The sequence below is a fragment of the Oculina patagonica genome, chromosome 2 (genome assembly GCF_052425735.1).
Source record: "Oculina patagonica isolate OP01 chromosome 2, crgOcupat, whole genome shotgun sequence".
Lineage (NCBI taxonomy): Eukaryota > Metazoa > Cnidaria > Anthozoa > Scleractinia > Oculinidae > Oculina > Oculina patagonica.
In genome coordinates, this window is record NC_135759.1 from 35400202 (window position 1) to 35543105 (window position 142904).

At 38.7% G+C, this 142904-nt stretch overlaps 7 protein-coding genes, 4 long non-coding RNA genes and 2 pseudogenes across 20 annotated transcripts in view; 6 read left to right on the plus strand and 7 right to left on the minus strand.

Moving 5' to 3' along the window:
- The first annotated feature begins 813 nt into the window (after positions 1-813).
- LOC144642035 (uncharacterized) lies at positions 814-11232 on the plus strand. Of its 3 annotated transcripts, none has more exons than XM_078501034.1 (13): positions 814-1044; positions 1850-1942; positions 2309-2536; positions 4597-4761; positions 5444-5569; positions 5910-6008; positions 6258-6410; positions 7980-8123; positions 8719-8859; positions 8965-9102; positions 9201-9338; positions 9759-9839; positions 10253-11232. In XM_078501034.1, exons 2-13 carry the CDS (start codon positions 1879-1881, stop codon positions 10615-10617), a joined length of 1842 nt encoding a protein of 613 aa, XP_078357160.1. In that variant the 5' UTR covers positions 814-1044; positions 1850-1878; the 3' UTR covers positions 10618-11232. The 3 variants fall into 3 exon arrangements, with proteins under 3 accessions (XP_078357160.1, XP_078357162.1, XP_078357161.1); XM_078501036.1 differs by having other exon boundaries at positions 5910-5987; XM_078501035.1 differs by having other exon boundaries at positions 2312-2536.
- Positions 11233-12114: 882 nt separating this feature from the next.
- Positions 12115-34079, minus strand: LOC144644415 (uncharacterized). 3 transcript variants are annotated; one of them, XM_078503893.1, is made up of 7 exons: positions 30189-34079; positions 29696-29752; positions 18934-19010; positions 17762-18035; positions 16648-16760; positions 14464-14532; positions 12115-14173 (listed from the first exon to the last, which is right to left on the minus strand). In XM_078503893.1, the coding sequence occupies exons 1-7, from the start codon at positions 30277-30279 to the stop codon at positions 14024-14026; spliced, it is 831 nt and encodes a 276-aa protein (XP_078360019.1). In that variant the 5' UTR covers positions 30280-34079; the 3' UTR covers positions 12115-14023. The 3 variants fall into 3 exon arrangements, 2 of the variants coding, with proteins under 2 accessions (XP_078360019.1, XP_078360020.1); XR_013569105.1 differs by lacking the exons at positions 12115-14173; positions 14464-14532 and adding an exon at positions 15206-16021 and having other exon boundaries at positions 16097-16760; XM_078503894.1 differs by lacking the exons at positions 12115-14173; positions 14464-14532 and adding an exon at positions 15206-15709.
- LOC144644416 (uncharacterized) lies at positions 19409-29682 on the plus strand. Of its 3 annotated transcripts, none has more exons than XR_013569108.1 (6): positions 19409-19944; positions 20617-20795; positions 27497-27718; positions 28060-28177; positions 28706-28862; positions 29277-29682. It is a non-coding gene; the product is annotated as an uncharacterized LOC144644416 (long non-coding RNA). The 3 variants fall into 3 exon arrangements; XR_013569107.1 differs by having other exon boundaries at positions 27497-27652; XR_013569106.1 differs by lacking the exons at positions 27497-27718; positions 28060-28177; positions 28706-28862; positions 29277-29682 and adding an exon at positions 25613-26104 and having other exon boundaries at positions 19424-19944.
- A 1343-nt stretch (positions 34080-35422) lies between the features above and the next one.
- LOC144644414 (uncharacterized) lies at positions 35423-44545 on the plus strand. The gene is made up of 11 exons (XM_078503892.1): positions 35423-35906; positions 36535-36608; positions 36717-36734; positions 37197-37214; positions 37867-38082; positions 39056-39199; positions 40291-40422; positions 41202-41374; positions 42088-42146; positions 42655-42752; positions 43191-44545. Exons 2-11 carry the CDS (start codon positions 36554-36556, stop codon positions 43556-43558), a joined length of 1281 nt encoding a protein of 426 aa, XP_078360018.1. The 5' UTR covers positions 35423-35906; positions 36535-36553; the 3' UTR covers positions 43559-44545.
- Positions 44546-55280: 10735 nt separating this feature from the next.
- Positions 55281-58606, plus strand: LOC144644482 (uncharacterized). Its single transcript, XR_013569117.1, has 3 exons — positions 55281-55478; positions 56725-56962; positions 58353-58606. It is a non-coding gene; the product is annotated as an uncharacterized LOC144644482 (long non-coding RNA).
- Positions 58607-59943: 1337 nt separating this feature from the next.
- Positions 59944-61639, minus strand: LOC144644486 (uncharacterized). Its single transcript, XR_013569124.1, has 3 exons — positions 61531-61639; positions 60201-60436; positions 59944-60077 (listed from the first exon to the last, which is right to left on the minus strand). It is a non-coding gene; the product is annotated as an uncharacterized LOC144644486 (long non-coding RNA).
- Positions 61640-66516: 4877 nt separating this feature from the next.
- On the plus strand, positions 66517-68102 carry LOC144644483 (uncharacterized). Of its 2 annotated transcripts, none has more exons than XR_013569119.1 (3): positions 66517-66637; positions 67177-67415; positions 67971-68102. It is a non-coding gene; the product is annotated as an uncharacterized LOC144644483 (long non-coding RNA). The 2 variants fall into 2 exon arrangements; XR_013569118.1 differs by having other exon boundaries at positions 67186-67415.
- A 2593-nt stretch (positions 68103-70695) lies between these two features.
- On the plus strand, positions 70696-76134 carry LOC144644469 (uncharacterized). The gene is made up of 7 exons (XM_078503966.1): positions 70696-70815; positions 72281-72372; positions 73241-73339; positions 73750-73859; positions 74313-74371; positions 74607-74755; positions 75222-76134. The coding sequence occupies exons 2-7, from the start codon at positions 72294-72296 to the stop codon at positions 75542-75544; spliced, it is 819 nt and encodes a 272-aa protein (XP_078360092.1). The 5' UTR covers positions 70696-70815; positions 72281-72293; the 3' UTR covers positions 75545-76134.
- A 5561-nt stretch (positions 76135-81695) lies between these two features.
- LOC144644418 (pyroglutamylated RF-amide peptide receptor-like) lies at positions 81696-84330 on the minus strand. Its single transcript, XM_078503895.1, has one exon. It carries the CDS (start codon positions 84229-84231, stop codon positions 83167-83169), a length of 1065 nt encoding a protein of 354 aa, XP_078360021.1. The 5' UTR covers positions 84232-84330; the 3' UTR covers positions 81696-83166.
- A 5898-nt stretch (positions 84331-90228) lies between these two features.
- Positions 90229-104787, minus strand: LOC144644417 (NLR family CARD domain-containing protein 4-like; annotated as a pseudogene). The gene is made up of 9 exons (XR_013569109.1): positions 104727-104787; positions 103014-103265; positions 102241-102327; positions 101460-101502; positions 99652-100381; positions 98635-98820; positions 98138-98185; positions 92616-95450; positions 90229-90537 (listed from the first exon to the last, which is right to left on the minus strand). The product of XR_013569109.1 is annotated as an NLR family CARD domain-containing protein 4-like (transcript).
- Positions 104788-107318: 2531 nt separating this feature from the next.
- Positions 107319-110120, minus strand: LOC144644419 (neuropeptide Y receptor type 1-like). The gene has a single exon (XM_078503896.1). The coding sequence runs from the start codon at positions 110013-110015 to the stop codon at positions 108876-108878; it is 1140 nt and encodes a 379-aa protein (XP_078360022.1). The 5' UTR covers positions 110016-110120; the 3' UTR covers positions 107319-108875.
- Positions 110121-117834: 7714 nt separating this feature from the next.
- Positions 117835-127874, minus strand: LOC144644420 (ephrin type-A receptor 2-like). Its single transcript, XM_078503897.1, has 10 exons — positions 127623-127874; positions 125278-125610; positions 123170-123321; positions 122332-122494; positions 121141-121223; positions 120258-120501; positions 119547-119697; positions 119243-119291; positions 118790-118910; positions 117835-118459 (listed from the first exon to the last, which is right to left on the minus strand). The coding sequence occupies exons 1-10, from the start codon at positions 127699-127701 to the stop codon at positions 118320-118322; spliced, it is 1515 nt and encodes a 504-aa protein (XP_078360023.1). The 5' UTR covers positions 127702-127874; the 3' UTR covers positions 117835-118319.
- Positions 127875-132317: 4443 nt separating this feature from the next.
- The window catches only part of LOC144644458 (uncharacterized), an 11096-nt pseudogene continuing 509 nt past the window's right edge, over positions 132318-142904 (minus strand). The window contains exons 1-6 of the transcript XR_013569115.1: positions 142699-142904; positions 137149-137547; positions 136329-136483; positions 135169-135343; positions 133910-133994; positions 132318-132639 (exon numbers count right to left, since the gene is read on the minus strand). The exon at positions 142699-142904 is cut by the window's right edge and continues 509 nt beyond it. The product of XR_013569115.1 is annotated as an uncharacterized LOC144644458 (transcript). The remainder of the gene's footprint in view (positions 132640-133909; positions 133995-135168; positions 135344-136328; positions 136484-137148; positions 137548-142698) is intronic.

Genomic DNA, 142904 nt, shown 5'->3' on the forward strand with positions numbered 1-142904 from the left:
AGTGAAAAAGATGATAAGCATTCTTTTGTTTGAGTTCTTCGCTATGTTTATTACTAAGCGCGTGAAAAGTCCGATTGCACGTTCAAAGTTTGACTGAGTTTTTCCAGTTGATAAAAAACATCTTGTGTATGAGGACATGAATCAAGACAATATAGGGAAGCACATCAAATAAAAATTGAGGACAGTTCCCATTTCGCTAGTGTACGCAAAAGGTTGACTTAACGTAAATGGAGTGTAATTTGCATGAGTGAATCCAAGTCGAATTAAGAGCAACTAGTTAATAACTAATGTTACAATTAAACATGGCAAAACATCAATTTAAGTCTTTATATTGAAAATGAAAATTTGATAGAGAGAGGGCAGAAACTCATCCAGTACTGCCAGTTTTGTGATGAGAAGTGATATAGTGAAGGTAGAAAGAATTGACAAAAATTCAGGGAAACTTTATATAACCTTCCTCTTTTCAATCGAACCAGGGCTAATTAAAATAATAAACATTTAGTTTATTTATCAATTGAATAAAATTTACGTAACAATTTTATCAGAGAAAGGTGTGGCGTGATAAAACTGTAATTTGCCTGGCATCAAGGATAATTTTTAATTTTTGAACAGCGCAAAAGAACGCTAAAACATTTCGACCATTAAATTCTCATTATAATGCGTGTCTTTTTCCTGAACCTAAATGTTTACAATCACTTAAAAACAAATTCCAGAAATTCCGGTACCTGTAAGATCTACTTCTAGGTTGGTTGTCACGTGAAAACATGTTTGGTGCGTGTTGTGTAAGTCTTCAGTGTCATGCAGAGCATCACGGCTAGCTATCTAGCAACCAAGAAAACAACAGACTTTTTCATGTCTGTCGTAGCGGAAGCCAGAGTTAAACCGTTGTCCTTAAAGTACGAGCTTCTTCTAAGGTTGATCAGAAGGTGCACGCTCAAGATTGCCATCTTAATGATGTAAGCCTTGGACCATTAACCGCCAGTGCGAAGGTTACCATGTTTAATGTCTTTCGTGACTTCGTATGAGTAAAGATGATGTTGTGAGGTAAGAGACGAATTCCAGCTGTTACAAACTAGAATAGGTTTGATAAGAGGACAGATTTGCGACGGAGGCAGTCTCTTGGATAAACTTATCTATTTAGGAACATACAGTTGCTAGTATGTGTCATAATTGTTCAGGGTTTATAAATGTAACCACATGTACGTTTGCACATGGAAAATACTATATACACATTAGAAAACTCCGTCAAGCGTCGAGACGGAACCGCTTGTAGTTCAATTTGTTCACACAATGGAAATACTTACGAAAAGCCCCCCTTTTAATTAATCTACATTTACATTCTCGGCTTTTAAACTGTTGAAGTTAAGGCAGGGTGGGATCCTTCAAGTTTAGAAAAGTATTGTGGACGAGTGAAGACTAGGGAGAGCAAACAAATTAAACGAGCAACTGACGCAGCCATCATTCTTTCCTTTATTCTAGCAAGAATTCCCATCACCTTTATTTCGCATTTCAACTTGCAACACCGAAATATGTTGCGAGACAAGTTGAGCGCGCGGCAGTAATACGGGCAACAACTTGTTCAACTTGCAATGCAACAATGTTGCGAGACAAGTTGAACAAACATGTTGTCCGTATTACCGGGCCTTAATGATTGCAAGGGTCCTGCGCGACCTTAATGTCACGTACGTTTAAGTTTGGTTGTCTTTAGCCTGTTCTGCAGGCCGTGGAAACCTAGACTTGTACCCGTGTCCAACGTCTCGTTAACCAAAAATCTTCAAGATATATAACGACTGGTGCGAGTCTATCACAAAATAGTCTGAATTTTATTAATTTTGTTTTGCTTTGTTAGGAGAGACACAAGCCGGCCTGTAGTGTAGTATGTGCAGCGTTTTGTGGCTCTTTTCAAAGCTCCTTTGTCTCATTATTTGGATAATAGCAGACGGTAATTACCTTCAGATATTTCATCTTCATCGGCTGTTATTCTTAATGACATCCGTACTACATATATGGGTCTTTTACGTTATAATTTTAACTCGTATTACTCAAAGTGAAAAAAATATAAATAATTATGCCATGTTTGATGGCTCAATCACGCTACTGTGCTGCTTGCTATTGTTGACAGTTCTGAATATTGGGTGTCGATGAAAGTAGCCCTCTTCAATTCTTAATTATAATGCCCTTATTGAAACCCTTCAGTAATAAAAAGAAGAACTATCCAAAATAAAAGATCAAACAAAAGCAAACAGTTTTATGTATGCCGTTTGATAGTTTATCATTAACAGACCTATTGCTCTATTTTCAATATCAGCAGAGGTTCTTGGCTACAAGAGACTAGGATGTTACAGGGACAACTGGCAGGAACAACGCCCTCTACATCATCTACTGTTTACAGATCGTGACGAGTCCTCGCCTAAATATAGTGGCATAAAATACACCAAGGATAATTACGATCGACGTTATGTTGAATATTTAGTCAAAAGATGTGAAGCAGAGTGCAAGAAATTTGGTTATGAAGTTTTTGGGATAGAGAAGTTTGGTATGGCTTGCTTATTTTTGATGCCCTGTTGTTGTCGTTGATCCATGCGTCCGCTCATTAAAATGTTCATGTCTACACATATGCATCGCGGAAACATCAAGGTTTTAAAGAGTTTCAACTCTCTAGGGCTCCGGGCTCCCCCTCTAACTAAAAAGGGCTTTACAGTAAATCAATTTCTACCCTTCCTGTCACAAATTGACATACATTCTAACAATAATTTTGTGCCAAGGTTTCCATTTCAAGATATTGGGTAAATTCTTTTGTTCATTAAAAAATCACGCGTCTGTCTCTTTGTATAGAGCTATTTCAATTTACCATGTTTTCAAAATTTCCCTCGTGTTCTCAAACGACCAAAGCTTAAAGACAAGGCCGGTAGGTCGTACGGATCGAAAAAGAGAGCAATTGCACGCGCTGAATACTAATGAGATATAATGACATAAACTGAAACGTGAATTTGCACGTTTTTCTCTGCAGACAGGTTTAACAAGGTACTTTTAGCCACCCTAAATTTTGGCCACACTAAAAGACTTTTCAAAGCTACTCGACAGGGAAAGAAAGCTATAGAAACGGCCTCCTGAGAGGAAAACAAATTCATGAATTTTTTACGTGCAAAAAAACTTGCACATTTCCTATAGGCCAATATGCAAAGTTCCAGTGAATACCCAGACCATTCCATTCGGTCTTAACCTTAAGCTTTAAGCTTTGATCTGACAACGTTAATTGAAATAGCTGTATGTACTTAATAGCGGAGCTCCTAAGCGTAGCACCATAACCATGAAAGAAGGAACACTATCGAAATGAGTTTTCATGGTCAACATGGATAGCGGCATGGTTCGCGGGCGCGTACGTACGGCGTACATAAGGAGTTGCGCAACATGGCGGCCATGGCGGCCATAGCTCTCTGTAAAAACGTGGGAGGCGGCCGTATAAAGGTGGCCTTTAAAATTTAAAGAGGTTTGAAAAGAAAAACAAGAAGCAATGAAACAAAATGTGGCTGAAAATTACGTGTAGAAAGTAATCGACCGCCAAAAAAGTGGACATTGAGAGCCATAATCGATCGATGACTTTCGTGTCTACCGTATTTTCTCGATTAAACGCCGGGCCCCGAATAAACGCCGGGTCTCCAAGTTGTATTTGAAAATAAACCCCTTAGACAATTATTAAAGGTTGAATATGCTTTAAAAATAATGTCTAATTATATAGCTGTCAAAAATAATGAATAAAAATCATTTCTTAGAAACATAGGGCTTGAAAAAACTCCTGAATTCAAATAAACGCCGGCCCTATAGGGCCAAGTTTGAAATAAACGCCGGGGGCGTTTAATCGAGAAAATACGGTATCTGTAAAGTCAGCATCGTACATGAAGGAGCATTCGAAAGCTATATCGGGTTGATAGAATTAATAAACAAACCATTTTATTGCTACGGGGTAAAAAAAAAAAAAAAGAAAAAAAAAGAAAAAAAAAAAGAAAAAAAAACTTGACCATCTGGGATTGAACTCACGACCTTCCGATCCGCAGACTGGCACCTTACCGATTGAGCTAATCCGACAGACTCAGCGATTTACGTTGAATATATCCTATATCAATGTAATAGATATTGTGGCGTCTACTAAACTGCTGCGAAACTATAACAGGATCGCGAAACTATTTTCTATTGCTAGAAAGCAGATAATTTACTGTACTCTAAAGTAATTTTTCGTGCCATGAGTAATGATTTTGCCCCGCTTTAAGATTATTATTTTTGTCGTACTGCTGACATTCGGTTTAACCGTGAGCTATTTAAATTTGTCTTGAAGCTATAAACCGCCATAAACATACTTTGGACGCTTATTCACTAGAATGAAAACATTGTAAGCTCCAGTGAAAATTAAATAAATGGGGAGCTCCGCTTTTAGGCTTGCCTAAATCTATATATTAAATTAAACGAAATGCTCATAAAAAGATAATCATTAAGTTCTAAAGTTCTAAATACATGAGCACGGCATGGGTCTTTAATACCTATTTGCTTAAATCTCAGAAGTACTTAGCACATTCATGAATGTTTTGCATCCTCGAACAGCCGAGTGTTATTCTGGAGATGGTGGACTGGCAACATACAATAGAGATGGACCGACTAGACAGTGCTTTACATCCAACTATAAACCATGCGACCTGTCGGAATCATGTGGAACTCAACCATGTGCTGGAACTGAGAACACCATCTTTGTTTACCAGTTAGGAGAACGTGAGTATGTACTGTGTCACAAAATGAGAAGTGAGGTTTGTTTTCAGAACAAATACAACGTGTGAAAGTATCTATTATACAGAGGCGGCGGAGCATCTTGGAACGTGGGGGGCTATAAAGACTGTCCCAGGTTTTCATTTTTGGTGCAACTTTTTCCGTTCTAGCAATTTTTTTATTTTCTGAGCAGTTTCTAGACCGAAGATTTCCGAAAACTCTCCGAATGTTGTTCGAAAGCCATACGAACGTTTTCGATCATTTTTCGAACTTTTCCGAAGATAAACGAAGTTTCCAAAAGACTTCCAAGGAAGTTTCGAAGATGTTTGAACTCACTCACGAGAAGGAATATCTTGATAAACCAAGTTTACGCTGCGCTCGTGATATTTCCGGCATCAAAACATGGGTGGGGCTGAACCCCCCAAATTTTCGTTCTATAGCCCTCCTGCCCCCTCCCTTCCTGCTCCGCCGCCGATGCTATACATTTGAAAGTCACTTTAGGATGAATACAAATGATTGACTATTTTTAACATGTGAGTCAGTGATAACAGTTATGTGTCTTTGCAAAACGTTTCCATCAGTGTATATCAATTCATTTATTTTTTGTCCGCGAAAGGTTATAAATTGCCTCTAACCTTACAGTAGAGAGATGTGTTTGTAAATGATTACTTTAATTTTGATCTTATAGCAAGTAATACATCAAGTTCATCATGTTTTCCTGCAATAAAAACGACTCCTGTGACCACTCCAACAACGAAACCAACACAGACCAACCAACCCAAAACAGCAACACCAACAAGTAAAGCCACCAAACGTAAGTGCCGTTATGTAAATTACAGCTGGTAGTTAACAGCCGCGTTGTCGCTTATGTATTGCACATGTAGTAAAGATAAAAACGAAGAATTTCGACAATCAGACTTAAGAGGGACACACGAGTATTCCCGTTTGGCTTCTGCCATTCATTCCTGTAAATTTCACTCCCTATCAGTTCTCGGTCGACTACAGTTAAAATTTTGATTGGCAGGGCCTGAAGCTTCGAATTGTAGTTTAGCTCAGTTTGGAAAAAGCCGTAGAATATATTTCCTTTACCGTCGCCTGGCAACATTGACTCTACATATGGAATGGTCAGTTAAACTTATTTCTTTTCTTTGCAGCATCCCGCATCCCAAGTTCTTTGGCAACAAAGCCGACTCAACCTAAAACAACAAAATCTACAAAACCTAGCAACAAGGGTACGAATTCAATAACAAAACGTAATTGAAATACTAATCAGTGCTTACTAAGAGTTTTACTGAGAACTCCAATTATGTTGCAATGGAGAAGATGAAAACCCATCAAACTGGGCTGGTGAACAATTTTTAAGGGACTAAATTGCAACTTAACCATTTAGAATAAATGTAATAAACACTCGTTTATGGCAGTGGTCAGCTCATGGGACAATTTACCTAAGGTATTCCCTTCATAAACATAGTTACAATTTTTTTGTATTTTATCTTTAAAAGTAAAACCTACATCTTTAAAGACAAAAGGACCATCAACGCCTGGGCTTTATTCAAGACCAACTAAGTTACCAACCACAAGAAAAACTTTAACTCCTGGAAAAGGAGCGCCCACTACAAAGAAACCAACTACCAAGACAACCCGAAGACCAATTTGTAAGTACAAAATGCTGACCTCAGAACGTTATATTTCAATTCAGTAGACATAAGGGTTTGTATTTTATATATATATTTATGTATCCTGTTCCTCCTAGATTAGATGCCATGCATATAAACAAGTATGTATGTGTTGCTTTGGCAAAGCTCTGTTTGCTGGGATAATAAAAGACAAGACTACCATTTGGCAGACTTTGGTCACGGGTGTGGCCGTTTATTTTTTATATCAAGGATTGAAAGCTTAAAATATGGAAACCTTAAAGTATTATCCCAGCAAAGGTGAGGGAGAACCCGCCAACCCAAACCAACAACAGCAGAACGCAGGGAGCGGAGCGAGGGGAAACTTTTCTTCACTCGTGGACGCCATAAGCGTAAAGGCGATGTAACCGCGCCTTCATAACCTGAAAGCCCGCGAAAATGTAACCGGAAGTGATAGTAGGAGGGAATTTAACCGGAAGCTGGTAAATACTTACCAAACAAGCTACATAAAACCATTTATTTTTGCAAAATAAATATCCTTTTATCAGTGTTGTTTAGTTTATTTTAACATATTTGTATTTAGTAAATAATAAAGATGGTAAATTTCAAGCTCGGTGATAAATAGTGGAGATGTTATTCTACATGACACGAGGGTGGGAAAAGAAAAAAATCTTTGTCCCACGCTCGTGTCATGTAGAATAATATCTTCACTATTTGTCACCGAGCTTGAAATTTACCATCTTTATTATTTACTACACATTTGATGATTTCGACATTGCTGATCCTAGCAGTATGCAGGACGCGTGTCACTTATCAACCTAGTAAATGGCCCAGCTCACAGCGAGTCTCTCGTAGCTCAGTTGGTTAGAGCGCCCAACCGGTATCTGGGAGGCCATGGGTTCGATTCCCGTCGGGGACTCAGATTTTTTCTTTGTTCCACGCTCGTGTCATGTAGAATAATATCTTCACTATTTATCACCGAGCTTGAAATTTACCATCTTTATTATTTACTACACATTTGATGATTTCGACATTGCTGATCCTAGCAGTATACAGGATGCGTGTCGCTTATCAACCTAGTAAATGGCCCAGCTCACAGCGAGTCTCTCGTAGCTCAGTTGGTTAGAGCGCCCAACTGGTATCTGGGAGGCCATCCATGGGTTCGATTCCTGTCGCGGACTCAGATTTTTTCTTTGTCCCACCCTCGTTCTCATGTAGAATAATATCTTCACTATATTTGCATTTATTATTATTATCCTGGCTATAATCTAAAAAAAGCAAGATGGACCTGCAATGGATTGGCGTATCGCCCGGCCAGGAACACTCCTAGGTGCTTCATTGCAGTCGAGGGCCCGTACTGACAAGTGATGCACTTAGCTGGCGCAATCCATTGAAATGAAAGACTTGAACTTTTTTCACCTATTTTTAATATAGGTGTTGTTTGTGACTCATAGCTATGGATTTCTTTTAGCTTGATCTATATTAGCATGATGAAACAAATAGGATAAAGATGCGGCAAAAGATAGCGGATATAAATATGTTGATTTTAGATTCTTTCACTGATCTTTCATGTGGCTGTTATTGTTTTAGTCACAAAAGCCACTCGCCGTACAGTTGGAACGAGCGCTTCACCGCGGCCGAGTTCTGCTGCAACAAAACCAACACGTCCGCACAAAGCGAAACCGACATTAACCCGGCTGCCAAGCAGCAAAACTACAAATCCAGTAACAAAACGTAAGAAGAAAAACCTTATTTAACCTTTTTTAATGCTCAATCATAATAAAAAATTAGGTTTTTACTAACTAGGCAAGGCAAGTCTCAATTACTTCTCCAAATTATGTGGGTAAAAGACCAACGCGCCGTGTACTAATAGGCCACTTCCGAGTTACCCTTTGCCTCTGTTTCAAAACAAGTCTACGGGCGAAACCACTGAAAAGAAATGAGTTTAATTTGCATGAAAATGGACGTGTATGTGAAAGACCTTTCATATAAGCGGTTTCGCACGTAGACTCGTTTTGAAACAGAGTTAAACAGACATTTTATCTTACCTAAGCCATTTATAATAAGACCGGTTTCCTAACTAGTCATGAAAGCTTCTCACGGGACCGCTGCAAAACGGCATGTTTGAGTTCTGTTGTTACGAGGCCAAAGCGTCTCATAGTTACTACAAAAATCAGAGACTTGTTACCCATCAGCAAAGCTACTGCCCCGGTCAGTGAACAAAACGTTAGTGAGAATATGACAAGGTCTACGCTCAGCCCTAACTGTAATCTTAAGAACGGGTTTAGTTGTTAATAACTGAACCTTCCGGCATTGCTTCTCTAACTAGTTACTAAAGCGACTCCAGGGACCACAGTTGCGCAAAGCACACATCCCAGGTCTGTTGCTACGAGACCAACACGTCCCGCAGCAACCTCACGGACCACAAAATCGTTGCCTAGCAGCAAAGCTACTATCCCAGTAACAAAAGGTAAGCGAAAATATAATTCAATTCGACTCATAGTTTATTTGTAACCTTGACTGTTTTTGCTGTTCATAAGTGACTCTCTACTGTTTTTAACTACATGTACGGTAGTTACTAAAGCGACTGCTGGGACCACTGCAAGAAGCGCATCTCCGAGTTCTGTTGCTACGAAACCAACACGTCCCGCAGCAACCACACGGACCACAAAGTCGTTGCCTAGCAGCAAAGCTACTATCCCGGTTACAAGACGTAAGTGAAACGATATTTAATGGTAACATAATTCAATGATTACCCTTCAAAACTAAGCCTTCTTAAACCAAAAGTCGTTGTTTTATTTCTTTTACTAGTTACCATAGCCACTCCGGGCACCACTGTAAAAAGCGCTTCTCCAAGTACTTTTCCTACGAGACAAACGCGGCCAACAATTTCTACATGGACCACAAACTCGTCGCCTAGCAGCAAGAGTACAATTCCAGTTACTAAACGTAAGTCAGCAAATCATAACAATTTGAGAGCTAGCAAGATAATGGTCAATTTGAGCTATACAGACAACTCTCTCTTAACGGATACCTCTATAAAAATGGACACCTCTCTAAGACGTTAAACATATCAGATCAAAGTGCAATGCGTGTGTATGCTTTGATTGGCGTGGTTCCACCAATACGAACGTCCAAAAAACTTATAAAAAGAATCAGCAGAAAGATCTCAAAAACGATCAACAAGTGGTAAGTCTGGTGTCACTCTAACCATTTTCTAATTATTCATAAATTGGAATTTTAAATAGAAGTGATACAAGATTATAACTCAGTTTTCAAACAAATGTTATAAACTTTTATACTGGTAATAAAGTAACTGCAGACTGTGAGCATTGTTAATAATTGTTTTTGCCACCTCGGCCAATTCAGGAAAGACACCCGGTGTAACAACTACGGCGATTCCAAGGACATTTCCAACAAAAGGGTTTTCCAGCAGGCCTCAAATACCATGTGAGCTTCTTTAAATAATAGATTTCTATCTGCTATTATATAAAGAGTTGTCGTTTGAAAAAAGATTACAGGCAACAACAACAATGACAACGAGAACAACAAACACAATAATAACAAAATAATGTACAACTACTAAGATGATAGTGGATGCAAAAGCTTTTTAAGAGACTTGTTGCACGTTACGGCTTCATTTGACTGAGTGTTTTCTTAAAATTCTACGATCATTTGTAATCATGTGATCTTTAACAAGCATGCTGTTTAGTAACTTAAAATTGAAGACAATAATTTTTACTTTATTCAAATAAATGCGATTGACGATAAAAGTACTGGGAAAATATTCCTTTCAATTTAACAGGGATTTCCCACTAAATAAACACGAACATGATTCCATCAATTTATATTCTAATGAATAGGTTGCGTGGAACATACACCAATCTCTTTGGTCTGTGCACCTCAGTGTCAAATATCATGTACAGCGGTTTGCACTCCAGCCTGCTGTGTTTTGGCGCCTGCGCAGTATCTTGGTGTTCGCCCCTCACCAGTCCTCCCGCTACAGCCAGTTTACACGAATCAGTGTCTTTCACCTTGTCCGTCTTCATGTGCTCCAAGATGTTCTCCAAAATGCTGTAATGCTGTCATCTACCGATCTTCACTGTACCTAAAACGGAAATTTATTGGGAGGAAAAGACCCAAGAAGAAGGAAAAGTTACGAAGAAAACTGCATAATCTCCATCAAATGAAAAATGCCATAAAGTTGATTCAGAATTCAGTGAATTGAATTGGGAGAGATTAAACTGATGGTTATTGATACTGGCTCGTGTTAATGGACTATAAACGTAACACTTCGCAAGACAGTATGCTTTGACTTCAATTTTTTTAGAGAGAAATGACAAATGAAACTGTTTGTTTCTGCGATGCAGCGAACAAGACAACACACTGAGGTCTTCAACTGTGAAGACTTAGCGCAAGTCAAAGTGATTTGTATTGGAATTTAAAGAAAAATGATTGAATACCATGAAGACATGCAAGTGCATAATCACAGGTTTAAAAGGCGTCAACGATTACTACCCTCAAGAAGTTTGGACTGTTTAAGGATTTGAATTCGACCCAACACAGCTTAAGAAGTAATACGAATTTGTTTTTTTTAGTGTATATCAAACACGAGAGGCAGTGTTTCATCGGGATATCCAAACATCGAGAAGAGAGTTGAAAATACGACGCGCAGCGGAGTATTTTTGACGAAATTCGAGGTGTTTGGATAGCCGATGAAACACTGTCTCGAGTGTTTGATATATCTTCTCAATCGAAACAAAAACTACGGAGTAAACGGAGAAATAAAATCGTAAAAATCTATGCTAGTTAAGATCGGGTTTCCAAACCACCGTCACGGTTATAATTTTCTTTGTTTTAACTTGACGAATTTTTAATGAGTTTGAGAACACTCTATAATAAGGATGTTGACGGGAGTCTTCAAACTCAATGTAATTGGGGCGTTTTAGAAATTAAAATGCTATATGTCGCTGGCCTTCTTTAATTTCGACCTAAAGAGAAACAATTAAGATTGTACACAACATGGTGAGCTTACTAGCGACAGAGCCATCGGGTTTATTGTCTGTTGTTTTAGGCCGCAGAAAACAACACTAAAGGAATTTAGAGAGCAGACCATAGGTACTCGACGAATAAGATTTTTACTCTGGTTTTGATTGCTTTGAAGGCTTGGTTTGATACCCACTACGATGTGTACGGCCCACACAAACTCACACAGACCAGTTTGGAGAAGGACAAGAAAAGTCCATAAAAGATCTTTTTTAAAAGTAACATATATATATTACTCTGGACTTTTTTTTTCTAAGAAATCTTATGAGTGCTAATAGAGTGCATCAGTTAAGCCCAATGTCACGCCGATGGTTCAGGCAGGCACTAATTACATCTTTCTTCACTTTCACTGCTTGCCTAATTGTAAAGTTAAATTGCGAAAAGTAATGGCTATTGCAGCAAATACAAGAACACGAGGAGCAACTGAGTGCAACGTGTCTTAGTTGACCAAGAGGTAAAGCGCCAGTTTGTGAGAGAGAATGACCGACCTAACTGAAGATCAACTCACTCCGACAATCTATCACCTTTTTTAAATTACATTGTATCACTTCTTCATCCCCGAGCTCTCTAGCGAGTTCAGTTATTATGAGCTCTGCAGAGAGCTTGAACAGGTTTATCGCTTGTTGTGTCAGGCCGCGAGAAACGGCACTAATGGAAATGAAATAGAGACCAAACTTCGACCCAGGCTTTAGACGTTTGCAGAAAGTAAAAACAAAACAAATCAAAAAAACTGACTGCGAGTAGATTTTTGCGCCACGGACGTATAAAAAAATTAAAAATAGAAAGCAGGTTTGGGTAAGTTTGAATATTTTCCACGATCAACCATGCGTAGTCCCTTTAATACATCTATTAGAACTTAGTTCCCTTTCCCCCAGGTGAAGATTCACACAGCGGGGTATCGGCATGGGTTTGAACTCCGCTGCTAAGGCTTCTAAGGGTTTTGTTGCAGAAATCACTTCATTAAATACGTGGTGATATTTACTCACTGAAAGCTGCAAAGTAAATTTTCGTTCGCAAAGCCGACGTAAACCAATCAAATGGCGCGTATCGCTGTTTTCACGTGTGAGAAAAATGATACGTCCAATCGACACCGGAGGTAAAATTAGAAAGAAAATGACCTGGAGTAGAATCGAAAAAAGGTTTAGTTAGCACTGATCTGAAAGAATACTTGCCAAATAATACTAAAAACACATTTTTTTCTAGTCTTGCTTTATTAAATTCTGTCAATCAGTTAACTTAATTTCAAACGACTATGTAATCACAACAGCTTTCCAAACCAAGCTTAGCACCGATTTGTTAATAAAAAGCAATAACAACTCTTTAAAAAGCTCTAAAAAGCCCAAAAAACTCCAAAAAGCTCCTACGCTCAGAGAAACTATTCAAAAGCGCTAAAAAGCTAAAAAGCCTAAAAAACGCAAAAAAGCTTTAAACAGCTCAGTAAAAGCTCTAAAAAGATCTTCAAACCAATTAAAAAACCTTTCCTCCGTACCTTGTTAATCTTAGCAACAACTCTGGAGAAACGTAAAGTATTTAGAGGCTTGTATCAGAAAAGGAAAAGGACATGAAACAAGGAGCGAGTAATATGTGGATAAATCGAGTTAAAAGTCAGAGGTATCTGTAAAATTCTGATGACGTTAAACTCTTCTTTGCGTTCCTCTTTTTGTGGAACCAAGGGGAAGAGGCATTGTCAAAAACGTGTGTGCTGTTTTGTTGCCAACAAAAACAAGAAATAAAAATGTCAAACAATAAAAAAGTTTTTCTAAAAAAAACAGCAACAACCCAAAAAACCAAAAACAAAGACAAGACTGAAACATACATACTAACAAGCCATGAAGCAATCGTTCTGTGCCAATAAACAAGTTGTTGCTTAGATTAAAGCCAGTATCCTTGTCTTATTATTATTATTATTAAAGGAACTACTTCGAAGTTGATTTAATGTTGATCTGATTTCAAACTAATCCAAACAAGACCTTAACTACTAGTACATAATTCGAGTCCTTGGTCAAGTATCCAGTCCGGTCAGCGAAGGGCTTTGAAGGGCTTCGATAAAAAACTCTTCATCAACAAAAGAAAAAGAAAAATGAAAATAACGTTCTCTACTTTTCAACGAAAAATAGAACGTCTTTTAAATCTATCGCGACAGTTAATTACATAACTTGCACGTTGTGCCGATCTAGGACATAAATGAAAATCATTCACTTTTCCTACATCCTCTGTCCTTCATCTAACAGGACCAAAACTATTTTTATTTCATTCAACTTGTTTTGTTCAGCAATGATTAAAACTTTAAATCGAGAAAAAAAACCTTAAGTAAAGAAAGAACCTACTCAGTCTGCCAATTAAGTTGTCTATCACTCTCCAGAAATGTCTACGCTCACACTAAAGATCCAGTAATATGGGCAACATTTCTTTTAACTTGTCTCGCAACATTGCAAGTTTTTGTATGTTGTGAGACAAGTTACAAGAAAATGTGCTCCGTGTACGTTCTTATCTCTAAACATTCTAATATAACAGACATCGATCACATTTCCATCCTGCAAATAAAATGGTATGGATTTCCGGTCACCCAAAGTGTTTTCCCCAGACTTTTACTCGGAGTTGCATCTGCATTCTTTGATTATATGAATCTTCTTGCTTTTGAAATCCCCGGTGTATACAGCCTCTGTAGTGTAGTTGGTGGCAATACAGGCACCAGCTTTATAGGACAAACAGTATTTACACTTGGAATCGGCGGTCGACTGATTCCTATAGAAAATAAGAACTTATATATTTAGTATTTGTTTTATTAATATGTTGCTTGACCAGTTGGCAGCTGTAGACATCGTCACGCGTGACTGGGTAACGCAATCATCTGTGAATTACTATTTCTAAGAATTTGGTAGTTCATGAAGACAATATCTAGCACCTGCAATCCGCTATAATCTTTCCTTATTTTAGGTAATCTGTATCCTAGTATGTGTTTTATTCGAATTTGAGAACACTTTGTGTAGTTACGTAGCCCATTGTCATTTCAAGCAGATAAAATGACGCACCGATCAAAACAGTATCCACAGAAATCGGGGCAGCCGGTTCCAACGCACATCCCAACATCTTTTTCCTGAAAATATATCAATAAGAGATTTTTAATACAAGTGTTAGCGAAAACAAAATACAGTTGAATCTAAATAACTCGAACCTCCCGGAACTCGCGGCTCGCCATTCAAAAGCTTTCGCCTGATTTGGCGCTTGAAATCCGTCACGCCGGATGGACTAAGTTTGAGTACAGGCTGCAACTCATTCCACAGATGTCGCGCTATATTGAAAAGTCCTTTGACCGCTAGCAGTTCGGAAGAGTGGCATGCTTAAAGTTGTGAGTTCCTAATAGTCCACGTCGAGACGGCGGCTCTTCTGATGAGCTTACAAATCGTTATGCACTTTAAAAAAACCACAACAGCAAAACGGAAATTAAGTTGTTGCCTGACTGGTAGCCAGCGCAAGTCTTTTAGCAAAGGGGTTAAGTGATCGAATTTTTAGCGCCGCACAAAATGCGACATGCGAATTTCTGTACTGTATGGAGCTTGTCCAGATTAGCTTGAGAAGTATTGCTCTAAACAGGTGAGCAAGAAAGATCCATAGCCGAAATAAATCGTCAATTCCAATCGCTGAAATTCCACTGACAAAAATCCTGTCACTACCCAAGACAGGAAAAATTGAGCCCGGATCCAAGAACAAGGCAACGGACAACAAAAAAGGACCGCACAAGCCACCGAGCGCGAAGGGGATACGGTCAGCGGATAACTTGTTTTGACAGCTGTCAATTGAACATAACATGGATCTTCAATATGAAGAGATAACCAAGGTGAGGCTGCATGTCTAGGTCGACCTAGGTCGTACGCTCCCGCGAACGATGCCGCTAGCCTTTTAATATGACCATGAAGAAAGGAAAGCATGCGTTCTATGAGTATGGTACTCCACTTGGTGGCCCTTCGGGCCGCCGGAGCTCCGTTATAAATGGTTCTGGTGTCTGAAATTTTGTCGGCATAATAGTTCTATTCTGCAGCATGATGGAGGTGTTTTGTTACCTCACCATGGATAATTAATAGTAACTTTCTTTTGAAGTTTATTCTGAGCGCAGTCAGTCCAGTTTTCAGGAGTGACGTAGAAATTCGTGTTATGAGGGCCACTTCTTTATCATCAATCGCTTAGGTTAAGTTGTTTTAAAAAGGTGCCATAGCACGCGATACGGAGACTTGCCATGAATAATTCTTAAATTCTTCGTGGACTACTTTTGAAATCTGAAACAAAAAAATTACAAATGTAACATGAACACCGAGCTATTACTACCAGCCACGAGTAAAGGGACAGGAGATAGCAGATCAGGTGGACGACATCTCACTTGACAAATGTTAAGACGCAAAAACTAACATACGCAATATGAGATTTACACGAGGAATGTTTTTTACAGGGAAGTATAACAACGACACCTTCATGAAAGGAAAAAAAACAAAGGCTATAACTATCTAACCTAAATCAGTTAACGCACTTTAGTGCATTCGGCGCATACAATATAGATATCACAATTTTGGTTTTTAGAGGTACAGTCGAAGCTCTCTTAACGGACACTCTCGCAAGCGGACATCTTCTGTATTCCTTCTGTATTTTACATTCTCGTAAGCGGACACTCTCGCAAGCGGACAGTTTCTGTATTCAACTTCTGTATTTTTACATTCTCGTAAGCGGACATTCCCGTAAGCGGCCGCGGACGTCACTTTCAGAGATTATGACTTAGACAATTTCTTTGATTTTAAACTCCGGTAAACGGACACCCCAAAAGGAAATCCTATCAACAACCTCTGTATCTTGTTTTTCTAAATCAACTTCACATCACCATTCGTCACAATGATTTTACAGTAATTACAATACCATTTTTTAGTGTGTGTCGTCTCCACTTCCGTCCGGTATTGTTAGCTGGGCAAGCTCCCATAACCGGCCATCTATCCTCTACACCTCTAATGGCCGCTTACGCGAACCATCCTCTGTAAGCGGCCAGCTCCAGTTACGGACACTTTTTTTCGCGTCCCGAGGGTGTCCGCTTACGAGAGCTTCGACTGTACGTCATTTTGCTTGAACTCTTTTTGGAGGAAACGCGTGAGATTGGCCACTGGTCATTTTCCAGATTGAATGAACAGAGTTGAGCGCTATTTTGCGCATGCCCAACTGTTCAGGTATATACCTCTTGGATCCAGCCCTTCTCCGTCTTCCGCTTGTAAACTTCGCGAAATGCAACACGCTGGCATCCGGGACGCACGCATCCACACTTCTTGATGACAGAAACACTCAGGTCACCTATTGCAAAACAAGTAAAACTCGTTATAGCCTCTCTGAGCAGTGATATAAAGTGTGTAATTTCTTACCGGAAATTGTCGTGTTTGTGTTGTAGGGTTGCTTTTTTTCGTCCTTAAGATGTGTCGGTAAGAATAAGTTCGATTGTTGATTGCATGAAATGTTGCTGATTAGAGAATTGACATCATCTCTTTTATTTAAAAAGAATAGAAAAAAGAAATAAAATGGATATTTTAGCTTTCAATTTGAAATAAGTAAGAAAACAATAAGTATATCATTTTCACTATTTTTTTTTATTAAAACGCTCATTGTCCGGCGTGGATACGATATGGAAAATAATTGTGGCCGAGGCAATGAGCGACTGGGTGAGAAAGCGCTACAGCTGTATATTACGTCGCCCAAGGGGAGGTGGGAGGGTCGAAAATTCGCCCGGACATCTCGGCTTGCGTATCTCTTTCAAAATGCGATTGTTCACGTGGTGTTTAAGCATAACATATCGCAACTATATATCTATAAACAAACAGGGTTACGTAATCATGATCCACGCACTTCTGAATTCCTCGTCATAATTATGAATGAGACTAGCGAGTTAAATTTTGGCACTTATTTGGTAACCTGTTCCAACGCCTTTTTTTCTACTTGCCGTTCTTTGCGCTAATCCCGTTTTTCGTGCTGCTCCCGAACTAACTAAACGCCTGGAACTGGCTATACTTTCGGATTCAATCCAGCGACAATTACCGTATTTTCTCGTTTAAACGCCCCCGGGTTTATTCACTTGGCCCGATGAGCCGGCGTTATTTGATTCCAGGAGTTTGTTCAGCCATGCGTAGAAGTGATTGTATTTATTATGACAGCAATATATTTAGACATTATTTTTAAAGCATGTTAAACCTTAATAATTGTTTAAGGGGTTTATTTTCAAATACAGCTTGGAGACCCGGCGTTATTCGAGAAAATACAGTACAGAGGAACCTTTGAGTACTTTCCTTGGCATTCAAACCTACCGTTTGGCCCTGTGACGACTTTCTTTCGGCTATCAATAGCTTTGCACTCATGTCCATCAATTCCACAAAAACCAACGCAGGAACCAACATCGTGACGGCGACTGTACGTCGTTCCCTTAAAGAAGGTTTTGTAGAGAGACAGGCGACGGCAGGGACCGGATGTATGCTGGTAGCCACACTTTTGAATGATAGACTTGTGTTTTGTATCACCAATCAGTTGATAACTCTTGCTTAACATCTCCGTTGGGTTGCAGGAATAACCTTTGGTATTTCCCTGCGATAAAAATGTTTGGAAAAGGTCAACTTTGGAAGCCACGATTGCATTGTATTTGGACTTGTTGCGTAGTGAGGAATAACCTTTGGATTTCAAAAATTTGTTGTGAGTCAGTTAAAACATCGATTAAGCTTATGCACACCTTAAAGGGGCTATGCCACGCAATTTTAGGCAATTTCGGCACTGACCAACTGTTCATAGAATTAACTGAAATATCACAATAACGATAAAATTTTTTTGTTTTTTTTTTTTTTTCTTTTTTTTTTCGCCGCCCGCGGGCCGGTTTTTTTTTTTTTTTTTTTTTTTTTTTTTTTTTTTTTTGTTGGCTTAAAACTGTAGGAAAGCTCAAAAGGAACACGGAAAGGCCAAAAAGGGGCACGGATGAGCAAAATTCGCGAAGATTAAAACGGATTGCGTTGGGGGTAAGCTTGAAAAACGTCGGTCCGACTTTTTTCAAGTTTATCTCAATTTGTTTAAAAGTGTCATTTACAATGCTCGAAAATCATCCTTGTTTGTTATGTGGCCGTGATTTAGCCAATACAAGACTTTTGCTCTGCCAATTTGAAGTTTAGAGCTCTTAATTAACGAAAATAAATAAAATTACCTAAAATACCGAGACATAGTCCCTTTAAGTTTTGAGTACAGTTTGCTTAATCAGGTTGAATAACATGCGAGAGAAGCCTGACCATGAATGAGAAAACCCGCTTTAAAGCAATCAAGATTATTTTCGAAATACATTAGAAAACTCTCTCTTATTTTAGCCATAATAGGAGGACAAGAATCGGGAAGAAAAATTCAGACAAATTACTAGAAAAAACTTAAAAAGTCGACCAGCTAATTAGTCATCATTCACAGATATTTAAGCTTAAACCCTCTAAAAACGGTAAGCCTGGCATACCTCAGTTGGGACATTGTTCTTGTGGCAAATTTCCTCGCAGCGTCCGACGTCTTCTGTAACATACCAGTAAGTGATGTCTAAACAAAGAGATAAATAAGGTAAACGACAGAAGCTTTTATTTAATGTATTCTCAACTCTATTGCACGCCACTGAGGATGCAAGAACTAAAACTCCCAACATTTAAATTCTACCATGCTGTATTGTGTAAACTTTTCACTGACTCGACCTCGTGTGAATAAAACTGACCCTAGTCCCCAAGAGAGTAAAAAAAATAAGAAAAAACAAAGCGTCATTCGTGTACACGTTTTTAAAATTCACGTGGCGCAGTGCTATACACGCACATGGCCCAGCGGCCTCGTTCCGTGCGTTGACTCGTGTACTTTCCGATTGGAGCGCGCAAATCCACAATGCTGGACTAGAAACGTGAACTCAAAAGAAAATTTATTTCTTGATACGGTGTTCGTCGCCAGCTGTGTAGTACTAAGGTATCGGTTCTAATGCAGTATTTCATGGAAAGTATATAAAAGAGTACCCTTTTAGTCATATAAAAAAGGGTACCCACTCTTCCCCCACGGGGGTCAGCTTAACGGTTCTTTTTTTCTCGGGCTATTCCGGTATTTCAATTGATTGATACTTCTGAAGCCTTCCGAGCCATCACTTTAAAGACAAAATTCATCGTATAGTTTTATAATTGTAACTACTGTAAAGAGAAAATGCCGGTTGTAAATTGTTGTTTTCCTTCATCATCTATCTTCAGTTCAGCTACACGTGCAGGCTACCGGCACGTGGAGTTATAGTTGTGCGGGTTCAGAGGTCAGCACCACAGCTACTAAAAGCCGGTTTAGATTTACACTGGTTCTCTGTCTAAATCAATTTTTGTGCATTTCTTAGGAGAAATGTAATATTTCTCTTGAAGTTACATCTTTTACATTAGTGTTCCAAAGGACTATCACTTGACATACTTCGGAAGGCGGCCGAGGATAAGCCATCATTTCTAAAAGACGATAAAAGGTAATACAAGCTCAAAGTTTTTTAGTACGATTTGAAATACGTTTTCTGTAAATAATTACTATTTGTCGTGAATTTTGCACATGCCCTTGCCTGAAGCGATATTTAGCCGGCATTGCAATAGTTCTAGTATAGCTTTCAGTGGCATTCGTCACCTGTATTCGGAAGTAGATACATGATATGTTCAGTGTTTCAGAGAGCGTTTTGGTCTGTTTTATTCAGTTTATTGTTTTGTAGAAATGCTAAAGGCATAATTTAAGAGAGAACGAGAAAGCCAGTTACCTGGAAATCTTCAACGAAGATCATGCATGTTTGTGTGTTGTTTTTCTGAATTTATTTTCGCCAATTCTTCAGTGCCGCTTTCAGTCACACGGCAGTTATCTTTTGCTGAAATCATTCGAAGTTCATGTGTTATTTTTTTCATAATTTTAACTTGAACTTTATCCAGAAAGCAAACCAGCTAAGCGATAAAATTCCCAGTGTAGAGTGTTTGGTGGAAAAGTCTTGAATAGTCGGCAAGTCGATAGCTTAGAAATTCAATGCTTAGCTCAGCTTCGTTCCTGGCCTCTATTTGTAACATTTACAGACGGCTGATTGAGGCTAATCCATTGCCTCGTTTTAAAATTCGTTTGCCTGGCTGATTTGTCTCATACTTTTATATATTTTGTTTTAAAGGTACGCTGTTCTGTAAGGCTTCTGTATCCCTACTTCTATAAGACCTATAAGCCGAGCAACTGAGAAAAGATGTCATGTGCTGGTGCTGTCTGATCACTCAGCCTTGTCGATCTGGGTTCACCAAGTTGACTAGTCCGGAGAAACCGACGGCAGTAAAATTATCATCAATATATTTAAAGGTAATCAATCTATGTTTAGACACGTTGTTGCTAGAAGCTTATGGAACAAAATTTTAAACAGAAAAAGGAATAAACTGCCTGTGTAGCTATTTCTACCAATCCATTCCAAATATTTTTTTCAGAGGACCATGTGACCAAGTGACATGTTAAGCGAAAAAATGAGATTGCTTCCAAAATACCTGACTTAGCTGCTTGGAGCTGTACGCACAAAATGGCCGGGTTATTACAATCCTTCTTGATGACGCGGAACACCAGTTTTCTCACAAAACGGCTCCGGCTTATGTTTAAGAAGTCAGAAATTTGCATGTGTTTTTCGACTTTGAAAGTTTGAATATAAGTGTTTGCGTTCTGATCCACGGAGTAACCGGCGTCGAGCGAAACGGCCGTGACTTTTGAATTTTTCCCGTAGCCGATAAAGCCCTGATTACAATTGTCTTTCCCGTGCGAGCGAAACGCTAATATAGATGTAATAAGACAGCCCAGAACAAATGAAGTATTTTCTAGTAACCGTACCAGTCCGTCCAAAGTAATCTGCTTCCCGGTAGAAACTTATGTTACTCAAAAAACACTTGTAAGATGTTCAGTGTTTGAACCAAGGTATCTAATTAGAGATACCCAAAAGCAGTTTTAAGTTCAGAATTTAACTGAAAGTATTATCACAAAAACCACTCTTGCCATCAAAGGCTACTGATTTTATACAAGGCGTTTTACAGTATTTTAGAAAAGTCGAAAGCAATAAGGCGCTCGGTTAATCTTAGTCTCAAGCTGAGAATTTTTGGAGCGAATAATTCATTGACTTAGTCCCTGTTTGAAATGGCAAGGCTGTTTTTGAAAGCATTGACGATTTTCCCAGTTGAAAGATATGAAATGTTGATCGTATCAACTTTTGGAATCAAGCCGAATGTGTCATTTTGAAGAACGTGTACGAATCAAAGTTCTCAAAGTCATTAACAATTCACAAAGGACGGTGGTTTGGAAATCTGATCTTAATTAGCATAGATTTTTTACGATTTCATTTCTCCGTTTTCTCCGTAGTTTAAGTTTCGAATGAAGAGGTATATCAAACACTTGAGAGAGCGTTTCATCAAATTTCCAAACACCTTGAAGTTCGTCAAAAGTACTTCCGGCTGTGCGTCGTTTTCAACTCTCTTCTTGGTGTTTGGAGGTGTGATGAAACACACTCTCTCTCGTGTGTGTGTGATATATTACTTTACAATTCACAAAATCACGCGGGTACCTTTAGATCAGTAAGCTAGATTTCACCTACAATCAGTTGGCTATTTGTGAAGACATGAATATGAACCAAACTGGCAAACGTCATGATGACCTACGTATAGCAGACTAGATAAGGCATTAACTTCTTGACTTCATATATTTGACACGTATGCAACTTGAGTCGACGTACGTGTTAAAAATAAAGTTTAAAGTTTTAAGTTTAGTTCGATTTCATCTTTGATGATATTAATGTTGCATGGACTATCAAAGTTGCATGTCTATAAGTTAGGTGGCATGTAGCTTTACAATGAGATGTGATAGCGTGATTTTATGCATGCTATGTTAATCCTAAGAGTAAGATATATGTTCAAATATATGACGACATTTCTTACAGTATATTTCGAATGGAAAACAATAAAACATGTGGATAAGCATGCTGTAAATTTGCTCGCCAAATGATAGTTGAAATCGAGTTGTCCGTCTTTGACACTAAATGTTAGTCTTGACAGTATACGATTGAATGTATACCGATGGTAAACAAGTTGTAAACATGTTGTAAATAGACGTAAGTTCTGTCCAATTCGAATGACTGATGGCATAAACACATTGTTCCACCTGCTGTACTTTGTCGTGGTAGGATTACATATAAAACTTTCGGAATGAGTGGAATGACAATGAATTGTCTCACTAAAAACCGGGATATTCAATTCTCACTTACAACTCTGATTACGTTTTGCACAATGACATGGAGAAAGACAGTGATCTGTATTACTACACTCGCAAAACTGCGATATCTCGAGGCATCAGTGCTCTTTGAATCGAATGCTGCCTGAAAAGGTTCTTCTGAGATTATGCGATTGCAAATAATAGGTTTTTGTGTTAGCTTCTATCGAGTTAAATGCTTTGTCCGGAACTCATGAGTTGCGATCGATGCAGCCTCCTAATTATACCCTGTGCAGGTCTGTAAATTCAGCGACGCAGTTCGGGCAAATTTTACTGAATCTTGGTAAACTATAAATTGCCAGCTAATTATTTGCATGGAAATAAAGAGAACATTGAGTTTATTTTTGCATTTTTGCCAGTTAATTAACCAAGTTAACTTTTATCTTGCTTGGCTCGCATTAATATTTTGAGTTTCTTTGGATCAGGATTCGCAAGGAAAGGCGACTGAGAATTAAGTTGGCTCGAACAAACGAATTTCCATCTTTGTCAGTTATTTTACCTCGGTTATAGGCATAGAAAGAACGCCTCAATAATAACAAATGCTTGATTATTTTAAAAGGTTACCATGTAGTCATGCATCCATGCATGCATGCTATCCTTTGCTTCATTTAGCGAAGTCGCAAGGTTCTGCGCAGTAAGAAACTACGCAGTAATATTATTACTGTGCTTTCTTTGTTGAATAATATACTTTTTAGGGTTGTTGTTTTGTCGGAAATGTTAGATAAAATGATATCGCGAGGTCATGGCCGTCGGGAAGGAATCGTTGTTTTAAGAGTGTGTACAGTGCATGTCAGCAAAAAGGCAAAATTTGTCATCCCAGCAGAGCCAAGGAATGGCTAAGCAGTTAAAACCTTCACTCTTTGACTATCGAGTTAAATGTTTTGTCCGGAACTGGTTGCGATCGATGGCCCGCTCCTCATTATACCTATGTAGGTCTGTAAATTCAGCGACTCAGTTCGGGCAAATTTTAATGAATCTTGATAAACTATAAATTGCCAGCTAATTATTTGTATGGAATTGAAGATGAAGTTGAGTTTATTTTTGCATTTTTCTTATTAAAAAGGGGAGTATTGGTTATCAGTGTTTCAAATTGCACTTAACAAATATCGCATTGAAACTAGTGGCACAAAACATCCTCTGACATTGAAAAAAAGATCGTATTTATCAACATTTTGGGCTCCTCAAACTGCAGTATTTTTACAAGTTAATTAACCAAGTTAACTCTTATCTTTCTTGGCTCGCATAAGTATTCTGAGTTTCTTTGTATCAGGATTCGCAAGGAAAGGCGACTGAAAGTTGGTTCGATCAAACGAATTTCCATGTTTGTCAGTTGTATTACCTCGGTTTTCAGGTTAAGCCGGCCGTTGTTATAGGCATAGAGAGAACGCCTCAACAATAACAGATGCTTGATTATTTTGATTCTGTGACTATTCAGTTAAAGGTTACCATGTAGTCATACATGCATGCATGCTATCCTTTGCTTTATTTAGCGAAGTCAGCAAAAGATGTGAGCTGCTCGCAGGTTCTTTTGTAAACCTGCTCGCAGGTTCTTTGTTCTCTTTGTTGAATAATATACTTTTTAGGATTGTTGTTTTGTCGGAAATGTTTTGTTTCTGTCTCAAATAGAATGACATCGCGAGGTCATGGCTGTCGGGAAGGAATCGTTGTTTTATTAGTGTGTACAGTGCATGTCAGCAAAAAGGCAAAATTTGTCATCCCAGCAGAGCCAAGGAATGGCTTAACAGTTTAAAACTTCACAACTCCCTTTTACTAGTAAATTTGATGATTTAGAACCAGTTTTGAAGCGAAAGACGTTTCGATCTGTGCCACCCTCAGTCATGAAATCCTCTATTAATGCATTGCCAAAGTACAATATGAAGGTCAGTTTGGCCAGAAGTGGTCCATTTATGCACGACAATTGCAACCATCACTGGAAGGACTAAAAGTATGTCTCTGACAGTTTAATTCTTGTCTAATGGATCTGTAAAGTACCCTGAATGTGGTTTGCCTTTCAAGATAAAAGAATGGATGCGGATAACCGTAAAAATGTACAATTGTCTTGCACAGTTACAAAGATTATGTTAGCGTTGCAGTTTTAGCCATGTTTATACTTGATTGGGAAGGCTACTTGTAGATATAAATGGCTTTCGGCATATTTTATAAATCTAAGCTAAGGAGTAGCTTTACTGAACTAAAAAACTGAGGCATTTGAAATTAAAGGCTTTGCTCACCATTATTTATATTTGCGAAAGTGGCTAAGAGTGTTACACGCCATCTGTAAGCATTGGGTAGTACATATCAAGGTTGACTCTACATACGCTATGATAATTAACAATGAAATCCCAGGATGTAAAATCGATTAATTTCAGTTTTGTCGACTGTCAAGTCATCCCAGTAGTGGCTAGGAATAGCTTAAGCCGTTCTCGCCTCCTCTTGCATCGAATAAGTCTCTTTTTATGCTCTTTACTTTATTATGTGTCTCGGATACAATAAGAAGGAGGAGGGCATCAAAAAGTTGGCGTTTGCGATGTAAAACGTTTGTACGAAAATTGAATGTATTATTGAAGAGCTTTGTATTTGTTGTATGAGTTCTTGCAACGGAAGTTGCAACAAGTCGAAAGAAACAAAACTGCTAAAACTGCTATGAGTGAAGCCAAAAGTACGTACAGTGGAACCCCGATAACGAATGCCAATGGGGCAGAAATCGAATCGAGGAATCGTAATCGGGGTCCGTCCCACATTTACTATGCCGGGACAACAATCACGAACGGGAAATCGTTATCGAAGATCGTATATCGGGGTTCCCGTATTGTAAATCTCATGAGAATTTCATGGCATGGGAAATTAAGTCTATTACCTACTTTTATTATTTTTTGTAGAATAATCCATGACCGACGCTGCTACAGATTAAAAGGCGATGGAAGACCGGATTAACAAACTCGTTAAACAGGCGATGGTAGACCAAAGTGCCAAACTCGTTTAACAGGCAATGGTAGACCGAAGTGCCAAACTCGTTAACCAGGGAAATGTATCCACGAACTGTGGCATGTCGTGTTGCTCCTCGAGGTTCAAGACTAATGCGATTCGAAGATACTCGCTAAAAGACTTCCATACATCAGTCATGACAAAAGAGAAGAAACTGTTTGCGATTACGGACGATTTATCGAGGCCCAACGGAACTTAAACTACAAGCTTGCAATAAGCCTACGATCTGTTTCAGATCCGAGCATACGTACGCTACGTGCGCTACAATTTATACGTGATAGCATTTACCTTGTATTTCAAGACCACGAACGTACCTTTGTTTCCATATAATAACAGTGAATTACATTAAAACCCTCTTAAAAATGAATTCGTTGTTGTGTTATTGAGAATTGCTCGATGCATAGTGGTTGAGAATAGTTTATTGAGAAGGTATCGGAGCTAGTAGTTTTTCTGATGTAATAAGGTGCCAATACTGCTTGCCTGCAAGATCAGTTTGCCCCTGTCAGTTTTTTAACCGTAAATGAACGCAAGATGAAGGTGCTTCGCTAGCAAAGAGCGATGGGTGCGTAACCTTCCTGATCACATTTTGTCAATGTGTCGCGTCATGTTTGTACGCAATACATCATTATTTATAGAGTGTTCAAATGGGCATGGAGGTTTTATTACTATCGACTGTTCATTTAATAACTACAAGACTGGAGGTTCTGCAGGGCGAAATTCTGTTTATGTAGGCTATTTCAGTAACACGGGAACAACAGAAGCTGTCATTTTGATTTTGTGAAGATTAAAAGGTTACCATGTACATGCGTGCTATCATTTTTCTTCATTTAGCGAAGAACAGCAAAAAGTATATCGCCAGGCTGCTCGCAAGGTTCTTTCCTAATCTATATTAAAAGGATACCACGAAATTTCGTAACATTAATCCTGCACTCTCTTTGATGAAGAATGAAACTTTTTCAGTAGGATTGCAGTTTTTCGAATATTGCTTTGTTTCTGTCTCAGATAGTCAAGAATGACATCGCGAGGTCATGGCCGTCGGGAAGGACTCCCTGATTTATACGCGTACATCATGTACAGTTATCATGACAATGTAAAAACATATAGCTCCAGACATTTCGAGATTAGCTAGCCTTCCATCAGTGGAAGCCATATATTTGTACTTAAGCACTTTTTACTCGAATACGAAAACTTTATTTAGCACAAGTCCACGGAAATTTTTCCGTTAATCATTTATCATGTACAGTGCGTGCGTGCAAAAAGGCAATTTGCAAAGTGAAGCCGACAGAGAAGCCAGGGAAGGGCTAAACAGTAAAAAAACTTTACAACTCATTTTTACTGGTAAATTTGTCGATTTAGAACCAGTTTTGTAGCGAAAGACTTGCCAAAGTACAATATGAAGGCCAGTTTTGCCAGAAATGGTTCATTTATGTACGAGAACCATCAACTGGAAGGTCATCCCAGCATCTCCAAGGAAAATAGCTTAATTCGTTCTGGCTTCATGTCGTTTCGCTCAAGTCTCTGTTCTTTTATTTCACTGAAACTCTTTTGTATATTATATTTCTCAGATATAGGCGTTTGCGATGTTAAACGTTTGTCAAAAACTTGAATGTACGCCCGAAAAGCTATGTATGAGTTCTTCAGTAAAACAGAAGTTAGAGGAAACAAAGCTAAAACTGTTATGAGTCCTAAAATTAAGCCAATTAAAGTACAAATTGTTAGTTTCACATGAGAAATTCATAGCAAGGAAATGAACTCTTTTACTTCTTTTATTTTTGCAGAATAATCCATGACTGACGCAGCTGCAGTTTGAAAGGCAACGAAGGACCAGCTTACCAAACTCGTTCAACATCGGGAAATACAGTCACGAGCTGAGGCATGTCGTGTTACTCATGATCGAGATGATGCATAGCTGAGAAGAATATTTTATTGAGAAGGTATTGGAGTTTGTAGTTATTCTGATGTAGTAAGGTGCAAAGACTGCTTGTCTCCAGTGAATGCATGTAAGCTCATTTTGCCCTTGTCAGTATTTTGACCATGATAAATGAACGCAAGATGAAGCAGCTTCGCTAGCAAAGAGCGATGGGTGCGCAACCTTCCTGATCACATTTTTTTTTACTGCGTCATGTTTGTATAAGTAATACATCATTATTCAATGGATGAAACGGGCATTGAAATTTTATCACCATCAATAATGCCAACAATAATTTAATAATTACAAGACTAGATGTTACTAAGGCCGCTGGAATAGTGTTCTTCTGTAGGAATTTTCTTTATGCAGTGTTTCAGATCAGATAACAAGATGAAAACTTCAAATTGCTCCAATGCTTCCCATTTTTTGTAGAGAAAAGTGAATCCGTGCCGCGTTGCAGGGCCCACTGAGGCTTCTTTGCCAACATATTGAGACTTCAGGTTCGTGGAATGGCGGACGGGTCGGAAAGACAGTAGGATTTACATACATGGTAAAATAAGCAAAAATTGTCTATTCGTGCTCTGAATGCAACAAAATGTCAACAAAATGTGTATTTTAACTCTTAATATAACTTGCTAAATTAAATGCGCTTTCCTTTGTAGCGAAAGACTTTTCGATCTGTGCCATACTCAGTTCTGAAATTCTCTACTAATTGCCTTGCCAAAGTACAATATGAAATGATCCATTTATACACGAGAACCATTAACTGGAAGCAGTTGAGAGTTAAAGGAAAATAGCTTAATTCGTTCTGGCTTCATGTCGTTTCGCTCAAGTCTCTGTTCTTTTTTTCACTGAAACTCTTTTGTATATTATATTCTCAGTTATAGGCGTTTGCGATGTTAAACGTTTGTCAAAAAATTGAATGTATGCCCGAAAAGCTTTGTATGAGTTCTTCAGTACAACAGAAGCTAGAGGAAACAAAGCTAAAACTGTTATGAGTTCTAAAATGAAGCCAAAAGTACAAATTGTTAATTTTATAGCAAGGGAATTAACCCTGTTACTTCTATTATTTTTGCAGGATAATCCATGACCGACGCAGCTGCAGTTTGAAAGACAACGAAGGACCAGCTTACCAAACTCGTTCAACATCGGGAAACTGCAGTCACAAGCAGCGGCATGTCGTGTTACTCATGATCGAGATGATGCATAGCTGAGAAGAATATTTTATTGAGAAGGTATTGGAGTTTGTAGTTATTCTGATGTAGTAAGGTGCAAAGACTGCTTGTCTCCAATTAATGCATGTAAGCTCATTTTGCCCCTGTCAGTATTTCAACCATGATAAATGAACGCAAGATGAAGCAGCTTCGCTAGCAAAGAGCGATGGGTGCGCAACCTTCCTGATCACATTTTTTTTTACTGCGTCATGTTTGTATAAGTAATACATCATTATTCAATGGATGATACGCATTGAAATTTTATTACCATCAATAATGCCAACAATAATTTAATAATTACAAGACTAGACGTTACTGAGGGGGCTGGGATAGTGTTCTCCTGTAGGAATTCTCTTTATGCAGTGTTTCAGATCAGATGATAGAGATAACAAGATGAAAACTTCAAATTGCTCCAATGCTTCCCATTTTTTGTAGAGAAAAGTGAATCCGTGCCGCGTTGCAGGGCCCACTGAGGCTTCTTTGCCAACATATTGAGAGTTCTGGTTCGTGGAATGGCGGACGGGTCGGAAAGACAGTAGGATTTACATACATGGTAAAATAAGCAAAAAAATCTAATGCTCTTGAATGCAGCAGAGTGTCAACAAAATGCGTATTTTAACTCTAAATATATCTTGCTAAATAAAATGTCCTTTCCCTGCAATCAAGGTAGCTAACAGATAGCAATTTAAGTATTAAGCTCTGAGATCTTGCAATGACCATGATTTTGATTTCTTAACTGGTTCGTAATATTTTGTTTGTCTCCAACGAAATCAGTATTCTGTTAAAACAAGTCCACGCATGCAGTGAAGAAATCGAGTCAGAGCTTTGTTAATTATAGTAAGTAAGACATTTACCAATTCCGATAGATGTGTTGTAACCTTGCCGGGTGCAGCGACAAGTAGTCTTTTCCCCTATGAAAAAAAAACATGCATCTTGGATTTTCAGAGCAGTAGGAATTATTCTACGTTTCATTATACAGTTCTGCTTAAGCCTGGTTTTCACTAGCGACGCAAGCACAAGCTCAAGCATAACAGCTCTTATTTCACCGTGAAAACGGCTCCGACTCAAGCAAAAGCATAAGCGCATTGCATTTTGATGCTTATGCTTGTGCTTGCGGCAAGCACAAGCACAAGGATCAAAATTTGTCCTTTTTGCGAGATTGAGCTTGTGCTTGCGTCGCTAGTGAAAACCAGGCTTTAGTCGCTGTATTGTTTTCTCATTAATAATGATCAATTCTCAGCAACCGTTACAGCAAATATACCAGATCGTTCTTTTATTAGAAGCTATCTCTGCGTTAATTCGTATAATGGCCAGTTAAACTAATTTAAAGCTGCTATCTATACTCACCGGGATACATTTTAAAAAAATTACCAGCAACTGTGCCTTGAATGTACACAATGACCAGGATAAGAACAATGTGCAATTTTCCAGTGACCATTTTCAACAATCAGCAGGGAAGGATCTGCAATTGGACCAGCTTCTTAGAGTGTTACAAGCGAAATGGCTTGAAAACAGTGTAGGCCGCGCCTTTGTAGACTTTAGACGTCTGTCACGTGCACCGCTCAACAAAGAAAGAGCCAATCACAAGACAATACGTCTACGTTTTTATGACAGAAACTCCTTAAAGTAACCACGACTCTATGCGAATGCAGATAAAAGCTGTAGTAAATCGTGCAGTAAATGGGTCCTCATAAGAACTTTTTTAAGGCTTAACGGGCTAACTTGATATTAAAAGTACTTTCACAATAGAACTTCATGCCAGTGTGAGAAGACCGGATTCCTTAGTCTCTAATCAGAAGTTTTCTTATCTAGTTATTTGTTTCAGATTACATCTCGCAGTTGTTTATCCTTTTACTTTCTCACTGTTCCTCTAAAGATTAACAACTATTGTAGGGTTTTATACTTAAGTATGTTTTTACGTTCTTCGGAATCGAATCGCACTTGCGCCGGTTTTTTCATCGGGATTACTCATCATGACACTATAAACTTTCTGTTTGGTACACGTGGCTCTTGCGCATCCACGAAAAAGTTTTGTTTCTTTTGAATAAAATTATTACAATATAAATCTTTATTGATATAAACTGAACGTTAATCCCAATGTATAAACCCTATTTTCAATCCACAGCCTTAAGAACTGTAAGTGTAGGCTTGAGATTTCAATTCACTATAATATAAAAAGTGAGAGGTTAAACACGGTTCCCGCTGGTCGCTAAAAAAAATGTAAGCCTTGATACTGTTTAACGGAGGATTTCACGCACTCTAGAGCTATTTCAGTAATAATCTTAATGCCAACGTGTTTGCTAGCTCTGTGGCGCCCTGGCACGTCTTCTTTCAGAAGTTGATAGATAGAAAAACGTGACCTATTCAACTAAAAACGTGAGCTAAAAGTTGCATAACAACTGTGGTAAAGTTCATCAGCTCTGCTATTGTCTAATGTGCCCTTTATTCTATTTTGGTTTCTTAATTTTTTTTCAGGTTGCACGACCAAGGTTGTTTTGATTCATTTCAAAATAACAAACCACATGCGACGCTCGGGTTATAAATGTTAGTGTTTTTTCCTGTACCAGTACTCGTATTGTTGACTGCTAGCTATTTTCCGGGTATTTATTTAAGGTTTGTCGAATACAAAGAGCTCAAATATTCCAGAAAATTAGCACAGATTATTCTTCCTACGTAATTTGAACACCTTAGAAACAGCGTTATCACAGTGAGTACTCCAAGGCTAGATTTGATAAACTTTGTTTTGTCTCTCCAGATGAAGATTGGGGCGTCCGATAACTATTTAAAAGCTTTGCAATGAATTCCTGAGACTTTTGCCGAAAAAAGAAAGAAGAGCTCATTAAACTTGCTGTATGAAAATTAAGATTGTTGGAGCGGTTTTTTTTCCATTCGCAGAATTTAAAGTATGGTGAGCTGTCGACATTTTACCTTCAACCTTTTGGTAAAAAAATAAACAAAACAAAACAAAAGCAGAGTGTGCAGCATAATCGTCAGCTGAAACGGTTGCTTTTGTTTAAGTTTCGACCTGATCTTCACATTTCTAAATAGTGTTAAAGGTGATTATATGTAGCAAAGTTATCTGTCCCGTACCGTACCATTCTAATGTACCATCCTTCAGTATTTAAATCTAAGCTACCTGTTTATCTCTTTAGTCTGAAGATGATATAGAATTATATCGAAATATTGCAAGTACACCAACGATTCTTTGCATTTAATATTTCTTGCCTGTATCATAGACACAATGCATTTACTCGGTATCACATTTAATCTCTATCTCTTAAACCTATCAGCGGGTAATAATGGATTTATTTGTCCCGTGATGAATTTTCTATAACATCCGCCATCAGCGCCTCTCTGTCGTGTTTACAGCAACTAAGTCTGAAATGTCAGCCGTCTTCTTGTCCTACTAACAGGAACTCGAATTTTTTTTTTATCAGCGACTAAACTTATTTCTTAGCCATAAGCCCCGAAATCACGCAAATACCTCGCCTTTTATTTTGTGGCCCTAAAACTCATAAAAAAGAATAAAACGATGGTGCGAAAATGCAGGAGTTTCTCTTTTATAAGCGAGCACATTGTTCAGCTTGCATGCAAAATTTCTTTTTTTAAAGGGACTTTAACCATAAATTGTATGAGCCAAAATAAACACCACGAATAAACTCAGGTCATAAGGCATTTCCTTTTCAGTTATCGAAAACTCAGTAAACACTTGAGCATAAAAAATTTTCTGTTTTTTTTTTCATTCATTAAATCATACGAATTCCTGACTCTTTTTTGCACGTGTAAATCTGTTTACGACACCAGTAGTCAAGTGTTTTAAGTGCCGTGTTATTTCGTACACGAGACTGACGACCGTGAAAATGAAAGATATCGTGAGTAAAATCTTCGGTTGTGCGATGACTTGAACATGCGACATAACTTTCTACGCCCGGGGGGGGGGGGGGAGGGGAGGGGGCGGGCAATATTAAGATCCATGGATATGTGTGCCGCAAGACATTGCCGGATTTTTGGCGTTATGTGTAAGCCTTGCCAACAAAACTTATTTGAGATGTGGTAAACCCGTTTCTGTTTAATTTAATAATTGAATTCATTTTAGAAAATGGAAATTGCTCGCGACTCATTAGTCTATAAAGACGAGCCGTTTGATCGAGGAAAGAACAAGAAAATCATTATGGTCTGTGAGGGTTCGTTTATTAGTTTCAATGAGACGCCCCTCCCGATCCAATCAATTCGTGCATTCAAACATTGGGACGTCAACTGACCCAAACCTTTAGTAACTTTAGGGGATGGTTTGGCCAAATTAAGGTACTACGAACCCCCACTTCTTTGAGCGAGAACCTTTTAAGAACCTTACAATTTTCATACTTAATAATGCATTTTTTAATCCTTAACAGGAACGTACTTTTCATCCTGAATGACATCACTTATTAACCTCAATTTACTAAATTTAAAAAATGCCAGAAATTTCCTCTGACATAATATTTATATTGAGTTAATGTGTAACAGAGGGTATTTAGACCGGCAAAAAATGTGGAAAAAAAATTTACAAAGAGACTTTCTGTTTGGTTTTTCTATGCAATCATTATTCTTAAATGTTTGTAAACTCAAATATATATATATTTCTAACTTGATTTGATAAAAGGTGTCTCCCGAAATTTGACATGACACCGTAGTTCTGAAGCCCTATTTCTGTAACGAACGCTGAATGAGGGCTAATTTTAGCTCAAGTTTAACGTAAGGTACTCTAGTTTATCTGTTTTTTAACCAAAAAGACTGCATATACGGCATTTTGTTTAAATCAAGAATTCTATCAATTTAATTAAGAGTGTTTACAACTTGAAATGTGAGTCAAAATTAATACCAAGATAGACATAAGAAAACACTCGGCGGAGAGCTGAACTGTAGCGTTCTTAAAGCATGCACGTCTCAAATAAACTGAACTAAAGCATTCTACATCGACATTCGATTCAACTTTAAGCAAATCAGGCGAAATATCTGAGGAAGCGGGCATGTGTTATCTCAATTGTCAACTCCATTGTCGCGGCCGGAAATGCACACGATCGCATCGCCTCCCACTAGCGAATCACAGAGAACTATGAACTATGAGTGTTAGCTAGGCGGAGAACGCCTAAAATTGAGGGAAAAAGAAAACTATGTACTCACATCAGCGCTTGAAGCGATTCCTTGGCTATCCACTCCGACATGTTTCTTTTAGAAATAACCGACAATGTCCCGGATGTATTTAAATGTCGTCGAGCGCGTAACGCCCGCTCCCCAAACTTCAACAGTAAAAAACTAAGTCTTTAGCCACGGTAAAGTTCAAGCCAAATATCGTTATGACCGCCTTCAAATCAGCCCGTATAGTCTAGTTCCGAGTCCTAATTGATGTGGCTAAAGACCTTTGCTGTCTAAAGCAAGCTCAACATTATCTGTACCTGGCAAAACGAGCCGACCGGTTATCTGTGTTTAACCGCCTAAAGCTCGGTTTGAGGTACGATAACAGCCGACGCACAACTTGCAAATCGTAAGACTTTCACCTTCACGGGACTTAATGATGTCCTCCGGCAAACTTCCTTTAGACAGCAGAATGGAAAGCTATAGATCACAACTGTTCAACTAGTTAGCGCGCGCAACTAGAATTCAAATGAAAGAGAGGGGTTGGAGTTAGAGACTGGGCTAGACTAACCACAAGTAATTCTAGGGGGAGGGAGACGGGGGGGGGGGGAGACAGGGAGGGAGAAAAAAAAGTAAGATTGCATTCACTACATTAGACAGGGCGACATTTCATTGGAAGAAAGCCGAACAATTCTCCGTATCCTCAAACAAAAAAAAAACAACAAAAAAATGAAACCACATACATTCCTTAACAGCCCGATAGCCACCTTTTATCAAATCAAGGTAGATTTACAGTGTAATTTCGATAACTCGAACCCTCAATAACTTGAACCTCCCACTAACTCGCTAACTCGAACCTTTATCGACTCCCGTTCACTTCTAACTCGAACAGCCCCGATAACTCGAACCTCTTTCGATTTCCATTCATCAAAGGTGGATCTGTTGTCGCTAACCTTTGCTCGGTTTTTGTTATTTGCAGAAGGCATTCCTAATAACAAAAGTGTTTTCTCTTTGTAGCCGCCGCCAGATTGAGCTGCCTAGTAGATTGTACTATCTCTGTATAACAGGAACTGTTATAAAATGTCTTTGAATACAAATTTCTTTTCGTTAACACCAGACAAAATTCTTTTATGGAATGCGGGACCACGTAATTGGAAATTGACCTTGTTATTCCCTACTTGCTTCATGGGTAATAACTTTTTCAATTTGTACTCAGCACACTCTTAGAAATAAACAACGTTTCAAATTAATCTTGTATAATGAGCTAATAAAAAGTAAATGTTAAAAGAAAAAAATATTCAGTGAATGAAACAATTTCAGTGAATCCTGAAGAGAGAAGGGGCTATACTATAGTGTTCAGAAGAAGGGCCATTCATGACCATTTATACTAAGGCTATGCCCATTTTTTTGTTTCAATTTTTTTAGGCGAATGCGACGCTACACCGCTGACCTGGTACTAAAGCACGTGTTGCTGACGTCTTCAAGGCCGGTGGTCGTATCAAAACGCGCCATTCATATTTAGTTTACAAAATATTCAAGGTTACCAGAGATGTTTTAAAAAATACCTCAGGAGGTTGAATTGATTTAAAACAACAAACCTGTATTGTTAGGACAAGCAAACGTCCATTGAAAAACCCACTCTATCAATACAAAACAAGAATTAAACCACCATTTACTCATTGCTTTTTGTAGTTATTATTTACGATCCCTATATTATATTATTTACCATTAAAATCTTGCCCTCATCATAAGTTTATTTTAGAAACCAATGAATCATTGAATAGACGCGCCGGTACTTGCATTTTCTTTTCTTATCTTCAGAAGAGAAACAATTTCCATAAATGGCGTGCAGGCGAGAAAATTTTCTAAACAAACTAGTAGTCATTGGAGTGAGATAAGATTTAATCAGAAGAACAGATTCGAGGAAGCCATTGTGTTCTTGTTCAAAAGGTAAGTTCTTTTAAAACATTTTTGTTAACTTTTGCTCTATAACCTGCAAACCACTTGAAGGGCGGAAGGGTCGGAACATCGCTTATTTTGTAAATGCTGTTTTTGAAATTTTCATCGAGAGATTTTACAAATTGTTAAATCACCAGCTTCTTTGTAGGAAAAGATTTTTTTTTAGATAACTCCTGGGTGTCACTTAAAAAATATCTACCATATGCATAGTTCTTTTGCTACTTAAATTGTGGTACAACCAATAAGTAACTGATCACAGAGAAGGGATTTGTCAGATTTGTTTTGTTGACAACCTCTCGAGCGGAAACTATAACGGCAGTTAAGGTCTGTTGCCCTTGTATTCTTAAATCTGTACTTTAGATTGATTAGTACAGACCACCTTTAATCAGAATTAATTATATACAAGAATAAAAGCCAAGATAGAAACGTCACGTCAACTTTCCGCGGTTTTCAGATTACGAAGTAATCATCTGTCGTGTAGATAGTCTGAGAGTCGTGTATTATTATAAACCAGCTGAGACGCATGCGCAGAATACGAAAAGCCATCAAGCGAATCTGTTTTAGAGCAATTATTTTTTCTGTTGTCAGTTAATAGTTTTGTTACTTTTACTTTATTTAGGACATTTTGGACCGCAAACATGAGGCATTTGTTAACATGCGTTTTAGCTGTTACCACTGTTTTCCTGTTTAAAGGTACGTATTGTTTTTCAGTGTAGTCATTTTTAAATATCTTTCATTGGTTACAACATTTGTCTCTGGTGGTTAACCCTGACCAAGTGTTTTTTACCCTTTATTTTATAGGAACAGACTTCGCTAACGGTAAGTACACTGTATTCAAGGAAAACAAAATTAATAATCTGGAAGTGATTAAAGAAACATGCATCTTTTTTCTGTACAGATTACTTTTTTACTGGTGATATCTTTAAAACTTAAGTTATAAACTGACAGTAGTGGACACTACAAAACTTTTGGTAGCGAATAATCGAAAAAACGTCCGCCGGTAAAAATGCTCTCAAAGTTTGTTGTTTCTCCTATTCGCCAGTGTTGCAAAATTTGGTCTGGCAAAAAAACCTTAGACGGCTAGTTTGAGTAACATTAAGCTTTAATTTGAAACAGAGACAAAAAGAAACTTAAAGGTGCATCACCCTTTGCGCAGAGACCTTATTACTTAAAACAAAATAAAATAAGCACAAAAAATAAAGTTTAAATCCATTATTTTTTTACACCAATTTGTTCACTATGCACTAACATTTTTTGTACCTCCTTTTTTGCACATTTCAGGTCAATTTTCCGCAGTCAGTAAGTAAAAGTATTTTTTCAACGATATACTATTTGTAGATTGTCATAGAGTACGCGATTGTATATTCCTTTGAGAGAAATGTAAAACAGGTTAATTTTTTTAAATAGAACACTTAGTGGTGCGGAAAATAGCGTCAAAGAGTAAAAATAAAAAAATAACTGTATACGCCCTGAAAAAAAAAACAAAACACAGACGCAATAAATCATTTTGAATTTACCTCCTGTCGCTAGTTTGGATAGTTCAATGCGCAAAAAATTCAAACTCAAATGGAAACAGAAATTGCACCATAAAGATAAGTGAAATTGTACATGTGCCCCAGCCCAACCAAGGCACTGATAAGGGAGGCGCGGTGGCCAAGCGGTTAGCACCCTGAGTGGGCCCAGTTGTTCAAATGGTGGATAACGCTATTCACCGAATAAAAAGCTATCCAGGGGATAACGTTATACAAAACCTTCTGATTTATCCGATTTATCCTGTAGATAAATAGCGGTTTGAACGACTGTAACCTGTACTCCAGATCGAGAGGTCCGCGTTCGAGTCGTGGCCTTGTAAATGGGCAACGGCAAACGCCAACCGTTTTGCGCATGGGAAAAATGTCAATGTATATCGTGACATTGCTAAATTTTGATGGTTTTCTCTTTTTTGTTTTAGGTATTCCAGGTCATAAATTAAAGATCGTAGGTTGTTATAAAGAGAATCCCAAGAGTCGGAACATCCCAACTCTACTTTTCAGCGATACCAAGGGAGTCAACTCGAAAACAAAGGTCGATTACAAAAACTTTGGACCGTACATTGTAGGTGCTTTGAAGAGATGCGCAACTGCGGCTAAAGCAAAATCCTTCTCATTTTTCTCATTGCACAACGTAGGTGAGTACTAGGCCGTATAAATTTTCAAGAGCGGTCAACGAATTATGTGTTCTTTCGATATTTAGGTGATTAGGATATAAGAGATCACCAGCTAGAGGTAACTTTGACTCACGTAGATATTTTTGAACGAATACTTAAGGGCACAATGGTTTTCAGTTGAGTGTACCAGACCAAACCCAAAGCGGACAATCACAACAACGTAGATGGCAAAACTAGTCATGTACTGATACCGTATGTTCGTCCCGAGTGCAGGAGGAAGCTCCATCCCGAGGTCTAAACCCTTACCTTTTCATATACCATTTTCATCTTTTCGTGTACCTTCTATAGAAAAAAAGGTACCTCTTTTAAATACCTACTAAAATGAATTATACTGCATCATCTCTTTTCTTAAATTTTTACTTGAATGAAAATACCTCAGTGATAGTTTTCAATACCCTTTGTATATTCCAACTCGTGAAATCCCTTCCCTTGTATATACCTACAGCCTGAAAAAGCCGGTAACACTTTCGGACGCGCGGAGCCTCCCCGTCTAGTCCACTATTGGGAGTACCACCCGGAATGCTCGTGTCATTTAAAAAATAAACAAAAATCTGCGGTAAAAAAACTGTTGACATTACAACTGTCTTGACAGATGATACAGACCTCTCGGGAGCTCGATTTTTACATAATTTAGATAAATTGACGATTTTATCCTGTCCATGGGTGGAGCTTTGCTCTTTCATAGCACAAGTTCGTGTTCAAGCTATGAAAACTCGCAGGAAATGCACGTAACTAAAGCCATGGGCGGAAAAACGCGTGGCACCAGGTCGCGATTGCATGGTTTTGGACCTGAATGGTTGAGTAGGTGGCGCGAGGTTTTAGAGCCATTCTATAGAGATTAAAACTGGGGGTTAATGATGTACCATGCATATCGTCCTAAATAAAAAAGGAATAAAATTTATTTGTTTTTCCTTATATATAAATTTACTCATAGGCGATTGTTACTCTGGTAAAGTGTCCGCAACTTACGCGAAAACCGGCTCGTCTACGAATTGCAAGAACTCTGCCGGTGTCAAGTGCGGTAAAAACCAAGACTGTGTCGGCGATGCTACTTCTAATTTTGTCTACAAGTTGGAACGTGAGTATAAGTTAAAATGTTTGACTCCCCTGTTCTCGTCCTGCATTGCCCCTCCTTAAAAGAAGCGGCAGTAAACAGAGATACGAATAATCAACCTAAATAAACTTGCCTCCGAATGTATTTGGAGTGGGCTAACGAAAAGAAAAAGTTGCAAAATATCGAAAGCCTTTTTCCGAAATATCTTGATGATGTTCTCGTTGATTTCTTCACCAAGCTGAATAAGAAAGACGGGGATGCCAGAATAACGTGGAGTTATGCCGTCATCCCTCGTCCGATATTTTCAAAGTATCTTACTTTCATTTGCGGAAGCCAATTTTCAAAGTCTAACCAAATATTGAGAGGAAAAATTACCCTTTGCAAGGAAGGCAATGGAATGCGTACTGACGCGATTAGTGCACTTGCCTGGGAAAAAGAAGAAATGTTGTGGAGAGAGGGTCACTTTGGTGACATTGCCTTGAATGTCCTGCGAATTACAGCCTGGTACTGGCTTACCCAACATTTCGGTCGAAAGCTTCACAGAGGAATGGTAATTCCAAGAATGGTGACTAGTGGCGGAGAAGGCAGTCCAGTTGCCATTTTTGAAAAATTCATTCGGTTGTAGACCAAGAGAATTAAGGAGCGGTCCGTTACGTTGTAACTTGCCATGTAATCCAAAGTATACATTTGGAACAACCGCAAAGAATGGGCCACGGAAAGCTTGGTAAGATCATGCAGTCCATTGTCCGGGGTACCTCGTTTGAAGCAAACAAACAAACGAGTGGCAGGCGATATGCCCTGCAAAAAAAAATTTTGTCAGAAAGTTGGATCAACTTGGGTATGGCACTTTGTCAGAAAGTTGGATCAACTTGGGTATGGCACTAAGAGAAGACATTTTCGCCGTCACTTGGCTTTTCAAAATAAAATCTCAGAGTCGAAGGAATTCATTGGTAATTTTAGTTCCTTTAAAGGTCTAACATTTTTTTTATGAGTCGCTCATTTCAGGATGCACTTTAGCCCTTTTGTTTAATTTGATTGATAACATCTTTAAACACCACACGCAAACCACCGACCCTTATTCTGTAAGATTTTGACATTTTTGGGGACAATTTTAGGTCTTCCCACCACTCCAACCAAAAAACCGACAACAAAGGCGACTACAAAAGCGACAACAAAACCAGGTGCAACGACAAGTGCGACAAAACCTGTTAAACCTGGATCTGCTGCCAAACTGAACGCTCTGACTTGTAAGTAACATGCGCACCTACATGTATGTAATGTGATGTGTTCTGCTTATTATCATTTTTTTTAATTTTACTTAACCACTGTAAACTCAAAATTATTACTACTTTAAAGCCACAGTTCACTATTTAAAATCTTATGACTGTAAACTAGTTGAACCTGCGATTCTGGTCAGTAAAGTTGCCAAGCAACATGACGTCACGGGAGGATGTCTAAAGCCGGGGCCAAACGAGGATGAGAGTTGATGAGAGTTCAAACTCTCACTGTCGTTTGGCATGGAACTCTCATGCACTCTCATCGACTCTCATGCGCTCTCATTGACTTTGAACGTGCTTAAACTTATCATGCGAGTCGATGAGAGTTTGATGGACTCTCGTTCTCTTTTGGCCCGAGCTGATGATTGTCGATGAGAGTTGACAAAAACTCTCACGAAAGTCAACTCTCATCAACTCTCATCCTCGTTTGGCCCGGGCAAAAGGGCCACATATGTTTCAAGGGTTGATTTACTACTGATTTGTGTTTTACTAACATGTTACCTAGACAAGCTCTTCCTCGTGAAAGTGCTATCGATGTCAAAGACGGGCCCTTAAGCTTCTTTTTTAAGTTTTCTGATTTCAAAAAATGGTCTATACTCTTCCTACTCAAAGAGAGCAGATTCTTTAAAACTTTTGCACAAAATTATACGTAGCAACTTTGCCCAATGTAATAACATTGGGCAAAAATTAATTAAATTGTGAAATCAAGTTGTTATTTAGCCTTACTCATCATACCCGTCCGTAATCAGGTCAGAATTACCTGGTTGCCATAAAAGCCTCTCCTGGCGCTAGCACAAGTAAACCAGCTATCCCCACCCCGTCCAAGAAACCTACTGCTGCGGCTGGCAAGTCAACAGGTCCCACAGCAGCAACACCTACCACGCCCTCTACAACCACGGGGCAATCAGCTGTAGAGGCAAAAGTAAGCAAAAACTCTAAATAAAAGTATCTTTCTAGCCTTGGCCGTTGATTAGGAAGGCGCGGTGACCTAATGGTTATTTGGTGCACTGAACTCCAGATTAAACGGTCCGGGTTCGAAACCTGGCCGGGGTCAGTGTGTTGTGTTCCTGGGCAAGGCACTTTGCTGTCATCGTGCCTCTCTCCACCTGGGTGTATAAATGGGTACTGACGAATTTACTGTTGGGAGTAATCCTGCGATGGACTAGCATCCCATCCAGGGTGGAATACTCATAACCACTTAATACTACCAAAACCGGGATAAGCTCCGGAAAGTATGGGATACTTGGTTCGAGGCTTAGCCTTTGCGGTTGATTAGGGGTGAAAAATTACGAGAGCAACTTCATCAATCGTAAGATTTACCGAAGACGTAACTCGTCCATTTTCCAAGCTAGTGTCTAGGTAGACACACGACTAGACATATTTTACAAACTTACAAACTCTTGGAAAATTAACAAAGTAAGTACATGGTAACTGTTTTAAACTAATCAAAGAGATATCGACATAAAGTGTGGTGTTATACACGAGGGGGAGTTAAAAAAATAACTTGACACAGGTACATATCGTCACATTGCAATCAACTAGACAACCAATCACAGAGCTCCGTATTGCTGATGTATGTCCTAAACCTTTAATAAACCTGCGTAAATTATTAATTTTGCTAATTCTTATTTTTAGGTGAAGAGCATTTACAAGGGATACACATGCCTGACCTGTTTGAGGACTGTAAATGCCAGGTATGCTTAAAGGGGCTATGTCACCCACGCAATTTTATGCAATTTCGGCACTGGCCAACTGGTCATAGAATTAACTGAAATATCACAATAATGACTTAAAACTGTAGAAGAACTCAAAACAAACACAGAAATGCCAAAAAGGGGCATGGATAGGCACAATTCGAGGAGATTTAAACGGATTGCGTTCGGGTAAACTTTAAAAACGTCGGCCGGACTTTTTTCAAGTTTATCTCAACTGTATGAAGGTATTATTTACAATGCTCGAAATCATCCTTATTTGTTATGTGGCCGTGATTTTGCCAACAAATAACTTTTGCTCTGCCAATTTGAAGTTAAGAGCTCTTAATTAACGAAAATAAATAGAATTACCCAAAATACCGTGACCTAGCCCCTTTAAACGACATGTAACCATTATGTAACTCGATGATTATATATGTTTTCTTTTACTCTCCCAATTTTTTCGTTTGTTTGCTTTGTTTGTGGTTAAATCATTTCCATTACTTTGCAGCTCGTCGACAGTGTTCCTAATGCTGCAATTCACTTGCCAGGGACAACACTTGAAAAAACTTGTTGCTGGTCTTGGAGCCAGCAATATCATTAAAGCAGGTATGAGTATCGTTTTAATCAGCTTTTGGAAGATTTTCCAGCCATTAAAAAATAACGAGAATTTACCAAAGTTTTGGCCAGTGCACTCTCCAACAACCCATGCAGCATTCTCGTAATCTTCAAACTACGACAAAATCTCAACTCGCTGCTACAAAAAAAGCAATAATATTTTACTTTTGCACGCTTTTCATTTCTCGAAGCTCTTCTTTGAACTTCAACTTCGATTCCATCAAAGAAAACGTCTTAGAAATCTCGACTTCGTTCACTATCGTTATACTATTTATAAATTGAATAAACTAGTTCACCGCGAGACTACTGCTTTTAGCAAAAGTGATTGACGAAATCATTACATCAGCGACTGTGGATTTTCTAATCTAAGTTTGCTTGGAACAGTACTGAGTGAAACCTCTGCAAATTTTTAAAATATTTCTTTTTCAGAATGCTACCCACCAGCTTGCGCCGCTGTTTCCACGTACCCCTGCCCCTCTCCCTGCGGGATGGCAACATGCCCCATGTCACCAACTCTTGCCTATCCATCAATTTGCCCAGCGACCATACCAGCGCCTGTTCCTCCCCCTGCACCAGTGCCTCCTCCCCAGTGCCCGATGTCCTGCCCGTCAATGTGCGCTCCCGCGTGCAATTCATTCTGCTGTCGGTCCATGATACGCCACAAAAGCATAACGGGACAATCAGCCAAGAAATCTTCCACGGAACAAGTTGATGATTTTGACGATGATGATGCTGACGATGAAGGGGATGATGACGATGATGATAATGACGACACGGATATTGACGAAACCAACTAAACATTTTATAAGCTTCTTGGTTCATAGACCTGACCGAACCGAAGTTTTCTAAATAACGCTGTTCATCCACGTCTACAAACAAGAAATTGGAATTGGACATAGTCGACATTAAGTAGTAATATGTTACAGTTGGGTTTAACCCTTTAACCAAGTTTGAGGCGTTATCGGTAAACTTCACGAGTAAAACTTAATGACTTACGTTGTATTTTATTATTGATAGATTCATCCAGTTTAAATTTAACGTCCTGAACTTTAAATGCTGTTGTTTCTTTACATTTTTAAGTCCAACGTATTGTCAATTTTCGACTCACTTTTCTTCCTTATTGATATCATAGAACAGTAGTCGAAGTAGTCGAGGACTTTAAAAAAGCTATTGACTGAGAAAAAAGTATAAAAGGGTGGTTACCTAAAAGGATTAAGCTATATACGAAAGGCCAGTTTCTTTGAACTATCAAGTCCTTAAAGTCCGTAGGTTTTAGACAAAAGTCCTTCTGTGAGAATGAGGGTCAGTAAAGTTTAGTATTTCACATCGGAATACATATATTAGCGTTTTACCGTAAGAATGACAATGATGTCACGATTTGTTTGCCAAGGAGCTCGAGTACGTTGCCGAGGAGTACGTCATTTGTGCGATTATAAATATCATTGTTCATGTTCGACTAAGCATTCCATGTACATTTTCTGGATTTTTAAGGCTCAGATTCCATTTCCGGGCAAACAGGTGGCGTTTTGTCAAAACTTAGGGATACTTTACTATTCGAAAGGGAACCAGTCGAGTGCCTTAGGTATTTCAATCACTGGTATATACCAAAAATTGTACATATTTATAACACCACAAGTTGACAAGTGATCTTAAGCAAAATGGTCATGTTTTGTTTTGCCAGGAACAGGTTAAAACTAAAAAACAATTTTACAGACAGTGGAAAAAAAAACGTGGTTTTCACATTGTACAGCCACTGTATGAGAATAAAATTAATGTTTGAACGAGTTGGAGAATGATGGTAGTTTAAGGTACACATACACTTTTTGTGCCTGATAACCTATTTCATTTAAAAAAAAGGCTTATAAATTGTACATAGTTCCTATGTAAACTCTTCCCGGTGTGTTTTTATTCCAATTTTAAATTCTAGAAATGCGAAGTTCAAGTAAAAAAGTTGACCGGGCTTTTACAATGCGGCACAGAAAAGGTGTGTTATGAACAAACGTTCAAGAGAAACACAACATTTATTTCGACGTCATTTTTTACGTAGCTTCTTATTCTCAAAATTCCCGAAATCTTTCAGGGCTCTTTTTAAGCGCATTTTTGAAGTTCCGAAAAACGTTTCTCAAAGCGCCCTATTATCTCTTAATATTTTCTTATATTTTTCTTAATATTTTTTCTTTTTGATGAATCTCCAGCAAACTTTTTTTCTCTAGCGATTTGCACAGTTCCAGTAACGTTTTTTATTCGACACTGATTTACCCGTTACGGCTTGTAATTTGCAAGGCATCTTGTTTTTGAGTCTGGAGGTTTTGTTGAATAGAGTTATTTTCGGTTGAAGTCTTCGCTATCGTTGTCACTCAACATTGTGGTGAACGTGAAGTACTGTACATACACTGAATGAATTTTGACAGTTTCTGAAAGCAATTTTCGGTGAAGTTGGCTATCAAGTAGCTTATTAAACCGCTAAGTGAGAGTTCCCTTTTGCCGCACCCAAGTTTGTTTCAATATTTATCAATTCACCTATGTTTTTAGTACAAACGTCACTTTTCTTCTTTTTCTCATCAGGCCTTGGCAAAGTATTTTTTGCAAATATTTCAGAGAATGCCATCTTATGGGGACAAAAAAGTCACGAAAAACCTTCTCGGGAGCTGAGGCGAGCTCCCTTTTAATTATTGGGAAAAAATGACGTGAATTTTCGAGATCAAAATTATCAAACGTTTTGAAAAACAGGAAAAAACGTTTCTGAGGGTTTTACTCTGCCTCGTCCCCAGTTGCTCGCGATCGTTGGGGGAAATGCTAGTTAATACCACTCGCGCTTCGCGCTCGCTCCCAATCCTCCCACTTGCGACTGTCTATCACAATCCGCGCTGAATCGGCCATGGAAAAGCCTGTGGAGGAGGCAGGGTTTTACTGGTCTCTTTTCGGGTCCAAACAGGGTTTGGGGACTTTTGAGAAATGTAAGCCTACACTGAGTTGCTATATAACGTGCGGCTGATTTCATAACTCAGTTTGTGAACACCACACAGGTAGTACGGAGGCCACTGGTTCAAAACCCGTTGGCTGATCCCCAATGTTTTTTCTCATGTCTCTTTACAATTTTGAAAAATTGCTTAAATTGCAAACACAACTTCGGCTATCATTTATTATCTTCAGGTTGGTTTGATTATACTAAAAGGCGAAAAACGACGGAAATTTACAGATCACACCACGCGAGGATCACGCCGATGAAATAAACAAATAACGAGTTTCTTGTATTTCACACCTCGTGCTTTGAGATATACGAGAAGATCAAATTGTGTAAGGGCCATAACAGGTTGGACATGAAAATTAAAAACGAATATTGTTGAAAATTATTCAAGATTCAAGGGTCGATATCAGTTTATATGGGATAAGGATAGTCAGTTGTGACTGGAAAAGGATAGTGTAAAATGGTAAGCATCAATATAAAATAATGTGACGAGTAACATGTACAGGCAAATACCAGTGTTTATCAAAACGAACAAAGTTACTCATTATAGTTTCTAAAGAAACTGTTGTACTGCGTCGGCGGCCAAGTGAAACACTTAATGATTATTAGCAACTTGAAGTTGATTAAGGTAAATAACCCGCCGTAGCGGGTATGGATGTGGAAAATCACCTTCATAATCAACTGAGCTTATCAAAACGAACTCGAGCATCACATATTTACAAATCAAACGCGATTGCTTGCTTTAAAAAAACAAGGTCATCTTGTTGCTACTTAGCTAGTTGTTGGATTAAGGCATATGTCATTACGTTTGTTTCATCTTTCTAAACCTGGAATAACGAAACTCACAGATACCTGGCCGGAGTGATTGGAAACCGACGAACTTAACAGTAGAGCAAATATTTTGAAGGATAGTTGTATTAAATAGAAACGGAGGATAGATGAGGAAGATTGTTTGTGTTCAGATGCACATCTATCGACCTGAGTTTACGAACAACCATCGGCCTTCAGTTTCTTCACACAAGAACGCAAAACTAGATCCCAGTCCTATCATCGTGTCCAAGCCAGGCATTTGCAACAGCTATAGCTAGCGTAAATCATTGGAAATGAAACTGAATAAAAACAAAAGTGAAATTCTGAGCACATGCAGTTGACTTCGTATAGCGCAGTAACACTTTGTTTACTTGGAATAACCAACGTCGAAATACTTCAGTATTCTGTGCAAAATTCAGATCAGCGATTAGCCAAATTGTTGTTTTAAGTCTTTTCATACTGTCAATTCAAAATGCTGTTGAACACGTGCTTTAATCGATCGGTCGGGAGTTCCATCCGTTTATGGTAACAAGCCTGGTGTTTATGACTGGAAGGTGACAACAGCATCCCCTTGGTCCTTTTATGTTAGCTGAGTTCTTAGCAAAAAGCTAGTTTACCAAACTTAATGGTTTATGAAAAATCCGAAAGAAAGAAAGATTTTTCCTTGGAATGAACGCCAAGCACATCACGAAACAGGTGCACTTAAATGTATTTGTGTAAACAAATAAAATTCGAAAACTTGTTACCATTTTTTGTTTCTGCCAGGCTCGTTGTACTATAAACCTGCGATACTACTTTCACTTCACTTGGATGGTTATATTCTTGCGAAGAGAAGTGTTTGGCTTTGAAGGTAAGCGCTTAAGTAATCATTGGAACCATAGTGTTTACTATTGTCTATCACATATTATACCATGCCATAGAAAATACAGCCAATCAGAATACAGGAAAGCCATTGTATATTCGACGGTATTCAACCCAACCTTCCCATCGTGCGCTGCGATTGTATTCTCGACGAGATTTAGTAAGCGTATTTTCTATGACATGGTATAAAATAGTTACACAACACTTTCTCGTGGTATACTATGGAATATCCCACGAGTCACTTGTATTTTCTCGGTGTACACACGAGCCTTTAGGCGAGTGTGTATACCAAGAAAATACAAGTGACTCGTGGGATATTCCATAGTATACCACTCGAAAGCGTTGCATAACTAGTATTTATGTACCACAAAGTGGTTCCCGATAAATCTATATCAAACGTAGGGGAGATCTTTCATTTCTTTTCAAGGTGGAGGTGGAGTGATGGCTTTATTAGAGAGGGAGTTTGAGTCAAATAAAAAAAAAAAAACAACAACTTGCATACATGAAAATAGATTCACTGTAGGCCCGGGGAAGGGGGGAAGGGTACTTGGAAATATTTCGATGGAGGTGCTCTTCCAGGGTCTAGGAACCCCTACCATGTCTCAAACAACAAAGAAACTCGCATTTGCTACTCATCTCGGACTAAACAGTTTTAACTGGGGTATATAGTTTAAAAGTCCACCCGGCAATCCGGAAGTGAAGAGGTTGCTATTCTTTTTAACGGCTGTGACTCCATCTCAGACTAAAAATCACAGACCTGGAAGGGAAGCTCAAAAAATAGGACACTATCTACCGTCCCCGAATGAACAAAAAAAGCTTCAGTATGAAAATTGTCCCTTACCACGTATTTAACGTACCTGTCATAATTGCATTGTGACTGGAGGGAATGTCCGAATATAAAGCGATATAGAAAGAAACATTTACTGTAATAAGCAATCTGGAGAATTTCATTTTTGAGAAATAGAAGAAAAGAAAGTATGTATTGCTATATAAGTTTTATCTTAAGAGTATTTTTCAGTTTGTTTCTTTGGTGCCTTGCAGACTGTTCGGTAAAATTTGCTCGAGTTGGTTGCTACAGAGACTCGTTGATAAACCCACGTCCCATACCCGAGCTTCTTATGACCGACCGCGATCCCACCAGTCATGCGTACAGCGGTAAACCTGTCGACTGGAAAAACTGGAACGAATATCTTCCCGACTTGGTTTGTAGATGCGCTAAGAAAACAAGGGATAAAGGCTATAATGTCTTTGGATTACAATTTTACGGTAAATATTACGATTTGAGCCCGCGATCCAATGGAAAACCAATACCTGTTTAGCGGTCAGCCTCACCTGAGCCCTCGATATGGCCATGAGATACTGATCAGCTGATACCTTGCTTTGACAGCTTTCAATAGACCATAACATGGATGTCCCATATCAAAGGCACAGGCTGACGTTAACCTTAACGTTCGTTGTGATATGAAGATATGTCAATTACCTCTCCCCGTTGGGTTGCCTTATGACTCCCCATCCTATTCCCCTGAATCTGTACGGGCGGGCGCTCGGTCGTACGATTACGTCATAACCAAAAATTGGATGGGATAGATGGATGGGTTTACTAATTTCGCTTAGGTATGGATGACCTCCGCTATAACATTGACTCCAAGAGATATTAGTCCCATTCATTCCATTTCAGGCCAGAAATCATTACGGTTAACCCATTTTCAACTTCCATTTTGTCCTTTTGAGAGGTTATTAGGAAGTACAAAGACATAGCTTTGCCTAAACTAAGCATTCTAATGTTTTTCGTCGGTTCGTTTTCAATTAGGAGAATGCTGGTCCGATTTTGACGGCGAAGACACGTATTTTAGGGCCGGTCCCTCAAACCGATGTGTTACCCATGAACTTCATTTCTGTGACTCACAAGAGAGGTATTGTGTTGGAAAGAACGCAACAAATTTTGTGTATTCTTTAAATGGTGAGTTAACATGGCGTAATAATATTATTTGATAATACCGTATATTGGGCAAATGCATATTACGAGTAAGCCATAGCTTTATCTTAACTTTTAAGCATCCTAAAAGGATAAATGAAAATGAAAAAAAATGAGGACAATGAAAATACCGCAATCCACGGCACGCTCCGTGAACCCAACAATTTTTAAAAGCAATTAGGGAAAAGAAGCCTAAGAAAAATCAGGGCTTCAATGGGATTTGAAGTCTTGACCTCTGCGATACCGCTGGGATGCTCTACTAACTGAAATATGAAGTCACACGTTGTGAGACAAGTAAACTCATCATTCTCTCTCTTTTTTTACTTCAGGTGTGATAACCACGCCAAGACCTCCAATAACAAAGAGACCTACTACAAAACCAACACTGAAGAAATGCTTAAGAGGTTATATGCCAGCAACTATCTTGCAATGTATCGTGTCTCTTCGTGAAGTGCATAAGTATAAGTAGAGTGGCCAGGTTGTTTTGTAGTAATGTTGTTGCTTTGTGTGACACCCTAAAATTTCTAATCTGTTATAAAATGCCATACTATTTAAAAAGTATCCAATGTTGTACAAGAAGTATTTTAGTCGTTTCCGCTAGCAACCGCCGTCCTTTGTGGAGTAATGTTAATATGCATAATTGGTCCTTAGTTGGGTGATGTTAGTTACAGGTAATTGATTGTGATTATGATGTGAACCCATGGCCTGTTATTGTTGTTTCAGTTTGCTCAAGGTGTCCATTCATGTGCCCACAGTTGCAACAACCGCCGATTTATCAACCTTCAACATGGTATCCGTATGCTGGATGTCCCGCTATTTGCTCGACCCTTTGTGTTTCTGGTAATGTAGCGGATTTAACGTGTGAGGAGGATTACGTTCAGTCGTCGAAATAGCAATAACTAAAGTTTTGTTAAGATTGGACTTGTTTCTCTACATGCTTTAAGTTTCTAAAAAATTCTAACAAAATTTGTCCAATCAGCAGTAACAACCACCTTCGACACACACCAGTTAAAAAAGTCAAAGAAAATATTATTGTTACAAAGGTGTATGCCTTTTCGAATTGAGCGGCATCAAGCTGTCAATGGCAACAGTAGTAAAACTTTGATGCAACATTTGATGTTAACGTTTTTCGTCCGTTGAGTGTCAAATAGGACCCCTTTAGTAAAACCCATTCAATACCATACCTCCACTGGCGGATACTGCGAACAGTCTCTGTCTTGTTCCAAAGTCAGGGAAGACGAACGCGAAAGCGAGCGACCAAAATATACACGAGCACGAGCGGCGAGGTCACTAGATGCAGGCCGGACGCGCTACTCGTATGCAGCTCGCTGCTTTGCCACTGATATAACTCGCTCGCTTTCGCCATTCATCCCCACGGACTTAAACAAAAGAGAGACGGTTCGTAGTCCAAGGCAGAAGTAGCCATGTAACTTTTGTTGTAGGTGACTGAAAACATTCAGTTGAACCTCGATATTTCGAACCGTCAGGAGAAACCGAAAATAGTTCAAAATAGCGGTAGTTCGAAATAGCCGAAGTGCAAATTTAAGGGAAAAGAGTTTTAGTTCGAAATAACGGGAAATTCCAAATAACCGAGTTCGAATATAAGCGGGTTCCAACTGTAGTTTGGTTTCGTTGCAAGCTGTTTCCATACGTAAAAGGCCGGAGCTTTGAGCTGATAACAGTCTGTGATTTCAAACATAGCTTCACTCCATCGGGACCGTCATCAATAATTATTAAACCTACCTCATTTTAAATCCCTTTGGTTGTTTTTTTCTGTAGAAATAATGCGTAAACCTGGTAAACGTTCCACACAAGTTAATTGCGACTTACTTACTGTCAGGTAGATCAATAAAGGCGTATTTATTTGATACCGACTGAAAGAATATTTCCGTGAAAGATGTCTTTGGACTGATATAGGCGATGAGGAAAAGTTTTTCATCGTCATAATTTTCCTCTGCTCAAAAATTCCTTGATTGTTTTCACTTGGCAAGCTTACGGGTGAAGGCATAAAGCGAACAAAATTATGCTGACTTACATTATTGGAAGGATGAAATTTTTATTCACTTCTTCTGTGTCTTTTGTTTATATACCTGATTGAAGAATCGTTGACCCATGAAAATCATAAACTATGAACGATGCAACCCAAATGTTTACTGGGAAATCGTAAAAGTAATTGTCGTCTCTGGCAGAATAAACGTGATGATATGATTGGTTGCAAAAATTACGCTTTTAGGCTTTTAAATTAAAGAAATAACTAGCCTGCGTTGCAGACGAACAAAACCCCGGTATAGTGCGTCTGCGAATTAGAGCACAAAAGCTTGTTCCGCCCCCCCCCCCCCCCCCGCGTGTTATCAGGAATTTCTATAATAACCTCTGATTGGCTTTTGAATAGGGCCGTTCTTTCGTGCGTCGTAATTGGTCGAGTGCATCATGAGAAACCATAGTTACGCTTTCGACGAAGACCAGATACAAAACAAACTTGGCGGCGATCACGGCAGATCGGACTAGATCGGTGAGAATTAGCGTTTGAAGCGGTAAAAAAGAAGCCGGTTCGAACTATCTCATAAAAAAAGAAAACAACGATAACGACAAGAAGCATACACAAATGACAAGCAAAAAGGTCATGGTATAAATGTTGAATAATCTTCATTTGTCTTGTGGTGAAAGAATGTCACACAACGAACATCCGTCATCCGTGATGAGAAGCAACACACCTTGCAACACAATAAACAGCCGGACCCGGCATTACAAATGCAGAATGCAAGTAGTCGACATCTTCACGAAAAATTTAGGACCAGAGGGAATATTTCAAAAGCTCAAAAAATATCTTGCAAATATGAATGTTCCAAGACTAACCGCGATAATAATTACATATGACAAATGTAAAACAGAGGTGTCAAAATATCCGGGCAAAATATACAAACGGAAAGCCGCGCAGACCAATGTCTTATGGCTCTACTCAACTTTAAACGCCTCCAAATAATACAACTGACAGCATATCGTGCCCTTTCTAAACAAGTGAAAAGCGAAATAGATTGGATGACCAATTCCAATACAGAACGGCACAAATATATGACAAGAACGTTTTACTGTATCTGGTATCTGGTATTCATCGAACGCGTAACTATGGTTTCATGAGATCCACGCAGCCAATTATAGTGCACGAAAGAACGGCCCTATTCAAAAGCCAATCAGAGGTTATTATAGAAATCCCTGGTAACACGCGGGGGGCCGGAACAAGCTTTTGTGCAGTAATTCGCAGACGCACTATACCGGGGTTTTGTTCGTCTGCAACGCAGGCTAAGAAATAACTTGAATATCAAAAAAAGGAATATTACTTAGCCTTCCAAGGCAGTCCACCCAGAAAACCATTGGGTCATAACGTTAACGGTTTGTGCTTTTCACATGGCCAACGTTTCTTCAATTAGGTGTACACCAAATTGAATAATCGATGACCCTGTGAAAAGCATAAACCATGAACGATAAGACCGAATTGGATTCTGGGCAACCAGGTAATCTTCCTTTTATTTAAAATCAAGATAGTTTCCTTCTTTAAAAGCTTTAAGAGCATGATTTACAGTATGTAACCTGTCTTATTACAATGTTCATTTTGTCACAGACGACGATTACTTTTTCCGATTTCCCAGTAAACATTTTGGTTGCATTGTTTATGATTTATGTTTTTCATGGGTCCACGTTTCTTCAATCAGGTGTATGTGCAATCTCGGCATCCAAGAATCTTGGATCGCATTCTTTTATAATACCTGAATCGATTGGCTAGAATAGGCGCTAAATGAGCGTTAATGGCTGGCCAATTTTTTGTTCGCCAATAGCAAATGCACAAAGCACTATCACCGCTTTCCGCTGTTCAGATATTTAATCCATCAGCTTGAATTATATTTGTACAAAAAAGGAAAATCGTTTTTTTAACAATAACAATCATTCGGTTTGATTTTTTTCGTACAACCAAAAAAAAATACAAGTAAGAATGTCATATGAAATCTGCACAAAACAAAGAATTGGACAAAGCAAAACAACGAATGCCGGAGACATCTTCGATTCTTTGCGGGAGCAAAATTGAAATGGAAAAGTGCTATAAATGCTTTCAATGTTTCAAGAAGGCGACTCGCTTTTTGAAAGTTATCTTCAAACAGAGAACTGAATTTACATGAAGAGGCGGCCTTGAAAACGAGCGGATCCTGACACCTACTCCCAATTAGTTTGTTCTAACCGGATGACGAGAGTAGTGCTGTTAAAAACGTATTGTTGACACTGCACCTACAAAATCTGTTTGAAAATAAAACTTCAAGGCTAAGAAAAATATATAATTTAAAGGTTGCATCAGTTGGCACTGAAAAATAATTGAATCGTGACTTAGTTTTGCATTCGATAATCAAGTGATGTACTATCATTTTTTATCAGGCGGGTTTCTTGTTTTATTTTCAGATTCTCTGCTGATAATTTTAATTTAATAAGCTGTGGTATTCATTTCTTGGCAATCCGGAAACTCTTGTTTTGGACCCAAGCATTGTTGGTGTATAAAAATCTACTCCAAACCTTTCAAGGGAATTGTACAATTATGAACAAAGTGGTTAAATTCACTACGGGGAGGGGTAAACATTCTTTGATGGATAGTTTTCGTCTTCCATGTAGCGACTCACTGCGGGATAAAAGGCAAATGAGGTGCGACTGTGAAGAGAAACTGAAATTTGACCAAGTCAAAAACGTAGTGAGATTGTTTAAAAAACAAACACAACGTACATTCTCCAGATTTACCCAAAACAACATTAATTTAACGGGAACTTTTAAGGTTTAGAAAATTGAACACTAAAAACACCTGTTAAACGAAAGAAAAATTATGCATTGTACTTGACATTGAATTTTTTTAGCGAATAATGAAGGCATTAGAGCGACATAATGAAAACTAGTTTAAATCGAAATCAAATACGTTCATCAACTTAAAAATCTGCTCAAAATGTGCTTAAAATGCACTTAAAATGTCTAACACTGGCTGTAACAATAACGTGCAAGAAATGTGTTTACAATGTGTTAATATGTAAACGTCAAAACTTTATTTTACGTTGATTTGTGATTGATTGTGTTAATATTGGTACATTTAGGGAATAAAGTGGCAAATATTGATCGATCAAGCATCGAAGTGGTAGTGCAAGTTTCAAACTTTACCGCACTCTAAAAATTAAGTGATATCAGACTTTGTAGTAGAATCATCAAGATGAATCTTCCGTTTCTAAATAAAGCAATTAATTATTGCTTACTCGCATGTTTTGTTTGAGAATGTCTACCAAAGTTCAAACTATCTTTCCAACTAAATATATTTTCGATCTGATTCAGTTAATATTTGCATTGTAGAAATGTTAGCCCTCGACACATAACTTTAAGTCAGGACTTTTGCTTTCCTAAAGTGAACAAGCCTTGCATGTGGATTATTAAATAGTTCAAAGAGGCAATATCCCGATTCTGTAGTGATTATCTCCTAAGATATTTCTTTTGGTTTCCCCGGGCGTTTCTTACAGAATACTCTTTTCATTAATACCTTCACGAGAGCAACGCAAGCAAAGTATTATAGCTATAAAGTTAAAGTTTCCTGGAAAGTAAAAGTAAAAAAAAGGTAAGATAACGATTTTTTTCTCGAATCACGCGAAGGTGAAGGTGTGAGGTGATGTGAAGTTAAAGTGTTCCTGATCGTTTAAGGCTGTAACAGCGGAGCGCTGCTGGAGACATCTTAAACTGTGTTATCTTCAAACAATCTTCATCACAATCGTAAAAGCACGTGGGAGTAAACTTTTTTCGGCTCAGGTTGCTTCCGTTTTACGACATAAAAACAGCAGGATTTTTAGAAAAACGGGTGCTTTTACTGCTAGCTTTACTTGCAAGGAAACACATTTACTTGACCCGCCGCGTGCTACATTAGCCAGCCCGGTAAGTTCAGTGAAGACCACCTGCGCGCCTGCCCTTTTAAACATCTCTTTTTATTTACAAGCTCGCTTCTTCAGTGCTAGAAACCTAACCGATCAGAGGTTGACGAAATACAAAGCCCTTCATAAGAACGGTTTAAGGATATTTCCACCGAGGTCAAGTGAAGGTAAGAACATCTTACACAATGGTCTGTCATTTCAGTAAACTCGAAAATCGGTTATTCAGGAAAGAGCTTGGCCTTGAAAATAAAACGTTATGAAAACCGGCTTCTCCATTAAACTTTATTTATAGTATTTTTCTTGACAAAGATATATTTTTAACATGCATTTGACAAGTGTTGATTCAGGAAAACAAGATTTGCTTCTGAGACAGCTAAACGGAGAAGCCGGTTATTCAGGAAAGAGTTTGGCCTTGCAAGATAAAACGTTATGAAAACCGGCTTCTCCGTTTGAATGTCTCAGAAGCAAATCTTGTTTTCCTGAATTAAGGTGTGTCAGCAGCATGTTAAAAAATATACCTTTGCTCAAGAAAATAATCACTGTAAATAAAACTTAATGGAGAAAATTTCGTTTTCACGGTTACAATATTTAACATTTAACATAGGTTTTCAAAATGACAATCGTAAAGGGAATAGAACTATGAAAGTTGAGTTTCGACAAGTCTTATCTTAATTATCGTGATTGTACATGGGAAAAATTGAATGGAAACTCTAACCGGCAAAATTTGACCGGTACTTTACTCTAAATTGTTTACAAACGGACATTTCCTTGTTATGACGTTAGAAGCTTATCAAGAAAGCGCCGGTCTCTGAATGACGACTGAACTTAGGGCTGCCCCAAAATTGCTCGAAATTTCCCAACAATTTGCTCGAAAGTTGCTCCAAAAGATCCAAAACGTTGCTTTTGAAGAAGAAAATTCTCCAAATATATGCTAATTTCCCTTTGAAGGTAAGATTTCTAAGCATTTTTATGTAATTCAACTCCAACAGGAATATCTAAATAACATTTTATGGCCCAAATTTGTTGAATTCTAAGATTTCTTTCATTTAGAACAATCGTGAAAAAACCCGATCTCGTCATGTTTGCTGACGAGTTTTTAATGCTCAATGATCCGAAAGTTGAAGCATCTTCTGAACTTTCTTGGAAATCTTCGGCAATTTTCGTTTATCTTTGGAGAAGTTCGAAAAATTCTCGGAAACGTTCGAACAACACTCGGACAATCTTCGGAAATCTTCGGTCTAGAAATTTCCAAAAATTGCTCAAAATTGCAAAAAGTTGCTCGAAAGTTGCCCAAAGGAAAGAAGTTGTTCAAAAAATGAAAAGTTTCCCAAAGGTTACCGAGCATCTTTAGGGGCAGCCCTAACTGAACTCGTCGCTTAAACTGCTTCATCTAAATAACTGAATTTCTTGCAGATCGACGAAGAAGAATGAAACTTTCTACTTCTGCCTTTCTAGTTATATCACTAGTCTTATTTGTTGTGCTTCTCTGCGAAGTAAGCGGCAGTGAAAGAAGAAGGGGATACGTTCGATTTGGGCGCAGCTTTACGCACGATGGCAACACAGGAAAAATAACGAGGGCAAGGACAATATCTGAAGACAACAGTGAATGGGACAACTTTGCACGAGTTAATAGAAATATTGAAAAAAACAGGTAACTTAAGTTATAGTTCATATTTAAGAAATTTACCCTTAAGAAAAAGAATCAGATGGAATACTATATTTACACATCACAAGAATCATGGCCATGACTAGTGGGCAGACAAATGCACAATCCACCATTAATGTCAACTTTTGGGGCGCTTTCCATTCGAACAAAAATTCCGGAGATTTCGGAACAAGAGCGAATTGTACAGAAATTCCCTGGGAAAGTTTCTAGAAAATCCGGAAAGTGTTGACTTTCCGAAATGCAAACCATTCAACCGAAAACCCCAGAAATTCCAAGAGGAAAATATTTACCACACTTTATCGAAAAATACAAGAGCACATCTTGTGCATCCAAATGTTTCCGCAATGTCATCCCGGGGGGGGACTCCCATATTAAAGGGACGGGGATGCTCGTCGGAAATTTTGAAAAGAACCCCTAAAAGAGACCAATCTGGGCGTGGCTGAAGCTATTTTAGACCCCTAAAAGATACCAAAATTCTGAGAAAAAGAACTTATACCTGTATTTGTATATTTCTTCGTGTGCAACCCTAAACGAGACCCTGACGGCTAAAAATATTGTCATTTTCTTGCATTTTCCTCAGAACACCCTAAGCGAGACCCAAAGTCCGAAATTTATACCCCTAAGCGAGACGACGAGCATCCTTGTCACTCTCATATGGGAGTCCCCCCCCCCCGGGAATGTCATAAAAGCAGATATATGTGTTTCCAATGTAAACTTTTCGCATTCTTTAAGTTTAAAAAAGCGTGGAGCTGCCACCTTTCTGAGCTAAGTGAAAGGATAGATGCCTTCATTATTTATTAAGAGAGGAGTGATATCTTCAGTTTTCTTTACTGTTTGCCGGAATGGAACTAGCCTGGCTGATTCAAGTGAAAATACCGTTCCATTTGACAGATGAAAATTTCGGAAATTCAAAGCGAAAATAAATACAAAAGAAAAGAAAAAAAAACAAAGTGCAGACGAAAAAAACAAAAAACGCAGGTTAAAATATCAGAATAACATAGAGTTTTAAAAAAGTAGAAACAGCGTCTGCAGTTAAAACCGCTAAATATAAATTCATAGAAAATCGAGCAGGCTAATTTTTTGAACTGGTTTTTACCACGCCCCTCTTTATGCTTTAGAAAAAAACAATTTCTTATACTTATACAAAAATATAATATATGTATTAAATCTAAAACATTTCAAGTGTCATAACTGATGCCTTCAGTCCGGCATCACGCGTGAGCATAAATGATGATTGCCTCTCCAATGTTTGAATTAATATAATTATGCGGCAGGCTTAGCTAGCTCTGGTGAGCACTAAGTTTGTGTTGAGTCTTACGGAATGGGAATATCATTATGAATAAGGATACTAATTTTTTTCTACCTTGTGTTCTAGGCCTGACGCAAGTGATGTACCAAATGAACAGTTACTTGACGAAAAATGGGAAAAATAAACAATGATTAACGACAGGTCTCAGCCAAGCTATATATGTTTTGGGATTGTTCACAGCAGAGAGATGTTAAATTTATCAAATATTTATCATGCGATTATGAAAACTTAGAAAATACAAGAATGACTAAAATATTTTTGTCATTCTGGCAATTCTCACTCTAATAAACAGTTCTCTTTGTTTTCTCTTCGCTTTCGAAAAAATTTCCCTTTTTCATAGTTTTAAGCTTATCCCATTACACCACGACAATATTCTTCCCACAAAGGGGGTCCTCGTGCTTTTGCGTGCACAATCAAGTTATGGCGCAGGCGGGATGTTTGAAGAGCACGAAAGAAGCGTTGCTCGAGACGATAGCCCAGTGCTCTCCTAACTTCTCGCGTGCACCATTTATTTACTCGATAGTGGACATTTAAAACATGTACCAATTGTTTTACGACATTGAAAAAAATCGAGGTGAAAAAAGATTCGGCGAGAAAAAATTTCTGGCGAAGTGATTTGCTCGCACTCAGACTTTCAACGTGTCCTTTGGATTGAAGAGCTTGTCCGAGATCTTGAAATAGTGTTTCGCCACAGAACAAAGGATTTTAGCGTTTAGTTGTCCTCTTGTTCACCTTTTAACAGCTGATTTAAACCGGCTGGTTTTCGCTCCCACAGCCATGGCCTGTAATACAAACATAAAGCCAGCTTCAAAACGGTTCCTTAACCCCATGATAACTTTCTCAATCAGCCGGTTACAGTATCAAACTCTTTAAATCCTTGTTTTTTTTTTCTGGTGATGTTGTTTTAATTTTCCTTTAATTAATTTTCACTTTAATTTTTAAGTGCTCTAGATCTGGTCTACAATTAACCTGAGATCATGCCCTCCCTCCCTGCTTACCACAATGTAATAATAAACCACTGAATGCAATGGTCACACGACACATCTCCATGGCCTGGCCAGGACCTGTACGCATGCGCACAGCCTATTACCCGTAGAGTGGCAGCCATAGACAGTTTTTTCGTCCTTGTTAGGACTCATCAGCATGCCATAGCCAGGCTTAAGGGTCTCACGTGGGTAAGGCTGTGCGCATGCGTACAGGTCCTGGCCAGGCCGTGGAGATGTGTCGTGTGACCATTGCATTCTGTGGTTTTCAGTGGTACCAGTCTCGAAGTTTGCTCTTAATCAGTTTTGATACCCTTACCTAAGGGATTTTCGACACCAACTATTTATGCGCAAAACACAGCGGGAATTGCAGTAAACACACGGACATTTCGCCATCTTTGACGAATCCCGTAACTTCCGAAAAGGAATGAACAGAGAAACAGGGAGAAAATCTAGAGAAGATGGCTGGACTTTTATAATGCTGTACTTGACACGTGTCAGCGAACTAATTCCGATGCAGGCCGGTCTCTATCTGGTAAAGACACAGAGAAGAAGAAATTAAATTGAAATTAAAGGGTCGGCGTTCTTCTTCGAAAGTTTTTTGTAAATCCTTTAAGTAGTCCCTGGTAAGGTAAGAGAATTCAGACTATAGCAAAATCAAGCTTACAACCAAGGAAACAAAAAACTTTTATTTTTTTCAACTTCATTAATTACACTTAATTGAGACTCGTCGTCGCTGTCAATAAGTTAAACTAAAACAATGAGTCACATCCTGTTCGTTTTGGAGCAAACTTTACTTGAAAAGTCTCTGAAAAGAAATTAAAGAAAAACTCAGGTTTAATACAAACTAAGCATATAAACGCCTTTATGCATATCGGTTCTGAACCTAAACCGTTTTTAGTCCCCTTTGAAAGAGCAGAACTTTGCTTACCAATTATATCCTGGTCGGTATGCATTGTCCAGCAATTTATTACCAGTTTCCCCCTGGTTTTGGGCGGCAAGCGGGTCATCTGCCTGAACCTGGAACCTGGTTCGAGCTCGCATTTTTCTTTTACTAAGCGTTCGACCGAACCTTAGATATGAACTCTCCACACCGTGGAGGAAAGTTGTTGAGAGAAGGAAGGCCACCAAAACAGCGGTTAAGAAAGTGTACTTCATATTTATTCCCTAAAAGAAAAGGAAAGGCGCACACAATTACATTTGCATTGGGACTCTCAAACCCTTCTCTTCGTGAAGAGTTCATTGCTTCAACTGTACAGGCCAAGCAAAAATAATGTACCATTAAAGTTCAGTTCATAAGTAACTCCTAACAAGGGGATGTCTGGGTTTCAACAAATTGAGAGAGTACTTTTTAGCAAGACATAACAGGGTGAGCTTTGACTGTAATAAACATGATTTTAAAACCTGCTCAGTCATGCGGTATTGATGTATACGATGGAAGAAAAAAGTCTTTAAATTGCAGATAAAAGTTAGCTTTGCTGCTATTTTTTTTTCTTTTCCCATCGTGGCCCGGGTTCGAATCCCCCACCCAGCGTCATTTTCGGGCTGAGTTTGTTGTTGGTGCTCGACCTTGCTCGGAAGATTTTTATCCGAATTCTCCGGTTTTCTTCCTTCCACAAAAAAAACCAAACAGTGGACGAATAGCCACTCTGTGGATTTGCCATTGCAAATTTCTATTTATGTTGTGTATCTAGTCTTATTACTCAATTAGCTTTTATTAACTTACGTCCATTCTAACGTCTCCTTTTTTACATACAAAAATAGGTGGATGGCAAGAAAAACGAAAAGGGGGCGAAAAGGAAATAGCTGTGAAACAGTTAATTTGAACGTTTTTGCTCTTGCATGATGTGCCAAGCATTTATAGATGTTTTTTTTATCACGATCAGCAAAGACGAGAACGTCATTATTGACAAATAACTGTTAGATTACAGTCTATATCAACCATATTTTTACCTATCAATCAAAGTTATGGAACAAAAAACTGAACTAACTCGCCGTCCGGAACAGTTCAAAGCAGTAATGTTATATATGAAGAAGATAAGATATTTAAACAAATTCCCATTGCGTTGATAAGAAATTTTCCCAAAACTATTACACATTTTTTTCTTGTTATTTTTTCTTTTAGGGAAGGGCACCCATAATTTGTTCTTTTAACTTTTCCGTTGCAATGCGGTGTATAGGTCTGTATAATCTAAACATGTTGCAAATATGGCACTTAATCTTGTAGAATTCCAACAAATGGCTGCAAATTTCTCACTCACCGGGCGGTTGAGAAGTTTTCTGTGATTCTATTTCACGCTCCTGTCGATTTCTGTGCGGGATTCTCCACTCTCGAGTCGATAGTTATCTTAAATTCGCTTTCAGAAAAGAAAACCATATTATGTAAAAATCGTTCAGACAAATTATCTCGATACGTAAACAATGTTCTTCCGAAAAGAATACACCTTTGTTTTAGCACCGGATCTAAACTTAGAAATGAACTCCCATCAATTTTCCGTGTGATCTCTCCATACGCCTTCCTTACAATTTCACACCACATAAACTTTAGCTCAGGAAATTAACCCACGAGTTAATAGTTGTCGTATTGTTTAACTGTTAAAATAAGATTTCCCGTTTGGGATCATTTTCTGTATCATCCTAACCTGATCAGATACAGGGAACCAATTAACATCAAAGTTTGAATAAACTTGAATTGATTCATATGGCAAGCAGAAAAGGATGCTCAGTGGGCGTTTGTATTTTAAATAACAAAAAACGCAAAGCTCACTTAGGTAGTTAATAACTCTGTCTTTCTTCTATCTGTTAATTGCGCGCAAAAACTGAACAAAACGACTTTTTTGCAATTAAACTCCGCACGGAAAATTAAAATTTCATACTACACGACCACAACCTGATTTGATGGTCTGTTCCCCACTTGAAATCTTTTAAACTCTGATATCTTGTACCTCGTATTTTTGTGTCTCACAAGCACTATCAGCCATCCCCTGACAGAGAGAAAAAACTAACTTGCACACGCCTGAACGTGAATTATTTTGTAATGACCAAGTGTGAGGCGGTGCGGTCAACGTTATAAATCAAGTCAACGCATTTTTAATGCATTTTTACCTTTTTACGTCAGATAGCATAATTATTTCTCAATCTAGTTTGTTTTACACTAACAAAAACAAAAAAGTCTAAATTCACCGACAGAGAATTTTTACTTCTGACCACAAAACGCTAAACCCTGTCTGAAAGAAACCCCTGGCAACGCTTGAGGGAGCGGGATTTTAAGATGGACGGAACTCGTCTTTGAACTTCATAAATAAACTGGTTTGAACTTCATTTCGTCCTCGTTTTAAAACTCGAAAAATGCCTTATTAAATTCGCGCAATCTCCCTTTGGACGATTTAAAGAAATTCATTGATCCTGGATTTCTGTAATGAACCTATTTATTTTCTACGGTGTGGAACAGAAGTTAATCTTCGCGAGAAATAACAGAAGGTTCAGTCGTTATCTTAACGGCTGCCACTGATGATTTCCGGGTTTCACTGAAAACGGATTCTTTCACGAAATTAAAAAAAAAACTATGTAGCGCCTTCTTCTAAGGTGGTACAAAATTAATTTTTTTTTAAAGCTGAGGAAAGGCAGTAACGCCAAAACGTCGATAATCCCGTCTTTTAATAATTTTGCCGAGGGAGCAGCGAGCAAACGAAACATGAGCATTAAAAAAGTCTTAAAAATGGCTAGCTCTTAGCCTTACATAATTATTATATGTCTGGCTTCGAATACGTTCATCATGGAATATTGGATTTAAGATTAGATTTGATTCCACAGCTAAATTGTATAAACCTTTTCCCTTCTTTCGCGTCGAGGCAAATTTGCAACTTCATTTGGTATATTTTCAAGCCCCAGTAAGGTTAAGCTCTTCATAGTTCAGAAAATGCCATTTATTTTATTTTACATATTCAAAATCTTACGTGCTTTGACAAGGAGAAAAATAACCGAGGCCTCAAAAGTATAAACCTATTTTTCCTTTACAATCATTTTTTCATCCTGAACTTGTCCCAACAGTGTGCATGAGAATGTGCATCTAACCATGCGTCAAAATTAACCACCATGCATTGACCAGGCCAACGGTGAAACCAAAACAAATTTTAATCGCACATCGCCGACGGAGATTGAAAGCGTTGCAAACTTTTAAAAATTCTAGATGAAGTGACTGGGATTTAAATAAAGGTTACTTTTGCAAAACCAGTATTTGTAGTGATCTTTACAGCTCTTACTAGATCCGTTGTTGAAACTTTTTGGTCGGTAGACAGTCAATGAATCTCCGCCAAATTTTTAAAGATTTTAAAAAAATAGTTTTAAATTTTAGTGTTTAAAATCAAATGCAATCTGAGTATGGTTTGTGAATTTACTCGAATGCTGAGCTCATGTCGATTACCGAGCGATCGCTGGAAACCAGTCTAAGAAAAATCAGTATTTAAATAAAAATAATAAATAAATGACCTTTATTTAGACACGGTAAGGAATAAAGCTATAAGCTTTTGGGGTTGTGCATTCCCGATTGAATTAGAATTTGGAAGTGTTGGTTTTTGTGGAGGGAGGAAAACCGGAGAACCCGGAAAAAAACCCTCGGAGCAGGACGAGAACCAACAACAAACTCAACCCACATATGATGCCGAGTCCAAGAATCGAACCCGGGCCGCACGAACCCGTAATTTAATTCTGAATTAAACCCAGGAAAAGCAGCAGAATTGTATTTTTTAATTAGCATAACATACTGGTTTATTCAAGACGTAGGACTATGAAAAAAAATTAAATTAAATCTTGAAAAGGGAAACATGAGGTTATTTCCGGGAATGGTTTATGACTAGTTTTTTTTCGATACTTTATAAGATTCCTGAATTCGGAAATCGTTAACAGCAGGCACAGTTATCATTTTTGCCTTCACTGACATCAAAATAAAAGATTTTGATTAATCGAGTTCTTAGCAGATCTGATGTCGCAAAGTCACTGACGAGGCGAGATGACAAAAATAATTTCATTAAGATTAGGGTACATGAAACTTAGTAGTCAATTTTTCCCCCCTCTTTATACAACGTAACTGATTCAGAGTGCAGAGTACAGTCAATCGGGAAATTATAATTTGTAAAACTGAGGTGCCATTTTTTTTGCGGAACTATTTGCTTTACCACTTTATCAATTTATGTTTACCAAGAGATCGTTTGTGAGATACAATTTAATAAAAACATATCTAAAATGAATTACCAAGCTTTGATAAATCTAACTTACATTTGCAATTTAAAGATAAACTTTAGCGTCGCTGTACGAAAAAGGGATTTTCACACATTAACTAAAACAGGCCGTTTTTCCGCTTCGAAAAAAAATACGAAAGACTTAATAAACGTACTCATAAGATGAAATACAAATGCGAAAAACCACCCATACCAGTTTTAAAAAAGGTGAGCGATTCGTTGTTTGTTTTCTTAAAATGCGACGTTGCCTTTTTTAATTAAAAATCTGTGTTAAACTAACTGTATTGTGTCAATTGAAAACATTTGTTTCCACGCTGCCCACAAGCTGCAAGCTTTAAACACAAATCAAGAATAAATAAAGTCGCCTTTCTTTTCCCTTTATCAATTTTGTATCTGAAAAAGGAAACTTGCCGTTATAATTATAAGATATAATTTTGACTTTCCGATATAGAATTTTTTAGAAATTAAGATCACTGGAAAAAATAACCTTCAGACGAAGGAGTAATTTTTCTAAAGAAAATTGACTTCCGTTTGTGCAAATCGTAGCATTCTATACAGCCCCAAAGGAATACTTTGCGTTAACAGTGTCCGTTGGAAAGGGCTATCAGAAATATTTCAGATTATTATGTATCACAAAATCTTAATAGTTCAGTCTCTTCTGAATGCACAGATAACGCCGGCTAGAGTTCGGTGTTCTTTAAAATTTTATTGACATTCTTTAATTAAATTCGAAACTCATTAGCGGTCAACATCGAATGGAGAAAATGTTACAAACCGTAGTTAAATGAAGAAACAAAATAATTCATGTTGTGTGCCTGTTTCGGGAGAGAAAACTTTCTTCCCATGTTAAAAAATCGCATGTGCAATTCATGCCTTGTATAGTTTTTTATTGAGTGGTAAGTAAATAAATGGTGAACTCCAGCCTAATTACTAAAAATAAAACTTTTTTTCATGCAAATTTTACAGATCGATGATTTAAGGGTGTTGATTCGCTTATATTAAAACAGCTCCATTTTCTATGGCTCTGATTATAGATACCATGAAGGTTAATATACGCAAATAAAGGTCCAATGAGTTTCGCCAAATTTCAAATTGCCAAAATTTTCAGAACTCCATGAAAAATTGTCGTTTTTTAATATTCTTCAAACACTTCTACTATGGTTCGTGTTGATTTCTCTAACACAATCTGTCATGTTTCTAAATTAAGAAGATCGTATCAAAAGATTGTAACTTGATAAAAGAAGACTATGTCCTCAGTTTTAGGTTAACAACACAGCAAAGGAGCTTATAAGGCGCAGAGAGACCACATCACACATAGCCGGCTACATTTTACCTTCCTTTGCTAATACATCGCTCAGAAAATCGTCAGCAAGAAAATTTCACCTCACACGTTTCCCGGCAACAACAGAGAAAAACATGGGCCCAGTGTAATTTTTACATTAAAAGAGACAGTGTGTTTATTCAATTAAATTTCTTATCCATTTCAATGCAGTAGGACAAAATTCGAAATTAAAAGATAAAATCTCGATTTCATTTATCAAAATATTAAAAAAATAAAGCGCACTAAATAAAAGCTATACTGCTGCTGTTTTAAATAGTCAACAGGGCTTGATTGCACAGTTTACAATCACAACAGTACCCCTAGAACAGGGAAGAAGTACTAAGTAGCTTTGGTTTTATTTGATCAGTCACACACTGGGGTTTTATCGACGAACGTAAACGCCATGACAGTTTTGTAAAGCATACTAGGCCGCAGTATCACGTGAAAGTACTGATAATTGCTTTCCCCATATTAATTGATTTCTGACTTGACTCTGGAAGCTGCATTCTGTTATGTCTTACTTCCTGATAGCGACCGCAAACAGATAAGGGAAAGTGTATCTTGGTTAAATTGAGTTTGACAGTTTCACGCCGTTATGGCAAAAAGGCAACGATAAACATCACAATTGAATCAATATAAAATTAAGTAAGGCAAATATAAAGGCGTGACTTACGATAAGGAACACAGGCGGTCGTATCAGCATTTATCACCTTATAAATATGAGTTGGAATAAAAGGAGAGTGAAGCTTGACGGATTCGTACATGCACCTCAGCAGGTTAGGTCATCACAGACTGGTCCAGTTTTGTAAGGTTTGTGAATCATCCGTTATTATGCTGTTTGTTTTTTCGATCCGAAATGCGTAACAAGTTGCTTCCTTGTGTTGCATTGTCAGGGTCCTGGGCGCCAGTATGAATTATGCTTCCAATAGCAAGCTCCTTTTATTGTCGTTTCTTCCTTTGATGAATAAGCTCTGTACAAAGAACTCAAACTTAGATTTGGTTTAAAACCCAGGAAAGGGAGAAATCTTGGTATATGGTAACGTCAAAAATAATCGGAAATAAGGGAAAAACGAGTGTTTTTGTCCCACTCTAATCCATTCAGTTTTAAATGTCAGCGTCGTCTGTAGGCTATTTTGATAGCTTTGATATGTTTTAGGAGATAATTAAGGTAAGCCGGCCAGTTAATTCTCTATGAAGCTGACAAGCTCGGCACCAACTACAGTTATCCGCTTTCGAGAGGTGTTTGCCTCATTGTGGTGCCCACTTAGCGAGAGTTGACCGTATTAGTTTCTTTACCAGTGGACGTGCCTCTTGATAGGATTTATATTTATGCCCTTTTTTCTAATTAGCTTTTTCAGTTATGAAGAGTCACACTTGTGTTCCAGTTGTAGCCGTTCTGGTTGTTATCCTTGTCATGGCTGTTCAAGAGGTACAGCTGATTAGTCCCTTGGGAAGGAGGTTTGGTCGCTCATTAAACAAAAAATACAGCCCAGGAAGACCGCTCAGGCCTCAAGTGCAATACTACCGTCAGCAGACATTCCCGCAAAATGAAGACGAAAATGGAGAAGGCCAGCACTTTTATGAGTGGGTGAGTATCCTATGGTACAACATTAAAGAGAGTACGATTACCCAATATCAGAAATATTTGCGCCAGGGAATGCTAACCCTAACTGCATCCCTCCACCTAGGAGCATGAGACTAGCTTAAATGAGTACCGGCGTAATGGAAGTTCAGCAGGCTTAGTGCTGGGGGTGGGGAGGGGGTAGACCTGCGATTGAAAACTATTGCATCCAGGGAGTTGAAATACTCCTAGTCGCTTCATGTCATGTATATGCATACTTGGATCTCTAAGTCTGGAACTAATTTGCTTTTTAAGGCCTCCAAACACTAATTGAACTTTCTACTCAATTTCTAACGGTTGGTCCTCTTCTAATTACGTATAAGATCAGTATTACATGAACATTTAATCAAGAGAGAGTAAAAAATTAACTATTCTCGACCCTCTTACAGCTTTGTTAATTAAGAACGGAATTGAAATGAAAAAGTGCTAGTTCTTGTGAACTGTTGCTGGCTGCGATACCATTTAGTATGGCTACTTGTTAACGCATTTTTTTCTTTGTTTTATTTCCATTTTACCTTTTAGGGCTTTGACGAGGATTGATATCAGAGAAATGCTAGACCCGAAAGATTTACACCATTAATAATAACTTGCTGCTTACATATTAAAGATGTGAATTTCCCGAAAAGGATCCAAATAAAACAATTTTTAAACGCAGTGGCTGTGAGAATACACTTGCGTCAAAGAAATGTTTGATTGCGTATTTCTCTCCACCTTCTTTCCGGGCTTGCACATACCGTAAAATTCCGGTTATAAGCCCCCCCCGTTTATAAGCTCCCCCGGTTAAAGGCCCATCTACCTGGAAACAAAAAATTACATCCAGTTATAAGCCCCCCCCCCCCCGGATATAAGTCCCCCTCTGCTGGATGACAGTATTGAACAGGGCGAACTGTTGCTTTATTATGACTATTTAGCTTAAAAACGCATTTCTATCAACACTGCCGTGGCTTGTTTTGAAACGTTTTCTTTATTCCGCTTATAAGCCCTCCCGGTTATAAGCCCCTCCATTTATAAGCCCACCCAAAACCCCTTATGAACTTGTATAAGCCCAGGGCTTATAACCGGAATTTTACGGTATTCCAGAAATCAATTTTATATTTTAATGTGCACTTAGTAGAAGCAGAAGGCCAGAAGCCCATGGGCTCTTCTGAGCAGAAGTGGAATTCGAAAGTTAAATTTAATTCTTGGGCGTTCGAGCTGAAGTTAAAATATACGGTCAACTTACTACAAGACACACAGTGGTCAAACGCACTGCGCGTGCTCAGTTCCCGCCACCACTGCTTCACTTACAAGCCAAAAGATAACACAATTACTGAAAAGAAAAATTTTGTACGCCGGATATAGAAAAAATTTAACAATTGTTATCCAACGAGTTAAACAGCTTTTTAATTTGGTTTGCCACTGCCAATCGTTTTTTATAACATTTTTATACAAACGTCTTGGGCATTATCGCTTCAAATTCCTTCAATCTTCAAAGAAATCTGGAAGTGCGCTCGATATATAGCGTTTGACCGTTGGGATATAAACCGTAATTCGCGTGTATGACCACTGATTTAAACAAGTGGATTGTTGGCATAACTCGGCCTCTCCTCTAATGCATGTGGCAACGCTCTGTTCGCGGGCGTCAGATTATCAACGAAACGGGGGATTTAGAAAAGTTTTTAAAACCATTTTTTATATCAGGAAGTCCATTAATTAAAAGCCTGGACGGATACCAAAAATATCTTCGAAAAAGAGCATACTTTATTAACAGGAGTTGTTAGGCTAAGAAAATTGTAAACACCAGCCTTCCGCCTTGTTACGCGATTGAAATGCTTAGGATTTCTCGCCAACTTTAATTTGTCGGGTTTCAGCTACTAGCTGACGAGCTGTGTGCACATCATCTGAAAGCTGAGAGCGACAGCTTCAGGATGGCAAGTATTGGACATTGCTCTACATAAACATTGAGAAATTGTTGGGCGATAGTGAGGACATACTCAAAGCTGACTACGTTTCATTGACACAATGTTCCATAGCCTGCGAGCAGGCTCTCTCTTCGGGAGCAACAAAGCGAGCGCCCAAGACTCAAGTTGCTCGCTTCGCTCGCCGAAACTCTTGCCTTCGGCGCTCGCGTCGTTGTCCCCGAATCGCGTACGTTGCCCCCGAAAAGAGAGCCTACGCGCAAGCTAAATGTTCCAGTGAATGGAGTAATCTTGTGGCTTACTGCCGTTTAACTTCATAAATAGTGAACAATACGAATTTACTCCTAGCTTACGCTAGCAAAGCAGCCCTCGGACTCCAGATCATTTGTGTCCAAAGACCAGCTGAGTCTTGTGATCTCCAATACCACATTACCCAATGGCGGGTACAGTTTGGCATATACTTCATATATGTATCATTCACTGATCGCTGACAACTTTGTGTCAGTTTCCCAATCTACGGTGGACGAAATGAAATTCCAGTCAAACTTGAACATGAAGACGGTCAGAACTTCAGAAATATCTCCGTATTTAGGCTGGTCTTAAAATCCTTAAATACCAACGTTTTATGACAGCATTGTGCTCAGCAGTTAATCGTTGTAATTTTTTTGAGAGGAATACTCGCAAATTGAATATAAAAAATGAATACAAACCGAATTGATTCTACAAATTATTTTGACGATGTAGTCTGGTGCGCTACTCTACTACAAAAGATAATATCTTAGGTACTAATGCATGATTTTTTTCGTAGCAGATTTTCCCTGTGACCTTACAAGCGCATAAAAATGATTCTTAAAAAACCACATGCTGTAAGGCGCGATCAACGACCCGTCGTCAATGACAAGGCGTGAATGCAGCCACCGGAAGATGAACACGACCTGCTGAATCTTCAATGGTTTTCTTCTTGTAGTGTTTGATATGCCACTGATTTTGTCCGTCACAGGGAGCTAAAAAAGGCTTGAGGCTAAAAAAGCACACTATCTAATCTGATGAACAAATAATATTAAAAAAATTCCGGCCCGTAGCATAGGGATGAAACGAAAATCTGCGAGAAAATAAGAAACACTGTAATAGCAACTTACAAATAATATAGAACATAAAACTGTTTGACGATTCACTAAAAATAATATGCATTCTAGTTCGTAAAGATCAGTCGGATCTTTCAAGAATAAAAAGAAGATTGAATATAACATCGTGAATTTCTTTTTTAAGTTCAATGACTTCATGATTTCGTTATACTGGAGTTCATTTGCGCATGCGCCGGTTTACTTCGGGTAAATAACGGAATGAGCCAAGAATGTTGTTGATTAGATAGTCCGCTCTCATTATATCAACATTTGACTTTCTGTAAATAAGTCACTACAGTTAAAACAATTTCCGAAATCCGTACGAATTGGGATCATCGTAGCGCCGTAAGTATATTTACGTTTTTTTTACTCTCTTAGTTTAAAAAAGTGTTCTTTCTAGAATGATTTCGTTGTGTGGGCCGTTTTCTCACGGTCCTTAAGCTTGACAAAGGAGCAGGTTGACCGAAAAAATTGACCGAAGCCGTATCACTTTCTGGTCGTGATTTCGATGTTCACTGAACACAAAGCAATCGTGTTATAGTCTTTCAGGAAGCTTGATTTCAAACCTCAAAACAACAATAAGATCAGTTTGTGATACTGGGGCGAATAGAAATGAACAAAACAATTATTATAACCAATACTATTTTGTTTTAGAGAATTTCTAGTCTCAACAGGTGTGATCATCACAACATGGTGATTTTTGCTTTCATTAACTTGGTACACTCCAACATTTTAACTTTGTTTTGCCAGACGAGAGATTGTTATGACAAACTAATTATTACTGGTCAAATTGAGCTTTGATTTAGCTTTTTTAATAGTTTTAAACAATTATAGTTATGTAACCTTTTGTTTTAAATCAATTGAAAAATAATCGTTGCTTCATCTTTACACCAACCGAATTTGACCCAACCAGGAAAATCATAGATACTTTGCTTTGCCTTCTTCGATATAATTAAAGAAGTGCGATTAAATTGGTTCTAGCTAAATTCTATTCAAATAAAATACAGCCTAAGTTCAATTTATCTCTTCGCAAATTAAAGAAGTTTAAAATTACTTTAGTTTCCGTGCTCTCCTCTTTTCAGCGGGCACAGAACACTCTTCAGTTAAAATGCGGTCTCGTATATTATATTATTCAAGTCAGTCAAAATATTTCTTTTTCATTCCGTTCAGCGGCAATCTAGGATTTTGGTGGACACATCCTTTGATAACAATTCTTCAATCCCGCCATTGGAGTAAAAGAAAGCCAAGCTCGTATTTACAAACCAGTGTTTTTTTCCCTTTCAACCAGCAACGGGTTTTGCGAGTGCTCCAATCAGATTTTCTCTTGTGATCTCGCCCCGTCAGGGTGAACAAAGGCCAACCAGTCGTTTTTTCTTTCATCTACTGAGTTGTGGCATAAAGGCTTAGATATCTGCGCTTGGGAATTTTTAGTTTAAGTGTTGGTACGTGGTATTTACCGAAAGCCCTTCCAACAACTTCATAGCCGAAACCGACCGAAGGTCTTGTGATAGTAAACGAGTTGCCATAGATTTAACGCTCAATCTAAGCGTAACGAATCAAGTATAAACACCGACGCCTAGTTATCAGGTACCGGTTAAACTCACCACCGATTCTTGACCTTTTCTGGTTAGTAACAAACACTGTGCTTGTGGGTTGATTGTTCGCCATCTTGTGCCAAGAAGGTGACACTAAGTGGCATGACCTCAGCACGAGGCTGATCAAACCATAGGTCATTTTTGACCTTTCTCTTGAGAGAGAATTTACTTTTCAGGCCAACTTAACCTCGTGGCTGTCCGTTTGTTTTCTGCAGCATTCTTCAAACAATGAGGGGCGACAAAGTCTTCGTGTGCTGCGCACTGTTTCTGACTTCTTACATCGCATTTTCAAGCAGTCAAGTGACAAGTGAGTGAGCTTTGCGCTGTGGCAGTTTTAATTTCTTGTAAATGTAATTTACTATTATGTGTTTATAATGCTCTCGATTGTGTTTTTGTTTCAATCGTTCTGACAGTCAGTCTTATCATGATCACAACGAAAGCAAAACTAACTGATAGACAGTTGTTGATCAGTTGATCATAACACAGTACGAAATTTATTCGATTTTACACATGAAAGAGTAACTTTGTTGTTCGTTCTCGTCCTTACTCCGAGGGTTTAGTCCCTAGCTCAGTACTGACATAACTGATGACAAATGCTAAGTGGAGTAAAATTATTCCATTAGTCTTACCTTAAACCCATTTTCATGAATCCAACGTTACGTTTGAGTAAACTATTGTGGGTGCAAACATTTATAATTTCGAAGTTACAACTACTTATATATCGCGTACGAGCGTTCGTTGATTTCAATATTATGATTGTTGGCCCTACTTGTTGCATTATGAATCACAGGTAAAATAATAAAAAAACTATTACATTAATTTAATGACAGTAGTATTAAAGCTAGACGCTTGTTGGGCCTTGTATTCCCGATCGAATTGAAATTTGGAGTGTTGGTTGTTGTGGAGGGACATATGACGCCGGGTCCGGAATTCGAGCCGGTTCATATTGGTGGGAGGTGAGCGCTCTCACCACTGCGCCATCCCTGCTCTCCCAGGTTAAAATCTATTAACGACCGCGTTACTTCAGTGCTGTTTAGTCTTCTTGCATTTACGAACTGAACACGCTCATGTATTTATTGCCAACCTCACACCGTAAATGTACACTTTGGAAAGTGAATGTATATAGCTGAGAACTTTAAATGTAACTAACTGTATACAATGTTCAAAAATTGTAGCTCCCGGGCCAACAACAAAGCCCGCAACTCCGACTAAACCAGGATCAGCAACACCCACAAAACCTCCGCCTGTACCAACTGATCCTAATACCTTGCAGTGTAAGTTATTTAGTTGCATAAAACTCGTATCAATTGTCATTGTATATTAATAATGTTAAATGTAATGCGAACGCGCCGTTCAGTATGCATGCATTGCGTGCCCTCATCATCCGGGTTGTAGTTATTGGAGGTTCCCTAGAACCTCCAAGGGATAAAAAAAATTGGTTTGAAAAATCGAGAAGTTCGAGATTTTGCGGGTAAAACTGTAGTGTTCTTCTGTGGCAAGGGAAACGACTTTTGGTTTGATAATTCGGGGGGTTTGAAAAATTGGATTCTACTGTACTTTCTTGTGAAACAAAAATCTAACATAATCTCTTTCGAGCTACCTGTAAGCGATTTCCCATTACCCTTGCACGGCAGGGCTTCATCGCATTTGTATAGATTCTTAGTTTTCTGTTTACTTTTTACAGGCACCGTATACAACTTGACACTGAAGCTGACCAACGCTACATTTGACGATAATTTAGCTAATCCACATTCAAATCAGTTCATCAAGCTTAGGATGGATTTTGAAGTTGGAGTAAGTGTATTTCGATAAAGCCTCTGTGTAAACACACAAACTCTTCTTACAAGTAAACCATAGCACCATTTCACCAATCTCATAACCAATGTGTGGAGAAATTGGACGTTGAACACTGTCAGATCAGAACGTCAATGGGACAATTATATCGGTTCAAACATAAAATGTTAAGAAAAAGTGCACTCTATAACTCGTGACGTAAGCCGTGTGCGTCATAACTCGATAAATCATGCGCGTGACGTAAGTGGCGTGCTTTATTTAGTGCTTTATGGGGCTAAATATAACATGAACTCGAATTGACCAATCATGGCGCGCGCAATTCCTCCAGCATTTTACAACAGGCAATAAAATTAATCATGTTTGTACGTTAAAGCAATTTACTGACTACTTTTTTTTAAAATAAATATACTCACGGAAGTAACTCATGAATAATAATATATTTTAATGGATTAGGTTTTGCAAGCCTATGATGGATACAAGCCCTTCATCGGCGTCACCACTCTGAGATTCAGGTAGTTATATTATGTAAACATGTATTTTTAAAGTAAATTTTATTATCAAGCTCAATCGGTTTTTACCCCTTGAACGAGTCACTGACTCATAAAATTTATCACATTTTTAAAATCAAAATCACGTTTAAATTTTCACACTTCCTTTTCGTTATTTAACACAATAAAACTCAGAAAACAATTTTCCTAGAGCTAGTTAGTACCGATTCTAAACAGATTATACATTTTCCTGAAACAGCAAAGCCCCAGACGGCAAGACCATCGTGCACTTCTGTGTCGAATTCAAAGAGAATGGAACTCATCTTGCAAACTTGACAAAGGCCATAGCCGCTGGCAAACTGGGCAAGCTTACCCCAGTCCCTGTCGCGCCCAAACTGGGACAGGCAGGTGAGTTATGAAACAGTTTGTAAGTGACTTTGACAGATATCACCATCAGCTCTAAGTTATTTGAAATGAACCTCAAATGAGTTCTAAAATTATGCATGCTTGGCTTCGTCGCCTACAGTAAATACCTTTGAAATTAATACGTTTCCTAACGGTTAGGATTTTTAAGTTCGTTTCTTTTATTCTTAAAAACGTGCTTGTCACATAGGTAGGGAGAAATTTAAAGGGCATCCAAACTCCATTACAGGAAAAACGCCTTTTAGGTCTGGTATACTGTCATTAATAGCGACCTAGTTACAGTCTGTACATTGCTTCTACTTGATAAACATATATTTTTAAAGTATATATATAAAAAAAAAACAAATCTACAACTTTCTTCATAAGCAAAGCACGTTGAAAGTACAATACTAGCGTATTGTCATTACACGGCTTACACTAATCAATCAATGTTTTTTCGTTCTCTTGTCAGCATGCTACAAGGAACCAGCCCCAGCCGTCTGCCCAGTTCCCTGCCCATCAGCCTGCGCGCCTTCCTGCTATGACCACTGCTGCCAACAGGGATACCAACAGGGATACCAACAGGCCTACTACCCAGCCCCGGCAGCTCCATACCCTGCCACTTGCCCCAATAACTGCCCCAGTACCTGTGCACCTACGGGTTGCACCCCAGCGTGCTGCAACACTGTGTACAACCAGGCTTCTTATCCTTATGGTAAACGCCATCACGCGCCAAAACCGGTGAAGGGATCAAAGAAACACCACATCTTCCATAAGCGTCACAGGAAGAATTAAGGGAAAATTAGGAATGGGAAGGAATCAGGAAAGAAGGAGAGTGGAACGTTTTAGTTTGTTGTTCAGTTTTATTTACATACGGATCACTTCATGTGTCCGAAAGACTAACTATATCGCGCCAACTGCTTTCTAAGTAAAGACTTGCTAATCACCAGAAGCAGTCACTGAGCGCAGGATATATGTAACGAATAGCCGAAACACTACGAACAAAAAATTCGAATGAAAATAAATAAAATTATAAATATCTAGATATTTGTCTAATCGAGGTGATTTTTTACGATGATTCAAATGAAAACAATAGGACATTTGTTTACAAAAGTACAGAACATTACAGTAACCTAATTCTATGAATTAAGCTAACCACAGCAAAACCTTGCTGGAAAGCTCTAGCTAGCTATTTCGTGATCCAAACCGACTGTTTAATAGAAGGTTCTGTTATTTTGGGTTAATTATGTAACGTTTAATTGTCTGTTATTTGTTATGTGGTTAAATTAAGGTGGTAATTAGTTTATTTTTCGTTTGTTTTAAGCATTGTAAATAAGACACGTACAGTGGAGTCATGATCGACTAAGAATAAACTATGTTCTAAAGTTTCATGCTTGTTGGATTTTATATCATTTTAGTATAAGCTGAGAATTCTATCTGCTGTAATCATCCACCACTGCATTATTAGTCCAAATAGGTCCACGCAGGTGGCACCCTTTGAAAATATCAATTTCCAGCTAAAATTGATAGAAACGGTTAACAACATTGCTCAAAAAACATTCATAATCATATTGAGGTTTTTATCCACTCGGAGGAGTAATATCAACCACTTAAAACCATTGTCTTGCGTCCGTATTAAAACGCAGAGTGAGCCTATACATTTAGGACAAGGTGTTTAGCCTGGCAATCATGGGCGGCCATTGAGCACATTTGATTGGTTGATACCGACCCGCCAATTAAGCATTCTCGTCCCCATAGCCCTTTCCTTTCTCTTAGCCGGCAGGGCCTTGGCACGAGGAAACAAAGGGCTCTGGGGACACAGGATTACCAGTCCTAGATTCTAGGACTTCCGGTTTTCATGTATGCAGTCATGACGTTTCAAAAGAATGTATGAGAGAGTCAATACGTTTTCTACTTCCGTTAAGGAATTCTTTGTTCCAAACAGCCAATCATAAAAATCGAATTTATTCAAAAATCCTATGTCCCCAGAGCCCTCCGTTTTCTCGTGCCAAGCCGCCTAAGAGAAACGAAAGGACTATGGGGACGAGAATGCCAATTAAGCGGTTACACTCCTGGCGGTTACCAAAGAGTGGCCGGGTACAATACACGTAAAATAATCGCAAATATATTCCATACTACTTATACCTGGTATAAGGAAAGAAGCCCAAATTGGGAACCACTTCCCTCTCGCATATATCCTGTTTTTGTATCTTTTTTTATAGTTCTCTAACAGGCTCTTTGGTTCAACGTATAATATTGACATTGAAATCACCATCGCATTCTTCTCAGAGTTCCATCCCACCATATGTTTTTGATTCCCCCAAAAATATCCCATAAACGCCCGCGCGGCTGCTCTCGACCCAGGCCATCACTCTTTTCAGAGTGAGCTGTTTATGGTTGTCGTGTGTTGTCGCGTGCTCATTCCATCGCCGTCTTCATATTACGATAAATACGACACGTTTAAACGAATTAGAATTATTTTATTAAAATTAAAGTGAAGCAGCTTTCCCTGTGGTAAACAAGTTGTTTCAATTAAGGCAAAGCATCGTTAAAAAATAAAAATTACGTGCTCAGTATGCCATTTTGAAAGTGAAGGGATTAAGCTTTTGAGTCCTTATGACACATCTATATTGTTCAAATTTTATTGACATACCGTAAAATTCCGGGTATAAGCCTCCCTGCTTATAAGCCCCCCCGGTTATAGGCCCATCAACTTGGAAACAAAAAAATACATCCGGTTATAAGCCCCCCCCGGATATAAGCCCCCCTCTACCGAATGACAGTACTGAACAGGGCTAAATGTTGTTTTTTTGTGCGTTTTAACTTAAAAGCGTATTTCGATCAACACTCCTGAGGCTCTTTTCGAAACATTTTTTTCCTTCCGCTTATAAGCCCTCCCGAATATAAGCCCTTCCTCTTATAAGCCCACCCAAAACCCCTTACGAAGTTGTACAAGCCCAGGGCTTATAACCGGAATTCTACGGTATATAAACGCAAAGCTCGTGTACTTCTATAATAAATACAGTAAAATCCCGATTTCTCAAAATTCCCGATTTCTCGAACCAACTTTCGTTTCCCTTGCATAGTACTTTTATGTTATTTTATCCCAGATTTCTCGAAACTCCCGATTTTTCAAGCAATTTTCGTTTCCCCTAAAGGTTGAAGAAATTGGGATTCTACTGTACATAAACAGGCTGAGACCGTCACAGTTATATTTAACAAAATATAACTACCTTTAATTTATTATCTACCGGTAATTGTATACACGCGTTGCGATACATGTACAGATCAGAAGAATAGCGAAAAATCAAAAAGGCAGTGGAGAAAACAGAAGCGCAGTACTCTGTTGGGACTGGCTTCGAGCAGATATGTTTACAGTTTGTTGAAATTTAAATAACATAGCAAAAACTTTGCTAATCTTCGAAACTTGCAATGTAGTTACGCAATCTGCGAGACTCGAAATAGAAAATACCTTCATCAGTTCAACTTGAAATACTGAAAATAGTAGCTAAACATATCAAGTAAGATCCTTATTTTTGACAATGATACATGTTTCACTGCGTAGCATAGATCGACGAAGATAGTGGCTTGCTGAGAAAGTGCGTTTATTTACTTATTTTCACGCGGTGGGGGAGGGGGAAAGGGTGGTAAGTGGTATTTTTCTTTGAATATTAGGGAAAGTTTAAAAATTGAGTTTCGAAATGTATTGAAGTCAAGACGAGGTTAATACTTTTCAACGATTTGTTATCATCGTTAGATTGCTTTTTTTTCTATCAGCGAGGTTCAGTGAAAAAAACAACAACTTGAAACACCAAGATCAAATCTTTAATTTGTCGCAAAATATTTATGAAGCCAAGTAATTTTAAAAATGTTAAAAAGCTACTTTATCGAGTTGAAACAGCTGCGACAAAATAAACAAAAATGCTTCCTGAGCAAAGAAAATAAATATATTTGTGTATTTTGTACAATTTCATACAGACATAAAGCACTTAATCACCTTCGTGGGAATATTTCTGCAAAGTTTGTATAATTATTCTGTTTTATTATCATGTTACGTCCCTTTGTCCAAGTTGACCGGACGCTCTCATGATATTAAGCTTCTTGTGTATCTGAACTTTTTTTAAACGTATTCTCTTCAAATATCATCTTTGAGGGAATGTTTCTGCAAAGTTTGCTATTGTTCTGTTTCATTATAATGTTTCATCCCTTTGACCAATTCAGTTGGGGTCAGATAAATCCGGTCACATCAGGATATTAAGCGCCTTGCGTATGTAAACTTTCTGGATCATGTGTACTTACGGCACCCCCGATCGAGTGTCGATCGACACTAGCGATCGACACCTCGATCGACCCGCGATCGACCCGCGACGACATGTCGATCGCCACTCGATCCCAGTCGACCGAACTAGATCGACACTCGACCAACAACGGGCGAAGTCGGCGAGTGTCGACCGACCATGTGTCGGCCGAAGACCCCAGTCGGGACCCGGCCGAACTCGGCGAACTCACGACGCTCTGCTGACACACGGTCAGTGTTGACGATATCCATCCGCAAGCGGTCGCCACGCAGCAAGCTCAACCGTAAGCCTCGCAACAGGATTTGGGGGGGGGGGGGGGGGGGTTATATCGGGAGGGCCACCAGACGAAACCCACTAGACCACCGCGATCAGGCGTTTGACGAGAGGGAGGAGGGCACGATCAGGCAGACCCAGCCCGAGCACGAACTAGAGACCAGGGCACGACGCGAGACAATTCTCCCACTAATCCGCGCGCACACAAAAACCTAGAAAACAATCGCAAAAACATAGAAACAATCGCGCTCGCGTTGCTCTTTTAAGGGTGAATTGGGCCGAAATGTAAATAGAATAAGATGAACAACGTTGAAATGAAAATGTCGTAAAAAAAAATACTTTCAACGTACAAACAAGAGTACCCCCCGCGTAATCAACGAACCAAAAAACGACTAACAAACTCAACGAAGTCATCGATATGCGACACAAAATCATAAAAAAATTGAAACTCAGGCTGATAAAAAAAAATGACAAACTTACCTTATAATTTTACACCATAACTAATTTCGATCAGTTTCAAATCGTTTAGTAACACGATAGTCGCACACGAACTCCAACGTCGCCGACCCGATATGCCAAGACCACACATAAAGAAACCTGAAACCGGCATTCCCGCACAACGAACAAAATGTCAAAAAAAGCCTCAGCGCGGAAGCAGACCGTCCATGCACAAGTAAGATCATAGTAAAGTCTAACGCAAGAAGACCATCAATTTCTTGACGACAATCGGAATGCAGTCAGCGTATTTCAAAGGGGACGCTCAGCAACGCAAAAGACGTTAAAACATCCATCTGGGAGGACCGCCAGCCATCCCCCACAAAACAGCAGCACAGAAGTTCGTATCCCTCCGCTCCCACTGTGGACCAATTGCTTCAGCGTGAGTATGTACCCCAGTGACCGGGCAAAATGCAGAGAATGATGACTGTTGGATTAACCCAGTCGTCTCATGCGAAGCTGCCCACTGACAGTGTGACGGACGCGGACCAAGAGTGGCCGCACGTCGCGAGCTGCAGGATGTGGCGCACGACGGCCCAGACCCACCCTGGGGCGGCGTCGACGAGGACACCCAATGATTAAAAAAGAGTGAAACCACACTACCCGGACAGAGCAAAACACCTAAACAAACATAAGTAAAGAAGGAAGAAAAAAGAGTCAGAAAAAGAGCGAGGAAGGGGCGAGCGAAAAAAAACAAAAAACAAAAAAAAACAGAAAAAAAAAGAAAGAGTCCAGAAAAAAAAAAAAAACAACACAGAAAACCAAAAAAGAAAGAACGAAAAAAAAAGAGAAAAAAAAGAAAAAAACCAATAGAATGCTGCTCACAAGATAGCCGAGAGGGCCGACTGCGGAGACGGGAAGGGGGAGGAGTAATGAGGAGAGAAATAGAGAAGAGAGTTGTAGGAGAAGGGGGGTATGACCATGCGAGAGGAGTACGCCGGGGGGGCCGCCCCCGAGGATGCCCGCCCCCGGAAGTCATGCCCGGAAGAAGAGGAGGAGAAGAAGGAGCGAGAGGAGGGAGCCAAGACGGAGACCCTAAGGGGGAGGCCCGAGGAGCCCCCCCCCCGGGAGGGAGGAGAGGGAAGAAGAGAAAGAGGTGTGAGGGTAGGGAGAAACCAGAGGAGGGAGGAAAGAAGGGGGGGCGGGGAACGAGGAGAGGGGAGGAGAGAAAGGAGAGGAAAGAAAGGGAGAGAGGGCAGTAGCAGGGAAGAGAGAGAAAGCTGAGAGGGAGAAAAAGAAAAGGAGGGAGGGTAGGGGAAAGAAAGAGGGGGAGGAGGGGGGGCCGAGGGAGGGGGGGAACGAATGGAGCAGTACGACAGGACGAAGACAGGGGAGATGACAGGACGAGGAGACGCAGGAGCACCGAAAGTGAAAGAAGAAAGCGAGGAGGGGGACGAAGAGTGGAGAGGGAGGCGAGAGTGTGATGAAGTGTCGACGAGGTCGAGAGTGCGATCGACACGAGGGGGTGCCGTAAGTACACATGATCCAACTTTCTTAAACGTATTTTGAAAACGCAATTTACGTATTTGCCAGTAAAACAGCAAAATAAGCCTTAAGGCAAAGGGAGGTAAAGACGCATGTTTTCATTCATATCGTTTGTATTGGCGACGAAGTTAAGTGAAAGAAAGTTCCTGAATGAACAACCCACATAAATCGGGCAAAACAGTAAACAAACTTAAGACAAAGAAAGAGGAAATGCAATTCCCTTTCATTTGTATCTTTTGTTCAAATGCCTGCGTTAAGTGACAAAAATCTCCTGAAACCACAATACAACTAATCGGGTAGGACCCAAAATAGCCTCAAAGGCGGAAGCGAAGGAAAAACACAGTTTGACTTTCGTTTGTATAGTTTGCATTACTAGGTGACAACGAACCTTAAGGGGGGCAAAGTTTCACTTTTTTCTGCATGCAAAATACTCGACTACCGGTATACGTATGTACTGTATTGTGTATTCATTCCTGTTAGAAAGAACAAAAATTGTTATAAGGAGACAGCAAGTTTAGTTTATTGAACGGGTACGGGCGTCCATAATTATAAGAACAGACAGTTCAATTTAACTTTTACTTGGTAAGTTTGATATATTTACATGACTTAGAGCTACATTATAGTATTCGATTTGACCCTGTTGACACATGTTTTTAAGATTTTGCTAGCTGTTGTGCCACACTGCACGGTTCATGCAAATTTATATTAGAATATCGACATTTTAAATCAGCTTATGTTAATCAACTAGCAATTATGTCGAAAGGGTATAAGGACTGACATTATTGAGTCATTATTCCTTCTATACAAGTAACAAAACTTCGTGCCGACTTTGACTGGCTTAGTGATTTATGGAAATGTTATAGATATATTTTCCTGCCTACAAAGCCATTATCTGAAAAATCAAGAAATTGTTTTATCTTGTAATATCATTACGCTTTTAATACTTTTTAGTTACAGCTACTAAATGTTATAAATAATAAAATTGTGCGTAAACAAATTGTAATCGAAAGAACGAAATTTGCATCAAATCTTGTTGTTTCATTAAAAAACAATGCACACGAAGGAAAAAAATGCTCTGCCTGTCAAATACAACCAATTGAATTCAAGTTAATATTTTAATGGTACCATTGAAACCCTAAAAAAATTTATTAAAAATTCTCGATCGGAAATTTTCGGCATAATTGCCTTCGCTGTAGGTGACAGTGACATTAACTGTCCACATCCGATTGGGTCACCAAAAAAATATACATCTTTATTGCTGTACATTTTAGAGACTGATTGATAACGTCAAACCTACCAAAGGAAAATTTGCTCTTTGACAAATTTTCGTATAAGTCGTTCGACTTGGTTGACACAAAGTTTGACAGGAAGGAAGCTGCAAGGATGGGAAGCTCTTCTCTTCCTCCTCCTCGACTGGATGGAGGAAAATGATTTTTTCAAGTACAGTCATTGCTGGGAAATAATTGGAAGGTCTGACTATTTCGAGGCGTCTACCAACTACCACAAACTGTTTTATGCATACGGTCATTGAATAAAATATTTTCTCCGAGGGCAGTCCTCTAGCTTGCCCGACAATATGCATGAGAACCCTGATCTTTTTTGTCTTGCATATTGGATTCCTAGTAAAGAAAATTATACTACGAGTGTTTAGCAGTAAATAAAGAAATGGGATCTTTGTAATACTAATGAAGTTCCCCCTCCCCTCCCCACCTTGTTTTTGTGTGGTTTACAGGCAAACTTTGCACAATTCTCATACTATACTTTGCTTTGGCAAAGCGTACCGTGATCTGAATTTTTCGCATTATAGTTCACCTACAATAAACACAACACATCGTTTGTTTCACGTATTAATTAAAGTTAACTCAGTTAAGAAGCCTGCTCCGTCATGATCATAGGTTCTCCCTTGGTCTGCTTCCTCATGTTCGAGGGATTTCGACTTTGAGCTTGCGATTTCCGATTAAATGATAAAGTCTTGGCAGCCCTGCGGTACTGCGTGCTCATCCCAAAGATGATGGGATGACAGACACTGTTGAAGTAAACCAGCCACGTCGTTATGATAACGGCCACATTGCTAGCGAAATAGTCCGTAATCTTCGGATTAGCCAACATCCGCCAACAGACCAAGGTGTAGAAAGGAAAAAGCGTCACCGCGGCTGTAGCGACGATGACCACTAACATGACAACAGCCTTTTTCCGGATCCTCAGTCCGTGCGAACTGACCTGCATAATGTTGGATTCGCGAAAGCTTCCATCGCTGTGCTCTCTGCGGTACTGCAATCTCGCCTGGATCCTCCTGATGGTCACGGCGTGGAGAACTATCATGAACGCCAGCGCGGCGAAACGAAGAACGATTGCTTGAACTACAATAAATATTTTCCGAGTCTCCGGCGATGGCCACTTCTCGACGCACAGCGGAATTCCTTGGAATGTTCTTACAGTTCTGTAGTTCAGATACACAGAAGCATCGATGATAGCAATGATCCACGCGCCAAGGACCAAGTAACGGACTTTAGTTCGCTGGGCACGCATTTTAAAGGGAAAGTAAACCACCAGGAACTTCTCCACGCTGATAACCAGGAGGGTCACAATGGCGGCATCAATGGAAGTGTTTTGCAAAAAGTTAACAAGTTTGCAACCGATCACACCGAAGACCCACCTTTCGGCGATAAACGCGTCGATCGTGAAAACTGGAATACAGAATATTGTGATAAGGATATTCGCCAGGCTGAGACTGAGGATAGAAAAGTTCGTCGAGCTCCGTCGAAGGCGTCTATGGCGAATAATTGCGAGAAACAAGATGCAGTTCCCCACCAAAGACGCAATAAAAATTGCGGTGAAGAACACAATGATGGCCACTCTTTCACCAACTGTAAACTGGCATTTCACCCTGAAACACGAAGGGCTGGCGTTGGTGACATTTGTAGCATTCATTTTAAGGCGGTGAAAAGCCAGCAGTAAACCGGTGAGGCGCTTGAAAAGATGTGATCAATGTGACCGTTCAGTTTACGACATCAGCGTTGGAGCTTTGACCGTAACATAATGACGCCTCATATAAGCTGCAGAGGTTTCAAAGTTTTCGTCTCTTAATTAATGTCTTTTCACTTTCTTATCTCTAAACACCATTAAATCAGGCAGGTGCGAGAGATTGATTGATTACAATTCCATTATCTTTTGCGTGGAGACATTTACACGGGGAAATACTCCAAGTAATTAATCCCTACCTGCGGCCAAAAGGAAGAAACAACTATTTAAAAATAAGCGTTTGAATGGAAAAATATAAACGTCCATTCACTAGCTGCGGTGGGGAACAAGAGCTATTTTATCAAATTATTTCTTTTGTATACATTTTCACTGAGATAAAAGTTTGAATTGAAATTGGCTGACTGTGCTGTGCGCGTTTGAATCCAGGATTTGCCCTTTTTTTTTTGCTTGTAAGAGGCATGATATATTTAATAAGAGACCGCCTATTGAAACATACAGACAATAAGACCAGGATAACTGAGAAAACTTTGAAACGATTTGCAATTATATTATGTCTTGGAATAAATAACAAAAGAGAATAACATAGTGACAGCAAAATAATTGTTTTGCAAATGGTCGAGTCGAATCTTGAAAGGAAAAGTTAAAAAAGAGATGCTAAGCCACATTAAAGCTTTCTTCATCAGTGACTACCTTTTAAATCGTTTTTGAATCGGCCTTTGTGTTCAAACGCAAACAATAAACAGAGAAAAATAAGCGAGACAAGAAAATAAGGAAAAACGAACTGAGAATTCTATCGGATTCAAATAAAGTTCGATTTTATAAAACAGCGACTTGTTTCTTTTTCATTTTCTAGCTCAAGTGGTAATTCTTAGCGGCAAAGTTACGGTACAGGCGGTACGGACAGCGAAGTTTAATTTGAGAGGCATTTTAACGAAAACGTCACTTGTTCAATCCTTCAAGATTATATCTTCTTGAAACCGCACACGGCCATGCAAAACTAATTTCCTTCGACCCGATCGTGTGAAGCGATAAAAGAACATTGATACGCAACGATGCCGCAACTGCACTGTTGCTAAAATCGTCTTCAATTCGCGGGCAGACTTGGAAGATCGCTGCACTGACATTGTAAATAAACTACATTAAAGCTTTTTGAAGAGTTGTTCAGTCGAAGAAACACAATATTTTAGCGAAACTGCCTTTTCTGTCATTTTCTGGTCCTGTGACCCCAAGCAGCCTTTGGTTTATCTTATGTTTGCAAAGGGAAATTTTTAACGTTTGGTTTACAAAAGAAACATTCTTTTGAATTGAAGGTCATGAGCACTGTTTTGATGCGTTTAAACGACTAATACAACATCGAATATAACAAACCCATTTGCACTGTTTCGTTGTAGAGACAAAGAACTCGTAAGTTAAATCAGTCGAACGTCAATGGTCGAAAGCCGATCCTAAATTTCGCTCAGCAGTGGAATTCTACATGGCCATCTTTAAAACAACTTAACAGACATCATGACTCTTAGTTTAAAACAACAATCTCTTAAAGTAAAGCGACCGCCTCTCTTAGCTTAGCTTATAGAGCGACCACAATGTACTAAATTTTGGGCTAGCGAAACAACGAAGGGAGTAAGTTCGCAAATTATTCCTGTCACACGCATTTTTGTATGTCGCTCTCTGCCCTTTTCTTTGGGAGTGTAGTCGAATAGCTTTGAATTCCGACAAGAATCCTAACTCGTCGAAAACAAGCGGCAAACCTATAGCCCTAGGGGAAAGGAGGGGGGGGGGGGGAGTGGAAAAAGGGAACCTTTGGTCACATGTTTTGGTCGGTGATCATCCAAGGGCCCACACCAGAAAGCTATGAAAACCAAGGATGATTTTGTTTTCCAATGTACATAGTTTCTATGTCATTTCGTTCTCACATTTTTCGATCTTATTTTTAAAAAAATGTCAACAAAGTTTCTTATTCATTTTAATTAAACCTGATGACGTAAATTAGATTTCTCTGAACATGTTTAGAAGAAACACCCTTAAATAAAATTGAAAATCAGCAACAGAAAATGGTCGTTATGTATTTGTTTTAGATGATAACTTAACTATAAAACCGTTTGTGAGAAAATGAAACATTGTTTTTACACATTCAAGATGTTTACACGGTTACACCAAAATTTTGAAAAGATAAAAAAACATGCTTTTCAACTAAAAATTAAGTCATCTTTTTTATGAAGAAAATCTTGGCAAAATATTGGCAAAGTATAAGGCCAATATAAGGCCAAATAAAGACCACCATCGCAAAAAAAAAATCATATAGCATTATAATAATTGCAATTGTAAATTTAAATTGACTTGGAGTCAGACGGGATTCAGTCAGCTTCAACCAACTTGAATCAAAATAACTCCGTTTGGTTAATAAAGGCTGTTAAATATCGTTGCTGTACTTTGTGGGCACTTTTACTTTTACTAAAGTTAAATTTATATTTCTTTTAGGGTTGAAAACATTTATATCAATGCATCCAGAATCTTGTGGTGGCTTCCTCTTAAAACAATAACCTTTAAAGCGTAACAAAATGAATGGCAAATCGCATCTGGAAGGCTCTTACAAATTGTAAAACAACCTTTATCGTTAATAAATTTTTCAAGTTATGAGCAACCCCGCGGTGGGCTTCCCTCCAGCAAACTAAAACAAAATGAAATATATCTTCGCGCGGTAAGATGCAAAAACAAGTATTGCGATAAGATCTAAAGTCAAAATTTTAAAAATTAATGAACTTTAAAAATTTCATTTGAAAACTACTTTTATTATCTACCTATAACCCAGTTAATTAAAGGCAAATATAATTGTCTCTCAGGCAATAATAATGTATTTGTTATGTTAAGGCACGCGGAGAAAAACGATAAATTAATAAATGAAGAGAATGACCTTGGGTAGACTCCACAAGAGGCGGTGTTTGATTATCGCGAATTTATGGCGGTGAATTCCGGCTTTCCTACGCCTACAAACCCCAGCCTAAAATGCTCCAATTGATTAAATTAAAAATAGACATATGGCAGGCGGTCACAAGACAGAAAGGTACCATACGCCCATAAAATCAAATTTCACAAGAAAAATGTGAAAGATTTATACTACTTGATACTGCTATCTTGCCGATTTCGCTGTATAGTTTTACAAAGACTTGTTGTAATCAAATACACAAAAAAGCTAACGAGAGATTTATTATCCAACGGAAAACCAGGCTTTGAACTGTAAAAAATGGTATAGTGTGCGTTCTGGAGAGCTAAGAGGAATACAGTTAACTAACCGGTATCATACAGGACAAATATCCTCTGCTATCTGTACTTGCTTCTCGAGTTATTTGCATTGTTCTCCCGACAAAGTGGAGTTGGATAATAAATAGTATATAAAAAGATAGTTATCGGAAAATTCCACATGGAGTCACTAGACAGCTAAAGATAACCTGCGTGCTGCCCCTTCCCCAAGGGCTCCGCATGCGTGGAGTTTACTTGTCTGTACTATTTCTGTTTGTGATCAAGACAGGCGGTTTCACTCACTCATCGAAGTCCTGTTCGTGCGGCCAAGGCCTGTGCAATTCTGATATGCCTGGAAAATTAGAACAATCTTGTACTGCAAGCAGCATCTAACGGTCTCCAATGCGTGGCATTACTTGCTAATCCATTCGTGCAATGCTTGATTGACGTATGTCTGAATGTACTCGTTTTCTATTGGTCGACAGCGAAATATTTTAAAATTAGAGACTGTGACCCGGCTAAATTAATTTCATGTTATTAAATTTTGTCAAACATTCGCTATGAAACTAAATGTTTTTAAAGAAGTTAATTCTATGATCTTTAATGACAAAATTATAGCTTCATTGCAACCAAATGTGTCTCCTGGGTGTTAAAATTTAAATTTACAGTCAGACAATATTAACTTTCAAAACTGTTCCGCCGGACCATATTTCAAAAACATTTATCGCAATCCGTTTCAAACTTCGACACTTTTAGCCATCCGTATCTTCTTTTGCATTTGGCGTGTTATTAAAATATTCCCTCACTGTAATCTGGGACACGGTCCCTTTAAGACAAAATATACGAGCTGCCATCTTTAATAAATTTAGCTGACGAGCTCCTTCCCGTTTAATTTGCTAAGGATCTTGTGAAATAGTAATCAAGATTTTTTTAAATTCAATAAGGAGTAAAAGGCAGAAAAATCTTCTTCAAGGGCATTTCTCGAGCGCTTAGATGAAAACAATGTATGATGAATATCACCTGTATCAAACTATTTGTGTTCAGCGCGCTGGATTCAGATTGTTTCTTACAAGGGTATAAACTCCAGAGTTCAGAATTCAACACTCTCGTAGGGGTAGAAAAATTTGAATATCCAATTTTCCACTTTAACAGGATTAGAACTAATCCTCTGGCATTAATGCTGTGATAATTGAAGTTTAGGATAATACAGGATTAATCTTTGCCCTAGCAGTGAGCTTTAAAATGATTTGCTCATGAAAAGCTTTTAATTAAACGACGGCGAGCCTTCCAGAAAATGTGTTCTTTTTTCCCACTAAAGTTTCATATACCGTAGCTATCTTAATTGGTCCTTTATTATCGTGTCCCTCGAGTTCACTAGAGTTCCCGTCACCGGAAAACGCTGTAAACAATTTGACACGCCTAACGTTGACACTACGCGTGTAGCGGATACGCCAGCCTAAGTCTGTTTCCATGTTCAAAAGACGCATTGGACTGGGTCTGATATTTATGATTGGTTCATCACTAAATAAGATTAACCTCATTAAGGGACGCGCTTTATCTAATCCTTTAAATTACCCGCTCGACTTGTGTAAATCGTTCGCTAAATCAAGCTATAACTTAAAATTATCGCCCACTAAATCCTACATACAATAACATTTCTTCTACCTTAAACCGATTATTAACGTCAACATACCAGTTGGCACTTATGTTCAATTTTTTTTATGGCTGCGTAGTCAAGCGCTTCAGTATAGTTGTTCACGAAAGACACATGTCACTTTTCCAGACTCAAAAGAGGGCTGTATAAGGATGCCTACACTGCAAGTACTGGGTTGTGGGTATTCAGTTGGGAGACTGAGAGAGGCACTTTAGACGTAGGATAGAACACCCTGAAATAATGTCCGTTGCAGCTCTGTGCGGCTGAGAACTGAGATCTGTGTAACGCCGGTGTAATCGTTTTCGTGTTGGGAAGATCGAATGGCATCTTCTTAGGAAGCAAGGCTAAACCATATTCTTCTGCGAGAGCTTGCGCCCAGAGGGAAGACCAGTTTTACTCATTAATTAGCCACAGCATAAACATAAGCAGAAAGTCATGTTTACACGAACGATGCAAGCATAAACATAAGCGATATTAGAGATATTAATATAAAAGTTCAAATGTGGCCTAAAATTCTGTTAAAATCGTTACACTAAAAATCCTAGCTTTCGCCGATCCACGACATTACGAAAGCGTAAGCATACGAGCACAGGAAGTGCGAACAGTTTTTTTTTTTGACACTTGTTCTTTTTGCAAAAAGCACTGACGGCATAAGCACAAACATAGGGCATAAGAAAAATCGTGCATTTGCCGGCGTGAGATAACCATAGCAGCTCATAGCAGAAGAAAAACGTCTCCTTTCTTGCGCTTTTCTTGTGCTTGTGCTTTTTTCCTGTAAACTGTAAACTAGTTTTGCCTTGGTTTTACATCAGGGAGGGAGAAAGTGAAAACGGAGGAAGTTGCAAACGGTAACTTTCGCTTATGCCGTTTTCACCAGATTTAACTTACTACCGTCCCGATTACCTACCCTGTGTCTCCGAAGATGGCGCAACACAAAGTTATGACAGTACGAGAAAACTTGGGTTAATTTTCATGGAGTATTGCATTGGCGTTACTTAAGTAGCAAGATCGAGTTTGAATTGAAAGATGAAGAAATAAAGGGGGTAGTCAGTTGATTACCTTGAAGAACGCACAAGTGAATTTTTTTAATGAGACTGGGCACTAAGCAATTTCTACCGTATGTACAGTAAATATCATTTTTGAGTTTAATAGTAATCAAGTCGCTTGGGTACCGAACACATCATGACACATCCAGGATCACATCTCCTCGGACTTTTTGTGACAAACAATCCGACTCAGCTTGGGAATTTATCTCCTCTCATTCATTGGCAAATAAAGTATTTGTCTCGTGCCAAAAGTCCGGCCCACCTTCTTTAAACTCACGCTGTGCTTAGTCGAGAGACATCGCTCTCAGGATCCTCGGTCTATCAGAGAGAAGAAAAACGGATAGTAAATCCCATTACAACCTGTCGTGACAGCTTGCTGCATGGTAAAGATTAAAAATTTTAGTAACTAACAACAACATACATCAAGAAATATCTTTCAGCATATCATTTACAGCATAAAAACATAACTTTACCGTGGTGTAAAGCTCAAGTTAATCTGGCGTAAATTTGGAATTTAATCAGCTATACGATAACTTTACATTTTTTAAAGAAGACCTTTATGCCAGCTTTACACTCAAGTATAAAGGTTGATAAAGACACTCCTTTACACCAACTTTAAATTACATTTACACACGGTAGCGTAACCGGCCTCAAGAGTCCTCATGGGCCCGATGAGGATAAGTAAGTAACACGGTAGCGTAATGGTCGCTTAAACCACCTTAAACAACATTTAATTGATGGTGTACAGTTGGATAACCAACTTTATACCAGATATTGACCACCTTTAATTTCACGTAAATCCTAGTTTCCATGCTGTGATTCCTGTTCGGAATCTCAAAAGGGTTTCAATATCCACGTGTTATCTATAAGCACAGTAGTGTGGCTTGTTCCAAATAAAAGAAGTGATCAACCCGCTTTTTTGTGTATACTATTACTATTACCACCTAAATTTAAAGTCCTGTTATTTTAATTCTAAGCTATAATACCCCTGAAAAAGTGTGCTGCATAGAATTGGACTATTTTTGTAGAGAGCTCTAAGACCCTTCTCAGGTTTTAGCTCAACCCTTGTCAGCAGTATGTTATGATCAATTATTTTTCGCATTGCTTCTCTATGGCCCGAAGCGACACACAGGACGAGAAGGAGGGACCACGGCCGAAGGGAAAAGAGGCCACAAAAACAACCGGAAGACGAACACGAAACAAGAGGACAAGGTGAGCACCGCAGGAAGGAGAGGAGGGAGGGAGGAAGGAGGGGGAGGGCAGAAGGACGGACACAGAGGGAAAGCGAGCACGGGGAAGGCCAGAACAACGGCGAAGGCGGCCGAGAAGGCCGCCCGACGGAACGAGACGGAGGCGGCACGACCGCCCGGGGAGGGGAGGCCGCGCCAGGCGCGAGGAGAGATGAGAGAACTCACGCAAACATCATTTTTTTCCAATATTTCTTTTCAGCGTAGAAGATACAAACAAACAAGGCATGCAGCCTTTTCTCCTCTTCAACAACCATCACTGATTCATTTCAAAGGAAAAAAAGTTTCTCTTTGTTTCCTTTTGAAAATGTCTTAAGCACTGCTGATCAGACGTGTTTAGCGTTGGGAAAAGCGTGCTACATAGCACTGGATGTTTAGTGGAAAGCGAACTCTGTGGGCTGATGTCCATGGTCGCTAGGCGAGGTCGATTCTGAGACTATTTGAGAAACTAGATGTTACTGGATAGTGCATGGCCAATGAGTATTCGCTTTCATGAGAGTAAGAAATTACTCCAAAAGAGTTTTGGCTTATGCACCGGAAGTTAAAAAAGAAAAGCAAAATTTAACGTTCGTCAGCTTAACAAGTCGACATTTTTTTTACGTCACAAAATGTTTCACTGCAAAGTTTTGGATATTTTATGGCGTCATTTCCATGGTCTATTGAACAACTATTTCATGAGCGCGGGTAACGCTGAGTTGGCTATTACTACCTCATATCTAACAAGCGCAAGTGGAGTAATTGTTTTATTTAAAACACCGAAAGAATTGCAATATTTGAGCTCCCTTGCTGTTCTCAACGACGCGTACACCTACCATATTTGTGGTCCACGGTTTATGAGCTCATATACCATGGCCTGTAAACCAATAAAAACTCTGGAATTTCAATATACCATGGCTAGTTTTTAATAGAAGAGTTTATACAATAACCGAGCTACTGCGCGTGTTGTGATTGGTTAGTTACTGCCATCTATTAGAGTACAGATGTGCAGATGATGTTTCGCAAAAGGAGACAAGCTTGCAAACAATAATGAATGTTCCTAGCTCGGCATAGTAGAATTATTTTATGCACCTCACTGCAAACGGCGCCAAGTATTAGAATGTATAAAACACACAAAGTAGATTAAAATGTCAACATAAATAGAACACTTACATGGTAATCAGTGAACAACTCAATGTTTGTTTCACGTACTGCCGTACACAACTCCTCGACTTCTTTCTTTGTCATCTTAACACCTATTAGGTCCAGGTCCTCCAGCTTAGGAATACTGCTTAGATGCTGGATCAGATCACTGACTCCTCGGCCAAGGGGATTGGACCCTAGTTCAAGTAACACCAGCTCTGGTACATACTTCAGTGCACGGGCCAGTGCTGATACTTCATCTTCACCCATTCGTGTAGAACGCAACCCCAACTCGGTCAAATGCTGAACACATTTCAGGTGTTTAGCCAGTTCAATGATCCCGTGTCCCAGTGGGTTGAATGATAAATCAAGATTCTTTAACTCTGGAATACTATGTAAACAATGGGCCAGTGCTGATACTTCCTCTTCACCCATCTGTGTATCATTCAACCACAGCTTGGTCATATGACAAACACATTTCAGGTGTTTAGCCAGTTCAATGATCCCGTGACCCAGTGGGTTAGTTGATAAATGCAGTACGTGTAACTTCTTAACATCCTTTAGTGAAGCGGCAAGTATCTCACACTCTTTATCTCCCATATGGACATCAATCAACTTCAATTCAGTAAACTGTGGCACGTGATGAAGGTTCTCAGCCAGATCACTCACACTACTGAATAAAGGATTCCGTGACAAGTCGAGCATATATAAGTTAGGAGTCTGGTGCAGTGACTTAGCAATGCTAGTAGCAGACTTTGCTGTCAAATTGATCCCTGCAAGTGTTAGGGTGTGGAGGTTGTCAGTGAAGTGAGTACTGGAAACCATACCCTCTATCAACTGAGCGTCGTAGGTAACATCATAGAAACCCTCGATATAAACGTTTCGAGGACTTGTTACAAAAGGTAACACGTTATTTACATCCATGAGATCCTTACTTGTTGGGTGTTTAATTTCAATCCCTCTGACAAATGACAGACAATGCTGCCGAGTCTGTTTCGGCACGTTCTCAGCCAAAACCAAAGCTCCGCTGTTGTCTTGATTCTTTGGCAGATCATCGACAGGCTCCTGAGGGGGAGACACTGGTGCTGATGTGAGTTCAGTAAGCAGTTCAGTACTCAGAGGGCCATTACGAATTCCAGCAAGATAGAAAAACATTTGCTGTCCTTCTTTCTTTAAGAAAAAATATCTTACTAATAGATTGGCGTACTTTTTTACGGTCCTAATCTCCCCAGAACACAATACAACGGCCGTGTTCAAATCAGCCATTATAGAGAAAATGTCATCATCCATTACATTATTTGTACATCTCAAAAAATACAAAGTTTGGAAAACTGTTAGTGGATTTCAGTAAGTGTTCTCTGGCAGCAATAGGAAGCTGTTTCTGATTTAGTATTAGAACATAATTAACAGTCTCAAGAAACAAAGGAAACAAAGCATGTCTGTCTGAGGCTGGACAGCGAAACAAACAATCAGAACTAACAGAAATAAACTGTCGTTGATCTCTTGACAAATCAGCAGTAGTAGGCGTCTTAGTGAAGTTATACGCTGTGAGACCTTCTTTCTCTCCTATGATCCGCAGATGACTGAGAACACCACGGGCAGCATCTGATGACAACTCACAGACGAATTTCAGAACTTCAACCATCTTCTCTATATTTTCAAGCGAGTCGACTTTTGACAGGCAGGCGACAGTTTCATTCTTCTTGATCATCAGTTCTTGAACGATGAACCAGGCTGCAAGGAACTCCTGAACAGATTTATGGAGATAATATACGATTTTCTCAGGATTCAGACTTGATAGTTTTGAGACTTGAAAAAACCCGACGTCAATAAATTTCTTAAAGACATCGCCATCGGGCAGTTTGCTAAAGTTGAAATGAAGGCAGCCTTCCAAAAGAGCATAAAATGCCAGTTCTCCTAATTTCGTGAGTTCCTCTTTGTATTCATCTATGCTTTGAAACGACCCATCTGAATCTTTTGCAGCCAGGTGATCCAAGAGGGTCTGCATAAATCTTATGTAAAGGTCCGCCCGAGATGTGGGTAGTCCTTTACGATCTTTCTCTTTCCAGAGTAGACACAACATTAACAGGAGAAGTGGTATCTCCGCCATGCTCTGGAGGTTTCGCTTCCACAGGTATGTAACTAACTCTTCAACGTCTTTTTGATCACTAAGTAACTTGCTCGCAAACCGTTTAACTTGCTCCGGACTATCAAACCCGTTGATTTCGAACTGAACGTGACTTGGCCCTCTCAGCTCATCCTCTTTCACTGGCCGTGTGGTGACAACAACACAACAACGTCTCAGCTTACTGCCTTTCCAAATCTGATAAACGGGCGATGATTTTCCAGCGCTGTACTCATCATAGCCATCCAAAACGAGCAGGACTTTGTCCTGGTTCTGACAGACATATTCGTACAAGTTATTGACTCCCATTGGTTCATCAGCAGACAATAGTTCAGCAGTTTTCAGCATGGCACAGAAGTCTTCAATGTCGCGAACGTCTCTCAGCTTAATTAATAGTAAAACATCAAACTCCTTTAACATTTCTTTCTCGCCTCTTGTCCAGTCCACAGCAATTTTCTGAGTGAAAGTTGATTTTCCTATTCCCGGTCTGCCGTACACGAGAATTCTTTTAGGGTTAAGATGACGTCCATGGCCTTTGAATATCTCGCTGTAGTCGTAAAGCTTTTCTTTCGTTATTCTGTCAGGTTTTCTGTCATCTTTCAGCATTGATAACTGTATGTAAATATCATCAATATGCACAGTATTGTCTGGATCCCAAGGTGTGATTTTCACCTGACTCATGGTGTTATAAAACTCGCGAAGCTGTTCCCGACACCATTTCAAAAATAAGGCCGCGGAATCTGTTCATTAAGAAGCAAAAGGTCAAAGTATTAGATTTTCCCTTTCCATTTTTTCAGAGCATACAGATAACACAACGTTAAAGGCAGTGTATTTATTGAACACCACTTGACATGTATTTTTTTGTTTTTTATTTGATTGGTAAACAGACACAATTTCTCTCTTGATATAATATAATTGCGCTTCGCCTGAAGAAGGATCACAAAGGTTACGCTTTGCAGTTTAGCTTGTCATTTGCATGCTTTACTCCTCAAAAGCTGTTCTTCGAAGAAGAAAACATTAAAGGTGAAAAATAGAGAATTACTGATAGCAGCTATAAGCTACATGCAGTGACGCTTGCCATGTGACGTGTTTTAGTAAACACGACATCAACGGAGCACGTTTTTTCCGGGCACGTCATCTCGTGTCACGTCATTCGTTTTTCGCCTTTTCGAGTCGATCAGAAACACGAAGTGTTCGGGCGCATTTTTCTCTCAAATTTTATCTGCTGCTCAAAAATAACGCTATCTACGTGCTGATAGAAAAGTAAACATATTTACAAAACAAATTTACTTAAAGATCAAGTTGAAAAATGCTTTTTCCAGGCCTTCATAATCGTAGAGTGCTCGGAAAAAACGTCGGAAAATTGTCGGAAATAAGAACTTGTGACGTCATAATTGGTGTTTTTGAAGACGACCGCAGACCGATTTCGCAGACCGCACCTTTGAATTTAAATAAATGTGTTTAGTGACATTTCAAGCAGTTATTTCAATCTTTTCGGCCGTTTTTTAGTTGATTGATTGTTGGTTGTTGTCCACAGATGCGCATTTTTAAAAAAATAAAATAGCTAAAGCTCAAAAATAGCTTAAAGTTCTGTTTGCTGACGTTTTGCATATCATGTGAGACAAAGGTAGAATGCACGCTGGTAAGAAAACAAATCAGAAATCTCCATTGTTCTTTCTCATTAGCATTTAACGTTAATGAGCAGAATTATCTGCACGTGCGTTTTGAATCTTGGTACAATTGAAAGCCGTTTTCTGCAGAACAACAACGTGAAATGATCAAATTCTGCGTATTTTGAGCAACGTCAGCCACGACGGCTATTTTTTTTTTTCTATTTGGGGTTGAACGCTCTCTTTGAATATTCAGTGGGAGCTAGTTCTTAAAGCGATAAATAAGCAGAATTTGTCCGGAAAGTTGCAAGATTCTCAAGTAAAATATAAATTCATTTTCCATTAGACGTTGTCGTTGACGTTGCCGTTGTCCTTGCTTAAGCTCTCTATTGTCTCGAACTTTGACAAACAGTGCGGACTGCGGAATCGGTCTGCGGTCGTCTTCAAAAATTACGACGTCAAAAACTCGTTGCATTCCTTCGATTTCAGTGCGCAGTCATTCAAAAACGTTTTCGTGAAGCCTTCGGAAATCTTCGTATTTTTTGCTGTAATTCGCGCTTTAAGGCTCGGAAAGCAATTTTTTTTTTTAATTTCCCTCAATAATGGATAGTTATAGGGTTTGGTTGGTTAAAATGGCATTTTAAAATTTCTGTTCATTTGACCTTTAATGCTAAAAGAATCAAAGGTTACACTTAAATATTTTGGTGGTAAAAAAATTTCTAACCGCGCGCTCATCGATCGAAAAAAAACACGAAAAAATAGAGGGCTGTGGACAGTCAATAAAAAAATAGAATTGGCGCTACGAAGCCTGAGAGCACGAACCATCAATGACGCAACTCCCATGGAAAAATAAAACATTTAAAGGTCAATGAGGTGAGATTGCGTTACATTATTGGACGCTTATTTGGAAAAAATGCAAAGGTCGGCACTTCACCGAATAGGCCTTTTTTGATATATTAAAATTCTAACTTCGATCCGAGGCTTGGGGGAATAAAACAAAAGATATCACATCGATGAATTGATCATTTCCTGAGCGGCCAAGTTAGAATTTTAATATATTGGAATTGGCCTATTACCATGAGGTTAATCGAAGAGCCATTGATTAGGATACAGAGGTACAGTAATTTATCTCGTATAACCCCACTTTTCTGAAAAACCAAATTCTTTTTACCGTTCAGATAATAAGATCATCGCTATAGGTATATGCCCTACCGTAATGAAGGGAGTCCAATTTGAAAAGAAAGAAATTAGTTAGGGCCAAGTGGCGAGTCAGTAATTAGCTCTTAATTGATTAGCCCCTAACCTGAAGATGATTAGCCCCCAACCAAAAACCCCTAAAAAAGTAATTAGCAACAAAAGAACTAATAGACTTGTTTTATTATTAACTTCATAGATTATTCACCATTTCAACAGTTGTCATTTGCAGCAATTTACCACATTTAGGAATAAAATGAACTGGGCAATGATTTTGACTCCTTGACTGAATAACTCAGTGAATGAATAACTGACTGAATAAGAAATTTGATTCAAAATCTGTAACCTATAAAATTTGTATTCAGAAGACATTGGGTCCTTTCAATCAAGTTTTCCTTCAGTTTCTTATTTATCTCGACCACAAGCTATGTACTGTATTTCAAGCTTTGAATTTCACTGCTGAAGTCTAAGTGAATGTCGAGCTTTTTTCATAGCCAGGAGGCATGTAAGGAGATTTGCAGTGCTTAGTTTGAGCCGTATTGAGATTCCTGAAGGTATCTTTTCCCAAATCAGATGTACAGATAACCTGCACCTATAAAGCTTTAATACTAAATAACAAATACCTTCAAGTTTGATGCGCTTGGTTGCACTTGGCTCTTCCCCTGACACATCTGCAAGAAGAAAGAAATATAAATGATCGATATATGAAATATATGGTAGGCGAGGCAAAAATAACCAAACTCTTTATATGGGAAAAATGGCTCGCTCCCCAGGGTCACTCTATCTTCAAAGCAAGTGACCCTTCACCCAGGGTCACCCTGCCCCCAGGCCAACTTTGCAATTTCTCATATAAACGCGGTTTGCAGCTATCTATAAAGAAACGTACATGTATGAAAAGCTCTCTGGCCCTGGTGGGGGGCCCGGGTTTAAGTGCCTTTAATAAAAAAAAAAAAAAAAAAAAAAAAATAATGTAATTAAATGTACACTTAAATCATGACCACCTCAATTAAGAAGCATTAAAGGTTCATTTAAAATATCAGTAGCAACAACTGAAGCTTCCACAACGCTCAAAAAGTCTAACTGTCCAAGACCGAGAACAAGTTTTCATTATCATGATTACCTTTGTAATGGGGCCATCCCTGGAAAACAACCGGATCACTCAAAATATTTGCAACAACAGAAGCAGCCATCACACTAGCAAAAGGACTCCAATTCTCTGATACACACTCAGTACCATCAGCATAATCTGCGATTCCTTTTACTACTAGCCATTCAATCTGACCATCGAATGCAGCCGTGAAAAAACCTGCAAAAATAGAAAACAACACACCTATGAGTGTTAACTTGAGAGAGAAACACGCAAACAGTGTTTTGATTCTAGTCTAAAATAATCCTCAGTCATACAGGTAGGCTCTTTTACTTATTAAAGAGCTTTTTGCTTTTGATTCAATCTCACAATGGACCTGAAGGTTGTGGGTTTGAAACTAGCCTCAACCACTGAATTTATTTTTCAGGTGAGGATTTCCAGTGTCTCATCACTTAGTAAATGAATGATCCAACTGATTAGAAAAATGGATCTTGTAAATTAGTATAATTTCAGTGGCGAATATAAGAATCGGGGCATTGGCTGAGATTGGTCGAGAAACTTCAGCCTCGTCCCTAGTCACCCCGGCAAGTTTGGATGTGACGTCACCCGCCAAGCTTGTTGTGACAGTTCACCTGGAAAGCTGCTATCTGTTTGCCTGTTTGCCTGCCATCCTGTTTGGTTCCAGGCCTCCTCCGCTCAGTGGCATAGCGCAGATTGGCCTGGGGACAAGGCTGGAGAAAGTTGGCTAATGACGCTATTAACATCCCACGATAAGTGATAATAGCATTTGAAGGCTTGTTCACTAAGCCACGCCTCCTTTGACACCCAGGCAAGTAAATATGGCGGACAGTTGCTAAATGAAGTTTTCGTTCATTTGAAAGAAATCACTCCTAGTCCAGCATATTCAAAAAATTGGGAATTTTTGTTATGCCTATCCCTGACTGCAATTTCAGCATTTTTCAATTTTGAAAAATGACTACCAAGGCTCTTGGACCAAGATATTTTTACATAATCATAATTCAGGTGACCAACTGACAAATGACAACCTACCTTCACCTTCCAATTCAATTGCAGAAGCCGGAGGATATGACTTAGCCAGTTCCTCACGACGCCAACCAACACTGATCTGCTCAGGACCACTCAAAAACTCACCATTCACAATGCACTTTGACTTTACGTGCTGCCGGGTTTTTCAAAGGTGCCTCCCAGCCATCGCCTGCATGTTTGATGAGGTCAAGAAAATGCCGGCTAACATAACTTCTCATGCCAGTTGATTGCTCTTCAGTACTGGTAACTATTTTGGATGCATACGTCGTTAATTTTGCGGAGACAACAACATCTCCTAACTTGGTTTTCTCAGGGTTCAAACCACTACAGGTTCCTACAGAAATGACACCCTTGGGCCTTAGTTTGGTGACAGCATTTTTGACAGTAATCAGAGAACTGCCAGGACCAGTTGAACCTTTGTAGCATCTTATCAAAGCAACTTTCACTTTCTTCTCTTGACCTGCACACATGTCTCCAAAGTAAACATAACCAACACCATCAAACCAGCATCAATGTTTCTTTCAACTGCATATAACAAGCTATGAATTCACAGTTCTTGACCGTCACCAACAGGAATTCAACAGGCAGATTCGTGTCATCTGGATCCTCAGTTTAGTGGTGCTCGAATATCTTTTATGGATGGAACATGAACACTTAGCTCAGGTGGGACATCATTTGAACTGCTACCAGAAGTGTCCATTGCTGCCTCTGCCATTTTGTTCCTAGAGAACAACTGTTAAAATAAAATTATTACAAATTATCTGGGCAGTAGCAACAAATTTTAACAAAATGAGGAAAGTGATCTAGTAAAATATTATGGTTTTGTTAAATAAATGTTAATTTTTGTTTTCCCATCAAGCTTTCCACAAAAATAACTATGGTATAACCTAAAGAATTCTCGGAATGAAGATAAAGTGAGAACGTTGGGATCTTTAAGATCCATGCAGGATGCGACTGGTGGCTGTATGAAGTCCCTGTAAGTAAATTTCTACAAAGGAGGAATCTTGTGCAAGCCCTATGCATTGCCCTTCACTTATGTCCAGGATCGAAGTAAGTATTGTTAGGGTTAGAGAAATCTGGATTCTACTGTACAGTTAAACCAGAATAAACAACTACTGTAACCGTTAGCTGTTAATTTAAAACAAAATAAGGTAATATTCAATGTGACAACTTTGCATAAAACATCTGATGGACGGTATAGTTCCATAAATTATCCATACCGTCCCCATAGAATTGATTTTTTTTTTCTGAGAACCCCCCCCCCACACACACACACACACACAGCCAATTAACCTTCTAACATTTCCATAAAGTTTTTGACCTTTGAGATCCCTCCCACTCCCAGGAATTTCCAATCCCTTCTGTGTGGAGAGTATGGACATTTTCTGGAACCACACAATGCGCATGACACCATTATTTGTAGTCCATTAAAAATTCCTTACTTTTGTCTAAATATATAAGTCTGCATAATTCAACGCTAGTGGCCCATATGTATGGTGCTTATAAATAACTCTGGTTTCTGTGACATAAAGCATTAACTTAGGGCGTAAAATTAACTTTTTTCCCCAGTAGCCACTTGGCTCCTAAATATACCAAAATGGTAGCCAATTCCAAAAATTTTGGTCGCCATTTTTTTAAAAAAAGAAATAAAACACTTCTCATTCTGTCATTTTACTAGATAGTCCCTTTAAAATAAATTATTTTCATCACATTTGCATTTATCTCAATCTCGAAATGGCTTTTGTGCACAAGAACTGGGAAGACTTTTGGTGACATTACATGAAGTACCGTATCAAAATAGGTGCACATACCGTACGCATGTTGACAGTCATTTGGCGATGTTTTTGGCTTCATCTATGGATTTAAACATTTCAAGTTGAACCATTTTGCCTTGTAAGTTGTAAACTTCAATGCAACACAAAGAGCAAAGATAGAAAGCAAATTTATTGTGTGGCCGTTTGTGTGGCTTACTCGAAACTGAAAAAAGAAGTTGCCCGCCAAAAAAAGTCGATTGCAAACCATATCAGAGGTTTTCTTGGACAGGTAAATAACCTTCAAAACTAATATATTTAGCTGAGATGTAAGATCTTTACACGAAGCAAGAAGTTATTGTGTACTTTGCTCACCCTGTGCGATTTTCTTACGAGTTATGCAGTTTTTGATTAATTAAGCAATCCGATGCGATTTGAGGTCGATTGTGCAAATTCGCCAATTTGGCGACCAACTTTCAGGATTTGGTCGCCAAAGTGAAAAATTTAGTCGCATTGGCACCTGTATTAGGCGTATTTTGACGCCCTGTAACTAGAGGTACGTCTACTTCCCTCCCCCCATATGGAATGCTAGTCGATCGCAAACCTCCAGCATTAAATTTGGATGGAGATTCAATGCCGCAAACCTCCGGCATTAAATCTGGATGGAGACACACAGTACAAGAACAATGACCCCAGCCTCTGGTTTAAGCCCAGACCACTCCATCCAGAGTCCAGCATGTACACTAACCATTAGGCCACCATGCCTCCCACACATGTACAGTCATGTACTTGGATCTATTAAAAAGTGCAAATGACAGCAGAGGTAGAAAAATATACTCACCACTATAAATTTAATTTACAATTATAATTGAAAATTATTGTACAATGATGTCTTTGTATTCAGTAAACGCTTGGTTCTTTAGTGATCCTTAAAAGTAGAAATTAAAGAAGACAAATGTCAGGTATAATTACATCCAACTTAATTTACATGTAATTTGTGCCAATAGCTCAATGTTCAGCAAAGACCAGTAAAATAAAATATAGGAAAATGTTAAGCACACCAGTAAACAAACCTGCATGCGAATTTGGAGTTATCATGTTTTGACAATGCTCAATTTAGCCAAAATTCGAAGTGGACGTTGTTGCCTCCAGCCTTTCAAATGTTGGCTGAATAATTAAATTAGCCAACATTAAAGTTGGCTGAATAATAAAATAATACCGGTAACTAAAAAAGCCAACATTATGTTGGCATTAAATTACTGTATTTTAATTAAAATGCAGTGGTGAGAGTGCTCGCCTCCCAAATGTGGCCCAGGTTTGATTCCTGAACCCAACATTATATGTGGGATGAGTTTGTTGTTAGTTCTTGTCCCTGCTTCAAGGGGTTTTTTCAGCTTCTCCAGTTTTCCTCCTTTGACAAAAGGCAGCACTTCTAAATTCCAATTTGATCAGGAAACAGTAGATGAAGAGCCACTCTGCGAAAATGCCACTGCAAATTCCCATTTTATATTTATTTCTTTTATTTTAATTACATAATTTGAGTAAAAAGGAGCTAAGTGGTACGGGTTTATTGTAATCAGTGATTGAGCTGATGATTAAAGATGTGTGACTTACCTTTACAGGTGCTGCGTCAGGAACATGTAAAATGTCAACAGCAGTCATCAGGTGGCTCCTCAGTTGTTTAACAAGGATGAATGATGCTATACACCTGACAAATCACTATCCAGAGGATTGAGTACTGCAGTTAGTTTTGTCAATATTTATCCATTCCAGATAGTGATTTATCTGGTGATAGCATTATCCACCCTGGGCACTGGGCCAGTAAGTTACACATGGCAGCTGATGGATTAATGGAAGTCAAGTGAACTGCAGAGAACAAAATAAAGACACATTGATTTAAGCACTCAATACTGTAAAGAGGCCTTCCAACAGGGGGAAGCCGTGTCGCAATGTCCCATGTTTCTGGGAACCGCTGTCGCCTAGCCAACAGCTGTAAATTTCGCTGTCGTTTTCCCTGCTATTGTGTTGCTGTCGCACTGTGTCGCTGTTGCATTTCAGTGCCATAATGATGTCGCTTGTCGCTGTTAAAATGTTCTTGTGTCACCAGAATTCAGGGTCATGTCGCATGTCGCTTTTACCCCTTGGAAGGCCTCAGTGAAGACAGCATAGGCCTTTTGAAATATTAATTATTTTCTGATAATTTGAGACATCTGAGTTTCCCCCCTTGCATAAAATTATGGGATTTTTGTGAAATGTCTATATAGCTACGATTTAAGTGGTGGGAGGGAGAAGGTGTGCAGGTAGAGATTTTACTAGCATAATAACAGTTGTATGAGCTTAACTGCAGTTGAGCATGGTTTGGAGCATTGTACTACTTTGTCTATATTTTGTTAACTTGTATGCATTATCGTGGAGTCTGGCAGATACATTCTGAATTTCCCAGTCTTAACTGTGTTGTTATTTGAGATGGATTTTTTTTCTTTGTTGTTGTTTGAGATGGATTTTGCCCTCAGCTTCACAAGTATGGGCTCCTCTGACTTGCCCTCGGCATTGACTGGCTCTAATTGTAAACAACACCTACTATATCTTGTTTTTCACCGTTAGGAAATTTATTTTCTTGGGAATTCTTCTTACTGGTGGCTGCCTTTTGACAACCGTTAACACTGCATCATGAGCATGCATATAGTGTTCCTAAGCACCCGATGGCTCGACTCTAATAAGACATCGACAACAAGGGGTCAACAAGCGCTCAAAAATTTATGTGTGGAACACTTCCAACAGACAGAATTAATTGTCCTTTACATTTAGTTGTCGGTAACAAATAGTTGGGCAAGATTTCCGCACAGCCCCCTACTTATGCATACAATTTTTGACTGATTCGTTCTTTCATGATTGCTGTTTATGTATACAGTCTGTTGCCAGTTTCCGGCGCAGTCCGGCAAAAAATGACTTTTCGTAGTTTTTTTTCTCCACCGAAGCCAAGGACATTCCGCACATGTTCTGCAGGGTCAAGGGGTGAGCGGTCTAGCGACTTCGTTTCACTCCCAAGCACCGAAAGAGTGACGAGGCAAAGAAGTAAGGGAGCGCAGTGGCAGAGAGGAACAAGACAGTAGCGGAAGCCCTTATGTTATGCCGCAGAGACAGGAAGACCGACCGAGGACCCGCGGCCAGCTAATAAAAGAAAAAACGAGAGAGAACTGTGGCGGAGGAGGTTTGGGGGCGTGCGGAAATCTTTCCAATAGTTGCCCACAACTAAATTTCTAGTCTGTACACAGGCACAGGGGGCCCTCAAATCAGCTATGAGGATAAATAAAAAATAAATCTTACCTTCTATCGTCGTTGCTTCATAACTTTAAAGCAGCCATTTTGAATTTTTAATACTCGGTCTAGCAGGTTGGAGGTCTGGAATCGAGAAAGGTGTAAGTGGGGTCTGGGACGGACGAAAACATTCGGAAATATTAATTCTCGGGACGACATCCGATCACTATACGAGTGCTATATTGTGACAATTCAAACGTCCACATTAGAGCAACGAAAAGCATGTATGTTCTTACCGGGAAAGTCCTCCATTGCTGCCCACGAGGTTTAAGATTCGCGTTGGAAAGATTCTGTAACTAGATCTTTCACGGTAAAAGAGGTAAGCGAACAACCTTGGACCTTCCGTTCGCGCTTTCCCCTCTTGAGAAATGTTTTTGTCTCTATCTTAATTTTTACATTATGTTATATCTTTCAATGTTCAATGCATTGTTTTTATGTTTCTCAATGGAGCTATTAAAAAATAAGACCGGAACATAGTTAGTCCCCTCTACTAACTATGACCGGAAATTGTATTTTATCAGAAACCCATGGGTTTCTGATTTTATACATAATCAACCCAGAAAACTTGGTCTGTTCGTTTACGCGTCCCCACTTCCCCGTCCTCACGTCCCCGAGTCTCCACGTCCCCGAGTCCCAGCCCACGCGTCCCACGTGCGTGCACGTCCCAAACACGCGTCCCGCGTCCCAGTCCCCAAGTCCCTGTCCCGACGAAAGTTCCAGTATTTTCGTTACTTCCGAATGTATCGCTCCTTCAAATGAGTGCTTTTTTTTTCTGGCTGTTTGAAAGAAACTTTGTATTTTAAAAAGCCATTTTTCAAGCTATTCGTTCTACTTTTTGTCAGTAATTTATGATCAGGCAATTCATGAAAATTGTTATGGTTATCACAAACTTAAAAAAAAAAAACGGTTTTAAACACTTTTTAAAAGCATGTTCATTCGGCATGACTTATGCCTTCTTCAGTTTATTGAGATGAATGCAAAAAACCTTATATATATAGGTAGCTTACAAAGACAAAAATAGAAAAATGTAGACGACATGCTAAGGTGAGAATGATATCATGAACAATAGAAAGGCTAAACCGTTACCTGCAAGTGTTGGTGCTATCTGAGTTACAAATTGTAGGTATTGTCTGGAATAAAAAACCCAGACTAAGGCCCGGTTCAGACGCCGTACTTTTCATGAGCCGAACTCAATTCGAAGTTTGGGCCGACCTAAATTGACAAAAGTACGCCTTTTGATTCAGACGCCGTACTTTTTGGCCGTTACCGAGGCCGTTCCTAATACAGTTCCAATAAAACCAGTTCAAAATCCATTATAATAATTTATGAATTAGGATCGGCACATGAAAAGTTCGACGTCTTCGAATCAAAGCCGTTCGAAAGGCAGTTCCACAGGCGAAATTCTCGGCCAAGCCAGGCGACAAGAACGGGTGAGCCGTTCCAAATTGAAATAGCCGATCTAATTTGATTCAGCGCCGATCTTTTCATGTACTTAATTCAAGGAATTAAGTTCGGCTCATGAAAAGATCGGCGTCTGACCTAGGCCTAAGACAAGGTGTTAAAATATTGAATTTGGGCGTTTAATTCAAGGTTTAAACTGTTTATATAAAAAGCTTCTTTAAATTTAAGACAGTAGGATGTTTCAGCAGAATCTAAGATTTTGAAACAATCAGAGGTGTACTGGTTTTTACAATAAGAACTATTGAGGTGCTTAAAAACAAGAGAGTTTTTATTTGTTAAAGTATGTTCTTTAACCCTTGCTGAAAGATGGCGAGAAGTCTCACCAATATAACGGGAGTTACATTTCGCACAAGTAAATTGATAAACAACAAGGGATTTAAGAGTATCTGGAATGGGGTCCTGAAAACTGAAAATGTTTTTAATTTTATACGAGGAGAAAATCATTTTTATGACTTAGTCTTTACAGACTGAATTAAAAACATTTGCATGAAACCAACTCCGGTATGCATCAGTTTTGATTGGCTCATTTCAAACAGCACGTCGAAAGACGATGGCGAAAGATGGATCGACGAAGAAAGACAGCTGTACACGTAACACTGAAAGGAGGTGTAAACCAATCCATTAAGTTTTCTCGCTCCACGTCTTTGAATGAAACAGAGAATCTGACCGACAACCTTCTTATTACACTCTATAATTCCGTTTTGCACTCTATACGTGCTCCGAATATGCACTTGTCATTGACAGATCAGAACCCTCAATATGCACTTGCCATTGCCCAATTAGAATCCAGAAATTTGTTAATTATGTTTTGTTTTTCTATAAGAAAATAACATTACCTTATACATCGTGGCGAGTTCGTGATCAAACGCTGTTCTGTAGGTCAATGTCAAACCGGCATACATGCATGGTTTAAGCGTGTTTCCCGCTGTTTGCCTGAGAGATCTAGCGTTTAAACAACGGCTTTAACTGTAAACAGCTTGGGGTTCCCTTAAATCAATATGGGCACGAACTTGAGCTCCCTCAAACTCATTAAGTGACAACATTAATCTAAACATTTCTATTTCCATATTAAAACTTGGTTGGTGGGACCGTGTTATAATTGATTCTCTTACTCTGGTAGGTATGTTCAGGATTTGCTTATAAATATCTCGCTGTGAACCACCGAGGTCTCTCTGTGCAAGAAGCCTATTAAACATGTCAATATATAATTGGACGCCCTGAAATTTGTAAACTAGTTGTGGTCTTGCAGATTGAAGTATTAGACGTATTTATTATTGTTAAGTAAATGTTCTGAGTTACACATTGTAGTTACGTAATACCCCACCGAGGAGAGAGATCACGTTTTTTAATAAATAAGTAATGATATATTACACCAATATGGTAATTACTATTTATTGAAACTTAAACTACACGAGTTTCATGGGGATTTGATCGTCAAATGTATTACACTGTGGGTTAAAAGTCTTAAAATAAGTCTCTGCCGCCCCAGACTTAATTGGGCTGCTTTCAGGTCCACTACTAACAAAAACATATCTGTTGTTCACCACGCATGGCCACAAGATTAGTCCTACTTAAGCTTACTTAATTTGTTTTCGCAATTTCGATCACGTCCATAGTAATTATGGGCTTGCTTTAATCATTTGGCCATGCACTCTCAATTGGCTAACGACACTTGCACAGCTTGATTTTAACTTTTAAAGGTTCCTATTTTCAGGCTACGCATACTGCAAAATCAATAACATTTGGCCTGCCTCGGGAGCAAGTTTACCTGCAGCTTGCGGCTGCACTAATGTTCGCAAACGCCTTAATAAATATTCCAACGAAAAGCTACGTACGTCAACGATACGACACTGTTTATTAAACCAATTTACAGAGAATGAACAAAGCACTGATGTATGATTTTAGAAAGAATTTCATGAGAAGAACTCAAAGAAATAACTGAAGAGGTTGACATTCTGTCAGAGAAGAATAAACAGTTATTGTAATAAGCTCCAAAGCTGGTTAGCGGGGTGAAGACTTATGGCACTAAATATAATGTTGCCTCTTAGGTACCGTTATATGTAGCTACATTATAATAAGTACGCCGCAAATTAACAGGAACTAGTTATTAAGAAATTGACATTAAATTCGTCCTGTAGTTCTGGCAAGTGGCTCTTGGCCGACCCAGTGTTCTACATTACTCATTTAAAAAGGTCCAGCTTGTAGAAAAGGTCTATCTGAAATGGTAAAAATGAACTCGAACTACTAACACCCAAACATTTAAGATGATTTTCAAACAATTTACAATGAGTATCCCATCATTTCCTTATGGGCGTCTTCGCACCCGGCAATTAATTGAGAACTACATCATGCCATTACTGTCACTTGCTTCTCCACCTTATTTAACTTTTGAGACTAATATCACGCAATCGTTTTATATTTAGGTATTTACCATAAATAATAATTCTAAATCGTCAGCTTTGTGCGTTGAAACGGGAAGTCATAAGCAATTAGGCGGATTCCTGGTGTCCTACGGGTTCACTGAAAGCGCCTTTGGGCTTATTATATCTTACAAAATATGGGTTGTACGACCAGTGCGTTTTCTTACGTTTTTCGAACAGACGTTTACACTGAATCTGCTCAGGCGAGGAAGACGTTTTCGACGGCGAATGATCACCAGTAATGCACTGAGGTTTACGACCGGACCACGAGTATTAATTATAAACGAGTCTCAGCCCCTGGTGTGGAACTTCTTCTCCAGCTTGAATACCTTCCTGTGGTTCTAAAACTTCCTCCATGGTTGTTAGAACTGTCAAGTAGCAGAGTCCCCATGTTAGAGCTATTTCCTTGCAGTCTGCAGGTCTTGAGGCAAAGAGAGCAGAAGGCAATCGTTTCCTTGCCTTTCTGCGTCAAAAAGAAGAAGATTAAAGGGAAAACAGAACAGTGGCTAAACAGAAGCCAAATACAGACGGTGAAACCAATGTTCATACTGTTATAGGTTACTTTTGAGGAAACGAAGTCAAACATGAGGACAAACATGAACACATAAACCGGCGACCAACAAATAATAATAGAAATCAGAGTCAGTAAGATAATCTTCACGGCTTTTCTTTGTCGTTTGTGCTTACTAAGAGTTTTTCTGAATGATTCCCTTTCACTCCTGTTCTGCTGAAGATTGAAACATCTCTTTCTTTTTACAAGGGTGTAAATTGTTATCGAATGCAGAATTGTAATCAGAATTAAAGGGCCGAAAAACAACGCCAGCTTGGCAATAATTGCATTTTCATATGTGTGGCTATCTGGCCAATCCTCCATGCAGTGAAACTTGTTTTCGTCGACTTCTTTCATTTTTTTGTACTGGACGTAAAAACCTGACTCCACTACTGCTATGATCCACGCGACAGGCATAAAGTGGCAGACCAGCTTTTTTCGGAGGCGAACATGAAACGGAAACCGCACAGCGAGAAACTTCTCGCAAGTTATGGTCAAAAGGTTCATCAGCGACGCCAGGACCGCAGTATTCTGCACAAAGGTTACGAGAGGACACATGATGTGGCCGAACATCCAGAAATCGAAAACGTACATATCCAACGTAACAAACGGTATGCAGAATATCGTGATAAGCAGATCTGATACGACTAGATTGAGAGTCGCCAAGTTCGAAGAATTTCGCCGCTTCGAGTTAAAGAGAATGGAAATCAGAATAGGAATATTTCCAAGCAATGATATCGCTGCAATGGAAAACAGCGAAAATGCTATGAAGTCAAGCTCTCCCCTTGTGAAAGTACAATCCATCGCGAAGCACACAATGGGTGCACTGGAACTGTTGGCTGCCGACTTGGTTGTCGAGTTTGTCATGATGGTAGTTCGCCTCAAGGTCAGTGGCCTGCAAGCAACTGATCCTTGCGGACTAATCTTGGAATATAGATATGCAACGATATGAATGGAGGCTTTTGAAAGGAAGATGACGACCTCCTACGCAAACCGACGTCAAGAGGTGACTGCGGCGAGTCAAAGGATCGATTCACTTATATCCTGCATGTCAGAAAATAATAATCTGCAAACAGAAAATAATTATAATAGTTTGCACGGAATGAAATGCCCAGAGCTTTTATTCTCTCCAATATGAATAATGTATTAAAAACTAATTATTCCTTATTGCGCCCCAAATTGATAAACTGCGTATCACTCTACCAGGAGATATTTAATGCAAAATGATAGATATTAATCGATAATCTTTTATTTTTACTAGACTAATTATTCGTGTGGTAGAGATAGAATCGATTTAATTCTACGCGAAATGCGCATCGAGCTATTGCGTATTCGACATTAATCTTTTTTTTCCCGTGGCTTGCCGTTTAACCTAAATTGAAGATGTAACGTATGTGGGTTGTGGCTAAAACAAGACAATAGTCTGAAAGGAAAACACAACAGCCAATAAACATTGACAAATAGGGATTTTCGATTATCCTAGCGTCCACTTTCAGGTGTTCCCTGCTTGCAGGAAACAATGCTAGAGGAAATTAAGAATCGAGTTTTAAAGTAAAAGCATCATGTTACTTAAAGCAAGACATCGAAAGTAACTTAAAAGCCATTATGAGCTTCGCATGAGCGCTAAAAGTATAATTATTATTTTTTTTCTGGTATAAAAAAAAAAAACAGCTGAGAATGTCTTACGCTATATCTGCGCGTAATTTGTCGCTGAATCGAAAATTCACCCACAACAGAAGCAATTCATTTGCATACATCACAGTTTACAGACGTAATTAGACAGTGTTTTTCCTGATGTCTGCTGGCCTGGCAAGTGGCTATACAAAACGAACAGATCCTGCTGAGGATTGAATGTTTTATGGCGTGCAAAACGCCACCCATTAAAGCTTTTTCCCAGGAAGACACATTGAGACAAGGTGAAAATACAACAAAAAAGCAGCGTGATAAAAAAAAAAAAAAAAAACGCGCTCCGCCTTTTAGGACTTTTAAACGAACGCCTCATGTTATGTCAGTTATGTTGCAATCGATTCAGACTTTTCAACATAATGCAAATCCTAATGATTATTATTAAAATGTCATCACGCACTTCAGCTGCTTTTCCATTGGACAGTTAATTAAAAAAATAGAAATTTTACAGTATTTTTTGGTTTATTACCATGAACTTGTTGTGCATCTATATTTGTTTCGTTTTCAGCAAATAACTAACCGTAAAGTTGCAATATTTTTTGGCATGCACGGATTTTGCACTTAAATGTGTCAAGAAAAAGTCAAAACTGCGCATCTTTATGTCTCAATTACAACCATTAAAACCATCGCTAAAGGCTTTGTGGCCTTCGGGGAGGCTAATAGCAATCAATAATATATAAAACATTGAATTTTATATAAGTTGTAATGCACTTCTCTTGGGCTTCGAAGCATACAGTTATAGAAATTCCCAGTTTAAGAGGCGCAAAATGTAAAATGTTGCGATACGGGGGGTGAGTGTGACAGCGACAGACAGGTGAAAGAAACTTTTACTTTGCTAATTCTTTTATTTATTATTATTTAAAATTATAACGAATTTGATGAAACTAAAATAATAATAAAAGTCACAACAGAAATATGCAACCGTACATGGACACCAACATGATGCATTTCTAAAAATTTGTTTTTCTTTTTTTACGTTATTTTCAACCTTGATATTCAAATATCCTTAAATGAATGTCAAATGAGGGACGAGCCTCGAACGCTTAAACAAGAGTCATTTATTAAGACGTCTTATTTTAAAGAAACAACGACAAGTTCACACATCTGAAACGACATCGACACTCATCGTTTCTTAGAGAATGATGTAATTTATGAAGATTTTTTTTACATAAGAAAAGATGCCTTATCAGTAAACATACAGCGGCTAAAGGTTAAAAATTGTCTATACAATTCATCGAGTCACTTACATCGATTTATTGTTAAAGAAAAACGCCTTCTCAAAAGTATAGTTAACATATTATGGATCTATTATATATGTTGACTTAAAATAATAACCAAAATTGATATGTTGGCAAAATATTGCGCACTGGCGTGTACCGGTGAAAGAATATACCCAGGCAACCGCAAGATTTTCCTTAATTTTACTTAGGTTTTATTGTGACTTGGATCACGAAATATCTCATTTAACATTTTTAACATTTTTTTGATCCAAACCTTAAGCTTGAATCGACTTGGATAGAATGATTTATTAAACGTCTTTTTTCATCGCTCTTTAAAGTACCTATCAACACCGGGGTCCAATAATCAAATCTCGCAACTTTTTGCCAAAGGTTTACAGTACCACAGTTTCGATATTCGATTTTACTTCTTCGCCAGTGTTCTGTGCCTGACGTATTTGCATCTCAGGTATTGGTAGCTGACAAGCGGAAATGAATCTAGCTATGTTCTATCGATCAACTTGACAGCATGCATCCATTGTGTTGCTTGTTTTTTTTACTATTATTCTATGAAAAAAATAGGAGAAATCTTGATTGAGAGAGAGAGGGACCAAAAGAGGAGAAGAGCGGATTGAAGATTTATTTGCAGAATAGAATAAGTATGTGTAACTATTGCACCTGTGCTCGATTTAGTCATGTTTTATTAACAAAAAAAATTGTATCGATAATAGAGTGAATATGTTGAATATATTATCGCTGGAGTTATTTACAAACTAAACCTTTTAGAAGAAAAATTTAAGGCGAGCAAGGGTTAGGAGTTGATTTTCTGACCGCCCGTGGGTTTAGGATGTTCCTTAGCACTTTGGATGGCGCCATAAAGGCCTCATCACCTCCATGTTACATAGTGATAAATTTATTTAGTAGAGCAAAAGCCGAATCAAAAGGTTCATGGTGTGATTGAATATTGTTTAAAAACAGCTCGCTGACCGCAAACTAAAACAATGTTTGTCGGTACTTTTTGTTGCTGAATTTCCCGCTGACAGTTTTTACCCATTAAGTTAACAGATGTCGGCTGATGACAGGTAATCATAAATATGTGCAATGTGTACCGCTTGCCTTTCGTAGTTGATGTCAAACGGGTTTAATTAATGAGTCTGAATTTGTCCAAGCGTTTTCCATTTCGGTAACAAACGTTGTAGTATTGGAAAGGTGTCTCCGAGTTTTGAATGCGGTTTCAGTACTGTGACAGTTTGATTTCAGTAACAGATTTCGAATAACTCAAACAGAATGTAAAATACTATTGAAAAAATAATACAAAAATACTTCGATCCAAAAATTACCTGACGGAAAAAAAAAACGGAGACAACCTTGTTGGTACATGTAACATCAAATGCAATTTGCAAAAATGTCATCGGCCAAAATGTGCCCCATGGTAAATTATAAGATTTAGAAAAACGTCAGAACAAAAATTGTTTAAATAGTGAGTAAAAAAAAATGTTTTCTACACATCTTTTATGTTTGTTAAGTCAATAACTACATTTTTTTAAAAAAGAAAATTAAAATTGGGCGCGCGGAATATCAGAACTTTCTAGCGGCAGTCGAGAATTAAGCCGATGCTTGAAACTGAACTTCAGTGCAGATTTAATTTCCGGAAATTGGACTGTTCGATCTGTCTCACCGTTTCCTTTTCCCTTTAAGATTTCGTTAATTCCATTTGTTTTTGGCTCGTATTACTACGAGGAAACTACATTCTGAATCCGGTTTTATATCAAAAGCTCAAAGCCGCCGAAAGATGCCCTGGTTATTATAAAACGAAATTCTCCATACAACCATACAAGTTAGGTAGTTTTAAGAGTACTTACAAAGGCTTTATATTTTTGTGTTTGGAATGCAACAAAGGCTTTTGTTAGTCCGTGAAGTTTGCCTTATTGTAACTTCCAAATTAATATTAAATGAGTAAACTTGCTTTTCAGTGAAGATTACTGACCAGTTTATAACTAACCGGCTAAAGGTATCAACTTATGGGGTCTGCAGTCCGTTTTTATCGTCCTTGATGCTGACCGCCCGTGTACCGCTCCCTTTCACATTTAAACCACTGCTTTGAAGTTCCATTTAATTAACAGGCAAAATTGGATCATGGAAGATTGGGTGACAAATTTTTGCTCATGAACAATAATGGACTGCGCTGAAGGATGCAATTTAAACGCAGTTTCCGGCAGTACAGAAAAGTCAAAGGGCGGTTAGAATGTGCCCAAGGTCATTACAAACACTTGAATACAAATTAATTGAACCATTTTCATGTTTTTTTTTTGGATAAAAGAGATAGCAAGTAACGAGGCTTTACTGGGTTCAGGCTAACAAAAAAAAATGCCTCCACTTTTTTTTCATCTCCAGCTTGATTCCCGGGAAAAAATGTTGCGTGAAGGACTGAACATTTGTTTTGTGTAAATTTGGTCTCATTACAATAAGCCGCGGAAGCAAAGCCGGCATGGCAGAAATCATTACTGACAACAAAATGACATTCAACTCATATGCTATTTCCAAACAACTTCATGAAAAATTGAGTTCTCCATGAGGCGTTGTAATTGAAGTACTAATCATTGACAAGAACCAAATAAAAAGTCAATTTTTTCCGCTTCAATATCGCATAGATTATTTCGGATCTATCATCGAAAACCAAGTTTTCCTTTAAATTTTAATACCATAATTTTACCAAGGAACAAAAGAGTTCTTGACATCATGTACCACAGAGTTTACTTTAATGTACCACAATTAAGATACTTAAAATTGTGAACCTCAAACGAATTGAAGATCGTAAGAAAACCTTGATATATACCGAATATAAAGTCTTCCTGAAAGACGCGTATTCATAGAACATAAAGGTAAAAATCTTTAAACGGTTGTGGTACATCGGCGGGCACGTTAAAACACTTTTATCATTATCAAACTAACATTGATAAGAGTAAATTATCATAAAGACTATTCTCAACACTTCATCAACCCTCTGAACCACTTTGCAGTAACAAACAAAACAAACATAATGCAATACTCTTTCCAGTTTAAATATCATTTTGAATCTTCATTAATACCAAAATTTCTTGTGACATCTTGACATAAACTGTTTACTAACCGATGACACAAAATCGTGCACCTTAAATAACGCTTTCCTTGAATTGAATTGGACAAAATTCAATGAATTAATATGTGATGTAAAATAAGTTCGGATAAATGATATTGTAAATAGTTTTTCTCGGTTTTATATCTAACTTATTTACTTTCTGTATATTTTAATATTGATGCTGGAAAGCCTTTACAGGGATGCTCAATAAAGTGTTGTGATAATTGGGTGTTGGGGTTTTTTTTTTGTTTTTTTTTTTGATTTTATGTATACATATGTTGTATGAAGAAGTGAAGAGTGGGTTAATAAAAAAAATAAAAGGTTCTGCTGCGTTGGGGGATGAGCGAATGCACTCTAAATTTTATTATCAAGTGGCTGTAATTAAGGTTCACCAACTGCCTTTTATGTTTAAGTTAAATCAAATCAAGTTCCGTGATAGCAAGCTAAATTGTAAACATTTATCTTCCCGCTCCACGATCCTGTACGAGCACGTTTTACGTCGAACTAAAAAACTCGATCTTAGTTTAATATCCCACAGTTAAAAAAAGGTTTTATTCCTAATTTATAGATTATAATTTGAAATTAACCAAGACAAAATGTTAACAAGAAGGACAAAAAACAAATGCTGAAGCGTTAGAACGAGGCAACTATAATTGCGCAATACATTTAATTTCTCCAATGAAATTTTTATGTTTGCCTGCTTAGAATGCTGCATTGCTTTTAGCTTTCATGACCTGAATTCCATATTTTTGCATAAAGAGGAATTGCCAAAATCTTAAAAGAAAGGAGGGGGGAAAGAAAACAAACAAACAAACAAAACTAACATAAAACAACAACAGCAACAGCGCCAACGACCAACCAAAGAACCAAACCTAAAGAGAGAAAAGTGCTTTTCAACACTTTTCAACTACTAAATGGAAAGATATGTAACACCCTTTAAATTCGAAATATTAAAAATCAAACATCTTGCTATAGGCAAATGATCTTGTGAAAGGCATGCAAGTTATCAGGGCCGGACAAAATTATAAGACGCAAGAATTATATTGGATACTTGTGTAGAAAATTTATTGTCTTGTAAACAGCTATGGCTAATTCTACAAAAGCGGGTTATTAGGTACAAAAAAGCTCTAACTATTAAAATGAAACAACAGCTACAATAATTTAACACGAGAAATCATTATGTTGAGTTATTAACAGTACTCAAAATCTAAATCGACTAAATGTTATGTTCAGTTACACTATCTCAACTGAGAAAGAATTAAATAATCCTATGAAATATCATAATCTAATATAGAGCAGTTTTCTACTGGCTGTCTTGAAACGCAAGCCTTATTCAAAGAACCAATCACTTCGTTCGTCCTTTGGGCTGCGCAGTTTAAAAATCAGAACTACAGAACTTAAAGATGTGTCCCTTGGCAGCCCACGAAAAATTGCCTTAAAGAGCCAAATACGGCTGTGCATCCAATTGGCGAAAAAAGGAACCTTTGCCTTACCAGTACAGTAATAACAACATAGGAATTTTTTTAAAGAGCATCCATCAAATGTTTACTCGATGTTTTTAACAAATGAATGATATGTTCAGAAAAAATAATAATACAAAGCTCGAACAAAACTAAAAGACACGACATAATGTATAAATATTGTGGACAGCCAATAGAAAAATGCAAAAATAATAACAAAACTCGTTTCAAGAAATTAGTATCAATGTTTCAAAGGAGATAAAAGCGATTTTGAATATGCCAAAAGCGTTATGTAGTTGGCATGCAAGTTGTTATAAATCCTACACTTGTTTTGTTTATTTATATTAAACGTCTAAGTAAATACAAACAGTTCCTAGATCAACAAGTTAAGATGGATTACGCTTAAAGTTCGAGCAATGAGTGCGAAAATTAAGTACCAAAAATCTACTCATAGCACGACAACATTTTGTATACTATTTAAAAGATCCTATCGAAATTCATCTGTCTTAGTGACCCCGTAATTAAATTCTAAGCATTATCAAGAAAATTTACGTCAAACCTCGTAAAAATGTTTAAAAGCGCGCCATTTGAACTGGCGCAAAACCCGTTAACTGAAATATAGAAAATTTCAAATCCATTTTCTTTCGCGGGCCGTATTTTTGAGGTGTGCTGACAACAGCGAGGAGGTGGAGTGCGAGAAGGGCGGAACACTAAATAGTGGCTTGTTGGTTATCGATTGTATACATCAGCATGGAGTAGCCGTAACTTAGTTAAATTTTAACTTTAAATTCAGTCAAACAGTGGTGATGTGTGGATTTGCGCAGATTCGCTTAAAAGAACGACAACGACAAACTACACAAGATAAATATTAGGTAGTAGATATGTACCAGATTGAGCTCTAAACCCTCCCTCACCGTTATAATGTAACAGAAGAGAAACACCAATTAGATTCTCCTTTATTATCCTCTTATAAAAAAAATTTTAGATATAATAAGGAGAATTTCTCTGTTGTTCGGTTTTTTACTCCTTGTTCGAATATTAAGAAGTATTTTGATAACTAATTTTAAAAAAGGTTTAGCTTTAAACGTCGTGGAATGTGATTACTATTCGTTTCTCGTTCTTCTTCTTCTTCCGTCCGTCTTATTTGATTGAAACAAAGAAAACTGATTTCTTTCTTTTTGTTGTTGAACAGCAAAGGATAAAAGTGATGTGAGTTGTTATAAATCTACTTTTTTATGTCTGGTGAGCATCTTATCTTAACCCTTACAGAATTTGGTGTAGATTGAGACAAGATCTGTGTTTTTCTTGTCACCTACATGCTTGAGTATGTATTGACATAACAATAAAAATCAGCTTAACCATTTCTTGCAGGTGAGCATTTCCGACTTTCACCATACCTTTAGGCTACTAGTTTCAGCAGCAGAAAATTCACGCCTTCCCTCGCCTATAATTTTACTTTTTACACCACGAATACTGTAGTTAGGCAGCCGCGAGTTCCATACAATTTTCCCTTTGTAGCCAGAGACCATTTCAATATATATTAAATCGAAATAACGATTATATTCTATTACACGAAGAGGTGTAACACTAGTGATAAATAAGATATTTTTCCAGCAAATAATTTAATAATAAATTAATAATTTGCGAAAATTGAATGTGCGAATAATTTAAAAATTGTACATTAACAATGTCACAAAGTCTCTAATTCTCCATTTTCTTGGTTTGTGCGAAGGGCATCGTGAAGATCCTTGTCGGGTTCATGAAGTTGTATTTCATCGTGATAATGTCTTCTAGTAGAGGATGTTGTCCCCTGATCGCCACATAGCAGTCCTTACATGTAGAAATTAGAAATTGTATAAGAAGGAAACAGTGTTCGTTGTTAAAAGAAAATACCTTATTTATCATAACATACTGTTTTACGCTAAATTCGCGTTTTTGTATGTTACCACTTACCCCTCCCTCGCGTTTATTACGCGTATGTTCGCGTGAAAATGCCCGCCTATAATAAGGTAACAAAACTGTGGTAGTAAAACTAGTTGTAGAGCTCTGGATCAGTTAAATTAAACTCGAACAAGTTTTCCTCTGGTTACATATGATTTGCATAAATATGAAAATAAATTATAAAGATATATTAACAATGTCAGGAAAAATCTAATTTACCACTTTCTTGGTTTGTGTTGTGAAGGTCATCGTGAAGGTCTTCGTCGGGCTCATGAAGGTGTATTTCATCATAAGTATATCTACTGGGAGATGATTCCTCCAGATTTCCATATACCGGATCCTTGCATAATTATGAAAATGATAAATTACACAAGAAGCAAATAACAATCGCTGTTCAAGAGCAAACAACCTCAACATAATGGTATAGTTATTAGAAGTTATTTCTTGGCCATAATAGTAAAACTAGACTAATTGGTACACTGAAGCATTTTACTCTAGTACGTTTATCTTTTGGTTACATGAGTAACATGCCTAAGTGACCCAGATAACCTTGACACCTAGGCTACTGTCTCGTGCCAATTGATCCGCCATTTGCACTGTGACAAGTCTGAAATCTCGATATCAATGACGACTCCTCGGGAAATAATGAAATGCCAATACTATATTTCTTACCTCTAGTTGTATTCTCTGTCGCAGTGGTGGTTGATGTCGCCTATGTTTCCTAAATAAAAGAATCAATCAATCAATCAATCCAGCAATCGATCGATCGATCGATCGCTCAGTCCATAAAGCAATAGAAGTAAGAAAAAATAGAGGTAAAATAGAAAAATGAATAGCTTAAGCTTTCGAGTTGGTCACTGGCACGTACAAATAACTCATAAGACCTACATTATTTTATTACAAGAAATGGATACGAAAAAAAAATGCAAAGTGAATGCGAGTTACATATAACTTGTTACGGTATTTGTTAACTTACTTATTTTTTCTTTGTTTCCAGACAGCAAGCACACCAAGGAGTAATAAAAATAAAACTAATAACCCAGCCACTATTCCAAGAACAATCCAAATAAAACTACCATCATCGCTGGGATCGCCAGTCACTGTCAGTTTATTCGGCTTTTTGTCGCCTGAAAAAAACAACAAAGAATTTTAACATTATTAATTATTTGGAGAGCCAATGTGATTGTTCTCTTGAGGTAAATTGAAAAAGTAAATAGATGATTAGCTTCTTTTTCCCCAGTGCCAGGTAAAGGACGTACAATGGAAACGAGAATACCAAAATCACGTTGATGACAATATCGTGACTATACATGTGCCACTATTTTTATGTGCACACAAGCGACCAGCTTTATCAAAATTAAAGGGCTACGTCACTGGGATTTCGTAGATTATTGGTCTAAACTGTTCTGAAATTAGTGGTGCCTATGAAAAACATTATCTTTAAACATCTGAAGGAAATCAAACTACGGCTATAAATATCGATTTTTTTTTGAAGACGCACGGAAACAACTTGAAAAGTAAAGCCTTGATTTTTCAAGTTGCACTCCATCCAAGCCATCCTCGGGCAAAGACGCTCCTTAACAGTTTTAGAGTTCTAATATAGCATTTTAAAAAGAATGGATTATTATTTTTAGGTTTCCTGGTAAAATCCGTGACAAAGACCTACAAAAATCACAAAATCACTGACCTGCAAAAGGCAAAGGAACACTCCTTGGTCCACATCCTTCTGTTGTGCACATACTGATTTGAGTTTTATAATCCGCAAAGCGGCTCAACCCAAACAATGTGGCTTCAGTCGCAAAACCATCATCGATTTGCAAATTCCTTGATGAGTTTGGAATAGGTATTGATGAACCGTTTTCTTCCGCCACCTGCCAGAAATCAATGCTAAACCTCTTGGGGACGCCATTCCATGTATTTGAGGGTGGCAACTATGAATGAGGGTAGAAAAGTCTTAGTGGTAAATTATAATCGATTATAAGTTGGTCGAAAACTTAGCAACATTGGTGTTATTCTTTGTTGTTGGGACTAGCATTCCACGCAGGATGAGTAATACACTCTTAGTCCGTTATTTCTGCTAAAATTTAATTTATTAAGCAACCGTCTGACAAGGAGCTAGGAAAAGGATTTTACCTTGAGTATTTGCGCAAACTTAAATCATTTTAGTTAAAATTGCCAATTCCAATTTGTTTTCTTACTTGTAACTTTTTCTTTTCTCTCTCCCATCCGTTTTTCATCTTCTTTGCTTTTGTGGTTTTTATTTTTGATTTTCAATAACGTTTGGTGCTTATAAACGACTTACGTGGAACCCACCGAAAGAATCTGGAAGATTGCCCTTGGACTGTTTGCCAGAGTCGATACTTGCAACAATCATTTTTTACATGATTTTTTATCGCAAAATTCTAGCAGGATTTGTCCGCAAGGTATGCCTGAAATGTCATTATTCTACAAGTAAAAAACTACCAGCCTTTGCCAGAACAGTGTAGCTCAACCATATCAGCAGAGAATGCAAGCTAGTTTGGACTATTGGTTAAAAATCAGAATAGAAAATGGTAGGTGCCATACAGTACCTTCCACACAACTGTCACATCACGTTTGTCACTTGAAATGTTAGAAATGGACCAGTTTCTAAACTCTGGAGCCTCTGCTGGTGCTAAAGGGATACAACATTTTTTTAATAAGTTACTTACTGTTTGATATCATAAATTATACCAAGCTACCTGTCGGGGATCAGTTTATAAGCAATCGCATCAATCTTAACCCTTTCATTTGCAAATTTTTCCCCCAAAACGCGTTTTTTTAACCGATAGAGTGAATTTTTGGTGCTACGATGTTGAATTTACCTAAACTTTGCTAAACACCGCAGCAACATTTTGATAAAGATTCCATGTAAAATGTACAATATTTCACTTTGGTGCATGCGCATAAGCCAAAATTTGGACTTTTTTTTTTTTTTGCTGAACCGTTCCAATTTTTTTTCTTGCTCCTTTTCCTTCCTTTTTTTTCGGGTTTCTTATTCACGTTCCTTTCTACTCTTCATATCCTTTCTTCTGGTCTAAAAAGTTTTGACGTAATCATTGGAAAACCCTGAAAAGGGGACCTTGATCAATTACAGGTGTATTGGCCTGTTAAAGCACCGATTTTGCACCCAAAACGGATCGTGTTTTTCTTTGATTAGCTCTGTCAGAATGCAACCGATGTTCCAAATGAACAGTTCTGTAGAAAGGTCGTTCCTCGTCCTATCAGCTGCTGACGTGCTTATTGATGACGTCACAAGTAGTTCAATGACCGCGCCTCCAAATAGCGCCCAAATGCGCGTTTGCATATAAAAGGGTTAAAGGGGCAGTATCACTAGAATTCTAGTCTTCTTTTTTGTGAAAACTATTTTAGAATTATGAGAGTGTACTTGCTGTTCAACAAAATAACCTTTGAACAACAAAAGAAAGGGATTAATTCATTCTTCAAGTCGTGAACAAACCACGATCACTGGTTTTCTAAAGTGAACTTCTTCTAAGGAACATGCACTGTCAAACTTGAAAACGTTGGCCTGACGTTTTGAAGTTTTAGGTCACTTGTTTCCTACCCATCCGTAGCGGTATATAGCCATACCACATTTTAACAATTTCCATGACTAGTACAGTGGATTTCCATGGATTTCCAATTAATATTGATCAACACCTTCATTGCATTTTTAAGTAGCACTAAATTCGAAACTGTCCCTTTTTACACCATCTCCACAGTTGAATGAAATCCTTAATTACCTTCTTCATCAGTCCTTCCAGTAACAGGCCCATCAAACAGTCCCCAGCCCTTATAACAGTCTGCAAAGCTACACTGGATAAAGAATGTGTATTCGGTATATGGATAAAGATCAGAAATTGTCCAGGACAGTTTTGATTCACCTTCAGAGGGAAGTTCCACGGACTGCAATTAAACACACAACAAAAAAAGAAGTTAGCTCCTTATTTTAAAGAATAACTTGACTCAACTGTTAATGATAATGATAATGTATTTATATAGCGCATTTTTCATATGTATATGTTCAAATGCGCTTTACACGTACTGTAATTGTACTGTTTAAACCTGATAGTCCACAAAATCATGAATAATGTATATTGATGTACAAGAGATTTCTTATCAAATTCAGTTTTCCAGTAAGTTTTTAAGGCAAGAAGTTTTCTGTTACTTTGTCGAGCCAGGTAGCTGACCTTGTCAGGTTTCTGACCTGAGACCCCCCTCCCCAGGCGCGGATCCAGACCAGTTTCTAACGTTTTACAGAAAATGGGTCAAATTTTTTTATTACAAATATATATTTTAGTGTTTATTATGTTAAAGAAAATTTCCAAGTCTAAACATCCAAAAACAAATTATTTGTTTTTATCTTGTCTGAAAATACCCGGAAATGGCACTTTAGGGAGTCAAAATCTATTTTTTTTTGTCGGGGAAGCATGTTCCCGGACCTGGAGGCTTGCACTTTCTGCACTTCTGTTATCGGGAAACGGTCATCATTTTTCCTGGATCCGCACCTGCTCCACCCCCCCCCCCCTTATCTGAAATATTCAATATCACTGTACAAAACTTAAGTGTGAGTAATTTTACCTCATTGGTTTTGTCTTGTGCTGTTGCATACCAGATTTTATAACATAGTAGAAGAGTTTGACCCCCCATGAATGGTGCTGGTTCCCATGACACAGAAAGAGTTCTTTTTCCAGTTGCTATAACTGTTAGGTTTTGTGGTCTCGTACACTGAGCTGTAATAAATAAATAACTAATTATTAGACTTTTTATTAAACTTTAACAAATGAAATTAAAAAACAGCTGATAAAAATATACAGTTTCATTACCCTTTACATGCATTGCCAGCATATGTTGTAGATTAAAGCAGTCTGCATGCATTGCCTCCCTATGCTTTAACTCCAGCTACATAGCCCTTTGTATGAATTGTCTGCCTATGATGCAGCTTCAGCTAAATAGCCCTCTACACACATTGCCTGCCTATGATGTGGCTTCAGCTACATAACACTCTGAATTTCCTGCCTACTGTGTGGCAAGACAAGATACCAGACACAGAGGTCCTTGCAAATGCTAATTTTCCCTGTATCCACACCATAATCTGAAGCAGGTCCAACCTCATTGGGCATTGCATGTTGTGTGCTTGCCAGCTAGACCACGAGCTTCTAAAGAAACTGCTTTTAATTATGACAAGCTACTGCAAGGCAAATGCTCCCACTGAGGTCCAAAGAAATGAAGGCCTCTGACTTCAATCCCGACATGTGGGAATATACAGCTTGGGACTGAAGGAAATGGTGTCTGGCTCTTCTCAAGGGGCAGCTGCACATGAGGTGTAAAGCACCTCTGCAGCTGAGGAGTGCAGGCAGGCCAGGAAGACAAGGGCAAGCAACCCTCCATCTGCTGCCACCAACCCCTGCCCACATCTCTTCAGGATGAGGATAATTTAGACTAGCAAGCCACTTGCACACCAATGCCAGAAGTTCCACTGACCCCTGGATGACTAGATGGTCTTCATTGACCACTGATGTGGACAAACTACATGATATGCCTTCTAATCAGTAATAAAGCTCTCTGCATGCACAGCCCTGAGTGCATTGTCTGTCTATGATAAGGTTTCAGTAATATAGCCCTCTGCATGCATTGCTTGCCTATGATGCAGCTTCAGCTGCACAGCCCCCTGTAATTGCTTTTCCATCCAAATGTTGCAGCTTCAGCTGCACAGCCCCCTGCACTTCCATGATACAGCTTCAGTTCCATAACCCTTGGATATGTCAGTTACAGTCATAGCCTATGATAAGGTTTCAGTAATATAGCCCTCTGCATGCATTGCTTGCCTATGACGCAGCTTCAGCTGCACAGCCCCCTGTAATTGCTTTTCCATCCAAATGTTGCAGCTTCAGCTGCACAGCCCCCTGCACTTCCATGATACAGCTTCAGTTCCATAACCCTTGGATATGTCAGTTACAGTCATAGCCTATGATATGGTTTCAGTAATATAGCCCTCTGCATGCATTGCTTGCCTATGATGCATTTTCAGCTGCACAACTCCCAGCACTTGTTTTCCTTCCAAATGATACAGCTTCAGTTCCACAGCCCTTGCATATATCTGACTTAAATATATCATTAACCTTTCATTGCCTGCCTATGATGTGGCTTTATTCAATAGCTATGATGCTAGCTAGTAAATTGTTTGTTGAAATCTTAAAAGGAACCTCCAGATGCTCTTGAGGCAGGTTAACATTGAATTTCAAATTTAACTGAACAAGGGATAAGTAGCATTTAATGACAATCATAAATGGAAAAGATAATGGCTTTTAAATTTCTCGCACTGCGCCATTTTGGAATTTATGATGTCAATGCATTTATTGCTTAATTGTTTCACACTAAAGAACTTCTGCTTGCTAACAGCGGCAATGCACTGATGTCATAAAATCCAAAATGGTGCCGTGCAGGATATTTAAAGCACAAAACCTGACCAATCAAGGGCCCAGTATTCGAATGAAAAAGCGAAACCGCGACCTAAACCAACCCAAACCGTTTAGACTGTGGTAAACTTATTATTTTGGCCAGAACTGTTTTACAGCTAAGGTTTCCTTTAAGCTTGCGGTCCATTAGAAGTATTGTTAAATAAATATAACTTAAAACACCTGCAACTCACAACATCAATTACCAACTTGTTATCATTATGAACTTACTATTTGTTAGCAAACGACAGCTCTTTCTGTTGCTAATAAAAACTCCAGATGAAGTTTGTATCTCCACAATGAAATAAAACTGGAATGGAAAAAGAGTTTTTGCAGTAATGCGACATTGCAGTTCCTTTTGCAGTGATGTTGTGTTAACTATACAACCCAGGCTATATGGTCCTGTTGTAGTACTTTCACATTCCCCAGAAGTACAATATTTTACTCTGTAAATGGTCAGACTAGAAGAATTCTTTTGGTCAGGTGGTTCCCAAAAGATATTGACACTCTTGAATCCTGCAGCAGCTTTACATCCTCTGCTATTTATGTTAACCTCTGTGACAACTGAAAAGGAATTAAGTAAATATAAATAATAATTTAAATAATCGTATCTATAACAAAATTCTTGAATTTGATTGGTTCTGCGCGTGCCTATTTATCACGTAATTGGCCGATTTTTAAATTACTCGCCCAATTACTCCCTGAATTGTACTGACCACTCAGTCCAATTACTATTACTAATATTTATTTAATTAACAGTGTTTTACATCTCAGATCTGAATATCGTAAATCTCATAATGTCCTTTAACATTGAGTGGTCACATAGCCATTCATCAAATACCTGCTGATAAGCAATAAAAAACCCAGAAAAAATCAGGCAAGTGTGCATCATAAACCAAAAGTGCACGCTGGTAGCATGAGCAAATCCCTTCACCAGAAGTTTTTTTCTTGTGCAGTGAGAACTTATTAGTAGGTATTAGCCAGAAGGCTAGTTAGCTAACATCAGACATTGTCTTGCTACAGAAAATATCCATATCCCTCTCACAGAAGGTTTTTTGGGTTGAATTTACCCCCCCCCCCCCAACTCCTTTGGATATTCCAGTTAAGCACCATACTTTTAGTTTAAAATTTTGGCCTTTGAGACCCCCAACCTCCTCGAAATTTCCAACTATTTTCCAATGATCTTCCATGAGGTGGATATGGATATTTAAACTGCAAATTCTGCAAAATTGGGCAGAAAAATTGTTTTACACTGCATCAAACTATAGTTGTGCATAGATCATGTGTACTTTGCCAGCGCTTGCAAGGGAATTTTTAAGGAATCATGCGGTATATACATGGTCTTCCTGTTCTTAAACGAAATTATTTCAAAATTTTAGTCCCCTTAATAAGGTAATCAACCAGTAGGCAAAGTTTGGTTGGAAATCTATGTTCAGTTCTATTTCGGGGCAATGACCTTAACATTGGATATGTGCACTGGCTTATCCTTGGTGTAAAAACCTAGTGATGTAAAACAAAGAGCGACCAGGACACATAGAGTTTTGAAACAGTAATAAAGAGCAGGAATATAATAGCTCTAAAACAAAGGGAAATTTCACAAGTCAAGTTGTTGCACTGGGGTAAACCCATAACAAGGAGTTTGGTACGGAAGAGCTTTACCTTGCAATCTTCCAATTTTAGTTTACCTTTCAAATTAAACTGGCAGAATGTTATAGTCAGCAATTCAGTCCCCTTTTACCTCAAGAGAACGCCAAGAAAAGCTGTCGGGCCCCTTGATCCAGCCCTTGAATCATACACTTTGCGAGCCTCTTTTTTAGAGGCCATTCCGCCATATTTAAAATGAGCCCCGTGTCACATGCCGCTGGCCAATTTGTATTTTTCAGCTGATTTGAAGATATATGGCTTCAAATTTCTGAATTTTGATCAAAGAAAGAAAAAATATTCTTCAAGACATACATTAAGAGCAGTATCGGTCTTGTTAGAGAAAATAATAAAATAATTTACACCCTCTCTTTTGTTTTTATATAATTTCTAGTGCTCAACAAAAATTATATCTCGTCCCGTCACTTCGAATGAAAACACTAGCTGGAAAAAAGATATATTTCTCATATTTCCGCCACCCTGCAAAAGTCTTCGCAATAAAAATCGACGCCCCACTGATGTATATTCTCTGCAGTTTTTTGAACTTCCCGGAACCAGAAATTTTACATGGATTTGCATGATTTTCTTCAAAGAACAATGAATTAACAGGCACAACCGTCACGCGATGAATTTGTCAAAATTTAAATAAAAAGCAAAGCGATTAGCTGGTGCAGCTACTTGAGGAAAAAAAAGACACTTGAGCTGTGACTAAACTAGTAGTCTGCGAAAGTCGTATTTAAAATTATATCATTCCGTTTGATCGCTCTTGGTCTCTCTTTTGGTCGACAACAAGGTCGCAGAAAAGATTCAACACAATAACATTAGTCGCCTGACACACAGGTGTAAAGCAAATCACTGAAATCTGCCGAGCTGTTTAACGGGAACTGTCATCAAGTTCCTTTACTAATATAATTTCCAGACAGAATACTACTTACCTGTTTGATTTTTCTCTGCAGCCGCACAATACACCACAAACGAAATGAATAAATACGAAAACCCCGCGATCACCGCCATCGCTGATGACTGAATGAATCTTCGCCGTTGCCTACCATTTTTGTACAGGGATTTTCCCCAGCCTTTCGCGCGGTCACATTTATAGCTTATCCATGGAAACTCCAAAGGCTTCGTTGAAATTTGAAAGGAAACAAATCATTTTGCCGAAATTTTAATAGGCTGATTTTGAAGCAGCTGAGGCGACGAACACAAAAGGCACGTGCTTTTAGAGAACGCATTGTTTACTCTGCCGGTTGGATATGTCTTCGTCATTTGCATGTTCCGACCGCGAACAGAAATGATATGGAAAGCTGAGCTGCTAACGTGAATGTTTTCAAAATAAGTCAACAAAAAATATATATTTTAGTGGTAAATATACTCAGTCTGGAGGGGGGAAACTCACTGGCTGTTTTCTGTTTCGAAGGGTTTAAAAAAATTCATCCTTACACCGAATCTGTACATTAAAAATTCCCACCTGTAGCCTTATGTGAAACCTGAAAGCTCCCGCATCAATTGAAATTTTTGTTTTCTATTGTTTTGTTTTGTGATTTTTTTTGTTATTTAGAGTTCTCAACTGAACGCGAAATTTAGAATCCTGAACATTTCATTTCCTATATTTGGACGTGAACTTATATTAAAAAAAAACCCGAGTTCCTTCCATCAAACAGAAAGGTCTGGATACATTTCCCAACATCTTACGAACGCATTGTTTTCTCCTGGTTTTTGAGTAGCACTCTTACATTTGGCTAATGTGACGCACCCCTAAAAAAGTTTGCAAATGATAATACAGCGTCAACGATACCGTTATGCAGAAAACTTTTTCAGGGGAAACTGAAATTTCTTTAAGGAAATTTCCGGAATTAGGAACCAAAAGTGCTAATTTTAATCAATGACTTTCGTCGAGAACAGTTCCTTCTACACGGAAACACTGCAACTAGACGTATAAATGGGGGATCTTGATATGCGTGCTCACAAACTGATCACAGAGACACTTCCATCTAAGTCTGCATGTCGAATTAATGTTCCGGTTTTTGGTAATTTTTGTTACAACAATTTTAAAGAGATGGAGATCTTCTCATGTGCAGCTCAGTTAAAAAGATAGATTAAACACGAAAAAAATTCAGACTCTAACGGGACTTTCGTTCTTTTCACTGCAGCGATGATTTATTCATATGCTCATCATGGCATATCACTGTCATATAACAATAATTTATCATGTTTATTGGGGTATTTGAGTTATGATATCAAAGTTCGCTTGAGGAAAAGTTGTTTTAATGCAGAATAAGAATAAGAAAGGTATAGAGATCTTCAGTAAAAAGAAAACAGTTTCAAGGGGTTGTAACTCTTTGCGGTACTATATTTTTTCTTATGAGCTGTTTCACTGAGGAACCCTGCAGATCCCAGATGTTTACCTTCTTCTCTTTCTCAACAACCAAGAAAACAGACGCGTCCTCGGGCGTAGATTACTTCACCCCTACAGGGCACAGGACAATAACAGTCTGTTCTCTCAGACAACGCTGAAAACAACATTATTATGATAGTAAGTACTTCATCAAAAACCTAGTAAAAAAGCTTCTAATCTGAACAAAATTGTTTCTTTTGCGAGCGACACTAATTCTTGCTGGACTTTTCTTTTGCAAACAACTTGCACAGATGCCTTAAAGCAAGCGTGACACAAGTGGAACACGCAGTTATAAATGTTTACATTATTTTCCCTTTGTAAACCCGACCGACCGATTAGAGACGAGCAATTTGTACGCGTCTGCTTTCACGCCCATCAGTGGGTATAATTTGTCCGCTGACAACTCGATCACTTGCACAGATGCGTTAAAGCAAGTGTTACACAAGTGAAACAGTTATAAATGTTTACAATATTTTCCCTTTATAAACCCGCCCGACCGATTAGAGGCGAGCAATTTTTACGCGTCTGCTTTCACGCCCATGGGGTATAAATTGTCCGCGGATAATTTGACTTGCACAGATGCGTTAAAGAAAGTGTGACACAAGTGAAACAGTTATAAATGTTTATAATACTTTCCCTTTATAAACCCGCCCGACCATGATTTTGATGCCTTTTGAAAGACTGAACCCCATCTAGTTGAAATATTTTTCGGAATTTTATATTTATTGGCGACCTTTCATAAGCCCCTACTATGAATAATTTAAAGGGGACGCTAATCAGCTGACGCCAAGCTGGCGTAAGATTTCACTTGCAATAGCTAGCTGAACGCTTTTAGTTATGTATAGTTTTAATATCATATTACTGATATTATTACTGATAATATTCTAACAGAGTAAAAGGTCTATTTTTTCTAACAATGCGTTTGTCCGTAATGTTATCACCGCAGTTTGCGTGTTATTTTTAGTTAGATATTTCTGTTGCGCAGTTAAATTGCATAAAATTGTTAAGAAATCTTGCCTTTAAGATTAAAGGGAAATTAGCGTATATTTGAATTTTTTGGAGCAACTTTCAAGCAACTTTTTGGATGTTGCATTTTTTTAGCAACATTTTGGCATTCCAGTGAGCACGTTTCCTGCATTTTACAGGCCCAATATGCAATCGGGACGGGCCTGGGGGAAGGCCGGCGTAATAAGCTACAGAGAAAAGTTCTGTCTATGTCAGAGCATAGTTAGTCTCCTCTACTAACTATGGACAGCTAGAGGTCGCTCACTATCTCTCGGAACGAGTCACATCAGTGGTTCTTAAACAGTAGATAACGGGTGACAGCAATGCCCCAGTCCAAGAACTTTAAATAAGAAGTTTTATAATAACTGACGAATGATAATAGAGGTTCCAGACAGGAAGTGTGTTACTTCTGTCAGAAAGCGTTCGTTTTGCTAAAGGTTGGTTGTCATGTGATCGCCCCCATTGATTCTATCGCATCGATCATTTTACAAATAGTGAGACCATCGTTCCGATCGCCTTGGTATGTGCAAAGACCTACGAAAAACAATCATTTTAGCCCTAGATTCAACGCAATGGCAGCCTTCAATAAAAGAGCAAAACCCGTGGCCTCCTATCTTCTCAGTTATTACAGTTTTACGGTGTATAAGGGAAAAAGAAGCTAGAAGGTTAGAACTGGCACAGGCGATCAAGCGGTCGTGATCGCCCCAATCGCTGCAGACGTTTGCGATCGTCTGTGTAATGTTCTCATATAATCACCCCGAAAGCAAGAAAACCTTTTGAAGTGACAGAGATAATAGAAATGATCGACCCGATTTTATGATACCAGGCTATGACTTTCGCCCTCAATTGTAAAATTTCCTTCCCTCGTTTAATTGGGTCAGGGTTTATAAGAGCCTTTGCGGCACACAACAAACCATATTTTGCGGGAGTCCCCCTCCCCCGCCTCCCCCCACACACACCCTGCCCCAGCCCCCGAAAAAAAAATTGCAGTGTTCAAATGAGTGAAGCAAATCCAAGGAAACGACTTCTGGTTCGGGTTACCAGCCGGGGGGAGGGAAGGGGGGACTCCCATATGAAAATGAAGAGGGATGCTCGTCGTTTCGCTTAGGGGTATAAATTTCGGACTTTGGGTCTCGCTTAGGGTGTTTTGGGCAAAATGGCAATATTTTTAGCCGTCAGGGTCGCGTTTAGGGTTACACACAAAGAAATATACAAATATAAAATCTCTTTTCAGAATTTTGGTATCTTTAATGGGTCTAAAATAGCTTGAGCCACACCCAGATTGGTCTCTTTTAGGGCTTCTTTTCAAAATTTCCGACAAGCATCCCCATCTTTCATATGGGAGTCTACCCCCCCCCCCCCCACCCCCCGCGTTACCGGGAGGTTCGAGAAATCAAGAATCCACTGTATGGTTAATAGAGAACAGGGACGTTGTTATTCACCACACAAAAGAACGAGATATCCGAGCAAAGTTTACTTTGTTTCACGACATCAACAGCAACATTACTTTATGGAAAAGGTTTTCCTTTGTTAACTATACACTCTTATGAATACAAACTTAAATGCTCTGCATCAATTTAGTTTATGTTTTACATAACTAACTTCACATGAAAAACTATTTGCCGCGAACAGCTCTTATAGGCATTAATTAATATTCATCATATACTGTCTTAAAAATTGTTAAAAAACGAGGCACTAAATTGTTCGGTCGACTGACCACGCGCTATCATTTCGTAACTCGGCTGCCTTCAGAGCTCTCTTTCCCAGGTTAAAATGATACGGAAGGTAGTGTCCTTGCTGACGCTTACTATTTTCCGTACAAGCCGACCATCAAATAAAGGATTAATAAAATCTATTTCATTCTTAGCCTACATATAATAAACACTATTTAGCGCACCTTATATTATAAAAGATATATGTGTCATAAAAACTGGAAAGTCGACTTTGGCAAAGTCGACTTTCCAGGCTAACTAAATATATGTATATATATATAATTAACTTCTTTAGCAAACAACCGTGTTTTGTCGTCATTTCATATCAATCTTCAAAAATACACTCCACCAAAAAATTGGCTCTAAGATTATAATTTTCGGGTGACGTATTCAAGTGGACTTGAATCTAAATCTGTTTTAAAAATATATGGAATGAATTCGTAATGTAATAACTAAGTACCTAGCTAACTGGCTATTAAGGATGTCTTATCAATTTCCTTTAAATATTTTTTTTAATCCCAGTTAAACTGAGAACCAGTTACCTACTAGCCAAAACTGCATTTCAAATAGCCTGTGGCTAGTTGGGTACTGTTAGTCTCGAGAACCTAGTGGTGAATCCAGCCTGGTAATAAGGATAGATTCACTGGAAGGGCCACACCCAACACGTGTACACATCTTCGCCACTACTTCATAATTCTCATCCAGGCATAAGTTAGCCAGAGTCCCGGTTGTCATGGAAACATTGCTCAAAACCACCACAGAACTAGCATCATTTATTGCCTTCCAGTAATGAAGCTCTATGCGAGTGATTTTTCCATTCCAGGTTTTGTTATCAGGAAGCTGTTAAGTGGAACATAAAAACCCTGATGTCATTATAACTGTTCAGTAGAGTAAAAAATATCTGCACAGAAAACACGGCTGAAAAAAATCTTGCAATGAGAGCCATGAGGAAAAAAAGATAAGAAACATCTTTAAAAAATTCTTGCACAATGTGAAGGTCAGAAAAAAATATCTTGCCCAGAAAAAAGTGCCCCACCCCTCTCAAAAAAATAATGGTCCATCCCTAAGCAAAAGCTACAGGTGCACAAGACCAAGACAAAGAAACAATGCCTTATTCTTTCAAGCTTGTGCTTATTTTTCACCAGTGTGAGCCAGCATGAGACATAAACCACAAGGCAATGATCCTTCTTGTTTGCCATCTTGCAGCTGCCATCAACAGATTTCTTCCGATGCTCCTGCACTTGTGTATGCCTTGTTTTCTTATGCTTGTATCATGCTTATATCAAAGAGTTGACTGACAGTTTATTGACAGTTGCCCTTTTATAGATACATGTGGAAGGGATGCATTGGTGACTATTAAATTATATGACAGGCAGGCAGGCAGCGTCCAAAATGCAAAAGTTTTAATCAAGATTAAAATGAACAAGGTTAATCTTACATCAAAAATCGAGAAGGATAGTGGATAGTGACAGTGCCTACATGTAAGCAATGATTGTAAAGAAGAGTAGTTAAAAAGGTAACCAGCGACTTTTTCATTTCCTTTATATTTGCAGAGAATGAGAGTGTTGTTCTGTGTTCATACTTACAAGTTAGTCAAGTATTTATAGGATTAAATGGCTAATATACTCGAAGCACCACACTATGAACCACAATTTTATGAAAATGCCACGAATTTGTAGTGGAAATCCCACGAAAATGGTTAACAGGTCATGAATTACGCAATGAAATGCGCCACAGTGAATTTCAAGGCCAATGAATTTTAAAAGAAGAGAATTTCATGGGTCATGAAAGCGGGTCTTCTGGAAGTTGCTGATTTATATTTCATGGGCCATGAATTTTGTAGTGCGCAGCTAGGTATGTATATCATGTTTTATACTTAGATTTTTTTTTTTGTATTTTTTTTCGAGTTGTTTTTTGTATTTTTGGTGTGTGTTCATGTTGTATTTTTCAGGTGTGTACTTGCGCAGCAATATATGTATGTCATGTTGTATTTTTCAGGTGTGTAATGCAAGCAAGGTATGAATGCCTTGTTTATTTTTTGGTTTTTTTTTTTTTTTTTTTTTTTTTTCGGGGGGGGGGGGGGGGAGCTCATAGTGTCAACTTTCTATACCTTCCAGTGAAGAGTCACATTCCTAGTATTCCCTATGTTGTAGTTGAAGTAAAGTTCTCGGATATTGTAGGGTAATGGCTGGGTTCTATCGAAAACAAATTGGAAAAAATAGGCAATGCAAGACTACCCTAAATAAGGACTGGAGAGCTTTCTCCAAGACCAACTTTATCGAGCGCACCGAAATAATAAGTTACATTGGAGAACTATGCTTGTGACATTTGAATTTTTTTTCAATTCATAATGATATTAACCAATTATTGGTTTCATATGACATGACTGTCCATTCCGAATTCTCAAAGAAGTACAGAATGTAAGTGTGTGTATGTATGTGTAAAAACAAGAAGGTAAAAGATGGGTTGGATGACATTTAGTTTTAGAGCAGTTTTCAATTGAGTGTTGTAAAACTTCAAAACCAAAACCAAAGTAATTACTCTGACCAATCACAAATTAAGCGACCACAGACAATCCAGGGAACCAATCAAAAATCGAAGCAAATACATGTAGTTGGCACGAAGCGCGGGAAAACGTGCGCGAGCGAGTCGCGATTGGGTTTTGGATTTACTCCTGATTGGCCGAGAAAGTAGCGCGAAAATTTTAAACCAATCATTAAGCGTAGTGAACGCAAAACCAAAGCAAACGCAAAGTACTTTCGACACTCAAGTGAAAACCGCTCTAATACATGTAAGATTTTTACAGCGTACCTACTGAATCCATTGTAGGAACATAAATAATAACTAGTTGCTGACCACACTTATGGGAATGGAAGCTGGAAGACGTTAATTAAAAACTTATATATCATATAGAGCGGTTTTCACTTGAGTGTCGAAAGTAAATTGCGTTTGCTTTGGTTTTGCATTACTATGCTTAGTGATTGGCTAAAAAATCTCGCGCCACTTTCTCAGCCAATCAGAACTAAAACCAAAACCAATCATGACTCGCTCGCGCATGTTTTCCCGCGCTTCGTGCCAGCTACATGTACTTGCTTTGAGTTTTGATTGGTTCACTGGATTGTCTGTGTCGTTTGTGATTGGCCAGACTGATTACTTTGGTTTTGGTTTTACGACACTCAATTTAAAACTGCTCTAATTAAGGCTTTTGGAATTGAAACCTATAACTACACCACATGCATTATATTCGTCTTCCCAGCAAGGGACAATACCGGCTACGTTGCCACGGAACACTTTTTCTCAATTCAAAAGTTGATAAGGAGACAACTAGAACTGTGCAGTGACGGCCTTAAGCCTGTTATTGTATCATACCTTCTTCTACAGTCCTGGCAGAGAGGGCAATGAACTCCCCACGGGTGTTTTCTTCATAAGCAGAACTTATTGCGCAAGCAATGTAGATGTGGTACATGGTATATGGGTGAAGACCAGTGATATCATAACTTAAGTCAGCTAGCTGATTAGAGTCTCCGTTTACAAAGTCTGTGGACTGATAACAGAACTTCATTGATTATTTGACATTTTGTAGTAAGCTGTTTCTTGTTACATTTTACTTATTCATAACAGGATCCCATAATGGGTTGAAAAAATTCCATAATGAGTTTCTGTGTATGTAGTAAATAAATCATATTGGTTGGTGATGTTTACTACTCCAAGAAAGAGGAACATCTCATCTCAAGATTCCATCTAGATTGCCAACTAATTTGTCGCGTACTGTAGTTCAAATTAAAATGAGCTAAGCCGGGAGAAGAAGGTTTTTGTCTATAGGGACGGCCTCCCTATAGATGCTTGTTTTATTTCTTTATTATTATTTTATTGTACAAAGGGACCAAAAAATGGTTATCAAAAAAGCTGTAGAGAGGAATGTTTAAATGTAAGGAGGCATTATTTTATTATTCAGGGAGTAAATATGGGAGCAAGTGAATATGCCTTCAATTCAAAGCATCGTATCTATTATTAAAAACTAGCAATGGTATATTGAATTCTTGCGTTTTGATTGGTTAATTATAACAGGGAATGGTATATGAGCTCATATACTATTCATCACAAACAAAGTAGCCTATACGCGTCAACAAAATTAGCTGGGGAGCTGAAATATTGCAATTCTTTGGGCGTTTTTAATAGAACAATTATTCCACTCGCGCTTGTTGGATATGAGATCGTTATAGCCAACTCGGCGCTAAGCGCCTCGTTGGCTATCTACCATCTCATATCCAACTCGCGCTCGTGGAATAATTGTTAATTATGGGTATAACATTAGGTCTGAGAACAGCAGAACGAAGAAAGAAAAACGAAGAAAGACATGCGAAGAGCACGACCAGGAAGGAAAGAAGGAGGAAAAAGAGGAAAAATGAAGAAAGAGAACAACAGAACGTGAAAATGTGTGAAAGAAGGAAAGAAGGGAAGCTGAGAGGCAAGGTACTGAAAGGATAGCCTCCTTATCTAGTTAATATAGGGTATAACATTATTTTTACCTGATTTGAATGAGTAGTTCCATCCGCTGCATGGAGTATCCTATAATGCAATAATTTTGAATAGCCACCCATATCCATTGGAGCATCCCAAACCAGCGACAGTGTCTTCCTTTTTACGTTATTCACACGTACGTTCTCTGGTTTTGTGCACTTCACTAGTGAAATCGATTAGGTAACAAAGTCAGAATAGCATTTATTAAATAATAAGCTAGGTGAGCTTATTGCATATAAACTTATCTTTGACTACAGAAGGTTGTGTACATTTTTTGTATGCGTTTGTATTTCTTCATCCATATCTACAAAGATTTTGTAGGATCAGCTACAAAGATCTTGCAAGTCCCTGCAAAGATACTTCAGGTCCCTGCAAATAAAATATTCTTCAGGAATGGATCCTTAAAGATCCACAGATTTTTGAAAGAACTTTGCTGAACCTAAAGGATCTTATAGCAACATGATCCCAAAGCTGTAAGAATTACTGCAGGGTGCCCAAAAGCCAGAGAGTTCTGCAAGAAGTCACGGGTGCCCAACTCTTAAAAGCTTGCAGGATAGCAAACTTATTCAAGTCGCCCAAAGGCAAAAGAAAGTAACCTGTGGCACCCGGGCTCTGCTTGAGCATTAGTGTCACATAAGGCCTCTCTCATGCTTGGTTAGTTAATATCAACTAATGAATGGTCATGTTAGTTAGGCAGGTTTATAGGTGTCCACAATTAGTAGATCTAGAGGGGACTTTTCCCCTAAGCTACTACAGTTTGACACGATAATAAAGTTTATTATAATTATTACTATTATTATGAATATTCTAATAACAGTCACTTTTTACCTAAATGCAATGGATTGCAAGAGCTGAAACTGCTATAAGCATCACTTTGCACATTTCGAATGTTGACACTGAAGAAGATAACAGGTCTAATGTTTCCCCCAGCATGGATATCAAACAGATTTGGATAGAACCTCTTGAAAAGGGATGTAACATTACACTCCACGACCATGCTCCCAGCACTTGAATTTGAGTTGACAGACAAACCAGTGCAATCTCTATAAAGGTTGAAACGAGGAGGCTTCAAACAAAACATGTCACTCTCTGACGAATACAATTGGCAGTAGAGGACATTATAGGTGAATGGAAAAACACTTTGATAGTCATCTATGGCATTCCAAATGAGTGAAATCTTAGGAGGTGTTAATCCATTTGATATGCACATTGGCTTACTGACAGGACCTGCAGAAAGAAGATTCTACAATGTGAATCGTACAAATGTAAGTTTGTTTTTCTAAAGCAATAAAGTCTGAAAACAGCCCAAGATATTTTACATACTAGTTATGCACAGTGGAACATGGACCATACTTGATCTCGACCGAGCCAGGGAGGGGGAAGTGAAAGTGGGAACAAGACCGAGAGGGGCACCATGCCAAGAAAATGCACAACGCGAGAAACAGTCGCAGCGCACAGGGAAGGGGGGAAACCGCGAAAACAACGGCCCTGCTGATGGCTGTTTTCATGGCATGGTATAAATCCCCTTGTAACATCACTGGTTTCAATAATATTGCAACTAATTAAAGCAACTTATATATTTGCACATTTGAGCAATTTTTTTAAACATACGAACTGGCCATGAAAATTAAGCTCCAAGAAGGTCGGCTGAGGTTTTATTGTACCATTTGGGACATTTGATATTTTATCCACGCCCTCCCCCACCCCTGCCCTATGGAAGGCATGATTCCGGCAGCATTTTGTAGGGGATCATACAGGTCGATCTGCAAATCGCCATATTTTGTTCCTCCTAGCTAGACTGCAAATTGCTTTTTTTCTCCTAACGACCAAAACTGCCATAATTTCTTGACTCTAATGAGTGTAAACTACCTGATAAATATGAATGTACTGGCATACAGACAGCCAAAATTGGCTTAAACTGCAAGATCACCAGTGTGTGTATAATAGGCTCTAGGCTTTTGCTCTTGGCGCCTTTGAAGTTTGCATATCCAAGGAGTTCAAAATATGTCAGTTTCTTTGAACAGACATTTCGACACTTGTGTGTCAGTGATGTAGGTTGCCTTTCATAGGGCAAGGTGGAGGGGGGGGGGGGTGCGGGGCAAGAATCCTAACGTATCCCTTCTTTTTGTATCCAATGACACAACTACAGTTTTGCCTTGCTTTAGGACTCCTTAATTTATTGTTGTGATGAGCACTACAGTGCGCGAATAATTCACCAAATTGGGGGTAAATATCCACCACATTTACCAACACCAAAGTGAATAATTGTTTTAGTATGTGCCACATAAGTTGAAAAACTAGGCAATTTGTTTCTCTTTAGCTGCTTGGAGGTAAATTGCTTTGCTAATCACCTCCCAGTTAACCATTCAGCTCGCGCAAAAAGCACTATTCACTTGTGTGGTATATACTAATACTAGGGGTAGTTGACACTAATAGTGCCCCCGGTCTTTTGTCATCATTGCATATAAGGCTTTACTTTCCTTATCACATGCAATTACGGGGCAAAATTACTGAACGCTGATTGGCTGAGACAGGGGGCATTTTTTTTTCTTAATCACGAGGACACTTTTGGTAATCAAGAGGGCATGATTACTTGATCCTGAATGGCTGAGCGCGCGTCGTCTGCACTCATATCAGTTGGTTTCCCGCTTGAAGCAAGTTTTGAAAAAAAGAGACAAGCAATGCTTTTGAGTTTGATATAAATGCGGTTATTTTATCAAATGTAAAAGAAAATCGGCATGCAGAAATGAGTGCTGCCTTGGAGGAATAGAAAGAGGACTTTTCAATCCAAATTTGTTTGTCACGGCCCGATAAAATTTGTAGTTTGGACGGTTGGCGTTGCTTCGCCTTATGCAGAGGCCACCTTATCTGACCATTAGCCGTCTGGAAAGGGCATAAATTTTGTTGGGACTTTCCGTTTTCGCTGTGGAAAGGAGAATGTCTGGTTCAAGAAGTTATTAACGCTGGTTAGGACACTTTTGTATGACTTTCATCGATGCAACATTGCAAAGCGGTAGCAAGCATTGCAAACAAAAGTGAATAATTCTAAACTGTTTTCAGTTTTATCCGTGAAGGAACTATTATATGTGAGTTGCACATTCTGTGTATTGTTTAATTCTACAGTTGGCTTCTCTTTTTCTGGATTGTATATGTGAAGTGGTCACTTTGCTACGAGCGAATATATTTGCCAAGCGGTTTCGCCGGACCTCGTTAAGTTTTGTTTTGTACAAAATTTTTCCCTTTCTGTGATAAACAAGTAATCGCAATGTGCCCTCGTGCAATTAAGGTTTAATTTTACTTTCATTTTCAAAGTTTTCCAAATTGCCTTCGTCGCTTCGCGACTCGTGCAATTTTGTGAAAACTTTGAAAATGCAAGTAAAAATTAATCCTTAATTTCCCTCGGGCCGATGCGATTATAGAGAGTCTATTTTCCCGCGAAACCAATCATAAGCGGGAGGACGCGTTTACCTGGCAAGGTCTTTATTTTGCAAGTTCGCTTTTGGAGAATTTGACGATGCAGGAAGAAACAAAAAACAAAAAAAAGCGTTTGCGATCGCTCGCTCGTTTTTCTTTTAAATAAAAATCCGGACGAGAAACATTGTTTTCTTCTAAGAACCAAGTAGAATCACACAAGAGTATTTTGCAGTTGCTTGTTGCGCCGTAATATTGCAAACAGACGTTTTTCTGATAGCGCCAATCAGAGGTGATGAAAAAGCACAAAAAATTGTACTTGGTCAAGAGTGTGTGAAAAAAAACATGTGAAAAAAGGGGAAAGAAAACAATAAAAATAGATTAAAAAGCAAATAAACCTCTTTTCTACGATTTGGGTAAGGATTCCAATAATTCCTCGCGAGCGAGGCCGAAGGCCGAGCGTAGGGGGATGCCCGATCAGGCGGGAGAACTCGGTGGAGTACGTCAAACAAAAAAGGAGGGGGGGAAAGACCCGGGGGGCAGGCGCAGGACGGTCGGGGGAGAGCCGGCGAGAGCCCAAAATCCGAAAAGAAAAACGAAAAAAGAAAGGCCAGAATCGAACCCACAAAAAAAAAGAGAAAAAAAAAGAAAAACCCTAGCCGGATTCGAACCCCCGACCTCAGCCGAGATCGATTTCAGTTCGACGCCACCATAGGCCGGCGGGCGCCGTGTGAGTCATTCCGCCACCACCCAAAAAAAAGAAAAAATGACCGAACCCACACGAGATTCTCCCGCGACCCGAGGGACACAATCCCACATATACCCCTCAACGCCTATCAGGCATAAATCTCATCGCCATCAGGGGCGCGCGGGCGGAGGCTCGAATCCTCCTGCCGTTCGTTCTTCTTCTTTTTTTTAATGCCATCAAATAAATGTCCAAAATGCGACTATCCAATAATTGTCGAGATGAAAATAGCCTGCGCTTCCCAACGCTTTAGGGACGGACAAGAAAAGTGATGGGGGGGGGGGGTGGGGAAAAAACAAAAAAAAATGCAAGCCAAAATGGCAAGAAAAAAAAATCGTGCAAAGGGGAAGGCAAAGAAAAATCGTGAGAAGGAAAGGTCCAATACCGAAAATACCTGCCACATACACTGATGAGACTACCGACGAAATATGGTGGAGAACGCATGAACCGAGCCCAGAAATCAAATTCGAGGAGCATGCCCCCACACCCCCCGAATGAGTGACTCTCCTTAGCCGCCCCAGCCCAGCCTGCGAGATGCACTGCTCATCCACGAGGCATGCCCAGCGTACGTGAAGCCACGCCACAGCCCCGAGAGAGTTCGCGCCCCTCAGCCCTCCCGCGCAGGGCTGCCGCGAGTCCGGGGGCCCGCTGGGGAGGGCAGCGAGAAGGAGCGAGGGAGCGGCGCGGGGGATCGCGGCGACCCGGGGGACGGCCGCCCGGAGCCGAACGGCGGGGGCGGCCCGCCCGACCCGCCGAGGCGCGCGCCCCGCCGGCGCGACGTTTACTGACTGGCTTTTTTTTTGCCTTACTTGGTGTGAGTTTTTCTGAGCTCTGTTTCTGTGGGGTGGTTGATTTGTTTTTGTAGTGAGTTCTCTACCTCTTGTTTCTGTGGGAGTCTCGCGTATGATTTGTCTACTTGGTAGTGAGTTATGAGCTGTTTTGTGGGGTACTCGGCTTTTTTGTTTAGGTGGTGGTTTTTACTGAGTCTTGTTTCTTGGAGACTCGGTATGATTTGTTTCTCGATGTTTGTTTTTTTTGCTGATAGTTTTCTTTTTTTTCTCTAAGAGAAGGCGAGTTGACTGAAACTGGGGGGTAGTACTACTTGTTATTTGCGGAGTGGGGCTGCTGAATAAGTGTCATTCGGGTGGGATTTGTGGGTATTGTGAAGAAACTTCATAAGACAAGATCTTTACTGTATTGTGGGGTGGATGTTGATATGTATTAGTGGGAGGGAGGGTCACTTGAGCTTGACTGTACTGAAGTGGATGAAGTATGAAAAGCATGTAGTAAATGTGTGTTAAAGAGCAGAGGTTCCCGAAAAAAATCTGCAAGATCTGAAGCGTTCCCCCCCCCCCCATCATTTTTTGTGTTTCTCGAAGCACAAGGGGTAGACTGGGAGGGTGGGTCGGAATCAAATTTTTGCTATGGTACATTTACTTACTCTTCCCCCCCAGAGGGTGAGTATTTGTGTGGGGGGGGGTTGGGAGATGGAAGGTGGGTTCGAATGTGGTGTGGGGAATTGAGATTGTTGGAATAAATGATTACTTGCTTAGGCTACATGTAGGGGGGGGGGGGGATTCTGGTTGTTTTTGTAAATGTTCGATTGGTTAGGGTTCTGAAAGACTAGGGACGGGGTGGGAGGTGAATTATTGTTGAAACAATCACCACCCCCCCCCCCCAACCCAGAGCTGCGAGGCCCGGAGTCAGTATTATAGTTGTTATTTCTACATTAGAAACTGAAAAAAGTTTCCTATTTTCCAGTTTTGAAGAAAAAGTAGATCGCCCCCAAAAGCAAATAATTTGCGCATAAGGCCAAGTAAATAAAACATATGTTTCTCGTCTCCGCCCGCTTCATTTTTTGGGGCCGTTTCTCTTTTTTAATATTTGTTATTGGGAAAGTTGGAACGAACAATAAACAACAGACAATTTTGTAGGACATGGCTTTTGTTAGGCCAAACTTTTAAACCCTCGGCACGCTAGTTCCGTACAGGAGAGGTCAGGAATTGTATTTCAAGTTCGCTTCTGTAGAATTTGACGATGGAGGAAATAACAAATAACAAAAAAAAAGCGCCCGCCCGCTCTCTCTTTTTTTTTTTATAGAAATCCGAAAGAGAAACATTTGTTTTTTTTTTAACTTGGCCTAAAAAAATGAAATGAAAATGAAATGAAATCCTGCTGTACTACGACAAGCGAAATAATGACTGTTTGTGTGTTTCTTTTACCTTCGAACTCCTGTTTTTGCGCATTAATCTGAGTCCCGAAGATCCCGAGCACCATAAGAAATGTCACCACTTTGTGAAAAGCTCCAATAGAACTGCGTTGCTGTTTTTCTGGATTAGTAGAAGCTTCCATGATCGTAGCTTTGCAGCAAATAATCAGACAAGAAATGACTGCGTAAGATAAACTCCCAGATCAGTTAAGTGGCTAA

Coding starts and splice junctions, on each gene's coding strand:
- LOC144642035 (XM_078501034.1), top strand. CDS start 1,879: ATGTGCAGCGTTTTGTGGCTCTTTTCAAAGCTCCTTTGTCTCATTATT. Junction 1,943..2,308: donor TATTTGGATAATAGCAGACG/GTAATTACCTTC, acceptor TTTCAATATCAG/CAGAGGTTCTTGGCTACAAG. Junction 2,537..4,596: donor TTTTGGGATAGAGAAGTTTG/GTATGGCTTGCT, acceptor ATCCTCGAACAG/CCGAGTGTTATTCTGGAGAT.
- LOC144644415 (XM_078503893.1), bottom strand. CDS start 30,279: ATGGTCACTGGAAAATTGCACATTGTTCTTATCCTGGTCATTGTGTAC. Junction 19,011..29,695: donor CAACACATCTATCGGAATTG/GTAAATGTCTTA, acceptor CTCTTTGTTTAG/ACATCACTTACTGGTATGTT. Junction 16,761..17,761: donor AGTCGTCACAGGGCCAAACG/GTAGGTTTGAAT, acceptor GTTTTGCAATAG/GTGACCTGAGTGTTTCTGTC.
- LOC144644414 (XM_078503892.1), top strand. CDS start 36,554: ATGAGGCATTTGTTAACATGCGTTTTAGCTGTTACCACTGTTTTCCTG. Junction 38,083..39,055: donor TTTCTCATTGCACAACGTAG/GTGAGTACTAGG, acceptor ATTTACTCATAG/GCGATTGTTACTCTGGTAAA. Junction 41,375..42,087: donor AATCAGCTGTAGAGGCAAAA/GTAAGCAAAAAC, acceptor TCTTATTTTTAG/GTGAAGAGCATTTACAAGGG.
- LOC144644469 (XM_078503966.1), top strand. CDS start 72,294: ATGAGGGGCGACAAAGTCTTCGTGTGCTGCGCACTGTTTCTGACTTCT. Junction 74,372..74,606: donor GTCACCACTCTGAGATTCAG/GTAGTTATATTA, acceptor TTCCTGAAACAG/CAAAGCCCCAGACGGCAAGA. Junction 74,756..75,221: donor GCCCAAACTGGGACAGGCAG/GTGAGTTATGAA, acceptor TTCTCTTGTCAG/CATGCTACAAGGAACCAGCC.
- LOC144644418 (XM_078503895.1), bottom strand. CDS start 84,231: ATGAATGCTACAAATGTCACCAACGCCAGCCCTTCGTGTTTCAGGGTG.
- LOC144644419 (XM_078503896.1), bottom strand. CDS start 110,015: ATGACAAACTCGACAACCAAGTCGGCAGCCAACAGTTCCAGTGCACCC.
- LOC144644420 (XM_078503897.1), bottom strand. CDS start 127,701: ATGGCGGTGATCGCGGGGTTTTCGTATTTATTCATTTCGTTTGTGGTG. Junction 120,502..121,140: donor ATGTGACAGTTGTGTGGAAG/GTACTGTATGGC, acceptor CCTCATTCATAG/TTGCCACCCTCAAATACATG. Junction 119,698..120,257: donor TGTTCCTTTGCCTTTTGCAG/GTCAGTGATTTT, acceptor TGTTTTTTTCAG/GCGACAAAAAGCCGAATAAA.